This window comes from Musa acuminata, chromosome BXJ1-8 (assembly GCF_036884655.1).
Source record: "Musa acuminata AAA Group cultivar baxijiao chromosome BXJ1-8, Cavendish_Baxijiao_AAA, whole genome shotgun sequence".
NCBI classification, from domain to species: Eukaryota; Viridiplantae; Streptophyta; class Magnoliopsida; order Zingiberales; family Musaceae; genus Musa; species Musa acuminata.
The window spans coordinates 21731568-21875746 of NC_088334.1; positions in this window are offsets into that span (position 1 = coordinate 21731568).

Consider the following 144179-nt stretch of genomic DNA (forward strand, 5'->3'; position numbering starts at 1 on the left):
AATATTAGTTTTATACTTGCATGACCTAATCTCCTCTGCCAAAGCCAAGCATCATCATTTTAAACGGAAAAGCACATTTCATTACTAAGTTCATCAAGGTTGATGGTGTAGACATTATTTTGTTTTAAGACAATCATTGATATGTTATTGTTTGGTTTTTCAATAATGCACACATTAGATTCAAATCTAACGATGTAACCTTTATCGCATAATTGACTAATGCTTAAGAGATTATGTTTAAATCTATCAACTAGCAATACATCATCAATTAAAAAACTTGATTTGTTACCTATGGTTCCCTTGCTAATGATTTTAACTTTGTTGTTGCCTCCGAAGGTGACATACCATTCTTCTTTGCTAGTGAGCATAGAGAAATGAGATGGATCTCTGGTCATGTGTCTTGAGCATCCACTATTAAGATACCATCTCTTGCTCCTAGCTTGTGAGTTTGTCTCTCCTCCTAAAGCCATTAGCGCGAAGTTTGCCTCTTCTTTGTTGCTAGCTTCTTTATTCTCGGAATCACTTGAGTCGTCCCAAGTCACTTTTAAAGCTTTCTTCTTCTTTGGTTGCTTCTTCTTGGTTTGGGGGCATTCATTTTTGAAGTGCCCCAGCTTCTTGCATTCGTAGCATATTACCTAGTCCTTTTTATGTTCAAGTTTATTTTTGGTGTCATTTTTAAATTTGTTCTTTCTTATAAATTTTTAAAATTTTTGAGTTAAAAGTGCAATGTCATTGTCACTGTCCTTATCACTTAATGTTCATTTCAAGTGGCCTTCTTGTGTTCTAAATGCCATGTCCTTCATGTTCTTTGGAAGGGAATTCTCGAGCTCTTCATGAGCATGGTACATGATTTCGTAGGTCAATAGAGACCTAATAAGTTCCTCGAGAGGAAATGTTTTAAGGTCCTTGGCCTTTTGAATGACCGTAACTTTTGGATCCCAACTCTTTGGAAGGGATCTTAAAATTTTAGTTACTAGTTCAAAGTTTGAAAAACCTTTACCAAGAGCTTTGAGTCCATTAATGACATCCATGAAATGGGTGTATATGTCTCCGATGGACTTACTTGGTTTCATCCGGAAAAGTTCGTAAGAATGCACAAGAATGTTGATTTTGGACTCTTTCACTCAGCTAGTGCCTTCATGAGTGACCTCAAGAGTTCTCCAAATATCAAAAGCCGAATCACAAATCGAAATGCGATTAAATTTATTTTTGTCAAGTGCACAAAACAAGGCATTCATAGCCTTTGCGTTTAAAGCAAAAAACCTTCTTCTCCGATTCATCCCATTCGCTCATCGGAAGAGAAGATTTTTGAAATCCATTTTCAATAATATTCTAAAGCTCAAAATCCATGAAAATAAGGAAGATCCTCATATGAGTCTTCCAATAAATGTAATCCGACCCATTAAACATAGGTGGACATGTAATAGAGTGACCCTCTTGTATGCCGGAGTAAATCATCTCTCTTGGGTATTAAACCAAATATGAGAGTGAGCCTTGCTCTGATACCAATTGTTAGGATCGGAGCGGCACTAAGAGGGGGGGGGGTGCGAATTAGTACAGCGGATTAAAACTCGTAAGTTTGAAATCGATTTTGTAAATGTGTAGAGATTTCGATTCGACGAAGGATGACTTAGCTAAAATAGCTTGAGTAAAGGTAGTTAAGAGTAGGGAGATGAAAATTGAATGATTTGAAGCTAATTAGAGAAATGGTTCATAAAATTAAATACTCACACATTCAAGGAACACCACAATGTATAGTGGTTTGGTCAAATGACCTACATCCACTTTCGAAGCCTTCTTCGATGAGGCTCTCAACTTCCACTAGTAAATCACTTTGAAGGGGAAGGACCAAATACCCCTCTTACAATCTTCTTATAAGTGGTTCACACTCTTATAGATTTTTCCAAAGAGAAAGAGGGAGGTGAACACTTAAGCTATTGAAAATAAGACTTTACTAGAGCTTTTTCTCACTTTCCAATTTCTCAAAAAGGTGTATTCTCTGTTGAGAATTGAGGGGTATTTATAGGCCCCAAGCGGATTCAAATTTGGGCTCCAAATTTGAATTACTTTTGGGTTTCCTAGTGCTGACAGTGCCACCGCCTATCAGTGTCTGACACTGACAGTGTACTGGCGGTGCCACTGCCAGACCTCTTAGGTTCTGGGCAGTGCCACCGCCTGGACTATTCCAGTTAACTGGTTGGGCTCCAAATTTGGCCCAAACCAGTCTAAACTCGGGCCCAATTAGCCCCTAACCGGGTTATAGGATTAACCCTTAATCCTAACACAAATTATATGCAAACTATGAAATTAAGACATAGCCCTAAGTAAATTTTTAACTAGCAATATCGAGTTTCCTTCCGGCGAGCTTTCCGACGAACTTCCGGTGGACTTCCGATACACCCTCATATTTCTTTCGGCGGACTCCCAACAGACTCCCGATCTTGTGGCGAGTTCAACGAGTCTTTGGCAAGTATCCGAACCTTCTCGGTGATCTCCGCGAACCTTCGACGATCGTTCCAGCGGACTTTCGAAAACTTCGGCAAGTCCCCGATTCTTTCTTGGTTGGTTCCGGCAGCACTTCCGACGATTCTTCGGACTTTCGACGGACTCTCGAACACCCATCGAACTTGACTCCGGTAAACTTGCTTTATGTCTTCAAGCTATCATAGTTAATCCTGCACACTTAACTCAATAATATAGATTGGATCAAATAACCCATCAATTGACTTCATCATCAACATCCAGATTCAATAATGTTGGGCCAAGTTAAAGGTCCAAACAATGAGCTAATGGGTGGCACCGTCATGGCATAGTCTCCAAGACTATGTTAGGTGGTGGTACCGTCGGTCTGGGTGGTGTGTTAGGACTCTAGCTAGGAGAGTCCTAATTGAGAGGGACATTTATGTAAAACCTACCTAAGTCGACCCCTATTAAAGAGGTGAAGAGGCCGGCTAGGGTTAGGAGGTTGTTTCTTAGAGAAGAATTAGGAGTTGTAAAGGAATATGAGTCTTGAGTAGAAGTCCTATTAGGAGTTGGCTAGAAGTAGGAGTCTTGAGTAGGAGTCCTATTAGGAGTTAGGGTTTAGAAATCCTATAAATAGCCATGTATTCCTCCTCTTTTGATAAGCAATAGATGAATCTTTTCTGCAGCCTTTGAGCAGCAACTTGGAGGGAGGAACCCCTATAGAGTACCAAGGAGGCCGATCCCCTAAAGAGATCAACCCCAAGTTTAGAATCTACAAGGGTTCTAACACCTGATATCAGAGCAGCGTTCTTGGTGTCTCGCTGCCCTTCCACAGCCATCCATCAACCCTCCACAACCGCCCAAAGCAATTCCCACAATTGCTTAAGAGATCGTTGCCAAATTCCGCCGTCATCTCCACCACCATGGATCATCCTTTGATCTTCTCGTGAATTGCAACAGGTTCTGATTTTCTACCTTACTGCTGCTGCAATTTAGTTATCCTTATTTGAAAATCTCAAAAAAATTATTCCTATATTTCTGCATAAACTTTTCGTCATAAAGTTTTCATCTCTACGACGAAAGATACATTGCTGAATTCCAATCGTATAGCACTGTCTGTTTGATCTTGTTACTATATTTTTTCTATCCAAATCTCTACAAAATTTTTATGACATCTTTGACACTTCATAACAGCTGATTTTCCTTTGGTTTTGTCAAAAAATTCTTAATATAAACTATTGATATTTTACATCTAATCTGCTATACTTGAAAATCTGCACTGTAAAATTTTAGCCGCATAGCACTGTTTGTTTGATCTTGATACTATGTTGTTTCTATCCAAATCTCTACAAAATTTTTATAATAGATTTGACACTTCCTAATATTGGATTTCCCTTTGGTTTCATCAAAAAATTCTTAATATAAACTACTGATCTTTTACGTCCAATCTGCTATACTTAAAAATTTGTGTTGCAAAAAATTTCAGCCGCATATTGTTGCCTTAACCCAACTATTTGCAATCTTTTTGAATGAAATTTCTTATACACTTAATATATCATCTTGGCTTCCATCTAAGATTGAGCTATTGAGGAATTCATTTCTAAAAACGATTTTGTGTTGCTGTAAATTTTCATCGTAGACCGCTAAAATTTTTCGACGAGAATTCTGCTATCGCAACTTGCACCAATTTCCTTGCTGTTATACTACCAAAATTTTCTTTATTAAATTAGTCATCCTTGCTGTCATATAAACTGTGATTTTTCTATCAATTCCCTCCTCAATTCTCTCAAGTTTTTGGTGGAAATTATGTCAAGAAACCGCTATTTCTTCGACGACAATTCTGCTCTTACAAGACAGCACATACTTGCTGCAACTTCCACTGATTTCTATCAAACCTTTGCTGTCATCTACCACAGATCCAAAACTTTCATCCACAGTCCTAAAACTCCACCAAACCACACCCTCAAACTGCACCCAAAATAGCCACAAAACAAGCCTAAATCGTAGCCTACATCTACCAATCCACCAACCCTTTCGACCATCACCTCTCTCAACCAATACATGCCTTTAACCCGACAACAAAAAAGAGATCTTAATATCACAGATTTGACAACATATACTATGGAATCTGAGGAGGTAATCAATATTAAATTTGAAGCCTTCGAGGCGCGAATGGAGGATAAGATTCGGATGCTCTTTATCGAACTCAGATTGGGCCGACCACTAAGCCCAAATAAATCACATCAAGGAGAGAGCTTTTGCCCAATCGTACCAAGCCCGAAGATATGACTTCCAATAGAGGAGAAGCTCTATGACTGACCCTAACTATCCATGCATGAGAGTGGACTTCCCTAGATGGGAAGAAGGAGACCCGATTGGTTGGATCTCGCGCGTGGAGCAATATTTTCGGTACCACAAAACCGCAGATGCATCAATGGTCAAAATTACAACTATACATCTTGAAGGGGATGCTATACTGTGGTTTGATTGGTTTGAACATACTTATGGAGTCCTTTCATGGCGATAATTCAAAGAAGGACTGCTGATACGCTTCAAACCTACCGATTATGAGAATATTGACGGACAACTAGCAAAGATCTGACAAACCTCCACTATTCAGGAGTACCAAACCAGGTTTGAAAGGTTATCTAATCAAACTTGTGATTGGTCTCAAAAATAGCTATTGAGAACCTTCATTGAGGGCTTGAAGCCGGAGATCCGAGGAGAAGTTAAAGCACGACAACCGTACACGCTTATGGCAGCCATCTCTTTCGCACGACATCAAGAGGAGCAATTGAACCATGAAGCTTGGAGGACTAGGGTCACTCCTCAACCAGCAATATTGAAGCACTCAACCCCCCCTACTGTCGACCGAGTCCCTACACCAAAGAGGTTAATAAGAGAAGAGCTTCGGGAGTGATATACGATGGGGTTATGTTGGCATTACGACGAGCCGTAGAGCCGTGAGCATCGCTGTAGTAAAGGGAGACTTCTTATGATTGAACCAATAGAAGAAGAGGTCATTGAACATCCAGAAGAGAGCCTTGAATATGAAGAAGAAGATGTAGAAGAAGAGCCACAACCGACTGAAGTTACGGTACATGCACTAGCCGACTACTCAAACCCGCAAACGATGAAAGTTGGAGACCTTCTCAAACAACAACCGATCACTGTTCTCATCAACACGGGCAGTACTAATAACTATCAAGAATTGTAGCAGGTTTGACGTTAAGGTCGTCGATGGATGGATTTTGAATTGTGATCGTAGGCGCCCGCAGGAGAAACTATTGCTGCAGGACTAAGAGATAATTACATATTTCTTCCTTCTCCCTCTTAACAATCATGAGGCCATGCTGAGAATTAAATGGTTGATGACATTAGGTGATGTTTCCTGAAATTTTATGAAACTAATTATAAAATTTTACAGTAAGGAGAAACAGGTGACATTGTACGGGAAATGTGGGGGCACATAACAACGATTTGCACACAACAAATGGAGAAGGTTTTGCATAATGTATGCAGTGGCTTTTTATTACAAGTTGAGCAATAAACTAAGGGAGAGCCAACAGAATTTGAAGATCCAAATCTACTTCCTTTGCTTGCTGAATTTTCAAATATATTTGACTAACCATGCAACCTACCTCTTACCCGTCGGCATGATCATTGTATAACGATTCTTCTAGGCAAATCTTTAGCAAATGCTCAGCCATATCAGTATCCACATCTCCAGAAGGATGAAATAGAAAGGATTGTAAAAGAGATGCTCAAAACAGGAGTTATTCGGCCAAGTTGCAACCTCTACTCTTCACCGGTGCTACTTGTACGCAAGAAGGATGGAACAAGGCGAATATGTGTTGATTACCTAGCTCTCAATGGCATAACTATCAAGGATAAATATACCCCTCTCATCCTTGGTTAACATACATAAGCATAGAGAATTTAAAAGTGAGAAAACGCTGCTGCAATCTCTTAAGAAATTCCCTCATCCACTCTATGTTTAGAATTCTGTAAGAGAGGAGTGAATGCTTGTAAGGATTGTCTCCTAATCCCGATAAAAGGAGAAGAGGGGTGTAAGAAGGAGGTTGATCTTCGCTTATTAAAGGAAGATCGATAGTGGATGCTGGTAGCCTCGATGGAAGAGGAATCAGCGAAGTGGATGTAGGTCACGACGATCAAACCACTCTAAAATCTGGTTTGCATTTACTTCTTGCTATATATCTTTATTGCAAACTGAATTCCTCCTTCACTATGTTTCTGTTCAATTTCAAGTTAACATCTTTATGAAACCGATTTTAATCGTACGAAGGTTTTTGAAGACATGATTTTACCTCTTAGTGCCGACTCGTTCCTAACAGTTGGTATCAGAGCCTCATTTTCTCATTTGGTTTAACACCCAAAGAGAAATGACTCTTTTTGGCTTTCAAGAGGGTCACTCTCTCATTCATCCTCCCTTTATCAATATGACGGACTACACTTATTGGAAAAGTCGAATGAGAGTTTTCTTGCTTTCATTGAATCTCGATTTATGGCATATAGTCGAATTTGGTTTTCTAATGTTTTCTCTTCCAATGAACCATTGGAATGATTTGGAGAAGAAGACATTTTCTCTAAATGCAAAGGCTATGAATGCCTTGTTTTGCGCCTTAGATAAAACTGAGTTTAATTGTGTTTCTATGTGCGAAACAGCTTTTGACATATGGCGCACTCTCGAAATCACACATGAAGGCACTAGCAAAGTTAAAAACTCGAAAATTAACTTTTTAATGCATGATTTTGAACTTTTTCGAATGAAGCCGAGTGAAACTATTGTTGACATGTACACCCATTTTACGGATGTCGTCAATGGTCTAAAAGCTCTTGGTAAAAGTTTTTCGAATCTTGAACTTGTGAATAAAGTTTTATGCTCACTCTCTAAATCTTGGGATTCGAAAATAACTGCTATACAAGAATAAAAAAATTTAAATATTTTTTTAATCGAATAATTTATCGGGTCTCTAATGACCTATGAAATGACATGCGTTGCATGTGAAGAACTCAAGAACAACCTTCCTAAGAACATGAATGATTTGGCACTTAGAACACATGAAGACCACTCGAGCATAAGCTCAAGTGATGGTGAACTTGAACTACTCATGAAATTTATAAAGTTAATGAAACAAAAATTAAAGAACAAAAAGAATACAACTACTTGCTATGAACGCAAGAAGAGGAAAGAACTTTGGGATGAATCGAGCTCCTCCGAAGATGAGGAGAAAATCAACAAAGGCGAGGTGGCAAACTATGCCTTTACGGCTTTCTACAATGAGGTAAACAACTCAAAAGAAACTCCTTTAATTTATTTCGAAATTACATAATGCTTTTAATGAGTTATTTTTAATTTAGTTTAATTATTTTATTAAAGTTTGCATGTTTAATGATGTAATGAAAAATGCAAAAAATAAAATAGGATCATGCTTATCATGCTAATAATTTTAAAAATTATAATAAAAATTATATGTTTTATGTTAAAGGAATAAAATATTAGATTTAAATCTAATGATAAACCTATGTATGTTTTTCAAGAAGAAATAATGTATATCTTGATGATTTTCGTATTAATTTTTTATTTTGTTTGAAAATGCTTTATGCTCAATGAAACTATGATTGATGAATATGATTTATGTTTTCTTTGGCTTGTATGCCTTATCATGATGAATGTTTTGAAAATAAATATTTGCATTATGTTTGATGATTTTTATGCATGAGGACTTGAAATAATGATTTGAAATCATATGTTTTGTAATTATGTGTTACACTTTTTGATCTTGATGATTTTTGATCTTTTCATTTTAAACATTGATGTATGGTTTGTTACGATCGGGGTCGGCACTAAGAGGGGGGTGAATTAGTGCAGTGGTAAAAATTACATCTTCAAAAAACCTCGTTGTGATAAAACTGTTTTCGACGTTGAAAATCGATTTCAGAAACTTAATAACTTGGAAGCATAAGGAAGCGTAGTGACTATCTAAGTAGTTTGCAGTATGTAAATGGCAAGAATAAAAAGCAAACCTGAGAACACGACAGTTTATAGTGGTTCGGTCGTCATGACCTACATCCGCTCCTCCGATTCCTTTTCCGTCGAGGCCACCGGCATCCACTAACGATCTTTCTTTACTATGTGAAGATCAACCTCCTTCTTACACCCCTCTTCTCCTTTTACCAGGTTTAGGAGACAACCCTTACAAGCACTCACTCTTCTCTCTTAACAGAAATCTAAGTTTAAGCTAGAGGAGGGAATACACTTATGATCGCAGCAGCATTTTCTATCTTTTAATCTTTCTGTGCTTGTGTGCTTTAACCAGGGATGAGAGGGGTATTTATAGGCTTCAAGTTGATTCAAACTTGGAGCCTAAAACTCTCCTATCTCGGGTTCCCCGGGCACGGGCGGTACCACCGATTGCGCTAGGCGGTACCACCGCCTAGTGTCAGTCTGACTAACACTACCCTGGGCAGTACCACCACCCAGGTCTGGCAGTACCATCACCTGGGGGACAGTGCTAGGTGGTACCACTGCTCAGACTGGCGGTACCACTGCCTAGCACCCTGCTAGGGGTGGTATAACACCCAGACTGGTGGTACCACCGCCTGACATAGTCTCAAAGACTGTGCCACGATGATGAGACTCCTTGGGGTACTGTTTGGGCCTCTTATTGGGCCCAACATAGTCCTTAGATGGGCCTAACTAGCCCCTAATTGGGTTGGCCCAAATCCAAGCTCAATTACGTGCTAACTACGAAATCCTAAGACATTTGCTAAGCTAAACAAGTCCCTATGTCATTCTTCCGGCGAGCTTCCGGCTAACTTTCGACGATCTCTCGGCAATGTTCCGGCGGACTCTCAGCAAGCTCCTGGACTTCACGACGATCTTCTTAGTGAGTTCCGATGAGCTTCTCTGGCAAGCTTCATGACTTCTCGATTGGTTCCGTCAGAACTTCCGACGAACGTCCGGACTTCCAACGAACTCTCGAACTCCCAACGTGATCGCGTCCTTGACTTTGGGACTTCATTTTGCTTCATGCCTTGCTATCGTAGTTAATCCTGCACATGTAAAACATACTTCGATCTAGACAATTACTACTAAGCATTAATCAAGTTGTCCGGCATGTCATTGGTCCCTCGACGCTTCGTCCGATTATTTGGCGTATCGTCCTCTCTTGTGGCCTATTGCCCAATTGGCCAGTTGTCTCCACAACTCCGATATCCTTAGCGCAATATCCACTCTTCTTGGCCCTATGCCCGAATCCACGACCCAAAGCCTTTTGTCGATACGTCGACCGTTCCACCGACCTGACATCCAATCTTCTAACATATTTTCCCCCGGCACAACATGATTCTTCTTGCTTTAATGATCTAATCTTGATCGAAGCATCTTGTGTCACTCAAAATGCATATTAAAATATAAAGACATATCAATTGATTTCATCATCAAAATACGAGATTCAACATAGTTTTCATACGAAAAAACTTGAGTATGCTTATATAAAATCAATCACTTAAAATGAAACACATAAAAAGTCAAATATATTATCATTAGGATTAAAATGATAAATCAAATCTCTTGTTTAAAGAAGCCTTATGTTTAATATGTTATACTATTTTGGTCTTGATGGTTTTTATGACGAAATTTACTTTTCGTTCCTAAACGTTGATGCATTTTTTATTTGGCAAAAATGAAAAAGGCATGCATATATGAAATCAATCTTATGAATTGAATCACTAAAAAGAAGAAAGCTTTCTCATTAAAAAATTTCTCTACTTTATCGATTTTTCAAAAAGGAGGGACTAATGAACCTATCTTTATTCTTAGAATCTCTTGAAAATGATTTTGATTTGGTGATTTGAATTTGAATGAGCTTTATCTTGTTTTTTCGAGATTTATAACTTGAGATTTCTTATGTATGAATCAAGATATTGTATCATTTGATCTACTATGTTTCTCTTTGCTATTTATAAAAATAAGAGATTTGATGAAATAAATCATTTCTTGTTGCATTCATGATTTGCTATTATTATCTTCCATGACATGATGTGTAAGATCTAACATGTATTTATATTCTTCTACTCTACTTCTTTCTTGTCTAAAATAACAAAGGGGAGAAAGAAAATTGCTAGCTTAAATGAGAAACTTAGACATGTTAGATCTTCTAAATGCATAAATTCTTCTTATACATTTTTCGGATTATAATCTTGATCTATTGAATTTTAGAATTATCTTTCATTTTTTATTATTGAAATAATGATTGAAACATTAATGATATAAATGCATGAAATACTCATGATATTGTTTTGATGCTTTAAAATGATATAACTATGCTAGCTTATGAGTATCATGTATGGTATGATGATTGATTTATTTTTTGTATCATGCATAGAGTAAGGATGATATGTAAAGTTTTAAAATTGTGCATGTTGTAAATTGAAACTATAATGATGCACCAACATATTGAAATAATGATTGAAACATTAATGTAATTATGAATGATGATTTGATATTATGCATGCAACACTTCAACTTATGAAAATGATGTATGCAATGATAAAATATTCATGATGAAAAATTGTTTTGACATTCATAACTTGATTTTTTGATTATTCATCATTTGTCATGATTTGAAAATTGTTGAAAGGGAAAAAGAGATACAAAACTATATTCTTCCCTTCTTTTTGACAATGACAAAGGGGGAGAAAAATTGCTAGCTCAAGATACAAAATTTGGAAACTTATACATTGCAAAAGAAGCAAACTTGCTAGCTTGCTTATCTCAAAAGAGAAGCAAGAAGTGCTATCTTGCAAATCTCAAGACGCACAAATGCAGACTTGCAAAATTTATAATTTTGCACATCATTAAAATTTATGATGATTTGGTGATTATGCATGTTCTAAAATATTGTAAGATTCACTAGCTTCAATGATGTAGAACTTGTGTCTTGAACATCACCAAGAAGTGCTATCTTGCCTATCTTAAGAAGCAAAAAATGTTAACTTGCACATCTAGAAAAACTTATATTTCAAGAAGCAAGAGTTACTTTCTTGAACATCTCAAAATTACTAGCTTGCATGTTTTAAAATGTTGTAAAATTTTGCTGGCTTGTACTTTGCAAAGGAAGCAAAAATGGCACTTCTCAAAAGAGAAGAAAGAGCTTGCTATCTTGAACATCGCTATCTTGCACTTGCTTTCAAAATTTTTGCTAGCTTGTATGTTGTAAACTTGCTATCTTATTACCTTGCATATCTAAAACTTGATAGCTTGCTTGATGTAGCACTTACTAAATTTTCAAGCTTACAAATTGCATGATGATAAATACAATATTTGATAGTATGTCTAAAATACTTGATAAATGAACTTCTCCTTTTTGTTGATGACAAAGAGGGAGAAGTATGTTGATGTTATGTATGATTTTATCATGACATGTCGCTTGAATTTTTGAATCTAAGAGTTCAACTCAAATATGGCATATTGATAGGGGGCGTTTGTTTAAACTCGAGGAGTTAAGGTTAACTCTATCATCAATTGGTTGTCATCATCAAAAAGGGGGAGATTGTTACATCGGGCCGAAGGATCAATCGATGTATCAACAAAAGGCTTCGGGCTATAGATTCGGGCTGAAGGATCAATCGATGTATCGACAGAAGGCTTCGGGCCATAGATTCGGGCATCGGGCCAAGAAGAGCAGATACTATGTCAAAGATATCAGAGTTGCAGAGGTCAATTAGCCGATTGGACAATAGGCCGCAAGAGAGGATGATGCGTCGAAGAATCGGACAAAGCGTCGATGGACCAATAACATGCCGGACGACATGATTCATGCTTAGTAATAATTGTCTAGATCAAACTGTATTATTTTGTATGCATGATTAACTATGATAGCAAGGCATAAAGTGAAATGAAGTCCCGGAGTCAAGAACGCGATTTCGTTGGGAGTTCGAGTGTTCGTCGGAAGTCCGGATATTCGTCGGAAGTTCTGTCCGAATTGACTGAGAAGTCCTAGAACATGCTAAAGAAGCTCGTCGGATATCCCCAAGAAGATCATCGTGAAGTCCAAGAGCTTGCTAGTAGTCCACCGAAATATTGCCGAGAGATCGTCGGAAGTTTGCCGGAAGCTCGTCGGAAGAAACCGGACTTATCTTGCTTAGATTATGTCTTAGGAATCGTAGTTAGTACATAATTGGATTTGGGATTGGGAGGTAATCCCATCAACTCTATTAGGGGCCAATTGGGCCCTAAGTTGGATTGGTTTGGGCCAGATTCAAAACCCAACTAGGGTGCTGAAACCCTCGCCGGCTGTGGCACCACTAGGGCCGACGGTGGCACCGCTTGGGGAACAGCACCATAGGAAACTTGGGCAGTGGTACTGCCCAAGCTAGGCAGTGGTACCACTAGCAGCAATGTTGCCAGTGGTGGTACCACCCTTGTTCGGCGGTGGTACTTGTTAGAACCCTTGCAGATTCTAAACTTGGGGTTGATCTCTTTAGGGGATCGGCCTCCTTGGAACTCTATAGGGGTTCCTCCCTCCAAGTTGCTGCTCAAAGGCTACAGAAAAGATTCATCTATTGCTTATCAAAAGAGAAGGAATACATGGCTATTTATAGGGCTTCTAAACCCTAACTCCTAATAGGACTCCTACTTAAGACTCTTACTTCTAACCAACTCCTAATAGGACTCCTACTCAAGACTCCTATTCCCTTACAACTCCTAATTCCTCTCTAAGAAAAAACCTCCTACATGAATGCCCCTCACAATTAGGACTCTCCTAGCTAGAGTCCTAACAGAATGTCCCTCTCAATTAGGACTCTCCTAGCTAGAGTCCTAACATTTTTACATGAATGTCCCTCTTAATTAGGACTCTCCAAGCTAGAGTCCTAATAGACCCGCCCTCTTCAAATCAGCCTTGTCCTCGAGGCTGATGATTCATGAATTCTGGGAATTTGATCTTTAAGTCGTCATAGTTCTCCCAAGTGGCATCTTCTTTTGGTAGGTTCGCCCACTGTATTAGCACTTTATTAGTGGGTCGTCGTCGTCGAGTCACGATCCGTCGATCAATAATGGCACTTGGCTGGGTCTGGAGTTCTCTTTGGGTAGTCATATTTGGTGGGTAGCTTTGGGCTGTCTCCAAGCACTTGTTTAAAACTTCCGGTTGGCTGTTGGTTTGTGGGTGATATGTCGTACTCCTTTTCAATTTAGTACCCTACATATAGAATAACTTTGTCCAAAATCTGCTATTGAAGATGCAAGTAGAATTTGTCACAAGCACAATGCGTCCCTTATAGTGTAATTCTTTTGAGTCCCAATTGTAATGAGCCATGGGGCTTGGTGCATCCTCCAATTTTTTTATAATCTTACTAGTATCTGAATCTTCCTGCCATTCCATCTTAATATCCTCAAGGAAGTCGCTGGTCGGAAGTGAAACGGTCGAAACTTCAACTTGCTCGGGTAGCTGCGAAAGCGCATCTGTAAGAACATTCTCTTTCCCCTTTTTGTAAGTTATTTCAAAATCAAATCCAAGAAGTTTTGTTACCCATTTTTGCTACTCGGGGGAAGATATCTTCTGCTCCAAGAGATATTTTAGGCTTTTATGGTCGGTCTTGATTTGAAAGTATCGCCTGATCAAGTACAATCTCCACCTTGTTACTGCGCGTACAATGGCGAGCATCTCCTTATCATATGTTGACATATTTTGATCGGAGGGAGATAATGCCTTGCTAGTGTATGCGAGTGGTCGACCATCTTGCATGAGAATGGCTCCAATTCTGACTCTAGATGTGTCGGCCTCAATAATGAAGGGTTGGTTGAAATCTGGTAGTGTTAGCACCGGCGTCGTCATCATGGCTGCCTTAAGTTTGTCGAAGGCAGCGGAGGCTCTGTCCAACCATTGGAAGACATCTTTTTCTAGTAAGGAAGTAAGTGGTGCACTGATCTTTCCATAGTTTTTCACGAACTTGCGGTAGTAGCCTATTAAACCGAGAAAGCCATGTAGCAATTTTATGTTTCTCGAGGTCGGCCAGTTTTGCATTGCTCCAATTTTGAAGGGGTCCACTGCCACACCTTCCTCTGATATGATATGCCCAAGATATTTCACCTTTTGTTGAAGAAAGCAAAAATTCGTGGTTGTTGTGTGTTCAAAAGGTGGTTTTCCGTATGTCTTCTTCACATGCTCGTATTTGATGATACCCGGATCAAAGGTCCAGCTTTGTAAAGATTTGTGCTCCCTTTCATCTAGCAATTCATCTACTATTGGAATAAAGTATTTGTCCTTGATGATTATGCCATTGAGAGCTCGGTAATCAACACATATTCGCCTTGTTCCGTCCTTCTTGCGTACAAGTAGCACCGGCGAAGAGTAGAGGTTGCAATTTGGCCGAATAACTCCTGTTTCGAGCATCTCTTTTATAATCCTTTCTATTTCATCCTTCTGGAGATGTGGATACTGATATGGCTGAGCATTTGCTGAAGATTTGCCTGGAAGAATCATTATACAATGATCATGCCGACAGGTAAGAGGTAGGTTGCGCGGTTCGTCAAATATATTTGAAAATTCAGCAAGCAAAGGAAGTAGATTTGGATCTTCAAATTCTGTTGGCTCTCCCTTAGTTTGCTGCTCAAGTTGTACCAAAAAGCCGCTGCATGCTTTATGCAAAACATTCTCCATTTATTGTGTGCAAATCGTTGTTATGTCGCCCCCACGTTTCCCATGCAATGTCACCTGTTTCTCCTTATTGTAAAATTTCATAATTAGTTTCATAAAATTCCAAGAAATATCACCTAATGTCATCAACCATTTAATTCTGAGCATGGCCTCATGATTGTTAAGAGGGAGAAGGAAGAAATCTGCAATTATCTCTTGGTCCTGCAGCAATAGTTTCTCCTGCAAGCGCCTATGGTCACAATTCAAAATCCGTCCGTCGGTGACCTTAACATCAAACCTACAGCGATTCTCGATAGGTAATGATATCCGAACAGCAAGCTTACTATTTAGGAAGTTAGTAGTACTGCCCGTGTCGATGAGAAAAGTGATTGGTTGTTGTTTGAGAAGGCCTCCAATTTTCATCGTTTGCGGGTTTGAGTAGCTAGCTAGTGTATGTACCGTAACTTCGGTCAGTTGTGGCTCTTCTTCTTGTTAGGATCGGAGCGGCACTAAGAGGGGGGGGTGAATTAGTGCAGCGGATTAAAACTTCGATTTTAATAAAATCTTTCGTACGTTAAGAACGAAACTTGAGAAATTTAACTTGAAGGCGTGTTCTTAAAGTTGCGCAGCAAGAGTAATAAGGAACTAAAGCAGTAAGAAGATTTGCAGTAATGTAAATGACAATAATAAAAAGCAAACCAGAGATTACGCCGATTTTTAGAGTGGTTCGGTCAAATGACCTACTCCACTTGCGAGGCCCCTCTTCGATGAGGCTCCCACCTTCCACTAGCAAGTCTCTTGAAATGGAAGGGTAAACACCCCTCTTACAACCTTTTACAAGCAGCTCAACCTCTTACAAATTTTCAATAAGAAAGAAGGAGGAGAACTCTCTAGCAAATTGAAAACAAGACTTGCTAAGACTTTCTAAGACTTTTCTCTCAATCAAAATGCTTCTCAAAAGTTGTAACCTCAGTTGAGATTTGAGGGGTATTTATAGGCCTCAAGAGGATTCAAATTTTGGGCTCCAAAATTTGAATTCTCTTAGGGTTCCCGGTGCTGGCGGTTCCACCGCCCAGCCAGGCGGTGCCACCGCCCAGCCAAGGAGGTGTCACCGCCCAGCACTCGGGTGCTGGGCAGTTTCACCGCCCAGCCAGGCGGTGCCATCGCCTGGCTCTCCAATTCATTTGTTTGGCTTAATTTTAGCCCAAACCAAATCTGACTTTGGGCCCAGTTAGCCCCTAACCAGGATATAGGATTATTTCTTAATCCTAATCCTAATTACAGGTGAACTACATAACACAAAAAAAACATCCTAAGCAAGTTTTTTAACCGCGAACGTCGAGTCTTGTTCCGGCGAGCTTTCCGACGAACTTCTTCCGACGGACTCGCTGCAAGCTCCCAATCTTTGTGATGACTTTAACGAGTAGCCGAGTCTTCTTGGTGATCTCCGCGAGCCTCCGACGATTTCTTCGGCGAACTTCCGACACGTTCCCGATTTCTTCTCGGATGGTTCCGGCAGCATCTCCGATGATTCTTCGGTCTCTTAAACGTCCATCGAGCTCGACTTCGGTATTCTTGCTATATGTTTTCTGGTTATCGTAGTTAATCCTGCACACTTAACTCAATAATATGGATTAGATCAAATAACCCACCAATTGATTACATCATCAAAATCCGAGATTCAACAATGTCCCCCTTTTTGATGATGACAATCAATTGATGACGGAGTTAAGCATAACTCCCCCTATCTATATGCCATATTATGAGAAGATAAAAAACACTTGAATTCAAGCATAATTCCATCCCATTGGATTCAAGCATAACCCGATAAGTTCTAATCGTAGAACTTATCGTTATCCATATCAATCTTGTGATATTTTCAAGGATTTGCAAGTTATATAAGACATTCATATCACATAAGTTTTTGTAATTCATATTAGTCATGCTATCGTTCTGGTGTAAATCATCACTTCTCCCCCTTTGTCATCAACAAAAAGGGACAAGCCAGCTAATTGATGATCATAGAAAAAGGTTTAGCATTTATCAAATATCATCATTCAAATTTGCCAGAAATAGTTTATCCAAAAGATATCATCATCTATGCAGATTAAGACAGTAGTTATCTAAAGGAAAGATCAGTTATCGTACAATCGATGACAAACATGAACTTGTTTTTAAAAGCAAACAGAACAGAATAAACAGATACATCAATTTAATCCTTAGGAGGTAATCCACAGTGCTGATACATGATATCAATTTTTTCATTCATCTGTCGTAGTGTCTTCAAAATTTCAACTTGTTGATTCTGAATTTGTTCTTGCTGTGATTTGATCTGAGATAGCTCCGCCATAATGATATCTTCAGTGGAGGAAACAGGAGCTGAAGGTGCTGCTCCAAGGGGACTAGGAGGAGGAGATTCATTTCCCATAAGAATTGGTGTTTCGGGTTGTTCTATTTGTGTAGGAATTGGATCCGTCCTTCTAGGCTGCCTAACCCATATGCCATTGCTAAAAGTGCACCTAAGATTTTTCAGCAGGTTTTTATTTATTATGTTATATCGATCATTTTGAATAGATTCTTCATCGGGTGGAATGCAAATGTCATAGGCATGAAGAATTCTAGTGATTAACCTCCCATATGGTAATATAGTATCTTTAGTCATAATTTCCTACATGTGTTGGCGAATCAAGTACCCAAAACAATTATACTGACCGGTCATAATCCAATACATGGTTCCTATCTCTAGTTGACTTACTTCGTCAAGATGAAATTGTTTGGGGAATATGATGCTTGTGATAATGTGATGAAGAATTTTAGAGTTGAAAGGCATTAAGTGTTCACAGCTCTTGGGTAGGAAGTCAAGGTTTGGATTTGCAAAAATTGTTTTCACGGCTTCGGAATAGGTTGCTCTTATTTTTTTTACGTCCCATTTACCTTTAAAATAACATCCCCTATCTTTTTCAGTTATGCCAATTAGCTCACAAATGGTGCTGTCAAGTATTCTAATGGGTGTTCCTAGAATGTAAGTGCTTAGGCTATCATTGTCTTCATATAGGTTGGCATAGAACAATCTCACTAACCGTGGATAGATTGGTTCATCTATTTGTAGTAGAGGTAGAGCTTCTAGGTGTGCAAACCACCTAATGGGTTCTAAGTCCTCTAGTTCATCCAAATCAACGTATTTTCCCTTATGGACACATCGTGTTTCAAATTTTGGAAAGCGAAGGGCTACCTTTTTTGATCTAAAAAGGTCATGGTTATATGAATCTCCTTCAATCCTTATTCCTTTTGATCTCTTAGGAGCCATTTTCTAGACAACATGATGATGAAATTGTGAAAAATAAGCAAGAGAAAGAGAAAGGAAAAGAGGGAGTTCAAGTGTTACCTCGTGGAGATTATGTTGAGAGATGGAAAGCTTGGACCACCAAGAATCCTTCTCCAATGTTTCTAAGAGTTAGAATGAGGGTTAGAGGGAATGGGAGAGGATTTTGGAGAAGTTTTTCTTCGGGTTGGGGGCGGTGCCACCGCCGGCCCTAACCCCTCGGGTTAAAAGGGTGACTCGGTCGGTGTCACCGCCAAACTGGGCGGTGTCACCGCCTGGCGCCCGAGCGCCAGTCGGTGCAACCGCCGGATCTGGCGGTGCCACCGCTGGTATCACGCGGAGGAAAGAAAAAAAATTTCTTCCTTCCTTTTGTTTAGCTTCTTCCCTCAAGATCATAATTTATACTTTAATGGATCATTTTGAATTGAAGAAGAAGGAAGAATTCAAATTAATAAACGAAGGGAAAAGAACGAGTCCTTTTTGTGAAGTTCATTTTAGGGACAATTTAGCATGCCTAATTCCCTTCGAATGAATTCAAATTGGTCTTCATTCAAAGCTTTTGTAAATATATCTGCTAATTGATGCTTTGTGTCAATGAATTCTAGAACAACATCATTGTTAAGAACATGATTGCGTATGACATGATGCCTAACATCGATGTGCTTAGTTCTAGAGTGCTGAATTGGATTTTTAGTAAGACATATGGCACTAGTATTATCACATTTTATGGGAATATTTTTAAAGTGAATTCCATAGTCTTCTAATGTATTTTTCATCCAAATGACTTGTGCACAACATGCACTTGCAGCAATGTATTCGGCTTCCGCCGTAGATAGTGCGACTGAATTTTGTTTCTTGGAAGTCCAAGAAACAAGTGCATGTCCTAAAAATTGGCATGTTCCAGATGTACTTTTTCTATCTATCCTGCATCCGCCAAAATCGGCATCTGCATAAGCTATTAGATCGAATTTTTCAGATTTTGGATACCACAATCCTAAATTTGGAGTTCCTTTAAGATATCTAAATATTCTTTTAACACTCTTAAGATGACATAATTTAGGATTAGATTGAAACCTAGCGCAAAGTCCTACACTAAACATAATATCCGGTCTAGTCGCGGTAAGGTAGAGTAGACTACCTATCATTCCCCTATATGTTTTTTGATCGAAATTTTCACTATTTTCATCCATATCTAACTTAGTCGCAGTGCTCATAGGGGTGTTTATTGCTTTTGAATTATCCATGTTAAATCGTTTTAACAATTCTAATGTGTATTTAGATTGGTTAATAAATATACCATCCTTAAGTTGTTTGATTTGTAATCCTAAAAAGAAAGTTAATTCCCCCATTAAACACATTTCGAATTCATGACTCATAGATTTGGCAAATGATTCACATAGTGATTCATCCGAAGAGCCAAAAATAATATCGTCAACATAAATTTGCACAATAAGAAAATTATTTTCAAAATGTTTAATAAACAATGTAGTATCAACCTTGCCTTTGGTAAAATTATTTAAAATAAGAAAGGAACTAAGCCTTTCATACCAAGCTCTAGGAGCTTGTTTTAAGCCATAGAGAGCTTTAGTCAATTTGAATACATGATTAGGAAGAAGAGAATTTTCAAATCCGGGAGGTTGTTCGACAAATATTTCTTCGGAAATAAAACCATTCAAGAAAGCACTTTTAACATCCATTTGAAATAGTTTAAAATTATTACTACTAGCATAGGCAAGAAGCATCCTTATGGCTTCTAATCGAGCCACGGGAGCGAAGGTTTCTTCGTAATCGATACCTTCTTCTTGGTTGAAACCTTTGGCCACTAATCTAGCCTTGTTTCTAACCACGATACCATTTTCGTCTTGCTTGTTTCTAAAGACCCACTTAGTACCTATGACTAAGTGGTCACTTGGTCTAGGAACAAGCTTCCATACCTCATTCCTCTCAAATTGGTTCAATTCTTCTTGCATTGCAATGATCCAAAAATCATCTTTTAAGGCTTCGTCAATGCATTTAGGTTCAATTTGAGAAAGGAAAGCAGCGTTAGCACAGAAATTTTTGAAAGAAGAACGAGTTTGAAGCCCTTTTGATGTATCTCCTATAATTTGCTCTTTTGGATGAGCATCTACATACTTCCATTCTTTTGGTAAAGAAATTTCGGAAGAAGATGCATTCAAATGGCTATTTTGAGGAGAGGGTTCATTTAAATTCAAATTATCAAAACCAAGATCATCATCAAAATCATTTTTCTTTAAATCAGAAATTTCATTAAAAACTACATGAATAGACTCTTCAATTACTAAAGTTCTTTTATTAAAAACCCGAAAAGCTTTAGAAACGGAAGAGTAACCAAGAAAGATGCCTTCATCGGATTTAGCATCAAATTTTCCTAAAGCATCCCTTTCATTTAAAATAAAGCATTTACAACCAAAAACTTTAAAATAGGAGATGTTTGGTTTTTTGTTATTCCATAATTCATAGGGAGTTTTGGATAAGGATGGTCTTATTAGGACTCTATTCATGATGTAGCAAGCCGTATTTACGGCTTCGGCCCAAAAGTACTTAGGTAAACTATGTTCATTCAACATAGTTCTTGCCATTTCTTGTAGGTTTCTATTTTTTCTTTCAACTACTCCATTTTGTTGAGGGTTTCTTGGAGTTGAAAAGTTGTGATTGTACCTATTACTTTCGCAAAAATTTTGAAAGTCACGGTTTTGGAATTCACCACCGTGATCACTCCGAATTGATGAAATCATGAAGCCTTTTTCGTTTTGAGTGAGTTTACAAAATTTAGAGAAACACTTGAAGCAATCACTTTTGTGAGCTAAGAAATAGGTCCAAGTGTATCTAGAGTAGTCATCCACAATCACAAAAGCATATTTGCTTCCACCTAGACTTGTTGTATCAATTGGTCCAAATAAGTCCAAATGGATCAATTGTAATGGTCTAGTAGTGCTAATTTGATTTTTTGGTTTGAAGCTTGTTTTTATTTGTTTGCCTAGTTGACATACATCGCATACTTTGTCCTTAATAAACTTTATATTTGGAATTCCTCGTACTAATTCTTGAGATGAGATCTTAGATATTATTTTCATGCTTGCATGGCCTAATCTCCTATGCCAAAGCCAAGCATCATCATTTACGGCGGAGGAGCACATTTCATTACTTAGTTCATCAAGATTGATGGTATAGACATTATTTTGTTTTAAAGCAATCATAGTCATGTTATGATTTGGTTTTTCAATAATGCACATATTTGATTCAAATCTAACGATGTAACCTTTATCGCATAGTTGACTAATACTCAAGAGATTATGTTTTAATCCATCAACTAGTAAGACATCATCAATGAAAAAATTAAATTTGTTACCAATAGTTCCCTTGCCAATGATTTTGCCCTTGTTGTTGTCTCCGAAGGTAACGTACCCTTCTTCTTTGCTAGTGAGCATAGAGAAATGAGATGGATCTCCAGTCATATGTCTTGAGCATCCACTATCGAGATACCATCTCTTGCTCCTAGCTTGTGGGTTTGTCTACAAAAGAGCATGATTTTTAGGTACCCATTTGATTTTGGGTGCCTCAAAAATTGACCCACTAACTTTGTTATTTATTATTGAATTCTTTATAGTTCCTTTAGGAACCCATATTAATTTTTGTGAACTAATTTTCCTAAATGGGCATTTGTAGGCAATATGTCCGGATTTGCAACAAAAGTTGCATTTCATATAAGAGGAAACATGTAATGTAGGTCCTTTTATGAAAGTGGTAGGATTTTGATGTAATCCTTTTACAAATCCAATTCCATTTCTATTTGCGATGTGACCCTTGTGTGCAAGGATCATATCTAATCCTTTGCTACCAACCTTAAACTTGTTCAAGGTTTCCTTAAGAAGCAAGTTTTCATTTTTTATTACTTCTAAGTGCTCACACTTAGAGCATGGAGGAGTTTGAAGACTATCAAACTTATCTTGTAGCAAAGCATGCTCTTTCTTTAAGATACTTAATTTCTTGCTAACAGTTCTACATTCATCAAATAATTCATGAAAAGCGATAGATAGTTCTTCAAAAGATAAATCTTCATTAAATAAATCACATACCTCTTCTCCTAACGCCATTAGCGCGTAATGAGCAACTTGCTCGGTGTTGGACTCCTCTTCTTCGGATGCGCTTGAATCATCCCACGTTGCCTTGAACGCCTTCTTCTTTGATGTCCTCTTTTTGGCTTGAGGACAATCGTTCTTGTAGTGTCCCGGTTTTTTGCATTCATAGCAAATCACTTGGTCCTTCTTTTGTTCAGATTTATTTTTTACATTATTTTTAAGTTTGTTCTTTCTTAAATATTTTTTAAATTTTTGAGTCAAAAGTGCAATGTCATTGTCACTGTCCTCATCACTTGATGTTCCTTTCAAGTGGTCTTCTTATGATTTGAGTGCAATATCCTTCCTGTTCTTTGGAAGGGGGTTCTCGAGCTCGTCATGAGCTTGACATGTCATTTCGTAGATCATTAGAGACCCAATGAGTTCTTCAAGAGGGAATGCTTTAAGGTCTTTGGCCTCTTGAATGGCCGTAACTTTTGGATCCCAATTTTTAGGGAGGGATCTTAAGATTTTAGTTACTAGTTCAAAGTTAGTAAAATCTTTACCAAGAGCTTTGAGTCCATTGATGACATCCGTAAACCGGGTGTACATGTCTCCGATGGACTCACTTGGTTTCATTCGGAAAAGTTCGTAAGAGTGCACAAGGATGTTGATTTTGGACTCTTTCACTCGGCTAGTGCCTTCATGAGTGACCTCAAGAGTTCTCCAAATATCAAAAGCCGAATCACACATTGAAACACGATTAAATTCGTTTTTGTCTAATGCACAAAACAAGGCATTCATAGCCTTTGCATTTAAAGCAAAAACCTTCTTCTCCGATTCATTCCATTCGCTCATCGGAAGAGAAGATTTTTGAAATCCATTCTCGACAATAGACCAAAGCTCAAAGTCCATAGAAATGAGGAAGATTCTCATGCGAGTCTTCCAATATGTGTAATCCGACCCATTAAACAAAGGTGGTCGTGCAATAGAATGGCCCTCTTGCATGCCGGAGTAAGCCATCTCTCTTGGGTATTAAACCAAATATGAGAGATAACCTTGCTCTGATACCACTGGTTAGGATCGGAGCGGCACTAAGAGGGGGGGGTGAATTAGTGCAGCGGATTAAAACTTCGATTTTAATAAAATCTTTCGTATGTTAAGAACGAAACTTGAGAAATTTAACTTGAAGGCGTGTTCTTAAAGTTGCGCAGCAAGAGTAATAAGGAACTAAAGCAGTAAGAAGATTTGCAGTAATGTAAATGACAATAATAAAAAGCAAACCAGAGATTACGCTGATTTTTAGAGTGGTTCGGTCAAATGACCTACTCCACTTGCGAGGCCCCTCTTCGATGAGGCTCCCACCTTCCACTAGCAAGTCTCTTGAAATGGAAGGGTAAACACCCCTCTTACAACCTTTTACAAGCAGCTCAACCTCTTACAAATTTTCAATAAGAAAGAAGGAGGAGAACTCTCTAGCAAATTGAAAACAAGACTTGCTAAGACTTTCTAAGACTTTTCTCTCAATCAAAATGCTTCTCAAAAGTTGTAACCTCAGCTGAGATTTGAGGGGTATTTATAGGCCTCAAGAGGATTCAAATTTTGGGCTCCAAAATTTGAATTCTCTTAGGGTTCCCGGTGCTGGCGGTTCCACCGCCCAGCCAGGCGGTGCCACCGCCCAGCGCTCGGGTGCTGGGCGGTGCAACCGCCGAGCTAAGGAGGTGTCACCGCCCAGCACTCGGGTGCTGGGCGGTTTCACCGCCTGGCTCTCCAATTCATTTGTTTGGCTTAATTTTAGCCCAAACCAAATCTGACTTTGGGCCCAGTTAGCCCCTAACCAGGATATAGGATTATTTCTTAATCCTAATCCTAATTACAGGTGAACTACATAACACAAAAAAAACATCCTAAGCAAGTTTTTTAACCGCGAACGTCGAGTCTTGTTCCGGCGAGCTTTCCGACGAACTTCTTCCGACGGACTCCCTGCAAGCTCCCAATCTTTGTGATGACTTTAACGAGTAGCCGAGTCTTCTTGGTGATCTCCGCGAGCCTCCGACGATTTCTTCGGCGAACTTCCGACACGTTCCCGATTTCTTCTCGGATGGTTTCGGCAGCATCTCCGATGATTCTTCGGTCTCTTAAACGTCCATCGAGCTCGACTCCGGTATTCTTGCTATATGTTTTCTGGTTATCGTAGTTAATCCTGCACACTTAACTAAATAATATGGATTAGATCAAATAACCCACCAATTGATTACATCATCAAAATCCGAGATTCAACACTTCTGCATCTTCTTCTTCATGTTCAAGGCTCTCTTTTGGATGTTCAATGACCTCTTCTTCTATCGGTTCAATCATAAGAAGTCCCCCTTTACTACAGCGATGCTCACGGCTCCACGGCTCGTCATAATGCCAACATAACCCCTTCGCATATCGCTCCCGAAGCTCTTCTCCTGTTAACCTCTTTGGTGCAGGGACTTGGTCGATGGTAGGGGGGGCTGAGGGCTTCAATATTACTGGTTGAGGAGTGACCCTAGTCCTCCAAGCTTCATGGTTCAATTGCTCCTCTTGATGTCGTGCGAAAGAGATAGCTGCCATAAGCGTGTACGGTTGTCGCGCTTTAACTTCTCCTCGGATCTACGGCTTCAAGCCCTCAATGAATGTCCTCAATAGCTGTTTTTGAGACCAATCATGATTTTGATTAGATAACCTTTCAAATCTGGTTTGGTACTCCTGAATGGTGGAGGTTTGTCGGATCTTTGCCAGTTGTTCGTCAATATTCTCGTAATCGGTTGGTCTGAAGCGGATCAGTAGTCCTTCTTTGAATTGTCGCCATGAAAGGACTCCATAAGTATGTTCAAACCAGTCAAACCATTGTATAGCATCCCCTTCAAGATGTATAGCTGCAATTTTCACCATAGATGCATCTGCGATTTTGTGGTACCGAAAATATCGCTCCGCGCGTGAGATCCAACCAATCGGGTCTCCTTCCCATCTAGGGAAGTCCACTCTTATGCATGGATAGTTGGGGTCAGTCATAGAGCCTCCCCTCTCTTGGAAGTCATCTCTTCGGGCTTGGTGTGATTGGGCAAAGCTCTCTCCTTGATATGATTTCTTCGGGCTTAGTTGTCGGCCCAATCTGAGTTCGGTAAAGAGCATCCGAATCTTATCCTCCATTCGCGCCTCCAAGGCTTCGAATTTAGCATTGATTGCCGCCTTAGATGCCATAGTATATGGCCCAAAATCTATGATGTTAAGATCTCTCTTTTGTTGTTGGGTTAAGGGCATGTATAGGTTGAGAGAAGTGATGGTTGAAAGGGTTGGTGGATTGGTGGATGTAGGCTGCGGTTTAGGCTTGTTTTGTGGCTGTTTTGGGTGCAGTTTGAGGGTGTGGTTTGGCAGAGTTTTAGGGTTGTGGATAAAAGTTTTGGATCTGTGGTAGATGGTAGCAAAGGTTTGACAGAAATCCGTGGAAGTTGCAGCAAGTATGTGCTGTCTTGTAAGAGTAGAATTATCGTCGAAGAAACAACGGTTTCTTGACGTAATTTCAACCAAAAACTTGAGAGAATTGAGGAGGGAATTGATAGAAAAATCACAGTTTATATGACAGCAAGGATATCTAATTTAATCAAGAAAATTTCAGCAGTATAACAGCAAGGAAATTGGTGCAAGTTGCAATTGCAGAATTATTGTCGAAAAATTTCAGCAGGCTACGATGAAAATTTGCAGCAACATAAAATCGTTTTTAGAGATGAATTCCTTAATAGATCAATATTAGATGGAATCCAAGATGATCTATGAAGTGTATAAGAAATTTCATTCAAAAAAGATTGCAAATAGATGGGTTAAGGCAACGATATGCAGCTGAAATTTTCTACAGCATAGATTTTCAAGTGCAGCAGATTGGACATAAAAGATCAGTAGTTTATATTGAGAATTTTTCGATGAAACCAAAGGGAAATCTACTGTTAGGAAGTGTTAAAGATGTCATAAAAATTTCGTAGAAATTTGGATAGAAAAAGCACAGTAGCAAGATCAAACAGATGGTGCTATGCGGCTTGAATTCTGCAATTCAAGTGCAGCGGATTGGACATAAAAGATCAGTAGTTTATATTGAGAATTTTTTGATGAAACCAAAGGGAAATCTACTGTTAAGAAGTGTCAAAGATGTCATAAAAATTTCGTAGAAATTTGGATAGAAAAAGCACAGTAGCAAGATCAAACAGATGGTGCTATGCGGCTGGAATTCTGCAATGTATCTTTCGTCGTAGAGATAAAAAGTTTATGCAGCAATATAGGAACGATTTTTTTTTTTTTTTTGGATTTTCGAATAAGGATAACTAAATTGCAGTAGCAGTAAGGTAGGAAACCAGAACCTGTTGCAATTCACGGGGAGATCAAAGGATGATCCGCGGTGGTGGAGATGATGGCGGTATTCGGTGATGATCTTTTAAGCAATTGTGGGAATTGCTTTGGATGGCTATGGAGGGTTGATGGATGGCTGTGGAAGGGCAGCGAGATGCCAAGAATACTGCTCTGATACCAAGTGTTAGAACCCTTGCAGATTCTAAACTTGGGGTTGATCTCTTTAGGGGATCGGCCTCCTTGGAACTCTATAGGGGTTCCTCCCTCCAAGTTGCTGCTCAAAGGCTGCAGAAAAGATTCATCTATTGCTTATCAAAAGAGAAGGAATACATGGCTATTTATAGGGCTTCTAAACCCTAACTCCTAATAGGACTCCTAATTAAGACTCTTACTTCTAACCAACTCCTAATAGGACTCCTACTCAAGACTCCTATTCCCTTACAACTCCTAATTCCTCTCTAAGAAAAAACCTCCTACATGAATGCCCCTCACAATTAGGACTCTCCTAGCTAGAGTCCTAACAGAATGTCCCTCTCAATTAGGACTCTCCAAACTAGAGTCCTAACAGTACCGCCTAGTACAAGATCCTTTGATGGTAATACCATCCATGAACGACAGTGGTACCGCCAGTACACAAGAAACTTGGGAAGAGACCTTTTTAGGCTCCAAGTTTGAATCAACTTGAAGCCTATAAATACCCCTCTCATCCCTAGTTAACATACACAAGCACAGAGAATTTAAAAGTGAGAAAACATTGCTACAATATCTTGAGAAACTCCCTCCTCCACTCTAAGTTTAGAATTCTGTAAGAGAGGAGTGAGTGCTTGTAAGCATTGTCTCCTAAACCCGGTAAAAGGAGAAGAGGGGTATAAGAAGGAGGTTGATCTTCGCCTATTAAAGGAAGATCGATAGTTGATGTCGTTGGCCTCGACGGAAGAGGAATCAGCGAAGTGGATGTAGGTCACGATGACCGAACCACTCTAAAATTTGGTTTGCATTTACTTCTTGCTATTTATCTTTATTGCAAACTAAATTCCTCCTTCACTATGTTTCCGTACAATTTCAAGTTAACATCTTTACGAAACCGATTTTAATCATACGAAGGTTTTTGAAGACGTGATTTTACCACTGCACTATTTCACCCCCCCTCTTAGGGTCGACTCGTTCCTAATAGCCAAGAGATCATCGGATGTCCACTGGAAGATTGCCGAAAGATCGTTGGAAGCTCGCCAGAGGAAACCTAGACTTACCGAACTTGTTTTGTTTAGTGTATGCATTAAAAGTCGAAGTTAGCACATAATTAGGATTAGGTTTAGGAGGTAATCCCATTAACCCTGTTAAGGGCCAACTGGGCCCGTAATTGGACTGGTTTGAGTTGAATTCAAGGCCCAGATAGGTTGCTGAACCTTCTCAAGCGGTGGCACTACCTAGGGTTGGCAGCGGAACCGCTTGAGGCTCAGCCTCCTAGTGGTCTAGGTAGTGGTACCACTGGCAGTTATTATTGCCAAGCAGTGGTATCACTAGAGCTCAGTCTTTGAGGCTCTATCAGGTAGTAGTACTACTAGACTAGGTGGTAGTACCAACCAGTGTCAATACTGCAGGTGATGGTATTGCCCAGCATAGGCGGTGGTACCGCTAGTATCCTAGAAACTAGGGATGAGACACTTTTTAACTCCAATTTTGAAGTCATTAGAGCCTATAAATACCCCACCTTTTTATGCATGAAAGGGTAATAAAGTACAATCAAAGTGTGAAAAAATCTTGAAGTGTTGGTGTGTAAAAGTGTTGTAATAGTGTAAAGAGTCCTCCTCCTCCCTCTTTTTAGCTTTGTAATCATCCAAGAAGAGGTGTGAGGCCTGTAAGGTTTATCTACTAAACCTATGAAAAGGAAAAAGTACTATAAAGAGGTGGTTGGTCTTCGCCTATTGAAGGAAGACCATTAGTGAACGCCGATAACCACAACAGAGGGGGAATCAGAAGTGGATGTAGATTAGAACGATCGAACCACTATAAATTCTGGTGTGTTCTTTCCTTACTGCATATTTTCTTTACTTGTGCTGCATTCTATTTTACTTCATTACAATTTATCCAATCCCCTCTTCTCTACTCACTTAAAAACTTATTAGAGCTAAATGTCTTTTGAAAATGGTTCTCATTGAACTAAGGTTTTTTCATCGTAAGATGTTTTCGAAATCACTTACATTGATCGTTTTTATCCACTGCACTAATTCACCCACCCCCCCCCCCCCCTCTCTCTTAGCATCGTTCTTGATCCTAACAATTGGTATCAGAGTGAGGTCACTCTCATTTTAGTTTGAAATCCAAGAGAGATGACATTTGTTGGCAACCAAGAGGATCATTCAATTGTTGAATCTCGAATTTTGATGATAAAATCAATTGATGGGTTAATTGATCTAATCCATATTATTGAGTTAAGTATGCAGGATTAACTACGATAACCAGAAAACATAAAGCAAGAATACCGAAGTTAAGTTCGATGGATGTTTAAGAGTCCGAAGAATCGTCGGAGATGCTGTCAGAACCAACCGAGAAGAAATCAGGAACTTGTCGGAATTTTCGGAAGTTCGCCGAAGAAATCGTCGGAGGTTTGCAGAGATCACCGAGAAGGCTCGACTACTCGTTGAAGTCGTCACAAAATCAGGAGCCTGCTGGGAGTCCGTCGGAAGAAATCCGAGGGCATATCGGAAGTCCGCCGAAAGTTCGTCGAAAAGCTCGCCGGAACAAGACTCGACGTTCTCGGTTGAAAACTTGCTTGGGATGTTTTTAATTATGTAGTTCATATGTAATTAAGATTAGGATTAAAAGATAATCTGATATCCTGGTTAGAGGCCAAGTGGGCCCAAAATTAGACTTGGTTTGGGCTGAACTTAAAGCCCAACCAGTGAACCGAAGGGTCTGACGGTGGCACCGCCCAGCACCCGAAAGCCAGGTGGTGGCACCGCCCAGCACCCGAGAGCCAGGAGGTGGCACTGCTTGGCTGGGCGGTGGCACTGCCAGTACACTGTCAGTGTCAGACACTGACAGGCGGTGGCACCGCCATTGACAGGCGGTGGCACCACCAGCATCGGGAAGCAAAGAAAATTCAAATTTTGGAGCCCAAATTTGAATCCTCTTGAGGCCTATAAATACCCCTCAATTCTCAACTGAGATTACAACTTTTTGATCAGCAATAGATTGAGAAAAAGGTCTTAGAAAAGTCTTAGCAAGTCTTGTTTTCAATTTGCTAGAGTGTTCACCTCCTTATTTCTTGCTGAAAATTTGTAAGAGTATGAACCACTTGTAAAAGGTTGTAAGAGAGGTATTTGTCCTTCCCCTTTAAGAGATTTGCTAGTGGAAGGTGGGAGCCTCATCGAAGAGGGCCTCACAAGTGGATGTAGGTCATTTGACCGAACCACTTTAAAATTGGCGTGATCTCTGGTTTGCATTTTCTTATTGCTATTTACATTACTGCCTTCTTACGTGCTTTATTTCCTCATTACCTTTGCTGCACACCTTTACGAACACGCGTTCAAGTTAAGCTTTTCAATTTTGGTTTTTATCGTATGAAAGATTTATCGAAACTAACGTTTTAATCCACTGCACTAATTCACCCCCCCCCCCCCCCCTCTTAGTGCCCCTCTGATCCTAACAATTGGTATCAGAGCTAGGCTCACTCTCATATTTGGTTTGATACCCAAGAGAGATGGCTTACTCCGGCATACATGAGGGTCATTCTATCATACGTCCACCCATGTTTAATGGGTCGGATTATACTTATTGGAAGACTCGTATGAGGATCTTCCTCATATCCATGGATTTCGAGCTTTGGACTATTGTCGAAAACGGATTTCAAAAATCTTCTCTTCCAATGAGCGAATGGAATGAATCGGAGAAAAAGGATTTTGCTTTAAACGCAAAGGCTATGAATGCCTTGTTTTGTACACTAGACAAAAATGAATTTAATCGTATTTCAATTTGTGATTCGACTTTTGATATTTGGAGAACTCTTGAGGTCACTCATGAAGGTACTAGCCGAGTGAAAGAGTCCAAAATCAACATTCTTGTGCACTCTTACGAACTTTTTCGAATGAAACCAAGTGAGTCCATCGGAGACATGTACACCCGGTTCACGGATGTCATCAATGGACTCAAAGCTCTTGGTAAAGATGTTACTAACTTTGAACTAGTAACTAAAATCTTAAGATCCCTCCCTAAAAGTTGGGATCCAAAAGTTACGGCCATTCAAGAGGCCAAAGACCTTAAAACATTCCCTCTTGAAGTACTTATTGGGTCTCTAATGACCTACGAAATGATATGTCAAGCTTATGACGAGCTCGAGAACCCCCTTCCAAAGTACAGGAAGGATATGGCACTCACATCACAAGAAGATCACTTGAAAGGAACATCAAGTGATGAGGACAGTGACAATGACATTGCACTTTTGACTCAAAAATTTAAAAAAAATTTAAGAAAGAATAAATTTAAAAATAATACAAAAAATAAATTTGAACACAAGAAGGACCAAGTTATTTGCTATGAGTACAAAAAACCGGGACACTACAAGAACGATTGTCCCCAAGCCAAAAAGAGAACATCAAAGAAGAAGGCGCTCAAGGTAACGTGGGATGATTCAAGCGCGTCCGAAGAAGAGGAGTCCAACACCAAGCAAGTTGCTCATTATGCCCTAATGGCCATCGGAGAAGAGGTAACGGATTTAATTGATGCAGATTTACCATATCATGAATTATTAAAAGTCTTCCATGAGTTATTTGATGAATGTAAGATAATTAGTAGAAAATACAAATTGCTAAAAAAGGAGCATGATAGTCTTACTTGTAATGTCGATAAATTAAAGACTAGATATCATGATAGTTTAGCTCCATGTATAAAATGCCATGATCTAGAAACTCTCCAAAAGGAGAACTTGCTACTTAAGGACACCTTGAAGAAATTCGAGGTTGGTAGTAAGTCTTTGAACATGATCCTTACAAATAAGGGTCACGTTCCTAAAAGAAGTGGAATAGGATTTATGAGAAGTCCTCACCAAAATCCAACCACCTTCATTAAAGGCCTTGTCTTACATGTTCGGCACCAAAGCAATTGTAACATTTGTTACAAATATGGACATAAAACTTATAAATGTTCATTCAAGAAAATTAGTCCGAACAAACTAATTTGGGTTCCTAAAGGAACTATGATCAATTCTATGCAATATGATGAACAAGTCAGATCAGTTTTTAAGGCACCCAAAAGAAAATGGGTACCTAAAAATAATCCCTTCTTGTAGAAACATACACCATCACAAGCTAGGAGTAAGAGATGGTATCTTGATAGTGGATGCTCAAGACATATGACTGGAGATCCATCTCATTTCTCTATACTCACTAGCAAAGAAGAAGAGTACGTCACCTTCGGAGACAACAACCAAGGGAAAATCATTGGTAAGGGAACCATAGGTAACAAATTAAAATTTTCTATTGATGATGTCTTACTAGTTGATGGATTGAAACATAATCTCTTGAGTGTTAGTCAATTATGCGATAAAGGTTATATCATTAGATTTGAATCAAATGTGTGTATTATTGAAAAACCAAACCATAACATAACTATGATTGCATTAAAACAAAATAATGTCTACACCATCAACCTTAATGAACTAAGCAATGAAATGTGCTTCTCCGCTTTAAATGATGATGCTTGGCTTTGGCATAGGAGACTAGGCCATGCAAGCATGAAACTAATATCTAAGATCTCATCTAGAGAATTAATACGAGGAATTCCAAATATGAAGTTTATTAAGGACAAAGTATGCAATGCATGTCAACTAGGTAAACAAATAAAAACTAGTTTCAAACCAAAAATTAAAATTAGCACCACTAGACCATTACAATTGATTCATTTGGACTTATTTGGACCAATTGACACGACAAGTCTAGAGGAAGCAAATATGCATTTGTAATTGTGGATGACTATACTAGATACACTTGGACCTATTTCTTAGCTCACAAAAGTGATTGTTTCAAGTGTTTCTCTAAATTTTGTAAACTCACTCAAAACGAAAAAGGCTTCATGATTTCATCAATTCGGAGTGATCACGGTGGTGAATTTCAAAACCGTGACTTTCAAAATTTTTGTGAAGTTAATGGATACAATCACAACTTCCCCACTCCGAGAAATCCTCAACAAAATGGAATAGTCGAAAGAAAAAATAGAAACATAAAAGAAATGACAAGAACGATGTTAAATGAACATAGTGTACCCAAGTATTTTTGGGCCGAAGCCGTGAATACGGCTTGCTACATCATGAATAGGGTTCTAATAAGACCGTCCCTATCAAAAACTCCCTATGAATTATGGAATAATAAAAAACCAAATATTTCCTATTTTAAAGTTTTCGGTTGTAAATGCTTTATTTTGAATGAAAGGGATGCCTTAGGAAAATTTGATGCTAAATCCGATGAAGGCATCTTTCTTGGTTACTCTTTCGTTTCTAAGGCTTTTCGGGTTTTTAACAAAAGAACCTTAGTAATAGAAGAGTCTATTCATGTAGTTTTTAATGAAATTTCTGATTTAAACAAAAATGAATTTGATGATGATCTTGGTTTTGATAATTTGAATTTAAATGAACCCCCTCCTCAAAATAGCAACTTGGATGCACCTTCTTCCGAAATTTCCTTACCCAAGGAGTTAAGTATATAGATGCTCATCCAAAGGAGCTAATTATAGGAGATAGATCAAAAAGGGTTCAAACTCGTTCCTCTTTCAAGAATTTTTGTGCTAACACCGCCTTCCTTTCTCAAATCGAACCTAAATGCATTGACGAGGCCTTAAAAGATAATTTTTGGGTTATTGCAATGCAAGAGAAATTAAATCAATTTGAGAGGAATAAGGTATGGAAGCATTTTCCTAGACCTAGTGACCATTTAGTCATTGGTACAAAATGGGTCTTTAGAAACAAGCAAGACGAAAATGGTATCGTGGTTAGAAACAAGGCTAGATTAGTGGCCAAAGGTTTCAACCAAGAAGAAGATATCGACTACGAAGAAACCTTCGCTCCTATGGCAAGATTAGAAGCCATTAGGATGCTCCTTGCCTATGCTAGTAGTAATAATTTTAAACTATTTCAAATGGATGTCAAAAGTGCCTTCTTGAATGGTTTTATTTCCGAAGAAGTATATGTCGAACAACCTCCTGAATTTGAAAATTCTCTTCTTTCTAATCATGTATTCAAATTGACTAAGGCTCTCTATGGCTTGAAACAAGCTCCTAGAGCTTAGTATGAAAGGCTTAGTTCCTTTCTTATTTTAAATAATTTTAACAAAGGCAAGGTTGATACTACATTGTTTATCAAACATTTTGAAAATAATTTTCTTATTGTGCAAATTTATGTTAATGATATTATTTTTGGCTCTTCGGATAAATCACTATGTGAATCATTTGCCAAATGTATGTGTCATGAATTTGAAATGAGTTTAATGGGTGAATTAACTTTCTTTTTAGGATTATAAATCAAACAACTTAGTGATCGTATATTTCTTAACCAATCTAAATATACATTAGAATTGTTAAAACGATTTAACATGGATAATTCAAAAGCAATAAACACCCCTATGAGTACTTCGACTAAGTTAGATATGAATGAAAATAGTAAAAATTTCGATCAAAAAACATATAGGGGAATGATAGGTAGTCTACTCTACCTCACCGCGACTAGACCGGATATTATGTTTAGTGTAGGACTTTACATTAGGTTTCAATCTAATCTTAAATTATCTCATCTTAAGAGTGTTAAAAGAATATTTAGGTATCTTAAAGGAACTCCAAATTTAGGATTGTGGTATCCAAAATCTGAAAAATTTGATTTAATAGCTTATGCAGATGCCGATTTTGGCGGATGTAGGATAGATAGAAAAAGTATATCCAGAACATGCTAATTTTTAGGACATGCACTTGTTTCTTGGACATCCAAGAAACAAAATTCAGTTGTACTATCTACGACAGAAGCCGAATACATTGCTGCAAGTGCATGCTGTGCACAAGTTGTTTGGATGAAAAATACATTAGAAGACTATGGAATTCACTTCAAAAACGTTCCCATAAAATTTGATAATACTAGTGCCATATGTCTTACCAAAAATCCAATTCAGCACTCTAGAACTAAGCATATCGATATTAGGCATCATTTCATACGCGATCATGTCCTTAACAATAATGTTGTTTTAGAATTTATTGATACAAAGCATCAATTGGTAGATATTTTTACAAAAGCCTTAAATGAAGACCAATTTGAATTCATTAGAAGGGAACTAGACATGTTAAATTGTCCCTGAAAATAAGCTTGTTTGAATGTATTTTCTGAAAAATGTCTCATCCTTTTCCGTTCTTCTATGGATTTGACTTTATCATTCTCCTTCGATTCAAAATGACATATTAAAGTACAACTCATTATCTTAACCTATCTTGAGTCAAACACCTCTGAAAAACAAAAGGGGGAAGAAAGGATTTTTTTCTGAATGAATGCTGATTTTTTTATGATGAATTCTGGATAAATATTTTTAGCAAATTTGAATGATGAATTTTATATGATTAATCTTAATGCTGAATTCTTTCTCTAATGATTTTATGATCACAAATTGTGTGCTTCAAGTCTCATCTCCTTTTTGTTGATGACAAAGGGGGAGAAAAGTGATGACTTGTACCATTTTGATAGCATGACTTATATGAATTACAAAAGCTTGTGTGATACGAATGTCTTATAAGCCTTGCAAAATCCTTGAGAATATCGCAAGATTGGTTGATCATATTGAAATCATGTCTTACATCTATATCATGAAATTCATGTTGAAAATCTTTATCTCCTGTTGTAGTAAAAATCGTTCCTTATTGTTTGACTTAAAAATGATTTTCATCGAAGTTTCGTATTTACTTATGTTTAATGAGAATAACGATAAGTTCAACGGTTAGAACTTATCGGTTTATGCTTGAATTCAATGGGATGGAATTCAAGTGTTTTTATCTTCTCATAATATGACATATAGATATGGGGAGTTATGTTTAACTCCGTCATCAATTGATTGTCATCATCAAAAAGGGGGAGATTGTTGAATCTCGGATTTTGATGATAAAATCAATTGATGGGTTAATTGATCTAATCCATATTATTGAGTTAAGTGTGTAGGATTAACTACGATAACCAGAAAACATAAAGCAAGAATACCGGATCAAGTTCGATGGACGTTTAAGAGTCCGAAAAATTATCGGAGATGCTACCGGAACCAACCGAGAAGAAATCAGGAACTTGTCAGAATTTTTAGAAGTTCGCTGAAGAAATCATCGGAGGTTAACAGAGATAATCGAGAAGGCTTGGCTACTCGTTGAAGTCGTCACAAGATCGGGAGCCTGCTGGGAGTCCGTCGGAAGAAATCCGAGGGCATATCGGAAGTCCGCCGAAAGTTCGTCGGAAAGCTCGTCGGAACAAGACTCGATGTTCGCGGTTGAAAACTCGCTTGGGATGCTTTTAGTTATGTAGTTCACATGTAATTAGGATTAGGATTAAAAGATAATCCTATATCCTAGTTAGGGGCCAATTGGGCCCAAAATTAGACTTGGATTGGGCTGAACTTAAAGCCCAACCAGTGAACCGAAGGGTTGGCGGTGGCACCGCCTGGCTGGGCGGTGGCACCGCTAGTACACTGTCATTGTCAGACACTTACAGGAGGTGGCACCGCCACTGACAGGAGGTGGCACCACCACTGATAGGCGGTGGCACCGCCAGCATCGGGAACCAAAGAGAATTCAAATTTTGGAGCCCAAATTTGAATCCTCTTGAGGCCTATAAATACCCCTCAATTCTCAGTTGAGATTATAACTTTTTGAGCAACAATAAATTGAGAAAAAGGTCTTAGAAAAGTCTTAGCAAGTCTTGTTTTCAATTTACTAGAGTGTTCACCTCCTTCTTTTTTGCTGAAAATTTGTAAGAGTGTGAACCGCTTGTAAAAGGTTGTAAGAGGGGTATTTGTCCTTCCCCTTCAAGAGATTTGCTAGTGGAAGGTGGGAGCCTCATTGAAGAGGGCCTCGCAAGTGGATGTAGGTCATTTGACTGAACCACTTTAAAATTGGCGTGATCTATGGTTTGCATTTTCTTATTGCTATTTACATTACTACAAACCTTCTTACGTGCTTTATTTCCTCATTACCTTTGCTGCACACCTTTACGAACACACGTTCAAGTTAAGCTTTTCAAGTTCGATTTTTATCGTATGAAAGATTTGTTGAAACCAACGTTTTAATCTGCTGCGCTAATTCACCCCCCCCCCCCCTCTTAGTGCCGCTCCAATCCTAACATCAATCACACATCCACCCATGTTCAATGGGTCAGATAACACCTATTAGAAAACTAGAATGAGAATTTTTCTAATTTCTATGATTTTTGAGTTATGGAACATTGTAAAAAATGATTTTCAAAAGTCTTCTCTTCCAATGAACGATTGGAATGAGTTGGAGAAGAAGACTTTCTCTTTAAATGCCAAGGCTATGAATGCCTTGTTATGTGCTTTAGATAAAAATAAGTTCAATCGAGTGTCTATCTGTGAAACAACTTTTGATATTTGGTACACACTCGAAATCACTCATGAAGGTACTAGTAGAGTAAAGGAGTCCAAAATAAATCTTTTAATCCATTCTTATGAATTGTTTCGGATAAAACCAAGTGAGCCAATTGGAGATATGCACACCTAGTTTACAGATGTCATCAACAGTCAAAAAGTGTTTAGTAAAAGTTTTTCTAACTTTGAACTTGTTAATTAAATATTGAGATCCCTTTCAAAGAATTAGGACCCTAATATAACGCCCATTCAAGAGGCCAAGGATTTAAATAATTTTTCTCTCGAGCAACTTATCGGGTCGTTAATGACCTATGAGATGACTTACAATGCTCATGAAGAGCTTGAGAATAACCTTCCAAAGAACAGGAAGTATATGTCACTAAGAACTCATGAAGACTACTTGAAAGGAAGTTTAAGTGATGAGGAGTATGATGATGACTTGGCACTCTTGACAAGAAAGTTCAAAAAATTCATAAAAAGAAATAAATATAAAAATGACACTAAAAATAAAATTGAACCCAAGAAAGAACAAGTTATATGCTACGAATGCAAAAAGCTAGGATATTTCAAAAGTGAATTCCCCAAGTGAAGTAGAAACAACCAAAGAAGAAGAAGGCGCTCAAAGAAACGTGGGATGATTCAAGCAATTCTAAAGATTAAGAACAAAGCAATAAGAAAATCACCAACTACGCACTAATGGTTATTGGAGATGAGGTAAGTGGTTCATTAGATGCAAATTTATCTTTCAATGAGCGTTTAAGTGCCTTTCATGATTTGTTCGATGAATGTAGAATAATGAGCAAAAAGTTTAATTGTTTGGAAAAGGAGCAAGCCCTTTTAAATACTGGATTTGAAAAGTTTAAGCATGATAGTCTTTCATTGCCTCCATGCATTAAGTGTGAACACTTAGAGGCACTTGAGAATGAAAACTTGCTACTAAAAGAAACTTTAGAAAAGTATAAGGTTGGTAGCAAGTCCTTGAACATGATCCTTGCTAATAAGGATCACATTCATAGAAGAGACGAAATCAGATTTGTGAGTAGCTCTCACAAAAATCCAACCACCTTTGTTAAAGGCGCTACCTTGCATGTATCAACCCCCACCAAATGTAACTTTTGTTGTAAACTTGGATATGTTGCTTATAAATATCCATTTAAAATATATAGTCCATAGAAATTGATTTGGGTTCCTAAAGGAATCGTAAAAAACTCCATGCAAAATGATAAGTTGAGTAGATCAATTTTTGATGCACTCAAGGTCAAATGGTTACCTAAAAATCACCCTTTCTTGTAGAAATATTTACCCTCACATGCTAGGAGCAAGAAATGGTACCTTGATAGTGGATACTCAAGGTACATGACTAGAGATCCATCTAAATTCTCTAAGCTCACTAGTATAGATGAATGGTATGTCACCTACGGAGACAACAACAAGGGTAAAATCATTAGTAAAGGAACCATAGGTAACAAATTTAACTTTTTGATTAAAGTTGTGTTATTGGTTGATGGCTTAAAACATAATCTTTTGAGCATTAGTCAATTGTGATAAAGGATACATCATTATATTTGAATCCAATACTTGCATTATTGAACAACCACATAAAAACATATCTATGATTGCCCTAAAACAAAATAATGTATACACTATTGACATTGATGATCTTTGTAATAAAATATATTTTTCAATTTTGAATGATGATGCTTAGCTTTGGCATAGGAGGTTAGGTCATGCTAGCATGAAACTAATCTCTCAATCTCATCTAGAGAACTTGTAGGAGGTATTTCTTATTAGGAACGAGTCAGCACTAAGAGGGGGGTGTGAATTAGTGTAGTGGTAAAAATCACGGTTTCGAAAAATCTCTTTCGTACGATTAAAACCGATCTCGAAAGATACTTAAAATTAAAAGCATATGCGAGCGTAGGCATAGTAAAAGCATAGTAAGGAGGAGAGGCAGTTTGCTATAAAAATAAATTACTGAAAGTAAATGTAAACCGAGTTTATAATGGTTCGGTTATTGTGACCTACATCCACTCCCGATTCCTCCTCCGTTGAGGCTACTGGCATTCACTATCGGTCTTCCTTCAATAAGCGAAGACCAACCACCTTTTATACCTCTTTCTCCTTTTACCGAGTTTAGGAGACAACCCTTACACCCCCACTTACTCCTCTCTCAAACTATTCTAACACTTAGAAGAAGGAGAGGAGTTCACACAAGATTGCAACATCATTTCTTTCTTTTTTCACTCTCAATACTTGTGTTGTTTAACCAGGGATGAGAGGGTTATTTATAGGTTTCAAGTTGATTCAAACTTGGAGCCTAAAAAGATCTCATCCCGGGTTTCCCGGGTCCTGGCGGTACCACCGCCTGTGCTGGGCGGTATCACCACATATAACACTGACACTAGGCGATACCACTGCCTGGAAGACTGTATCTGGGCCGTACCACCGCCTGACACTACTACTAGGTGGTATTGTTAGGATCGGAGCGGCACTAAGAGGGGGGGGGGGGTGAATTAGTGCAGCGGTAAAGTACGATAAACTTTTGATGATTTAAACACTTTCGGAAACTTCGTACGATAAAAGCAATGTTTCGTTTGAAACCGTTTCGATTGCGTTTTAACTTGAAGGGATACGTAAGAAGGAGACAAAGAAGTAGAGCATTAAAGTGCAAATGGTTTGCAGTAATATAAATGACAATAAGTAAATGCAAACCAGAGATCACGCCGATTTTAAAGTGGTTCGGTCAAATGACCTACATCCACTTGCGAGACCCCTCTTCGACGAGGCTCCCACCTTCCACTAGCAAATCTCTTGAAGGGGAAGGGTAAATACCCCTCTTACAACTTTTTACAAGTGGTTCACTCTCTTATAGATTTTCAGCAAGAAAGAAGGAGGTGAACACTAGCAAATTGAAAACAAGACTTGCTAAGACTTTTTTGAGACCTTTCTCTCAGTCAATTGCTTCTTAAAAAGTTATTATCTTAGCTGAGATTTGAGGGGTATTTATAGGCCTCAAGAGGATTCAAATTTGGGCTCCAAAATTTGAATTCTCTTTGGTTCTCGATGCTGGCGGTGCCACCGCCTGTTAGTGTCTGACACTGACAATGGACTGGCGGTGCCACCGACCAGCCAAGCGGTGCCACCGCCCAGCTCTCGGGCGCTGGGCGGTGCCACTGCCCAGTCCAAGCGGTGCCACCACTTGGCTCTCGGGTGCTGGGCGGTGCCACCGCCCAGCCCAGGCGGTGCCACCGCTTGGGTCTCCGGTTCACTGGTTGGGCTTTAAATTTAGCCTAAACCAAGTCTAATTTTGGGCCTAGTTGGCCCCTAACCAGGATATAGGATTATCTTTTAATCCTAATCCTAATTAATGTGCTAACTACGAATTTAAAGACATTTCCTAAGCTATTACAAAGTCCGCAAGTCAAGACTTCTTCCGGCGAGCTTTCGGCGAGCTTTCGGCGAACTTTCGACGGTCTTCCGATAAACTCTCGAAAACCATTCTGCGGACTCCCGGCAAGCTCCTAAACTTCACGATTTGATCTTGGTGACTTCCAATGAGCTTCTTCAGCAAGCTCCGATCTTTCTCAGCGAGCTTCGCGAACTTCCAACGAACCTTCCGGCAAGCTTCCAAAAACCCTTCGGCAAGCTCCCTACTCATTCTCGGCTTGTTCCGGCTGCATTCCCGACGAACCTTCGGACTTCCGTCGAACTCTCGAACTCGCAACAAATCCTTCGCACTTGACTCCGACACTTTGTTTCGCTTTATTTCTTCATTGTTATCGTAGTTATTCCTGCACACACAAGCCAAAACTCAACTCCGATCTAGACAATTATTACAACGCGAATTGACATTCTGTTGCCCGGCATGTCATTGGTTGGCACTTCGTCCGATTCTTCAGTGCATCGTCCTCTCTTGCGGCTTGTTACCCAATTGGCGGTTGACCTCTGCAACCCCGATATCCTTGGTGCAATTTCGCTCTTGGCCCGATGCCCGACGTCCGTAGCCTTCTGCCATCCAATATTCTAACGTGATCTCCTCCGGCGCAACGTCAATTCCTCCTGCGTTAACTGTCTAATCCTAATCGAGTAGACCTGCATCACTCAAAATACAGTTAAACATCTAAACACAATCAATTAGTTTCATCATCAAAATCCGAGATTCAACAATCTCCCTCTTTTTGAAGATGACGACTAATTGATGACTAACGGAGTTAACCTTAACTTCCCAGAGTTTAATCAAACTCTCCCTATCAATATGCCATTGATAGAACACTTGGATTATCCCAAATCCAAGTAACATTCATCACATGTTATGAAAAACATTTAAACCATCATGCAAATATATATAAAATATTTAATTCAATGCTTAAAGTCATCAATATACTTCTCCCCCTATGTCATCAACAAAAAAGAGAAGTAGCTCTAGCTATTTTAAAAGGTATTCAAGTTTTTGTAACATGAAGCTAGATTTTCATCACAACATATAAGCACAAAAGCATAGTAAGATTCTTAAGTTCAATCATGGCAATTCAACACTTGCTTCTTGTACAAGATTACACTTTGCTTTTCTTTGCATGTTCTAACTAGCAAAAGCTTTCTCCCCTTTGTTTTTGTCGAAAAGAAGGGAAGAGTACAAGCTAGCCAGCATTTGCCTTGAGCTAGCAATCTTTCTCCCCCTATGTCATTGCCAAAAAGAAGGAGAGGAACCAATGATTTAGACTTTTATATAAATTATAAATTTGCATCAATCAATATTTCAATCATCACATGATATATACAAGACAAAAATGCAAAGAAATCATGTCATGAAAGACATCAATTGTTAAACATGATATGATAATAGTCTCAAAATTTTCAATTTGCGATACATGTGATACATTGCGATACTAAAAAATTTAATGTGATGCTTTTAAGGATATCAACCTATTTTTGATACAAAGCATGGCAAGAGCAATTTTGTTGCAAGTTTTCGAAGTTTTGCACTTTTTGCTTCTTTCGATAGGCAAGATCTTTCTTCTCTTTTTGAAAAGTGCAAGCTTGCAAGTTTTACTTCCTTAGCATGCTAGGAAGTTTACTTTCATTTTCAATGCACAAGCTAGCAAAACCTTCTCCCCCTTTATCAAAGTCAAAAAGAAAGGGAGGACTCAATGGCTAAAAATTTCAACTATTCAACAAGCTAAATATGCAAAGAATTCATGAAATATATCAATAAGGATCAATTCATGAATACCAAAGATATGATTCATGGTTCATTAAAATTCTTCTTAACAAGTTCACGATCAAGATTCATTTGAAAAGATATAGCACAAAGAGCAACTTGAAACATTCTTATCAAGATCACATTTTAAAATATTCCAAGTATCAAGAGGAATTAATTGGGTGATGAGATAAATATTTCATGAATACATGGAATTGTATAAAAAATCATATCACAAGTGTTTCATACCAATTGTTAGGATCGGAGCGGCACTAAGAGTGGGGGGGGGGGTGAATTAGTGTAGCGGTAAAGTACAATAAACTTTTGACGATTTAAAAACTTTTGGAAACTTCGTATGATAAAAGCAATGTTTCGTTTAAAACCGTTTCGATTGTGTTTTAACTTGAAGGGATACGTAAGAAGGAGACAAAGAAGTAGAGCATTAAAGTGCAAATGGTTTGCAGTAATATAAATGACAATAAGTAAATGCAAACCAGAGATCACACCGATTTTTAAGTGGTTCGGTCAAATGACCTACATCCTCTTGCGAGGCCCCTCTTCGATGAGGCTCCCACCTTCCACTAGCAAATCTCTTGAAGGGGAAAGGTAAATACCCCTCTTACAACTTTTTACAAGCGGTTCACTCTCTTACAGATTTTCAGCAAGAAAGAAGGAGGTGAACACTAGCAAATTAAAAACAAGACTTGCTAAGACTTTTCTAAGACCTTTCTCTCAATCAATTACTTCTCAAAAAGTTGTTATATCAGCTGAGATTTGAGAGGTATTTATAGGCCTCAAGAAGATTCAAATTTAGGCTCCAAAATTTGAATTCTCTTTGGTTCTCGATGCTGGCGGTGCCACCGCCTGTCAGTGTTTGACACTGACAGTGGACTGGCGGTGCCACCGCCCAGCCAAGCGGTGCCACCGCCTGGCTCTCGGGTGCTGGGCGGTGCCACCACCTAGCCCAGGCAGTGCCACCGCCTGGGTCTCGGGTTCACTGGTTGGGCTTTAAATTTAGCCCAAACCAAGTCTAATTTTGGGCCCAATTGGCCCCTAACCAGGATACAGGATTATCTTTTAATCCTAATCCTAATTAATGTGCTAACTATGAATTTAAAGACATTTCCTAAGCTATTACAAAGTCCGTAAGTCAAGACTTCTTCCGGCAATCTTCCGGTGAACTTTCGGCGGTCTTCCGATAAACTCTCGAAAACCATTCTGCGGACTCCTAGCAAGCTCCTAGACTTCACGATTTGATCTTGGCGAGTTCCAACGAGCTTCTTCAGCAAGCTCCGATCTTTCTCGGTGAGCTCCGCGAACTTCCAACGAACCTTCCGGCGAGCTTCCGAAAACCCTTCGGCAAGCTCCCTACTCATTCTCGGCTAGTTCCGACAGCATTCCCGACGAACCTTCGGACTTCCGTCGAACTCTCGAACTCGCAACAAATCCTTCGCGCTTGACTCCGACACTTTGTTTCGCTTTATGTCTTCATCGTTATCGTAGTTAATCCTGCACACACAAGCCAAAACTCAACTCCGATCTAGACAATTATTACAACGCGAATTGACATTCTGTTGCCCGGCATGTCATTGGTTGGCGCTTCATCCGATTCTTCAGTGCATCATCCTCTCTTGCGGCTTGTTACCCAATTGGCGGTTGACCTCCGCAACCCTGATATCCTTGGCGTAATTTCGCTCTTGGCCCGATGCCCGACGTCTGAAGCCTTCTGCCATCCAATATCCTAATGTGATGTCCTCCGGCGCAACGTCAATTCCTCCTGCGTTAACTGTCTAATCCTGATCGAGTAGACCTGCATCACTCAAAATGTAATTAAACATCTAAACACAATCAATTAGTTTCATCATCAAAATCCGAGAATCAACAGGTACCACTACCTGACATAGTCTCGGAGACTATGCCATGACGGTGCCACCTATTGGGTCAATGTTTAGATCTTTCATTGGGCCCAACATAGTCCATATATGGGCCCAACTGGCCCCTAATTAGGTTGGTCCAATTCCAATCTCAATTATGTGCTAACTACGAAATCTAAGATAATTACTAAGTTAAACAAGTCTATAAGTCTAGGTTTCTTTCGGCAATCATTCGGTGAACTTCCGATGATCTCTCGGCAATATTCCAGCGGACTCCCGGTAAGCTCCTGGACTTCATGGTGATATTCTTAGTGAGTTCCAATGAGCTTCTTTAGCAAGCTCATGGAATTCTCGGTTAATTCCGGCAGAACTTTCGATGAACGTCCGGACTTCCGACGAACTCTCGAACTCCCAACAAAATCACGTCCTTGACTTCGAGACTTCATTTTGCTTTATGCCTTGCTATCATAGTTAATCCTACACACATAAAATCTACTTCGATCTAGATAATTAATACTAAGCTAATCAATCAGATGTTGTCCGACATGTCATTCGTTCATCGATGCCTCGTCCGATAGTTCTATGCATCATCCTCTCTTGCAGCCTATTGCCAATCAACTAGTTGACCTCTGCAACTCCGATTTCCTTCGCATAATATTTGTTGAATCTCAGATTTTGATGATATAATCAATTGGTGGGTTAATTGATCTAATCCATATTATTGAGTTAAGTGTGCAGGATTAACTACGATAACCAGAAAACATAAAGCAAGGATACCGGGGTCGAGCTCGATGGACGTTTAAGAGACCGAAGAATCATCGGAGATGCTGCCGGAACCATCCGAGAAGAAATCGGGAACGTGTCGGAAGTTCGCCGAAGAAATCATCGGAGGCTCGCGGAGATCACCAAGAAGGCTCGGCTACTCGTTAAAGTCATCACAAAGATTGGGAGCTTGCAGGGAGTCCGTCGGAAGAAGTTCGTCGGAAAGCTCGCCGGAACAAGACTCGACGTTCGTGGTTAAAAAAACTTGCTTAGGATGTTTTTTTTTGTGTTATGTAGTTCACCTATAATTAGGATTAGGATTAAGAGATAATCCTATATCCTGGTTAGGGGCCAATTGGGCCCAAAGTCAGATTTGGTTTGGGCGAAAATTAAGCCAAACCAATGAATCGGAAAGCCAGGCGGTGGAACCGCCTGGCTGGGCGGTGACACCTCCTTGGCTGGGCGGTTGCACCGTCCAGCACCCGAGCGCTGGGCGGTGGCACCGCCTAGCTGGGCGGTGGCACCTCCAGCACCGGGAACCCTAAGAGAATTCAAATTTTGAAGCACAAAATTTGAATCCTCTTGAGGCCTATAAATACCCCTCAAATCTCAGCTGAGGTTACAACTTTTGAGAAGCATTTTGATTGAGAGAAAAGTCTTAGAAAGTCTTAGCAAGTCTTGTTTTCAATTTGCTAGAGAGTTCTCCTCCTTCTTTCTTATTGAAAATTTGTAAGAGGTTGAGCTGCTTGTAAAAGGTTGTAAGAGGGGTGTTTACCCTTCCATTTCAAGAGACTTGCTAGTGGAAGGTGGGAGCCTCATCGAAGAGGGGCCTCGCAAGTGGAGTAGGTCATTTGACCGAACCACTCTAAAAATCGACGTAATCTCTAGTTTGCTCTTCATTATTGTCATTTACATTACTGCAAATCTTCTTACTGCTTTAGTTCCTTATTACTCTTGCTGCGCAACTTCATGAATACGCCTTCAAGTTAAATTTCTCAAGTTTCGTTCTCAACGTACGAAAGATTTTGTTAAAATCGAAATTTTAATCCGCTGCACTAATTCACCCCCCCCTCTTAGTGCCGCTCCGATCCTAACAAGTGGTATCAGAGCAAGGTTATCTCTCATTTTTGGTTTAATACCCAAGAGAGATGGCTTACTCCGGCATGCAAGAGGGCCATTCTATTGCACGACCACCTTTGTTTAATGGGTCGGATTACACATATTGGAAGACTCGCATGAGAATCTTCCTCATTTCTATGGACTTTGAGCTTTGGTCTATTGTCGAGAATGGATTTCAAAAATCTTCTCTTCCGATGAGCGAATGGGATGAATCGGAGAAGAAGGTTTTTGCTTTAAATGCAAAGGCTATGAATGCCTTGTTTTGTGCACTAGACAAAAACGAATTTAATCATGTTTCAATGTGTGATTCGGCTTTTGATATTTGGAGAACTCTTGAGGTCACTCATGAAGGCACTAGCCGAGTGAAAGAGTCCAAAATTAACATCCTTGTGCACTCTTACGAACTTTTCCGAATGAAACCAAGTGAGTCCATCGGAGACATGTACACCCGGTTTACGGATGTCATCAATGGACTCAAAGCTCTTAGTAAAGATTTTACTAACTTTGAACTAGTAACTAAAATCTTAAGATCCCTTCCTAAAAGTTGGGATCCAAAAGTTACGGCCATTCAAGAAGCCAAAGACCTTAAAGCATTCCCTCTTGAAGAACTCATTGGGTCTCTAATGACCTACGAAATGACATGTCAAGCTCATGACGAGCTCGCGAACCCCCTTCCAAAGAACAGGAAGGATATGGCACTTAAATCACAAGAAGACCACTTGAAAGGAACATCAAGTGATGAGGACAGTGACAATGACATTGCACTTTTGACTCAAAAATTTAAAAAATATTTAAGAAAGAGCATATTTAAAAATAATACAAAAAATAAATTTGAACAAAAGAAGGACCAAGTGATTTGCTATGAATGCAAAAAACCGGGACACTATAAGAACGATTGTCCTCAAGCCAAAAAGAGAACATAAAAAAAGAAGGCATTCAAAGCAACGTGTGATGATTCAAGCGCATCCGAAGAAGAGGAGTCCAACACCGAGCAAGTTGCTCATTACGCGCTAATGGCGTTAGGAGAAGAGGTATGTGATTTATTTAATGAAGATTTATCTTTTGAAGAACTATCTATCGCTTTTCATGAATTATTTGATGAATGTAGAACTGTTAGCAAGAAGTTAAGTATCTTAAAGAAAGAGCATGCTTTGCTACAAGATAAGTTTGATAGTCTTCAAACTCCTCCATGCTCTAAGTGTGAGCACTTAGAAGCAATAAAAAATGAAAATATGCTTCTTAAGGAAACCTTAAACAAGTTTAAGGTTGGTAGCAAAGGATTAGATATGATCCTTGCACACAAGGGTCACATCGCAAATAGAAATGGAATTAGATTTGTAAAAGGATTACATCAAAATCCTACCACTTTCATAAAAGGACCTACATTACTTGTTTCCTCTTATATGAAATGCAACTTTTGTTGCAAATCCGGACATATTGCCTACAAATGCCCATTTAGGAAAATTAGTTCACAAAAATTAATATGGGTTCCTAAAGGAACTATAAAGAATTCAATCATAAATAACAAAGTTAGTGGGTCAATTTTTGAGGCACCCAAAATCAAATGGGTACCTAAAAATCATCCTCTTTTGTAGACAAACCCACAAGCTAGGAGCAAGAGATGGTATCTCGATAGTGGATGCTCAAGACATATGACTGGAGATCCATCTCATTCCTCTATGCTCACTAGCAAATAAGAAGGGTACGTTACCTTCGGAGACAACAACAAGGGCAAAATCATTGGCAAGGGAACTATTGGTAACAAATTTAATTTTTCCATTGATGATGTCTTACTAGTTGATGGATTGAAACATAATCTCTTGAGTATTAGTCAACTATGCGATAAAGGTTACATCGTTAGATTTGAATCAAATATGTGCATTATTGAAAAACCAAATCATAACATGACTATGATTGCTTTAAAACAAAATAATGTCTATACCATCAATTTTGATGAACTAAGTAATGAAATGTGCTTCTCCGCCGTAAATGATGATGCTTGGCTTTGGCATAGGAGATTAGGCCATACAAGCATGAAAACAATATCTAAGATCTCATCTCAAGAATTAGTACGAGGAATTCCAAATATAAAGTTTATTAAGGACAAAGTATGCGATGCATGTCAACTAGGCAAACAAATAAAAACAAGCTTCAAACCAAAAAATCAAATTAGCACTACTAGACCATTACAATTGATCCATTTGGACTTATTTGGACCAATTGATACAACAAGTCTAGGTGGAAGCAAATATGCTTTTGTGATTGTGGATGACTACTCTAGATACACTTGGACCTATTTCTTAGCTCACAAAAGTGATTGCTTCAAGTGTTTCTCTAAATTTTGTAAACTCACTCAAAACGAAAAAGGCTTCATGATTTCATCAATTCGGAGTGATCACGGTGGTGAATTCCAAAACCGTGACTTTCAGAATTTTTGCGAAAGTAATGGGTACAATAACAACTTCTCAACTCCAAGAAATCCTCAACAAAATGGAGTAGTTGAAAGGAAAAATAGAAACCTACAAGAAATGGCAAGAACTATGTTGAATGAACATAGTTTACCTAAGTACTTTTGGGCCGAAGCCGTAAATACGGCTTGCTACATCATGAATAGAGTCCTAATAAGACCATCCTTATCCAAAACTCCCTATGAATTATGGAATAACAAAAAACCAAACATCTCCTATTTTAAAGTTTTTGGTTGTAAATGCTTTATTTTAAATGAAAGGGATGCTTTAGGAAAATTTGATGCTAAATCCGATGAAGGCATCTTTCTTGGTTACTCTTCCGTTTCTAAAGCTTTTCGGGTTTTTAATAAAAGAACTTTAGTAATTGAAGAGTCTATTCATGTAGTTTTTAATGAAATTTCCGATTTAAAGAAAAATGATTTTGATGATGATCTTGGTTTTGATAATTTGAATTTAAATGAACCCTCTCCTCAAAATAGCCATTTGAATGCATCTTCTTTCGAAATTTCTTTACCAAAAGAATGGAAGTATGTAGATGCTCATCCAAAAGAGCAAATTATAGGAGATACATCAAAAGGGGTTCAAACTCGTTCTTCTTTCAAAAATTTCTGTGCTAACGCCGCTTTCCTTTCTCAAATTGAACCTAAATGCATTGACGAAGCCTTAAAAGATGATTTTTGGATCATTGCAATGCAAGAAGAATTGAACCAATTTGAGAGGAATGAGGTATGGAAGCTTGTTCCTAGACCAAGTGACCACTTAGTCATAGGTACTAAGTGGGTCTTTAGAAACAAGCAAGACGAAAATGGTATCGTGGTTAGAAACAAGGCTAGATTAGTGGCCAAAGGTTTCAACCAAGAAGAAGGTTTCGATTACGAAGAAACCTTCGCTCCCGTGGCTCGATTAGAAGCCATAAGGATGCTCCTTGCCTATGCTAGTAGTAATAATTTTAAACTATTTCAAATGGATGTTAAAAGTGCCTTCTTGAATGGTTTTATTTCCGAAGAAGTATTTGTCGAACAACCTCCCGGATTTGAAAATTCTCTTCTTCCTCATCATGTATTCAAATTGACTAAAGCTCTCTATGGCTTAAAACAAGCTCCTAGAGCTTGGTATGAAAGGCTTAGTTCCTTTCTTATTTTAAATAATTTTACCAAAGGCAAGGTTGATACTACATTGTTTATTAAACATTTTGAAAATAATTTTCTTATTGTGCAAATTTATGTTGACGATATTGTGTTTGGCTCTTCGGATGAATCACTATGTGAATCATTTGCCAAATGTATGAGTCTTGAATTTGAAATGAGTTTAATGGGTGAATTAACTTTCTTTTTGGGATTACAAATCAAACAACTTAGTGATGGTATATTTCTTAACCAATCCAAATATACATTAGAATTGTTAAAACGATTTAACATGGATAATTCAAAAGCAATAAACACCCCTATGAGTACTGCGACTAAGTTAGATATGGATGAAAATGGTGAAAGTTTTGATCAAAAAACATATAGGAGAATGATAGGTAGTCTACTCTACCTCACTACGACTAGACCGGATATTATGTTTAGTGTAGGACTTTGCGCTAGGTTTCAATCTAATCCTAAATTATCTCATCTTAAGAGTGTTAAAAGAATATTTAGGTATCTTAAAGGAACTCCAAATTTAGGATTGTGGTATCCAAAATCTGAAAAATTCGATCTAATAGCTTATGCAGATGCCGATTTTGGCGGATGCAGGATAGATAGAAAAAGTACATTCGGAACATGCCAATTTTTAGGACATGCACTTGTTTCTTGGACTTCCAAGAAACAAAATTCAGTTGCACTATCTACGGCGGAAGCCGAATACATTGCTGCAAGTGCATGTTGTGCACAAGTAATTTGGATGAAAAATACATTAGAAGACTATGGAATTCACCTTGAAAATATTCCCATAAAATGCGATAATACTAGTGCCATATGCCTTACTAAAAATCCAATTCAGCACTCTAGAACTAAGCACATCGACGTTAGGCATCATTTCATACGCAATCATGTTCTTAACAATGATGTTGTTCTAGAATTCATTGACACAAAGCATCAATTAGCAGATATATTTACAAAAGCTTTGAATGAAGACCAATTTGAATTCATCCGAAGGGAATTAGATATGCTAAATTGTCCCTAAAATGAACTTCACAAAAAGGACTCGTTCTTTTCCCTTCGTTTATGAATTTGAATTCTTCCTTCTTCTTCAAGTCAAAATGATCGATATAACATAATAAATAAAAACCTGCTAAAAAAACTTAGGTGCACTTTTAGCAATGGCATATGGGTTAGGCAGCCTAAAAGGACGGATCCAATTCCTACACCAATAGAACAACTCGAAACACCAATTCTTATGGGAAGTGAATCTCCTCCTCCTAGTCCCTTTGGAGCAGCACCTTCAGCTCCTGTTTCCTCCTCTGAAGATATCATTATGGCGGAGCTATCTCAGATCAAATCACAGCAAGAACAAATTCAGAATCAACAAGTTGAAATTTTGAAGACACTACGATAGATGAATGAAAAAATAGATATCATGTATCAGCACTGTGGATTACCTCCTAAGGATTAAATTGATGTATCTTTTTATTCTGTCCTGTTTGCTTTTAAAAACAAGTTCATGTTTGTCATCGATTGTACGATAACTGATCTTTCCTTTAGATAACTACTGTCTTAATCTTCATAGATGATGATGTCTTTTGGATAAACTATTTCTGGCAAATTTGAATGATGAACTTTGATAAATGCTAAACCTTTTTCTATGATCATCAATTAGCTGGCTTGTCTCTTTTTGTTGATGACAAAGGGGGAGAAGTGATGACTTACACCAGAACGATAGCATGGCTAATATGAATTACAAAAACTTGTGTGATATGAATGTCTTATATGACTTGCAAATCCTTGAAAATATCACAAGATTGATATCATGAAATTTATATTGAAAATGTTTATCTTCTGTGTGATATGAATGTCTTATATGACTTGCAAATCCTTGAAAATATCACAAGATTGATATCATGAAATTTATATTGAAAATCTTTATCTTCTATCGTAGCAAAATTCGTCCCGTATCATTTAACTTATGATTTTCATCGAAGTTTCGTACTTACTATTGTTTAATGAGAATAACGATAAAGTTCTACGATTAGAACTTATCGGGTTATGCTTGAATCCAATGGGATGGAATTCAAGTGTTTTTTATCTTCTCATAATATGGCATATAGATAGGGGGAGTTATGTTTAACTCCGTCATCAATTGATTGTCATCATCAAAAAGGGGGAGATTGTTGAATCTCAGATTTTGATGATATAATCAATTGGTGGGTTAATTGATCTAATCCATATTATTAAGTTAAGTGTGTAGGATTAACTACGATAACCAGAAAACATAAAGCAAGGATACCGGAGTCGAGCTCGATGGACGTTTAAGAGACCGAAGAATCATCGGAGATGCTGCCGGAACCATCCGAGAAGAAATCGGGAACGTGTCGGAAGTTCGCCGAAGAAATCGTCGGAGGCTCGCGGAGATCACCAAGAAGGCTCAGCTACTCGTTAAAGTCATCACAAAAATTGGGAGCTTGTAGGGAGTCCGTCGGAAGAAGTTCGTCGGAAAGCTCGCCGGAACAAGACTCGACGTTCGCGGTTAAAAAAAACTTGCTTAGGATGTTCTTTTTTATGTTATGTAGTTCACCTGTAATTAGGATTAGGATTAAGAGATAATCCTATATCCTGGTTAGGGGCCAACTGGGCCCAAAGTCAGATTTGGTTTGGGCGAAAATTAAGCCAAACCAATGAATCGGAAAGCCAGGCGGTGGAACCGCCTGGCTGGGCGGTGACACCTCCTTGGCTGGGCGGTTGCACCGTCCAGCACCCGAGCGCTGGGCGGTGGCACCGCCTGGCTGGGCGGTGGCACCTCCAGCACCGGGAACCCTAAGAGAATTCAAATTTTGAAGCCCAAAATTTGAATCCTCTTGAGGCCTATAAATACCCCTCAAATCTCAGCTGAGGTTACAACTTTTGAGAAGCATTTTGATTGAGAGAAAAGTCTTAGAAAGTCTTAGCAAGTCTTGTTTTCAATTTGCTAGAGAGTTCTCCTCCTTCTTTCTTATTGAAAATTTATAAGAGGTTGAGCTGCTTGTAAAAGGTTGTAAGAGGGGTGTTTACCCTTCCATTTCAAGAGACTTGCTAGTGGAAGGTGGGAGCCTCATCGAAGAGGGGCCTCGCAAGTGGAGTAGGTCATTTGACCGAACCACTCTAAAAATCGGCGTAATCTCTGGTTTGCTCTTCATTATTGTCATTTACATTACTGCAAATCTTCTTACTGTTTTAGTTCCTTATTACTCTTGCTCCGCAACTTCAAGAATACGCCTTCAAGTTAAATTTCTCAAGTTTCGTTCTCAACGTACGAAAGATTTTGTTAAAATTGAAGTTTTAATCCGCTGCACTAATTCACCCCCCCCTCTTAGTGCCGCTCCAATCCTAACAATATTCGCTCTTCTTGGCCCGATGACTGAACTCATGGCCTGAAGCCTTCTGTCGATACGTCGACCGATCCTTCGGCTCGACGTCCAATCTTCTAACATGTTTTTCTCCAGCCCAACATGATTCTTCCTGCTTTAAATGTCTCTCCCTGATCGAAGCATCCTGCATCATTGAAAACACTGATTAAGTTATAAACACTATCAATTGGTTTCATTATAAAAATCCAAGATTCAACAATCTCCCCCTTTTTTATGATGACAACAAATTGATGACAGAGTTAACCTTAACTCCCCTTATCAATAAGCTATATTGATAGAACTCTTGGATTCAAAAATCTAAGCAATATGTTATCATAAACTTATGTATAACATCATCATACTTCTCCCCCTTTGTCATCAACAAAAAGGAGAAGTTCAATAATCAAGTGTTTAGGACATATTATAGTTCAAATCATTATATTATAAATATAATCTTCAATTTTATCATCATGCAAGCTAGCAAAAATTTGAGTTTTGCAAGTTTGTAAATTTTGCTATATGTGCAAGTTTAGCATGTTTTGCTTCTTGAGATAGGCAAGATAACACTTTTGCTTCTCTTGAGATTGCAAGCTAGCAAGTCTTGGTGATGTTCAAGATAGTAAGTTCTATATCATGCAAGCTAGCTAATTTTTACATCGTTTTTAAAAAAATGTAAGCTAGCAATATTTTAGGTGTTCAAGAAGGCAACTTTTGCTTCTTAAAATATGCAAGTTAGCTATCTTTGCTTCTCCTTTGAGATGTGCAAGCTAGTAATTCTTGCTTCTCTTTTGAGTTAGGCAATTTAGTAATTTTTGGATATGCAAGCTAGTAAGATAGCAAGTTTTACATTAAGTAAGCTAACATATTTTGCACCATGCAAGCTAGCAAATTTTACATAATTTTTGAACAAGCATAGCCAGTTCTTTCTCCCCCTTTGTCATTGTCAAAAAGAAGGGAAGAAATACGATTTTGTAATTCTTTTCCCTTTACAATAATTTTCAAATCATGACATGCATCATTATCATAAGTTGAAGTATTGCATGCATAATATCAAATCATCATTCATAATTACATCAATATTTTAATCATTATTTCGATCATCAAAAATGAAAGATCAAGTCTAAAATTTGAGAAATCAAGAGAAACCATGATTTATTTTAACAAATCTTCTCTTAAATAATTAACGAAAAGAATTCTTAGGAGATCATAATATAGATAAAATTCATTTAATCTTGTAGAACCACAAGATCTCAATTTATGAATATAAAATCTCTCAATTCATTATGAATTATAAAAATTATAATTCCAAAAAATCATGATTCATATAGATAGTAGATAGCAAAAAGAAACAAGGAGAAATTGATCTTAATTCATAGAATGATTTCAAGTATCAAATATCGAGAAATCAAGATGATGATTCATATAAAAAAAATATCACAATTTATAATCAAGAGAAAATTCATCATTTATCTTCATTCAAATTGTTAAATCAATAAAGTCACTTTTAAGAGATTTATAAAAATGATTCAAATAGATTCATCAAAATCAATAAGATAGAGAAAAAAAATTAAAAAAAAATATTTTCCTCGTTTTAATTGTTTCAATTTAAGTGATTGATTTCATATAAGCATGCTCAAGTTTTTCGTATGAAAACCATACATCATGATTTAAAATCGAAAGAATAAATCTTATCATTGAAATCATCAAGATCAATAAACCATAAATTACCAAAAAAATCATCATTGCTTCAAATCATCATGCATAATTTAAATATAAAATCATCATGATACTTACATTATTTCATATAAGCATACCTTTTTCATTTATGCCAAATCAAAATATGCATCATTTTTAAAACTGAAAAAGCAACTTTCATTACGGTACAAACCGATAAGCCATAAATCATAAAAATCATCATGCATAATTTTGAAATATAAATTTATTAAGCATGATCATTATGCATAAAATAAAATCATCAATTATGTTATCAAAACATATAATATTTTCATTAAATCATTAAACATGTAATTTTTTTAATCATTATCAGAATTAGCTAGATAAAGAAAAGCATGATCACCAATTTTTTTTGTATTTTCATTATATTATTAAACATACAATTTTCATAATCATTTTTAAAATTAGCTAGAAAAAGAAAAGCATGATCCCCAATTTTTGTGCATTTTCATTACATTATTAAACATGTAATTTTTAAGAAAAATAATTTTTCTAAACTAAATTAAAAATAACTCATGAAAAGCATCATATAATTTTGTAATAAGCTAAGGGGATTTTGATTACATCATTGTCGAATGCTGTTAAGGCGTAGTTTGCCACCTCACATTTGTTGATTTTCTCCTCTTCTTCGGATGAGCTTGGTTCATCCTAAAGTACTTCCCTCTTCTTACGTTCATAGCAAGTAGTTGTGTTCTTTTTGTTCTTTAATTTTTGTTTCATGAACTTTTTAAATTTCATAGTGAGGAGTTTAAGTTCACAATCACTTGAGCTTATACTCGAGTGGTCTTCAATTGTTCTAAGTCTGAAATCCTTTCTATTCTTTGGAAGGTTATCCTCAAGTTCGTTTTGCGCCACATTGGTTATTTCGTCTGTCAATAAAGACCCGATAAGTTCTTCGAGTGAAAACTTGTTTAAGTCTTTTGCCTCTTCTATGGTAGTTACTTTTGAATCCCAATTTTAATGAAGAGAATGTAAAATTTTGTTTACAAGTTCAAAATCTGAAAAACTTTTACCAAGTGCTTTTAGACTATTAACGACATCCATAAAACGAGTGTATATGTCTCCAATAGTCTCGCTTGGTTCTATTCGAAATAACTCAAAATCATGCATTAAAATATTAATCTTAGAGTCTTTAACTCTACTAGTGCCTTCATGTGTGATTTCAAGAATGTGCCAAATCTCAAAAGCCATTTCACAAGTCGTAATATGATTAAACTTGTTTTTATCCAAAGCGCAAAATAAAGCATTCATAGCTTTAGCATTTAAAGAAAAAGTCTTCTTCTCCAAATCATTCCAATGATTCATTGTAAGAGAAGACCATCGAAAATCGCTTTCGACAATATTCCATAAATTCAAATCCAAAGAAAGCAAAAAAAACTCTCATTCGAGTTTTTCAATATGTGTAGTCCGTCCCATTGAACAAGGGAGGACGAATGAGAGAGTGACCCTCTTGAAAGCCAAAACGAGCTATTTCTCTTGGGTGTTAAACCAAATGAGAAAAACATGGCTCTGATACTAATTGTTAGGAACGAGTCGGCACTAGGGGGGGGGGAGGGGGTGGGGGGGTGAATTAGTGTAGCGGTAAAATTCACGGTTTCAAAAAATCTCTTTCGTACGATTAAAACTAATCTCGAAAGATACTTCAAATTGAAAGCGTATGCGAGCGTAGGTGTAGTAAAAGCATAGTAAAAGGAGAGGCAGTTCGCTATAAAAGTAAATTGCTCAAAGTAAATGCAAACTGAGTTTATAGTGGTTCGGTCGTTGTGAACTACATCCACTCTTGATTCCTCCTCCGTCGAGGCCACCGGCATCCATTTTCGGTCTTCCTTCAATAGGCGAAGACCAACCACCTTTTACAGCTCTTTCTCCTTTTATCGGGTTTAGGAGATAACCTTTACACCCCCACTTACTCCTCTCTTAAACTATTCTAACACTTAGAAGAAGGAGAGGAGTTCACACAAGATTGAAGTAGCGTTTCTTTCTGTTTTCACTCTCAATACTTGTGTTGTTTAACCAGGGATGAGAGGGGTATTTATAGGCTTCAAGTTGATTCAAACTTGGAGCCTAAAATGGTCTCATTTCAGATTTCTTGGGTCCTGGTGGTAACACTGCCTGTGTTGGGCGGTACCACCGCCTGTAGCACTGACACTGGGCGGTACCACCACCTAGTTTGGCGGTACCACCGCATAGAAGATTGTGTTTGGGTGGTACTAATGCCGAGACTAGTGGTACCACCACCTGACATTACCACTGGGCTATATCATCGCCCAGACTAGCGGAACCACTACCCAGATTGGCGGTACCACTGCCTGACACAGTCTTGGAGACTATGCCATGACGGTACCACTTATTGGGTCACTGTTTAGGCCTTTTATTGGGCCCAATACAATCCATGTTAAATCTCATATTTTGATGATGAAACCAATTGATAATTGTGTTTATATTTTAATCTGCATTTTGAGTGATGCAGGATGCTTCGATCAGGATGAGACAATTAAAGTAGGAAAAATCATGTTGTGCCGGAGGAACATGTCAGAAAATTGGACGTCGGGCCGGTGGATCGACGGATGTATCGACAGAAGGCTTCGGGTCGTGGACTCGGGCATCGGGCCAAGAAGAGCGGGTATTGGGCTAAGGATATTGGAGTTGCAGAGTCAACTAGCCGATTGGACAATAGGCCGCAAGAGAGGATGATGCGGCGAAGAATCGGACGAAGCGTCGAGGGACCAATGACATGCCGGACAACTTGGTTAATTGCTTTAGAATAATTGTCTCGATCAAAGTTTTGTTTTACATGTGCAGGATTAACTACGATAGATGTAAGACAAGCAGCAAGAGTTGCGCCGGAGTCAAAGACTATGATCACGTTGGAAGTTCGAGAGCTCGACGGAAGTCCGGACGGTCGTCAGAGGTTCTGCAGGAACAAATCCGAGAAGTCCAGGAGCTTGCCAAAAGAAGCTCGTCGGAACTCGCCAAGTGGATCGTCGCAAGTCCAGGAGTTTGCCTGAAGTCCATCGGAGCATCGCTAGAGGTTCGTCGGAAGTTCGCCGGAAGTTCGCCGGAAGTTCACCGGAAGAAGCGATTGACGCACCGGAAGCAAACTGTAGTAAATGTTTTAAGAAGTTCGTAGTTAGCATGATGATTAAGTTAGAAATGGGAGGTGATCCCATTAACTTAATCTTGAGGCAATTGGGCCCATGACAGACCCAAATTGGGCCGAATGGATCAGTCCACTCGGACCAAGATTTCTTGGCTAGAGGTGGCACCGCTTGGGTCGGCAGTGGCACCGCCTAGGGCTCAGTCTCCGAGCTCTGGCTGGGCGGTGCAACCGCCCTAGTCAGGCGGTGGCACCGCTTGAGCTCGGTCTCCGAGCTTTGGCAGGAGGTGCAATCGCCCCTAACAAGAGGTGGCACTGCCCAGAGGCTCAGTCTTCGAGCTCTGTCAAGCGGTGCAACCGCCCCAGTTAGGCGGTGCAATCGCCAGACCCCGGAATTCCGGGAATTGACAGTTTTGAGCTTGGAATTCAAACTGGGTTGGGGCCTATAGATACCGCACCCTTTCAACAATGATAGAGGAACCAAAAACCACAGAAATCCTGATCTTACTCTGTGATTTTTAGAGCTCAAAAGTATTGTATAAGTTAAAAGTTCTTCTCCCTCTTTTCTTCCAAGTTCTGATCTTTCAAGAGAGGAGAGAAAATTCTGTAAGGGTTGTCTCCTAAGCCCGTCAAAAGGAGTGAAATTGTAAAAGGGTGGTTGGCCTTCGCCTATTGAAGGAAGGCCTCTAGTGGACGTCGGTGGAGGAAGCTAGAAGTGGAAGTAGGTCAAGATTGACCGAACCACTCTAAAATCGTGGTGCTCTCTAGTTTACATTTACTTTGAGCATATTATCTTTACTGCAAACCTCCTCAATAGCTTACTGCCTTTTGCGAATTTACGATCGTGTTTAAAGTTCAGTATTTTCCGAATTGGTGTTTAGACGTAAATCAGTTTTATCGTACGAACATCATATTTCAGTTTGCGCTTACATTCTGATTTCCATCATAACTGCAAACTGGCCTTATAGATTTGCTTTAACTGCATCTTGCTTGATCACAAGTTAAAGTGATTTACGAATTGGCTTTTCTACCAAAATTGCTCTTATCGTACGAACGCAGTTTTAATCGTCAAAAGTTTTTCTCTGCACTAATTCACCCCCCCTCTTAGTGCTCTTGATCCTAACAATCCATACATGGGCCCAACTGGCCCCTAATTGGGTTGGCCCAATTCCAATCCCAATTATGTGCTAACTATGAAATCTAAGACAATTACTAAGTTAAACAAGTCCGTAAGTCTAGGTTTCTTCCGATGAGCTTACGGCGATCTTCCGATGATCTTCTAATGAACTTCCGACGATCTCTTGGAAATATTCCAGTGAACTCCCGGCAAGCTCCTAGACTTCACAATGATCTTCTTGGCGAGTTCCGATGAGCTTCCTATTGAATCTCGTATTTTGATGATGAAACCAATTGATAAGTGTTTATGGTTTGATCTACATTTTTAGTGATGCAGGATGCTTCGATCAGGATGAGACAATTAAAGCAGAAAGAATCATGTTGGGCTGGTGGAACATGTCAGAAGATTGGACGTTGAGTTGGAGGATCGGTTGGCGTATCGATAAAAGGCTTCGGGCTATGGATTCGAGCATCAAGCCAGAAAGAGTGGATATTGTGCCAAGGATATCGGCGTTGCGGAGTCAACTGGCCGATTGGGCAATAGGCCGCAAAAGAGGACTATGCGCCAAAGAATCGGATGAAGCGTCGATGGACCAATGACATACCAGACAACATGATTCATGCTTAGTAATAATTATCTAGATTGAAGTGTGTTTTTACATGTATAGGATTAACTACAATAGCAAGGCATAAACCAAAATGAAGTCTCAGAGTCAAGAACGTGATTTCATTTGGAGTTTGAGAGTTCATCGGAAGTCTAGACGTTTTGTCACGATCTTAGCTGGAATTGCCTAAGGCGTGAGGCACCCTTACAGCCAAGACGCGAACTTAGTTTACGTTGCCTAAGTCACGAGACACCCTTACGGCAAAGACGCAAACTTAGCTTGCATTGCCTAAGTCATGCTTCGCCCTTGTGATATTGCTCCGCAAAGATCAGCCCACTTGCAACCTCTCGTAGGTCCCGAAGGACTTGTAAAAGAGAAAGTTGATTAGTTCGAAAGAATGAGCGATGGACAAGTCCCGACATCTCACGAAAAGGGGAAGCTTTACAAGCAATTCAGCGAGCACCTTATGTGCACAAGAGAAAAGAGGGAGAAGGGGAAAACAATGACTTTAGAGGGTTGAACAAATAGTTGCAAGTCCACAAACAGTTGCTCACCGGGTACCGGGCACGACAATAAGTTCCCATCAAGGTAACGTACGAACTTGCGAAAGGTTGTTCAACGCCCGACACTATACCGAAGCCCCATCCAGCCCTGTGTTACCTAGGGGGTTCAAAGGGGCTGAGGTGGCTGACGTTTTGGTGAGCAGAGGCAGATTGCAGAAAATAGCCAGTGGCACACGAAAACTGAGCTATTTGGGCTGTTTTGGGGCTGTTTTGCTCGGTTCGGTGAGCGGTCACATGGTAACGCTGCAACTTGTTCGAACTTACATTTTTACAAGCAAAATGACTCAAAACCAAGGCAAAATATGCTGCCAAAAAGCTATACATGTGGATGTGAGCAACGAACGGTTCGTTGAATGGAGTTGTTGCAGGTGCGCGGCGATTGTCCGTAACATTCTCCCCCACTTAAACTGTCGACGCCCTCGTCGATGCTTATTGGTAGTTGTTGATGATTGCTTCTTCATATCATAGGGTGTCTTCAGTCTCCCAACTAGCTTCAGTTCGGGGAAGCTTTCGCCACTTCACCAAGTACTCTATCTGCTCAACTCCATTGGGTAGCTTTATCTTACGGTCTGCTAGAATAGTTTCAACTCGCTTCTCGTAGGAGGCTGTGGTGGGGGGTAGCTGAGTTGAAATACTTCGGGAAGCATCTTGCGGATCTGAGTGGTAGGATTTTAGGTTGTTGGCATGATGAACATTGTGAATTTTAAACCACGCCAGTAGCTGCAATTTGTAGGAGACGTTGCCTACCCTGTTGATAATTGGGAAGGGCCCTTCATACTTACGCACCGATCCTTTGTGGACTTTGTTCCTAAAGAATTGGAGTGATGCTGGTTGGAGCTTTTTCAACACCAAATCGTTGACCTTGAACTCTTGTGGTCGCCTTCCCAAGTCTGCCCACTTCTTCATCCTTTTTATCGCCTTCTCCAAGTAAGCCCGCGCAATATCTACATTTCGGTGCCACTACTTTGTGAAGTGGTAGGCTGACGGACTACTCCCAGTATACCTAATTGCCATGGTGTGAGGAGTTGACACTCTCTTAAGAGTTCACGCCTCAAATTGTCCACTCGAAGAACATAAACCCTATTCCCTTTTGTGTACATGAGTCCCTCTTGGACCCAAAATCGTCGTGTCTTACCTTCTTTGATGAGCTGCATCAGGGTAACTGCCTGTGGGTCACTATACAGTTCATCCCTAATCCTAGAAAGGAAGTTGGAGTGTAACTGACTTGCTTGGCCTCCGTCCTCCAATTGTACGGCATTCACGCGTTCCACTTTCCGACTCAATGCATCAGCCACGACATTTGCTTTTCCAAGCTTGTATTCCATTGCCATATCAAATTCAGCCAGCAAGTCCTGCCATCGTGCTTGCTTTGGGGAAAGTTTCTTCTGTGTTTGGAAATAGCTCAGAGCGATATTGTCTGTCCTCAGCACAAATCGCGATCCGAGAAGGTAGTGTTGCCAAACTCATAGACAGTGGATCACCACTGTCATCTCCTTCTCATGCACTAGATACCGCCGCTCGGTCTCGTTAAGCTTGCGGCTCTCGTAGGCCACCGAATGACCCTCCTGCATGAGTACTCCCCCAATAGCGAAGTCTGAAGCATTTGTATGGACTTCAAAAGGCTCTCTATAGTCCAGCAATTTGAGCACCGGTTCTTCCAGAACAACAGCCTTCAAGTCTTGGAATGCTAATTCACATTTGTCAGACCACTTCCAAGGCTGCTCCTTCTTCAGCAACTTTGTCAGTATAGTTGCACGCTTCAAATACCCCGCTATGAAGCGTCGATAGTAGTTGACGAAACCAAGGAAAGATCTTATGGCACCTTCTTTGGAGTTCGCCATTCCGCAACTGCTTGCACTTTTAATTTATCCATCCGGATGGAGCCATCACTGATTTGTTGCCCCAAGAATAAGATCTCCGTTTGGGCAAAGTAGCATTTCTCCCTTTTCACGAACAAAGTGTTCTCCCTGAAAACCTTGAAAATTGTTCGAAGGTGCTGGACATGCTCCTCGAGCGTTTGATTGTAGACGACGATATCATCTAAGTAGACAATCATGGACTTGTCTAAATACTCCTTGAATAGCTGGTTCATGAGAATGCAGAACATGGCCGGAGCATTGGTTAAGCCGAAAGGCATCACCAAGAACTCAAACGCTCTATACTTGGTCACACAGGTCGCCTTCGCTTTGTCGCCTTTAGCAATTCGTACCTGCCAATACCCCGACTTGTAACATCCCTCATTTTTGAATTTTCGTATAAGTTTCTAGTTGTAATGTAAGTATCTATTTTAAATTTGATAAAATAACAAAAATATGAATCTAAGAACTTATTCATAAGATTTGGGGTATTTGTTCAAAAAGAAAAAAAAAATTTGAGGACCTATATGTAAACCCTGAGGACCTAATCGTAAATATAATAATACAAGGACTAAACTGCAAAATACACAAAAATACTAATCCCACCGTTTAAGCCTCTCTACCTTCATTCTTAAGGAACCAGAGAAGGCAGCTACATGGATGAACAGAGAAAGAAAGAAAGAAGAAGAGGAGAAAAAAAAAGGGGAAGAAGAAGAAGAAGAAGAAAAAATTGGGGCTTTGAGGTTTCTTACTCAAATCTTCTCAATTGGGGTCATAATTCTCAAAGGTAAATGTTCTAACCCCATCCTACAGAAGTATTAGTCTATGCTCCTATATTGATTCTGAAAGATTTATGCTTAGAACCTGATATTTCTCTCTTTGGACATAAAACCAATGATCTAAAATTTTTTTAGTAAACTAACCCCTATACACTATTTCAGCTAAAATTTTTAGTACCAAATGTGGATTTAGGTAAGACCTAGCTCGTTTGAAAATAGACTCTTATATCTTTCTTTTGACACTGATTTTGTAGATTTTGGATACCGAATACTTACCCAAACGTCTGTTTCAAATGAGCCTATAGATGTTGTAGAACAAGGATCAAAATTTCTGACCTTTCGATACTAAAATACCTATAAGTCCCTGTTGAAAATTCTGATTTATACCAAACTGACTTCGTTCGAAACTACCCTATTATCTGTTGAATCCGACCCTATGAATTCTACAAAATAGTGATTTTATTTTTGACCTTGTGTTACCAAATCAAAGGTAACTCCTTGTTGGAAACCATGATTCGTACGAAACTTGTTTCAATAGAAAATAGATTGATATATCTTTCGACAATAGCCTTCTTGAGGGTATTGGAGCATAATTGACAATCTGAAGTATTTATCCAATGAGCCTCTTGAATTCTGTCAGAAATCGAGCTTTGATCGATTTCGTATCTTCTGTTTTCGTTCGTTTGGAAATAGATTTTGTTCAGTTCCCTTCACTCAATTGTGGCTTATATTAATGTTTGAATTCTCGTTTGCTCTTGTCTATAAATTATTACCATTCCTGAACATATTGTGTAACGTTTATGCTATATCACATTGACTTATATAGGCACATGTATAACCCATTATTCCGCATTTGCTTTCGATGTGTGCCTATTCTAGTTTCATTCCTTTGGATATCGAATTCATCTAACCTTCTTATTTGAATTGAGTTGTATGTGATTGCTTGGATTCCATATGTGCCCTTACTTTCAATTCCTTTCAAATCTGAATATAATTATGAAAGATTATTGCTTACTTCGGATTGACTCGTAAAGGCACATGTACGTTTTGTTGTTCCGCGTGTGCTTCCGATATGTGATATCCATTGTTCATACTATCCTTTTGTACTCTGGTGTTTGTGGGATATTGTGAACCTTCACCAAAAATGGTGAAGGGAGTTATGCATAGAGCTTGAGATGCTCTGTCGGCTCCTATGACTTCACTCAGACGTGGGTGGATGGAGCTCCCAAACGTGGGAGACCTCCCAGACGTGGGAGACTTATGTTTGGTGGTCATTCAGAAATGGATGTACCATATTATGTTATAGTCCCACTTCACCTTCTGTATATTTGATATAATATCCAAAGCTTTGGTTATGTGTTTCTGTACATGCTTTGGATAAGATTGATATGAATGCAACGTCAAAGACGACGTTTGAGTTTCTGTTTGGTATTTGTTATTGATATGCTCCGAAATGTTCCATACGCCGTTGATATGCTTCGGAACATTTCATACGCTATTGATAAGCTCCGAAACATTTCATTTGTTATTTATATACTCCGAAATGTTTCATTTATTGTTGATATGCTTCGAAATATTCCATACGCCGTTGATATGCTCTGGAACATTTTATACGTCATTGATAAGCTCGGAAATGTTTCATTTGTTATTGATATGCTTCGAAACGTTTCATTCGTGGTTGATATGCTCCAGTTACTCTATGCCCCATCTGTTATAAACCAAATATGTATGATTGAAATGACAATTGTGATTCTACACCTAATGAGATTATGTGCATGGATTCTTATATTTTGCCTTGCATTATGAAAGCTTATTTGTTTGAAAATTTTCCTCTTTTACCATGGATATTTTAGTCACTTGCTGAGCTTTATATGCTCACCCCGTTGCTGTATAAATTTTTCAGGATAGCTTGTCGCTCGCTTAAATGTTAAGGTTGGGCTGAGGCTGTGGAAAGCTAAAAGATTTTGGGCAGATATTTATTAGTATATATGTTTTTGTTGTCTAAGCACACTCTGCATCTAATGAAATGTTGACGATGAATCTAAACTTGTGGATTTTGTATAAGTTTAAAGGACCTCTCATGTATAGGATTCTGGAATGTTAAGTTTAATTCGTGTAATGATATGAACTTATGGTAAATGTTGGTTTTGTGACAGTATAGACTCCCATACTTGTGAATTTATGTTGTAGTTATTATTTTGGTGAGTTGGGTTTAGATTTTATGAATCATCAAGCGATGTGTTGTATGTTTATGAACTGCATAGGATTTATAAATTTGTAGATTATAGAGGTGAAATTTTGATCTGAATATTTTCTTAGTGACCTCAAATGTGTGATTGGATCCTGGATGGTTTTGTGTTGAAAATGTTTTAATATCATGGATATTTTGTGGGGCATGACAAAGGTGGTATCAGAGCATGATTTGAGAATCACTACGAATATTTTTTTTATATACTTGATGAAAAAGAAAAATTGAGGTTTATTGACTTTCATTTAGAGATTGATCAAAGAAAATTTTCTTTTGATGTTTTAGGAAGCAAGGATGGAACATTAAGGCTTTGTATTGATTATAGACAGTTGAATCAGGTGACCATCAAAAACAAGTATCCCATACCCAGAATTGATGATTTGTTTGATCAACTACAGGTTGCACAAGTATTCCCTAAGATTGATCTGAGGTCAGGTTACTATCAGTTGAAGATCAAGGAGGGGGATATTCCAAAAATAGCTTTTAGAACTCGATATGGTCACTATGAATTCTTGGTGATGCCTTTTGGTTTGACTAATGCCCCTACAGCTTTTATGGAACTAATGAATTGGATATTTCAACCGCTCTTGGATGACTGTGTAATTAAATTCATTGATGACATATTGGTGTATTCAAGGAGTAATCAGGAGCATGAGGAACACTTGAGAAATGTATTGTCCATACTAAAAGAAAAGAAGTTGTATGCAAAGTTCAGCAAATGTGAATTTTGGTTGAATGAAGTTGCTTTCTTAGGCCACGTGATTTCAGGGAAGGGTATATCTATTGATCCAAAGAAAGTGGAAGCTGTAGTTGAATGGGATGTACCAACAAATGTAATAGAAGTTAGGAGCTTCTTGGGCATGGCATGTTATTACAGGAGATTTGTGGAGGGATTTTCTCGAATCGCTCAACCTCTCACCAACCTCACTAAAAAGAATGTGAAATTTGTATGGGGTGATGATTGTGAGCAAAGTTTTTAAGAGTTAAAAAGAAGATTGACTAGTGCCCCTATTCTCACTATTCCAAGTGGTAGTGAGGGATTTGTAGTTTATACTGATGCTTCAAGAATGGGCCTTGGATATGTTTTGATGCAGGAAGGGAGAGTAATTGCTTATGCTTCTAGGCAACTAAAAGGTTATGAATTGAATTATCTAACTCATGATTTGGAATTGGCAGCAATTATTTTTGCTCTAAAGATTTGGAAACATTATTTGTATGGTCGACAATTTGAAATCTTTACTGATCACAAGAGTTTAAAATATATTTTCACTCAGAAAGAGTTAAACATGAGGTAACGAAGATGGATAGAACTTCTGAAGGATTATGATTGTGCCATCCGTTATCACCCGGGCAAAGCCAATGTTGTAGCTGATGCACTTAGTAGAAAATCTACAAGTTTTATGGCTAGTCTGGTCGTGAAGCAATGGAAGTTATTAGAAGAAAATTTTGATTTGAAAGCTTTGAGGAAAGAGCAAGACTCGATGATATTGATGGCCTCCATTCAAGTGCAATCTGATCTTATTCAACAAATTAAGGAAGGACAATTACGAGATCCACATTTAATCTACTCGAGGAATGAAGTAGAAAAGGAATTGAAGCCAAAATTTCAAGTTTCAAAGGATGGCCTATTGAGATTTGGGGAGAGAGTATGTGTACCAAATGAACCAGATATCAAGAATCAAATCCTAAAGGAAAGTCATGCTTCAAAGTACACCATGCATCCTGGGAGCACTAAGATGTATAGAGATCTTCAAAGTCATTATTGGTGGGAAGGCATGAAGAAGGAAATTGCAATGTATGTTTCAAAATGTTTGACTTGTCAGCAAATCAAAGTAGAACACCAAAGACCTGGAGGGTTGTTGCAACTTTTAAATATTCCTGAATGGAAATGGGAATGTATTACTATGGATTTTGTTTCAGGACTACCCAGAACCTCTAAAAAGCATGATGCTATTTGGGTTATCATTAATAGGTTAACAAAATCTGCACATTTCCTACCGATTAATATGACTTATTCACTTGATAGACTTGCAGATTTATATGTCAATGAAATAGTAAGACTTCATGGTATTCCAAAGGAGATTATCTCTGATAGAGACTCCAGATTTCTCTCTAGATTCTGGAGAAGATTACATGAATCTATGGGCACTAAAGTCAAGTTTAGTACTGCATATCATCCTCAGACTGATGGTCAGTCAGAAAGAACAATTCAAACACTTGAGGATTTGCTTAGAGCCTATGTTATGGATTGGAAAGGTGAATGGGATAAAGATATTTCACTTATTGAGTTCACTTATAATAATAGTTATCATTCAAGTATTCAGATGGCTCCTTATGAAGCTTTATATGGGCGAAAGTGCATAACACCTATATGTTGGGAGGAAGTTGATGACAGAAAGTTGTTAGCACCGGACAAAGTACAAGAAACTACCGAGAAAATTCAAGTTATAAGGAAAAGGTTAAAAACTACTCAGAGTCGTCAAAAGAGTTATGCTGACAATAGAAGATGAGATATTGAGTTTGAAATCGGAGATTTTGTATTCTTAAAGGTCTCCCCTTCTAAAGGCATTATAAGGTTTGGGAATAAAGGAAAGTTAAGCCCAAGATTTATTGGACCTTTTGAGGTTCTTGAGAGGGTTGGTTCTGTCGCTTACAGGATTGCCTTGCCACCAGCATTGTGCCATATCCATGATATATTTCATGTTTCAATGATTAGGAAGTATATACTTGATCCTTCTCATATTATTGAGTATGAGCAGATGGAGATTGATAAAGATTTATCTTATGTGGAAGAGCCCACTCAAATTATTGATAAGAAGGAAAAGATCCTAAGGAATCGGGTCATCACTCTAGTGCAAGTAATTTAGAGACATCATTCTGGAGAGGAAACAACCTGGGAGCTAGAGGAGGAAATGAAAAAGGTTTATCCCCATCTTTTCATCGATAGAGGTATGATAAATTTAGAGGACTAAATTTTTCTTTTAAGGGGGGGGAGAGTGTAACATCCCTCATTTTTGAATTTTCGTATAAGTTTCTAGTTGTAATGTAAGTATCTATTTTAAATTTGATAAAATAACAAAATTATGAATCTGAGAACTTATTCATAAGATTTGGGGGATTTGTTCAAAAAGAAAAAAAAAATCTGAGGACCTATATGTAAACCATGAGGACCTAATCGTAAATATAATAATACAAGGACTAAACTACAAAATGCATAAAAATTCAAATCCCACCGTTTAAGCCTCTCTGCCTTCATTCTTAAGGAACCAGAGAAGGCAGCTACGTGGATGAACAAAGAAAGAAAGAAAGAAGAAGAGGAGAAAAAAAAAGGGGAAGAATAAGAAGAAGAAGAAAAAATTGGGGCTTTGAGGTTTCTTACTCAAATCTTCTCAATTGGGGTCATAATTCTAAAAGACAAGTGTTCTAACCCCATCCTACAGAAGTATTAGTCTATGTTCCTATATTGATTCTGAAAGATTTATGCTTAGAACCTGATATTTCTCTCTTTGGACATAAAACCAATGATCTGAAATTTTTTTGGTAAACTGACCCCTATACACTGTTTCAGCTATAAATTTTAGCACCAAATGTGGATTCAGGTAGGACCTAGCTCGTTTGAAAATAGACTCTTATATCTTTCTTTTGACACTGATTTTGTAGATTTTGGATACCGAATACTTACCCAAACGTCTGTTTCAAATGAGCCTATAGATGCTGCAGAACAGGGATCAAAATTTCTGATCTTTTGATACTAAAATACCTATAAGTCCCTGTTGGAAATTCTGATTTATACCAAACTGACTTCGTTCGAAATTAGACTTGTAGATCTTTCTTTTGACATATAGTTTGAAAATTTTGGAATTCAAATGCCTACCCTATTATCTGTTGAATCCGACCCTATGAATTCTATAAAACAGTGATTTTGTTTTTGACCTTGTGTTACCAAATCAAAGGTAACTCCTTGTTGGAAACCATGATTCGTACGAAACTTGTTTCAACAGAAAATAGATTGATATATCTTTCGACAATAGCCTTCTTGAGGATATTGGAGCATAATTGACAATCTGAAGTATTTATCCAATGAGCCTCTTGAATTCTGTCAGAAATCGAGCTTTGATCGATTTCGTATCTTCTGTTTTCGTTCGTTTGGAAATAGATTTTGTTCAGTTCCCTTCACTCAATTGTGGCTTATATTAATGTTTGAATTCTCGTTTGCTCTTGTCTATAAATTATTACCATTCCTGAACATATTGTGTAACGTTTATGCTATATCACATTGACTTATATAGGCACATGTATAACCCATTGTTCCACATTTGCTTTCGATGAGTGCCTATTCTAGTTTCATTCCTTTGGATATCGAATTCATCTAACCTTCTTATTTGAATTGAGTTGTATGTGATTGCTTGGATTCTATATGTGCCCTTGCTTTCAATTCCTTTCAAATCTGAATATAATTATGAAAGATTATTGCTTACTTCAGATTGACTCGTAAAGGCACATGTACGTTTTGTTGTTCCGCGTGTGCTTACGATATGTGCTATCCATTGTTCATACTATCCTTTTGTACTCTGGTGTTTGTGGGATATTGTGAACCTTCGCCAGAAATGGTGAAGGGAGTTATGCATAGAGCCTGAGATGCTCTGCCGGCCCCTATGACTTCACTCAGACGTGGGTGGATGGAGCTCCCAGACGTGGGAGACTTATGTTTGGTGGTCATTCAGAAATGGATGTACCATATTATGTTATGGTCCCACTTCACCTTCTGTATGTTTGATATGATATCCAGAGCTTTGGTTATGTGTTTCTGTACATGCTTTGGATAAGAATGATATGAATGCAACATCAAAGACGATGTTTGAGTTTCTGTTTGGTATTTGTTATTGATATGCTTCGAAATATTCCATACACCGTTGATATGCTCCGGAACATTTCATACGCCACTGGTAAGCTCCGAAACATTTCATTTGTTATTTATATACTCCGAAATGTTTCATTTATTGTTGATATGCTTCGAAATGTTCCATACGCAGTTGATATGCTCCGGAACATTTCATACGTCATTGATAAGCTCCGAAATGTTTCATTTGTTATTGATATGCTCCGAAACGTTTCATTCGTGGTTGATATGCTCCAGTTACTCTATGCCCCATCTGTTATAAACCAAATATGTATGATTGAAATGACAATTGTGATTCTACACCTAATGAGATTATGTCTATGGATTCTTATATTCTGCCTTGCATTATGAAAGCTTATTTGTTTGAAAATTTTCCTCTTTTACCATGGATATATTAGTCACTTGCTGAGCTTTATATGCTCACCCCGTTGCTGTATAAATTTTTCAGGATAGCTTGTCGCTCGCTTAAATGTTAAGGTTGGGTTGAGGCAGTGGAAAGCTAAAAGATTTTGGGCAGATCTTTATTAGTATATATGTTTTTGTTGTCTAAGCACACTCTGCATCTAATGAAATATTGACGATGTATCTAAACTTGTGGATTTTGTATAAGTTTAAAGGACCTCTCATGTCTAGGATTCTGGAATGTTAAGTTTAATTCGTGTAATGATATGAACTTATGGTAAATGTTGGTTTTGTGACAATATAGACTCCCATACTTGTGAATTTATGTTGTAGTTATTATTTTGGTGAGTTGGGTTTAAATTTTATGAATCATCAAGCGATGTGTTGTATGTTTATGAACTGCATAGGGTTTATAAATTTGTAGATTATAGAGGTGAAATTTTGATCTGAATATTTTCTTAGTGACCTCAAATGTGTGATTGGATCCTGGATGGTTTTGTGTTGAAAAATTTTTAATATCATGGATATTTTATGGGGCGTGACACGACCGAAGGTCGAGTTTTGAGAAATACTTAGCTTTGCCTAACTGGTCGAACAAGTCTGTGATGAGTGGGATGGGATACTTGTTCTTCACTATCACTTTATTGAGGGCTCGGTAATCGACGCATAGTCGGAGGCTCCCATCTTGTTTCTTCTGGAAGAGAACTAGAGCTCCGAATGGTGCTTTAGAGCTGCAGATAAGACCACCGTTTAGCAGTTCACCTAACTACTTTATGAGTTCAGCCAACTTTGGTTGGGGCATGCGGTAGGGTGGTCTCGCTAGAGGCTTCACTCCTGGCTCCAGCTCGATGTTGTGATCCACGCCTCTGCGTAACCGGGAATAAGAGTCACAAGGAGAGACTCACAATGGCGGTAACCCACTTGGATATTCTTGAAGTGAGCGTAGAGGAACTCTACCATGGCCAACAAAGGCTTGTTGGGGTAGAGAGCTCGCAAGAGAAAACGGAGTCCAAGATCGATAAGGTGGAGGCCCTAGTCGATCGATTGTCAGATGACACCAAAGACTCCATACAACACTTGCAAGAAGTTGTGGCGGAACTCACTTCGAGAGTGACCATGCTCACAAGGGCACTGATTACGGGAGGAAGCAACACCCGCGTTGTGCAGCCATAAAACTTGAGGGCACCCGAGCCTCATGGTTATGGAGGGGCCAGAGATGCCAAAGAGCTCGAGAATTTTCTATTCGACATGGAACAATACTTTTGAGCTATAAGGCCTAATTCTGAAGAAACCAAAGTTTCCATAGCAACCATGTATCTGAATGGAGATGCAAAACTTTGGTGGAGAACCCGTTGGGAGGAGATCCAACAAGGTCGATGTCGAATTGACACATGGGAGGACTTGAAGCGGGAGTTGAGAACTCAGTTCCTACCGGAGAACACTGAGTTCGTCGCAAGAAGGAAGCTAAGACAACTCCGCCAAAATACTTCCATCCGAGACTACGTGAAGTAATTTTCTGCATTAATGCTGGACATCCAAGGCATGTCCGAGAAGGATAAGCTGTTCAGCTTCCTTGATGGTTTGAAGCCATGGGCGCAACAAGAACTACATCGAAGGAATGTCACCGATTTGGTCGGGGTAATTGCTGCCGCAGAAAGGCTCACCGACTTCGTTTCCTATGACGACCTGGGAAGAAGGAAACAATCTTCAAGCAATCACCCTCCAAAATATTCTCGAGGGAAAGAGCTCGGGGACGAACAAAAGAAGAAGAGTTCCTACAAAAGGCCGAGCTCGAAAGGCAAGGCCCTGAAACCTGGCGGATGCTTCTTGTGCACATGGTGAGGGAGTGCCCATAAAAACAAGCACTCAATGCTTTAATAGCTTCCATTCACCCCCCCCAAATCGGACAAGGGCAAGGCTATCGCTCTTAGTTCGAGTAGTTCCGAAGCCAGTAGCGACGATAAGGAGTCATAGGGACCCCGGATGGGAGCAATGCGTTTGTTGAATGCCATGCGGGGCCAAGTGGGGGAGAACATGAAGACAAAGCTATAAAAAGCAAGAAGTGGCAAGCAATGGTGGTTGATCTTGGAGAAGAGCCCAAGTCGAATGAAGGCGGTGAACTTGGAGGCCAAGCGAATCTCTGGGTTAGTAAAGGGAGTTCCCATCAAGATCGGGACATGGAGCGGGAACACCAACATGATGGCGGTGCCACTGGACGACTTCCAAGTGATTCTTGGAATGGAGTTCATGCACACGGCGAAGTTGGTGCCTATGCCGTTCCTAAAATCCTTGTGTATGATGGGAGGTTACGACCCCTGTATGGTTCTCGTCTCTTGGAGAAGAACCAAGGAACCCCAACAAAAATTGGCATTGCAACTGAAGAAAGGGGTGAAAAAATTGAATTAACCTTCGTGGCTGCTATGAAGCTAGAGCCACTCGATGAGAAGGCCATTCAAGAACCTGTTGGGGTGGCGAACATCCTAAAAGAGTTCACTGATGTTATGCCACCCGAGTTACCGAAGACTCTTCCATTGGGTCATTAATTTTTCCCTCGAAGAACTAATTGGGTCATTAATGACATATAAGATGACTTGTAAAGCTCATGAAGAGCTTGAGGACACCCTTCTAAAGAACAGGAAGGATATGATACTAAGAACCCAAGAATACCACTTGAAAGAAAACTCAAGTGATGAGGACCCTGATGAAGATTTGACACTCTGAACAAGAAAATTCAAAAAATTCATAAAAAAGAATAAATTTAAAAATGATACTAAAAATAAATTTAAACCCAAGAAAGATCAAGTAATATGTTACGAATGCAAGAAGTTGGGATATTACAAAAGCAAATGTCCTCTAGCCAAGAAGAAGCAACCAAAGAAGAAGGCTCTCAAAGTAACATAGGACGACTCAAGTGCATCCGAAGAAGATGAGTCAACTGACACCGAGCAAGTTGCTCAATATGTGCTAATGGCTATCGGAGATGAGGTAAGTAATTCAATTGACGCAAATTTATCTTTTGATGAATTATTAAGTACTTTTCATGATTTATTTAATGAATATAAATTAATTATTAAAAAATATAAATTATTAAAGAAGGAGCATGCTTCTCTTATTAGTGATTTGGATAGATTAAAGGTTAAGCATAATAGTAGTTTAACTCCTTGTACGAAATGTGATGAACTAGAAATACTTAAAAAGGAAAACTTACTACTCAAATAAACCTTAGAAAATTCTGAGATTAGTAGCAAGTCTTTGAACATAATCCTTGCCAATAAGGGTCACGTTCATAGGAGAAGTGGAATCGAATTTCTGAGTAGCTTTTACCAAAATCTAACCACCTTTGTTTATGGCCCAACCTTGTATGTTTCACCTCACACCAAATATAACTTTTGTTACAAACTTAGACATATTGCCTATAAATGTCCACTTAAAAGATGTAGTCTACTTAAATGACTCAATGCAATATGATAAGATATGTAGATCAATTTTTGAGGCACCCAAGGTCAAATGGGTACCTAAAAATCATCCTTTTTTTATAGAAAAATATACCATCACAAGCTAGGAGCAAGAGATGGTACCTTGATAGTGGATGCTCAAGGCATATGACCGGAGATCCATCTCAATTCTCTAAGTTCACTAGCCTGGACAAATGATATGTCACCTTCGGAGACAACAACAAGGATAAAATCATTGGCAAAGTAACCATAGGTAACAAATCCAATCTTTTTATTAAAGATGTATTGTTGGTTAATGGATTAAAGCATAACATCTTCAGCATTAGTCAATTGTGTGATAAAAGATATATTGTTAAATTTGAATCTAATGCTTCCATTATTGAAAAATCATACAAAAACACATCTATGATTGTACTAAAATAAAATAACATATACACTTTTGACATTAATGATCTTTGCAATGAAATGTGTTTTTTAGTTTTGAATGACGATGCTTGTGTGAGGATCAAGAGTTGGCACTAAGAGGGGGGGTGAATTAGTGCAGCGATAAAAATTACATCTTCAAAAAACCTTGTTGCGATAAAACCATTTCCGACGTTGAAAACTGATTTTGGAAACTTAATAACTTAGTGACTATCTAAGTAGTTTATAGTATGTAAATGGCAAGAATAAAATGTAAACTAGAGAACACGATAGTTTATAGTGGTTCGGTCGTTGTGACCTACATCTACTCCTCTGATTCCTCTTCCGTCAAGGCCACCAGCATCCACTAACGATCTTCCTTTACTAGGCGAAGATCAAGCTCCTTCTTACTGTAACATCCCTCATTTCTGAATTTTTGTATAAGTTTCTAGTTGTAATGTAAGTATCTATTTTAAATTTGATAAAAGAGCCAAAGTATGAATATGAGAACTTATGGTAAATGTTGGTTTTGTGACTGTATAGACTCCCACACTTGTGAATTTATGTTGTGATTATTATTTTGGTGAGTTGGGTTCAGATTTTATGAATCATCGAGCGATGTGTTGTATGTTTATGAACTGCATAGGGTTTATAAATTTGTAGATTATAGAGGTGAAATTTTGATCTGAATATTTTCTTAGTGACCTTAAATGTGTGATTGGATCCTGGATGGATTTGTGTTGAAAATTTTTTAATATTATCGTTATTTTGAGGGGCGTGACACTTACACCTCTCTTCTCCTTTTACCGGGTTTAGGAGACAACCCTTACAAGCACTCACTATCCTCTTACAGAATCCTAACACTTAGACTAAAGGAGGATTCTCATAAGGGATTTCTACAGTATTTTCCAACTTTTGAACTCTTTATGCTTATGTTCTTTAATCAGGATGAGAGGGATATTTATAAGCTTCAAGTTGATTCAAACTTGGAGCCTAAAACTTTTCCATCTTGGGTTCCCAGGGCATGGGCGGTACCACCGCCTGCGTTGGGCGGTACCACCACCCAATGTCGGTTTGACTAACACAGTCCTGGGCGGTACCACTGCCCAAGTCTGGTGGTACCACCACCTGGGGGGCAGTGCTAGACGATACCAACATTCAGACTAGCGGTGCCACCACCTGGCACCCTACTAGGGGTGGTACAACCACCCAGATTGGCGGTACCACCGCTTGACATAGTCTTGAAGATTGTGCCACAACGGTGAGACTTCTTGGGGCACTGTTTGGGCCTCTTATTGGGCCCAACACAATTCTTCCATGGGCCTGGCTGGCCCCTAATTGGATTGGCCCAAATCCAAGCCCAATTACGTGCTAACTACGAAATCCTAAGACATTTGCTAAGCTAAACAAGTCCCTATGTCTATTCTTCCAGCGAGCTTCCAGCGAACTTCCGGTGAGCTTCCAGTGAACTTCCGACGAACTTCCGATAATCTCTCGGCAATGTTCCGGTGGACTCCTAGCAAGCTCCTGGACTTCACACAATCTTCTCGGCAAGTTTCGATGAGCTTCTCTAGCAATCTCTGAGACTTCTCGGCTGGTTCCGACAGAACTTCCAACGAACATCCGGACTTCCGACGAACTCTCGAACTCCCAACGTGATATCGATCTTGACTCTAGGACTTCATTTTGCTGCATGCCTTGCTATCATAGTTAATCCTACATATGTAAAAGCATACTTCGATCTAGACAATTAATACTAAGCATTAATCAAGTTGTCTGGTATGTCATTGGTCCCTCGACGCTTTGTCCGATTCTTGGGCACAACGTCCTCTCTTGCGGCCTATTGCCCAATCGGCTAGTTGACTCCGCAACTCCGATATCCTTGGTGCAATATTTGCTCTTCTTGGCTCGATGCTCGAATCTACGGCCCGAAGCCTTTTGTCGATACGTTGACCGTTCCTCTGGCTCAACATCCAATTTTCTGACATGTTTTCCCCTAGCACAACATAATTTTTCCTACTTTAATTGTCTCATCCTGATCAAAGCATCCTGCGTCACTCAAAACATAGATTAAAACATAAACATATATCAATTGGTTTCATCATCAAAATACGAGATTCAACAATCTCCCCCTTTTTGATGATGACAACCAATCGACGACGGAGTTAACCTTAACTCCCGGAGTTTAAACAAACTCCCCCTATCAATATGCTGTATTGATAGAAACTCTTGGATTCAAAAATCCAAGTAACATGTCATGATCAAATCATGCATGACATCAACGTACTTCTCCCCCTTTGTCATCAACAAAAAGGAGAAGTCCAACTATTCATGTGTTTAAACATACAAGTTCAAATCGTTGCATAAAAAATATAATATTTATTTTTATCATCATGCAAGCTAGCAAAAATTTATAACATTTTAGAACATGCGAGCTAGCTGTTTTGAGATGTTCAAGAAAGCAACACTTTTCTTAAAATATGCAAGTTGCAAGCTAGCAATTTTTTTGCTTCTTTTGCAATGTTTGAGCTAGCAATTTTGCTTCCATTGCAAAGTGCAGGTTAGCATGTTTTGCATCTTGAGATAGGTAAGATAGCACTTTTGGTATACAAATTTATAGTATGCAAGCTATCAAATTTTACACATAAAAAAATTAGCAAAATTTTACATCTTTTGAGATGTGCAAGATGGATTATTTTGCCTCTTTTTGAAATGTGTAACTTGGCAAACATTGCTCATCTTAAAAAAAAAACATTAATAGGATCATCATTAGATTTAAATCTAACATTTTATTCCATTAAAATAAAACATGAAATTTTCATTATCATTTTCAAAATTACTAGCATGATCATTTTTAAACATGTAATTTTTAAGAAAAATTAATTCTAAATTAAATTAAAAAAATGCATCATGAAAAGCATCATGTAATTTCGAAGGAAATTAATGGGGTTTCGATTACCTCATCGTCGAAAGTTGTTAAGGCGTAGTTTGCTACCTCGCCTTTCTTGATTTTCTCCTCATCTTCGGAGGAGCTCGATTCATCCCAATTTTTGTTCTTCTTCTTGCGTTCAAAGCAATTAGTTGCATTCTTTTTGTTCTTTAATTTTTGTTTTATGAACTTTTTAAATTTCTTAGTGAGTTCAAGTTCACCATCACTTGAGCTTATGCTCGAGTGGTCTTCAAATGTTCTAAGTTCGAAATCCATCCTATTCTTTGGAAGGTGGTTCTCGAGTTCTTCACGTGCATTGCACGTCATTTCATAGGTCATCAAAGACCCTATTAGTTCTTCGATCAAAAAAATATTTAAATTTTTTGATTCTTGAATAACGATTACTTTTGAATCCCAAGTTTTAGAAAGTGAGCGTAAAACTTTACTAATGAGTTCAAAATTCGAAAAGCTTTTACCAAGAGCTTTTAAACCATTGACGACATCCGTAAAATGGGTGCCAACAATGGTTTCACTTGGTTTCATGTGAAAATGCTCGAAATCATGCATTAAAAAACTAATTTTAAATCTTTAACTTTGCTAGTTCCTTCATGTGTGATTTCAAGAGTGCGCCAAATATCGAAATCCATTTCGCAAGTAGAAACACAATTAAACCCATTTCTATCTAAGGCGCAAAACAATGTATTCATAGCCTTTGCATTTAAAGAAAACGTCTTCTTCTCTAAATTATTTTAATGGTTCATCGGAAGAGAAGACATTTGAAAACTGGATTCGACTATATGCCATAAATTGAGATTCAATGAATGCAAGAAAACTCTCATTCGAGTTTTCGAATAGGTGTAGTCCGTCCCATTAAAAAAGGGAGGATGAATAAGAGGGTGACCCTCTTGAAAGCTGAAAAGAGCCATTTCTCTTAGGTGTTAAACCAATTGAGAATTCACGAGGCTCTAATACCAATTGTGAGGATCAAGAGTCGACACTAAGAGGGGGGATGAATTAGTGCAGTAGTAAAAATTATGTCTTCAAAAGACCTCATTGTGATAAAACTATTTCCGACGTTGAAAACCGATTTCAGAAACTTAATAACTTGGAAGCGTAAGGAAGCGTAGTGACTATCTAAGTAGTTTGCAGTATGTAAATGGTAAGAATAAAATACAACCAGAGCACACGACAATTTATAGTGGTTCGGTCGTCATGACCTACATCCACTCCTTCGATTCCTCTTCCGTCGAGGCCACCGGCATCCACTAACGATCTTCCTTTACTAGGCAAAGATCAACCTCCTTCTTACACCCCTCTTCTCCTTTTACTAGGTTTAGGAGACAACCCTTACAACAACTCACTCTCCTCTTACAGTATTCTAACACTTAGACTAGAGGAGGATTCTCACGAGGGATTTCCACAGCATTTTTCTACTTTTGAACTCTTGGAGCTTGTGTGCTTTAACCAATGATGAGAGGGGTATTTATAGGCTTCAAGTTGATTCAAACATGCAGCCTAAAACTTTCCCATACCAGGTTCCCTGGGCACCGACGGTACCACCGCCCAGTGTCAGTTTGACTTACACTGCCCTGGGCGGTACCACCGCTTGGGGAGCAGTGCTGGGCGGTATCATAACCCAGACAAGCGATGCCACTGCCTGGCAACCTACCAGGGGCAGTACAATTGCCTAGACTAGTGGTACTACCGCCTGACACAGTCGCGAAAACTATGCCACGACGGTAAGACTTCTTGGGGCACTATTTGGGCCTCTTATTGGGCCCAACACAGTTCTTACATGGGCCTAGCTAGCCCCTAATTATGTTGGCCCAAATCCAAGCTCAATTACGTGCTAACTTTGAAATCTGAAGACATTTGCTAAGCTAAACAAGTCCCTATGTCTATTCTTCCAGCGAGCTTCCGGTGAACTTTTGGCAAACTTCCGACGATCTCTCGGCAATGTTCCAACGAACTCCTGGTAAGCTCCTAGACTTCATGATGATCTTCTTGGCGAGTTTCGACAAGCTTCTCTGGCAAGCTTCGAGAGTTCTTGGTTGGTTCCGATAGAACTTCCGACGAATGTCCGGACTTCCGATGAACTCTTGAACTCCCAACATGATCTCGATTTTGATTCCGGGACTTCATTTTGCTATAGGCCTTGCTATTGTAGTTAATCCTACACATATAAAAATATACTTCAATCTAGAAAATTAATACTAAGCATTAATCAAGTTGTTCGGTATGTCATTGGTCCCTCGACGCTTCGTCCGATTCTTTGGCGCATCGTCCTCTCTTGCGACTTATTGCCCAATCGGCTAGTTGACTCCGCAGCTCTGATATCCTTGGTATAATATCCGCTCTTCTTGGCCCGATGCCCGAATCTACGGCTCGAAGCCTTCTATCAATACGTCGACTATCCCTCCGGCTTGACATCCAATCTTCTGACATGTTTTCCCCCGTCACAACATGATTTTTCCTACTTTAATTGTCTCATCCTGATTGAAGCATCCTGCGTCACTCAAAATGTAGATTAAAACATAAACACATATCAATTGGTTTCATCATCAAAATACGAGATTCAATAGCTTGACTTTGGCATAGGAGATTAGGTCATGCTACCATGAAACTAATTTCTCAAATTTCACCTTAAGAACTTGTAAGAGGAATTCCTCATATTAAGTTCATCAAAGATAATGTGTGTGATGCATGTCAACTAGGAAAACAAATAAAAGGTAGCTTCAAACCTAATAATCAAATAAGCACCTCTAAATCTTTGCAATTGATCCATATGGACTTGTTCAGACCAAATGCCTCGGAGGTAGCAAATATACATTTGTCATAGTGGATGATTATAATAGATACACATGGACTCATTTTTTAGCACACAAAAGTGAATGCTTTAAGTATTTCTCTAAGTTTTGTAAACTTGTTCAAAATAAAAAGGATTTTATGATTTCATTAATTCGAAGTGATCACGGTGGTGAATTTCAAGACCATGATTTTCAAGAATTTTATGAATCTAATGGATACAACCACAACTTCTCTACTCCAAGAAATCCTCAACAAAATGGAGTATTAGAAAGAAAGAATAGAAACTTATAAGAAATGACAAGAACCATGTTAAACGAACATAGCCTACCAAAATATTTTTGGGTCGAAGCAGTTAATACGACATGCTATGTTATGAATAGGGTTCTAGTAAAACCATTACTTTCCAAAACTCCTTATGAGTTGTTGAACAACAAAAAACCCAACATTTGATACTTTAAAGTTTTCGGATGTAAATGTTTTATTTTCAATGAAAAAGATGCCTTAGGTAAATTTGATGCAAAATCTGATGAAAGAATTTTTCTTGGCTATTCTTTTGTTTCTAAAGCATTTCATATCTATAACAAAAGAACTTTGGTTATAGAAGAATCTATTCATGTTGTTTTTAATGAAGTTTCTGAAGTTAAGAAAAATGATTTTAATGATGATGTTAATTTTAATGCTTTGAATTTAAATGAAACCCTTTCTCCATCTAGTAACTTGGATGCATCTTGCTCTGAAACATCTTTACCCAAGGATTGGAAGTATGTAGATGCTCATCCTAAGGATCTAATCATAGGAGACACATCTAAAGGGATTCAAACTCGTTCCTCTCTTAAGAATTATTGTGCAATCGTCGCTTTTCTCTCCTAAATTGAACCTAAATGTATTGACGAGGCTTTGAAAGATAATTAATGGGTCATCGCAATGCAAGATGAGTTAAATCAATTTGAGAGAAATGAGGTGTGGAAGCTTGTTCCAAGGCCAAATGACCATTTATTTATTAGTACCAAATGGGTCTTTAGAAATAAGCAAGATATACTTGGTATCGTGGTTAGAAACAAGGCTAGATTAGTGGCCAAAGGTTTCAACCAAGAAGAAGGAATCGATTATGAAGAAACCTTCACTCCTGTGGCACAATTAGAAGCCATAAGAATGCTCCTTGCCTATGCTAGTAGTAATAATTTTAAGTTATTTCAAATGGATGTTAAAAGTATTTTTCTTAATGGCTTTATTTCCAAAGAAGTTTATGTTAAACAACCTCCCGGATTTGAGAATGATAATCTCTCTAATCATGTATTTAAATTGATTAAAGCTCTCTATGGTTTAAAACAAGCCTCAAGGGCTTGGTATGAGAGACTTAGCTCTTTTCTTATTCTAAATAATTTCTCTAAAGGCAAGGTTGATACTACATTGTTTATCAAAAATTTTAAAAATAATTTTATTGTTGTTCAAATTTATATTGATGATATCATTTTCAGTTCCACGAATGAATCTCTATGTGAATCATTTGCTAAAAGTATAAGTCTTGAATTTGAAATGAGCCAAATGGGGGAACTAACCTTCCTTTTAGGCATACAAATCAAACAATTAAGTAATGATATTTTTCTTGATCAAACAAAATATGCTTTAGATTTGCTAAAAATTTTTAATATGGATAGCTCAAAGGCTATCAACACTCCTATGATCACCTCTACTAAGTTAAAAATTGATGAAATTGGAGAAAGCTTTGATAAAAAAGCTTATAGGGGTATGATAGAAAGTTTACTATACCTCATTGCAACTAGACCAGATATCATGTTTAGTGTATGACTTTATGCTAGGTTTCAATCTAATCCTAAGATATCTCACCTTAAAGCGGTTAAGAGAATTCTTAGATATCTTAAAGGTACCACTAATCTAGGATTATGGTATCCAAAATCCGAGAACTTTGAACTAATTGCTTATGATGAGGCGGATTTTGTTGGATGTAGATTATATTAGAAAAAGCACATCCGGAACATATCAATTTTTAGGACACACACTTGTTTCTTGGTCTTCCAAGAAACAAAACTCGATTGTATTATCTACAACCGAAGCTGAGTACATTGCAGCTAGTGCATATTGTGCACAAGTTGTGTAGATTAAAAACACTTTAGAAGATTATAAGATTCATCTTAAAAACATTCCCATAAAAGTGACAATACAAGTGCAATATGTTTAACAAAAAATCTCATTCAACACTCTAGAACTAAACATATTGATATTAGGTATCACTTTATATGTGATTATGTCAATAATCATGATGTAATCTTAGAGTTTATCAATACAAAACATCAATTAGCCGATATTTTTACAAAGCCTTTAAGTGAAGAACAAGTTGATTTTATTAGAAGAGAATTATGAATGTTAATTTGTCTGAATGCATGAATTTGTTAAACTTCATTTTTGGACTTTCTTGATTCTTTGGATCACTCACTTAAATCTTCTCCTCTTATGATGCGAATTTTACATGATGATGTAAATAAGGTTGTGTGCTTCACGACAATAAAATGTTTACTTTGATGTTAGATTTATGTGCTTTGATGCTGAAAGTTTCTATGATGTTGTGATCTCTTTAAATGATGAGCATGTTATCATACAATGATGCAATATCATGTTTACTTTGATGCTGAAAATTTCTATGGTGATTATGATCTCTATTGAATATTAAGAAGTTTTAATCATACATCAGATTCTTAACTTTTGAGTGCTACAAGCACTAAAGATATTACCTTATGCAAGTAATGATGAAAGGCTATGACGAATAATTTTATAAATGCATGAAGTTTTTATACATATCTTGATGTTTGATACATGGAAGTCATTGACAAATACATTTCTCATGAAAATTGAAGAAATTCCAATGGATATCTTAATCCTTGAAAGATGAATTTTCGTGTGTGATAATAAAAGCATGTTTTAACGAATCCTCTCTCATGTGTGATAATGAAAGCATGTTTTAACAAATCCTTTCTTGTGTGTGATCATGAAAGCATGTGTGTGATAATTTTCGTGGGGATTTGATTTCATATGGATATCTCGATCCTTTTCATGAATCCCTCCTCTTTATCAAAATGAAAGCATATTTTAATGAAAACTTATTTATCATTCTTAATGGATTCCCTCCTTCCTTCTTTCCTCTTCATCATGCAAAATATGATGACAAAGGGGGAGAAGTTGTTGGAACCCATCGCTTTAATGTTGATAACATTTAATGATAAGAACTTTTGAGTGTGAAACTTGTTTGATTTTTTTTACCACACTTGCATTGTTGAATTGTTCTCCTTTTGTTGATAACAAAGGGGGAGAAATAATACCAAAATATGGTAAATTGATGACAAATGTATGTAATGTATTTCATCATATATACTTGAAATGTTTATTTGATAAATTTCTTTCATTATGATAAGATATCTAGAGCTTAACTTGCTATTTTACAATTGATATCTTGCCATAAAATGATGAATTGCTATCTTTGTCATCTTTCATATTTGAAATATCATAATTGAAAATGGATGTCATGCCTTGATATCATTTTGATAAATACATAGCATTGTATTTTGAGAATGTTAGATCATGATAGGAATCATGATGTGCATGTTGATAAGTTTAATAAACTTAACTTATTGGTTTGATTCTTGAATTCAAAGGCCTTGAATTCAAGAATACATTTTCTCAATTATGGCATATTGATAGGGGGAGTTAAGATTAACTCCATTACCAATTGGTTGTCATCATAAAAAAGGGGGAGATTGTTGAATCTCGGATTTTGATGATGAAATCAATTGGTAAATTATTTGATCTAATCCTTGTGTTGAGATAAGTGTGCAGGATTAACTATGATAGCAGTAAGGCATAAAGCAAATGATGGGCCGGAGTCGAAGACTCAAATGATATACTAGGAGCTCACTGAGAGTTCATCGTGAGATCACCGGAAGCACATTGGAAGACTCTTCGAAAGTTCATCGGGAGATCGCCGGAAGCACGCCGGAAGACTAGCCGAGAGTTGGTCAGGATTTCGCCGGAAGCTCGCCGGAAGACTCATCGAAAAGTTTGCTGGAGGATCACCGAGTGAAAAATCAATGTACTGGACCATGCTTGCCTTAATCATTGTTAGAACGATAATTAGAGTTGATTTGGGAGATAATCCCATCAACTTTGTTATGGGTCAATTGGGCTCAGAGTTAGGCTGGTTTGGGCTAGATTCAAGACCCAACCAAGATGTTGAATTCCTGGCCGGTGGTGGCATCGTGATAAGACCCTAGAGTCTTATCGTAGGCTCTGATACCAAATGATAAGACCCTAAAGTCTTATCGTAGGCTCTGATACCAAATGATAAGACCCTAAAGTCTTATCGTAGGCTCTGATACCAAATGGTAAGACCCTAAAGTCTTATCGTCGAAGAAAGGGAGAAATGAGGATGATAAAGGGAGAAATGGGGATGATAATGATCACTTCGAGGGGATCGGCCTCCTTGATCGCTTCGAGAGGATCGGCCTCCTTGATCGCTTGCATGACCATTTATTAATTGGTACTAAATGAATCTTTAGAAACAAGCAATACGAACTTGGTATCGAGGTTAGAAATAAGGCTAGATTAGTGGCCAAAGGTTTCAACCAGGAAGAAGGTATCGATTATGAAGAAACTTTTGCTCCTATGGCTAGACTTATAGCCATAAGGATTCTTCTTGTCTATGCTAGTTGTAATAATTTTAAGTTATTTCAAATAGATATTAAAAGTGCTTTTCTTAGTGGTATTTGTTAGGATCGAAGCGGCACTAAGAGGGGGGGGGGGTGAATTAGTGCAGCGGATTAAAACGTTGATTTCGACAAATTTTTCGTACGATTAGAACGGAACTTGAAAAGTTTAACTTGAAAGCGTATTCTTAAAGTTGCGCAGCAAAGGTAATAAGGAACTAAAGCAGTAAGAAGATTTGCAGTAATGTAAATGACAATAATGAAATGCAAACTAGAGATTACGCCAATTTAGAGTGGTTCGGTCAAATGACCTACATCCACTTGCGAGGCCCCTCTTCGATGAGGCTCCCACCTTTCACTAGCAAATCTCTTAAAAGGGAAGGGTAAATACCTCTCTTACAACTCTTTACAAGCGGTTCACTCTCTTACAAATTTTTAGCAAGAATGAAGGAGGTGAACACTAGCAAAATGAAAACAAGATTAGCTAGGACTTTTCTAATGCCTTTCTCTCAAACACTTGCTGCTCAAAAAGTTGTTCTCTCAGCTGAGATTTGAGGGGTATTTATAGGCCTCAAGAGGATTCAAATTTGGGCTTCAAAATTTGAATTCTCTTTGGGTTCCCGCTGTTGGAGGTGCCACCGCCCAGCCAAGCGGTGCCACCGCCCAACGCTCGGGTGCTGGGCGGTGCCACCGCCCAGCCAGGAGGTGTCACCGCCCAGCTCTTGGGTGCTGGGCGGTGCCACCGCCTAGCCCAGGCAGTGCCACCGCCTAGGCTAAATCAGCTCACTGGTTGGGCTCCAAACTTGGCCCAAACCAGTCCGAACTCGGGTCCAATTGGCCCCTACTTGGGTTATAGGATTAACACCTAATCCTAACCCTAATTAACATGATAACTACGAATTTAAAGACATTTTCTAAGCTATTACAAAGTCCGTAAGTCAAGACTTCTTCTGGCGAGCTTCTGGCGAACTTCCGGCGGTCTTCCGATAAACTCTCGGAAACCATTCTGCGGACTCCCGGCAAGCTCCTAGACTTCACGATTTGATCTTGGCGAGTTCCGATGAGCTTCTTCGGCAAGCTCTGATCTTTCTCGGCGAGCTTCGCGAACTTCCAATGAACCTTCCGGCGAGCTTCCGAAAAACCCTTCGGTAAGCTCCCTACTCATTCTCGGTTAGTTCCGGAAGCATTCCCGACGAACCTTCGAACTTCCGTCGAACTCTCGAACTCCCAACGAATCCTTCACGCTTGACTCCGGCACTTTGTTTTGCTTTATGTCTTTGTCGTTATCGTAGTTAATCCTGCACACACAAGCAAACACTCTACTCCGATCTAGACAATTATTATAACGCAAATTGACATTCTGTTGCCCGGCACGTCATTGGTGCTAGTCATAAGTGCCCAGCAAGCCAATCACGTGAGTGATGGCACGTGTGACTTGATACAGAATCTTTTTGCTTATTATATTTTGGCGTATATCACTTTATAACTATTGCATAAATGCATATATATTGTGATGTCCTTGGATTTGTGCAATGGGAATCGGATCGTGATGAGATCACGATAATGAGATCGATTCACCTTTAAACACATATCCTAAATAATCCCGGTCATAGGTTACTCGAGAGGGACATCGTGATAACCGGATAGACTGGTGTGCTGTATACCCGTCCATATGATGGATGCAGCTGGTCTCATAGCTGCTCGTGTAGGGACACTAGGGATACAGTACAGGTGCTCATTGGAGAATGAGTTCACTGATTGATCCGCTTACGGAATGCTGGATGGTTGATGATGCCTTATTGTCAGACAACGATTCCGTAGTCCTAGTGGTGTATCTGGTTCTTAGACTTGAGACACCAAGGATGTCCTGTATGAGTGCTCCACTCTTTGATACCAGACTTATAGGTTTGGCTGTTCCCAGATCTAGTACAGCTGGTCATTGGGAGTGGTAGTCGACCTTACGAGGGCTATTGAGTGTCGATAGAGGATCATCCACTCTCGGTATCATGAGAGGAATATCCCATGTGTTCTTGCTCAGACAAATCCCTGGCCAGGGTCATTCGGGTTGAGAGAGAAAGAGTTCTCCGGGAGAATCCGATTAGAGCGAGACTCGAGAAGAAACCGTATGGGTCTGCAGCACCATGCTCGATATACGGTCTCTGGGATATTAGATGGATGAGGGACTATAGGTACATGGTAACTAAGGACAGACAGGTCCAATGGATTGGATTCCCCTGTATCGTCTGGGGACTACGGCGTAGTGGCCTAGTACTTCCGTAGTCGATGAGTCGAGTGAATTATTACAGAGATAATAATTCACTGAGTTAGAAGGAGTTCTGACAGGTATGACTCACGGCCAGCTCGATATTGGGCCTAGAGGGTCACACACATATGGTAGGCATTGCGATGAGTAGAGGTTCGGATATGAGATATCCGACGGAGCCCTTGTCTTATTGGATGCAGATCCAATACCCACTAGGGAAAGGACCCATTAGGGTTTTGACACGGGATCTCTATAAATAGGAGGGATTCACAGCCTCATAGGCTAGAGTCTTTGCTTGCCCTTCCTATTCTCCTCTCCCTCTCCACCTCAGAGAAGGCCTGGAGTTTTGAGGAGCATCGTCGCAACCCTGCTGTGTGGATCACCGCTAGAGAGGAGGACGCTTGACCTCCTTCACCCTCTCCTAAGGATCTGCAAGGAAACAGGGATATACGATCTCCCTAGGTAACACAATCTCTATACGCAGTTTTGTGTTTTGCGGATTTTTGCGCACCAATCTTCGCACGACGACGAACATCTTTTTGGGAATCGGGGATTTTTGTTTTCTTGTTCTTCCGCTGCGCATATGATGTCGCCCCCCCTTATGATTTCCCAACAGTGGTATCAGAGCCAGGTTGTTCGTGCGAATGATTGGTTTTGAACTGCGTGTATTGTGTTTAGGAAGAATTTTGACGTCAAAATCGTTGACGCAAAAGCAAGGAAGGGCAACAACAGTTGCTGCCCTCGATCTGCATGCCTGCAGCCACCTGCAGCGGCAGCCGCAGCCGCAGCCAGGCAGCACAGCGCCGGCGCATGCGCAAGCGCTGTGCCTGCAGCAGCCGGCCGGCGGCCTGCTTGCAGCAGGCTTGCTGCCGGCGGGGCTGGCAACCCACGGGCAGAGGCGCCGCAGGGCAGCGGCGCCTACCGCCGAAAGGAAGCGGCGCCTGCCGCCGCAGGGTAGCGACGCGCGACGCCTGCCGCCGCAGGGCAGCGACGCGCGACGCCTGCCGCCGCTGCTCCCGCGGGCGAAACCCCCCCCCACAGGGGCGGCCACCCGGCGGGGCAGCACCGCTTGCGGAGGCAGCGACGCCCGAAGGGAGAGCCCACCTGCAGCGGCAGCGCCGCCAGCGAGCGTGCCGCCTGCAGGCGAGGGCAGCGCCCTCGCCCCGCCGCACAGGCCGCCGCCAGCAGGGTGGCGACGGCGGCAGCGGCAGCAGAAAGAGGGAATTAGGGTTTTCTGGGAAAAAGACAATTTTGCCCCTCGGAATTTGAGAAATTCCAGTTTCTGTCTTTTGTCCAAATTACGAAAATACCCTTAGGAATTGAGAAATTCCCTATATATCCTTGATTTCAGAAAATATTAATTAATTAAAAGGTTTAGTTGATTATTATTTTTATTATTATCTAGTAGTCCTACATGATGATGATTATTTATACATGTGATGTATGATGAGTGGACGGATGATCATGGACCGTGTGATGTGTGTACTTGTGATTATTATTATTGAGGTCTGCGAACCTCCATTATATTTCTCGTTTATTGTCGGGCCTGCGTGCCTATGATTAAGTTGTAATCACATGAGGAGGCGCAGCGGGAGCGTGGAAGCCATAGCGGGACCCACGAGACGGACGATCGTGATGCATGGAGATGCATCAAGATGTCGACGGAACCGACGAGGACGAGATGGACGATCACAAGGCATGGAGATGCACCGTTGCACACATAGATCTTGATGTGAGTGATTAGGCCTACTGGCTCGGGCCTAATCATATTAGGTTGTGGTCCATGATCATCTGGTGTGATTGCTTATACACATACTAGATATGTATATATATTTGCATGCGATGTAGATATATATTAAATATGTATATGTGTGACATGTCATATTAGGAGACCAAATCATAGAAACATCTCTCGATAATATTAAGTCGGTAAACGTGAGGCAATTAGATTGACCCACGTGGCCTTCCATCGTTATGAGTAGGAACCGAATCCCGGTGTAGGTTGAGTTGGTCGAGTCCCTCGAGACTCACCTATATCGCGATTCGCTATCTTGCTTACGACATAGAGATGTCACCGGTGACCTGAGGGCATGATATGCTTGGTCGAGTCCCTCGAGGGTATATCATCAAATCAGACTCATCTTGTAACGAAGGTGTTGACTTAACCGAGCATCATGGTTGGTCGAGTCCCTCGAGGCCATGGTGATTCGGAGGCCGAACAGGACGGGAATCACAAGGAGTTGTGATCGGCAAGAGTTGTCTACCTTTTAGGCTTAGTGTGATTGGTCGAGTCCCTCGAGGTTACACTAAGACGCTGATTGGATCCTGATCCCCACTAGAAGTCTGCCGGAGACTTCCGTTTCACGTGCTGAGGGTGTTGCGTGACTCGTTAGTAAAATAGTGGGAGCATATTAAGATAGAAGTCCATATCTTGATAGTTTATTTCTTGCAAAATCTGCATGTTATTCATTTTTGCTACATCTTTATTTTCAGAAAATGTCGCTTTCAAATCCCTTACGTGGCATACTTGATGTTAACCGCCTCACTGGTCCAAATTATACGGATTGGCTCCGTAACTTGAGAATTGTTCTCACAGCGGAGAAAATCGTGTACGTCCTTGATACAGTGATGCCTACGCCCGAAGAAGGGGCAAGCGAGGATGAGATCGCTCGCTACGTGAAGTACATTGATGACTCCACTCTTGCTCAGTGCTATATGTTGGGCTCTATGACTCCAGAGTTACAGAGACAACATGAAAAGATGGATGCCAGATCCATTCTCCTACATGTCCGTAAATTGTTTGAGGAACAGGGAAGGACTCAACGATATGAGATATCCAAGAACCATTTTCCGCGCTAGGATGACTGAGGGGACACCGGTTCAGAACCATGTCCTAAAGATGATTGAGTGGATAAAGAAACTCACAGGTCTAGGAATGGTCCTAGAGGATAACTTGTGTGTGGACATTGTGCTTCAGTCCCTACCAGATTCCTTTTCACAGTTCATAATGAATTTTAATATGAACAAGCTTGAGGTGACTCTCCCAAAGCTCCTCAATATGTTGAGGGAGGCAGAGAGTACTATTAAGAAAGAGAAGCCAGTTCTCTACACTGGTGAGACCAGAAAGAAAAGGAAAGCAGAAAGGTCCCTTAAGAAGGGAAAGGGCAAGGGCAAACAAGGTAAAGCAAAGGTTGCTAAGAAAGACCCAACAAAGGACAAAGGCCAGTGCTTCCACTATGGTAAAGATGGGCACTGGAAGAGAAACTGCAAAGAGTACCTTGCAGAAAGGGCGAAACAAAAGCTTGATGAAGCTTCAGGTACATTCATGATCAGTCTCCATTTGTCAGACTCTTATGATAACACATGGGTATTAGATACCGGTAGTGCTTATCATATATGCAATTCGTTGCAGGTTCTGGCAAGGCCTAGGAGACTAGAGAGAGGCGAGATGGACCTCAAGATGGGTAATGGAGCAAAAGTTGCTGTATTAGCTGTTGGCGAGGTCGCCCTACATCTGCCTAGTGGAGCTTTTATTGCATTAGATGCATGTTATTTTGTTCCTTCTATTATCAAAAACATTATCTCCATTTCATGTTTAACAGTTAGTGGATATAAATTTGTTTTTGAGAACAATGGTTGTTCGATATTATTAGATGATAAGATCATCACGAAAGGAACATTGCATAATGGTTTATTTATGTTAGACACCACTCCACATATCATGAATATAAATGTGTCCAAAAGGAAACGATATGAGTTGAACAGTGCATACCTGTGGCATTGTAGGCTAGGTCACATCCATGAAAGAAGGATTCAAAAGTTGCTAAATGATGGATATCTAGATCCATTCGACTATGTGTCATATGCAACTTGTGAGCCTTGCATTCGTGGAAAACTGACCAACTCTCCATTTAGTGGAACTGGAGAGAGAGCCACTGAGTTGTTGGAACTCATACATAGTGATGTATGTGGACCCATGTCAACTCATGCCATTGGAGGTTACTCCTACTTCATTACATTTACTGATGATTTCTCAAGGTATGGATATGTGTACTTAATGAAGTACAAGTCCGAGGCCTTTGAGAAATTCAGAGAGTATAAGAATGAGGTGGAGAACCAGACTGGAAAGAGTATCAAAACTCTTCGATCAGATCGAGGAGGTGAGTACTTAAGTACAGAGTTTACTCACTTCCTCAAGGACCATGGGACATTATCCCAATGGACACCTCCTTATACACCTCAGCTCAATGGTGTCTCTGAAAGGAGAAATCGTACATTATTAGATATGGTACGGTCCATGATGAGTTTCGCTGACCTACCCATCTCATTCTGGGGATATGCCCTAGAAACCGCAGCTTACCTTCTGAACAGAGTTCCAACTAAGTCGGTGGTGTCTACACCATATGAGATATGGAAAGGGAAGAAGCCTGATCTTAAAGTAGTTAAGATTTGGGGCTGCTCTGCCCATGTTAAAAGACACAACCCCGATAAGTTAGAATCAAGGACAGGGCGATGTAAATTTGTGGGATACCCCAAGGAAACTTGTGGGTATTACTTCTATCATCTCGAGGACCAAAAGGTCTTTGTAGCTAAGAGAGCAGTGTTCCTTGAGAAGGAACACATTCTTGACGGAGACAGTGGGAGAATGATAGAATTGAGCGAGGTTGGAGAACCAAGCTCAAGCACCACTCTATAGCCCGAGTCTGTTCAGGTACCTAATACACAAGTTTCAACTTTACGTAGGTCTGATAGAGTATCTCATCCTCCTGAGAGATATGTGGGACATATTAGAGGAGAGGATGCTGAGGATATTGATCCTCAGACCTACGAGGAGGCTATTATGAGTATAGACTCCGGGAAGTGGAAAGAAGCCATGAATTCTGAGATGGATTCTATGTACTCCAATAAGGTTTGGAACCTAGTTGATGCACCCGAAGGTATTGTACCCATCGGTTGCAAGTGGATCTTTAAGAAAAAGATCGGAGTAGATGGAAAGATAGAGACCTATAAAGCAAGGCTAGTGGCTAAGGGGTATCGTCAAAGGCAAGGTGTTGACTACGACGAAACTTTCTCACCCGTAGCAATGCTAAAATCCATCAGAATTCTATTGGCTATTGCAGCACACTATGATTATGAGATCTGGCAGATGGATGTGAAAACCGCATTCCTCAATGGGAACCTGGAGGAGGAGGTGTATATGATGCAACCTGAGGGATTCGTGTCCAAGAACTGCCCAGATAAGGTGTGTAGGTTGCTTAGATCCATTTATGGACTAAAGCAAGCTTCCCGAAGTTGGAACATAAGATTTGATGAGGCAATCAGATCTTATGACTTCGTTAAGAACGAAGATGAGCCTTGTGTATACAGAAAGGTAAGTGGGAGCGCTATTAGCTTTTTGGTGTTATATGTGGATGACATCCTCATCATTGGGAATGACATAGGAATGCTATCCACAATAAAGGCTTGGTTATCTAGACACTTCTCCATGAAGGACTTAGGAGAAGCATCTTATATCTTGGGGATTAGAATCTATAGAGATAGATCCAAAAGGATGCTTGGCTTGTCCCAGTCCAGGTACATAGAAACTATTGTCAAAAGGTTTGGCATGGAAAATTCCAAAAGAGGTCTCATACCGATGAGACATGGGATATCGCTTTCTACGAGTATGTCCCCAAAGACTCCAGAAGAAAGGGCGAACATGGATATGATACCTTATGCCTCAGCAATAGGGTCTATCATGTATGCCATGCTATGTACTAGGCCTGATATAGCGCATGCTCTGAGTGTCACGAGCAGGTATCAGGCGGATCCAGGCTTGGAGCACTGGAAAGCAGTAAAGTGTATCCTTAAGTACTTGAGAAGGACTAAGGATCTTTTACTAGTATATGGAGGTAATAGCCTTAAGGTTGAAGGCTACACTGACTCAAGTTTTCAGCCTGATGTCGATGATAGCAAGTCGAATTCAGGGTATGTGTACACCTTGAATGGAGGAGCAGTGTGCTGGAAGAGTTCCAAGCAAGATACCACTGCTGACTCGACCACAGAGGCGGAGTACATTGCTGCATCAGATGCAGCAAAGGAGGGAGTCTGGTTGAAGAAGTTCATCACAGATTTGGGAGTCGTGCCGGATAGTGAGGAGCCGATTTCCCTATATTGCGACAACAACGGGGCAATTGCTCAAGCGAAGGAACCTAGGTCTCATCAGAAATCTAAGCATGTTCTGAGGAGGTTCCACCTTATCAGAGAGATCGTGACCCGAGGAGATGTAGCAATGGAAAGAGTTCCATCCGAAGATAACATTGCAGATCCACTAACAAAGCCATTGTCTCAGATTGTCTTTGAGCGTCACAGGGGTCTGATGGGGATCAGACACATAGGTGATTGGCTTTAGGTCAAGTGGGAGATTGCTAGTCATAAGTGCCCAGCAAGCCAATCACGTGAGTGATGGCACGTGTGACTTGATACAGAATCTTTTTGCTTATTATATTTTGGCGTATATCACTTTATAACTATTGCATAAATGCATATATATTGTGATGTCCTTGGATTTGTGCAATGGGAATCGGATCGTGATGAGATCACGATAATGAGATCGATTCACCTTTAAACACATATCCTAAATAATCCCGGTCATAGGTTACTCGAGAGGGACATCGTGATAACCGGATAGACTGGTGTGCTGTATACCCGTCCATATGATGGATGCAGCTGGTCTCATAGCTGCTCGTGTAGGGACACTAGGGATACAGTACAGGTGCTCATTGGAGAATGAGTTCACTAATTGATCCGCTTACGGAATGCTGGATGGTTGATGATGCCTTATTGTCAGACAACGATTCCGTAGTCCTAGTGGTGTATCTGGTTCTTAGACTTGAGACACCAAGGATGTCCTGTATGAGTGCTCCACTCTTTGATACCAGACTTATAGGTTTGGCTGTTCCCAGATCTAGTACAGCTGGTCATTGGGAGTGGTAGTCGACCTTACGAGGGCTATTGAGTGTCGATAGAGGATCATCCACTCTCGGTATCATGAGAGGAATATCCCATGTGTTCTTGCTCAGACAAATCCCTGGCCAGGGTCATTCGGGTTGAGAGAGAAAGAGTTCTCCGGGAGAATCCGATTAGAGCGAGACTCGAGAAGAAACCGTATGGGTCTGACAGCACCATGCTCGATATACGGTCTCTGGGATATTAGATGGATGAGGGACTATAGGTACATGGTAACTAAGGACAGACAGGTCCAATGGATTGGATTTCCCTGTATCGTTTGGGGACTACGGCGTAGTGGCCTAGTACTTCCGTAGTCGATGAGTCGAGTGAATTATTACAGAGATAATAATTCACTGAGTTAGAAGGAGTTCTGACAGGTATGACTCACGGCCAGCTCGATATTGGGCCTAGAGGGTCACACACATATGGTAGGCATTGCGATGAGTAGAGGTTCGGATATGAGATATCCGACGGAGCCCTTGTCTTATTGGATGCAGATCCAATACCCACTAGGGAAAGGACCCATTAGGGTTTTGACACGGGATCTCTATAAATAGGAGGGATTCACAGCCTCATAGGCTAGAGTCTTTGCTTGCCCTTCCTATTCTCCTCTCCCTCTCCACCTCAGAGAAGGCCTAGAGTTTTGAGGAGCATCGTCGCAACCCTGCTGTGTGGATCACCGCTAGAGAGGAGGACGCTTGACCTCCTTCACCCTCTCCTAAGGATCTGCAAGGAAACAGGGATATACGATCTCCCTAGGTAACACAATCTCTATACGCAGTTTTGTGTTTTGCGGATTTTTGCGCACCAATCTTCGCACGACGACGAACATCTTTTTGGGAATCGGGGATTTTGTTTTCTTGTTCTTCCGCTGCGTATATGATGTCGCCCCCTATGATTTCCCAACAATTGGTTGGCGCTTCGTCCGATTCTTCAGTGCATCGTCCTCTCTTGCGGCTTGTTGCCCAATCGGCGGTTGACCTCCGCAACTCCGATATCCTTGGCGCAATTTCGCTCTCCTTGGCCCGATGCCCGACGCCCGAAGCCTTCTGCCATCCAATATCCTGACGTGATCTCCTCCGACGCAACGTTAATTCCTCCTACGTTAATTGTCTAATCCTGATCGAGTAGACCTGTATCACTCAAAATGTAGTCAAACATTTAAACACAATCAATTAGTTTCATCATCAAAATCCGAGATTCAACAGTATTATTTCCGAAGAAGTTTATGTTTAACAACCACCAGGAATTGAGAATGCTATTTTTCTAACTCATGTTTTTAAGTTATCTAAGGCTTTCTATGGTTTGAAACAATCCCCAAAGGCTTGGTATGAGAGACTTAGTTCCTTTCTAATTAAGAATGATTTTTTGAAAGGCAAGGTTGATACCGCATTGTTTATTAAATATTTTAAAAATAATTTTCTTATAATTCAAATTTATCTTAATGATATCATTTTTGGTTCTTCAAATGAGTTTTTATGTGAGTCTTTTGCCAAGAGTTTGAAATGAGTTTAATGGGTGAATTAACTTTCTTCTTAGGACTGCAAATTAAGCAATTAAGTGATGAAATTTTGTTAATCAAACAAAATATATTTTAGATCTATTAAAACAGTTCAATATGGATAGTTCTAAGGCTATTAATACCCCAATGAGCACTTCCACAAAGTTAAATATAGACAATGATGGAGAAAATTTTGATCAAAAGACTTATAGGGTATGATAGGTAGTTTACTATATCTCACTGCAACTAGAACGGACATTATGTCTAGTGTTGGATTATATGCAAGATTTCAATCTAATCCCTAGCAATCTCACCTACAAACTATTAAAAGAATTTTCAGATATTTAAAAGGAACTCCTAATATGAATTTGCTGGATGTAGAATATATAGAAAAAGCACATTTGGAACATGTCAACTCATAGGTCATGCATTTATTTCTTGATCTTCCAAGAAATAAAATTATGTTGCAATATCTATAACTGAAGCTGAATATATAGTAGTAGGTGAATGTTGTGCACAAGTTATTTGGATAAAAATACCTAGAAGACTATGTAATCTATTTGAAAAATATCCCTATAAAATACGATAACACTAGTGTAATATGTTTAACAAAGAATTTTATTCAACACTCTAGAACTAAACATATTTACATTAGACATTATTTTATTAGAGATCATGTTAATAATCATGATATATATCTAGAATTTATTGATACAAAACTTCAATTAGCTAATTTTTTACAAAACTATTGAATGAAGAACAATTTGATTTTATTAGAATAGAATTAGGCATGTTAAATCTTCCTAATGCATGAATTCCTCTTATACATTTTTTGGATTTCTCAGTTTTTCATAACTTTGAGTTTTCTTTTTAAATCAAGATTGTTTCCTTCATTCCTTCTTCTTGCAATTCACTAATGAAAAGATTTAATTCATGGATTTTTGGTATATTTGATCTTTTATATGATGATCATATCCTTAAATCCTTTCTCCTTCTTATGAAAGTCAAAAATTTATTCATGGATTTTTGGTATACTTGATCTTTTATGAGATGATTATTTCCATATGAATCATTTCTCTTTCTATTTACTAAAGTAGAAGTTTGATTCATGGATTTTTGGTTCTTATAACTTGATTTTTCTTGTGATGAATGAATTCTCCCTTCCTCTTCTTCTTCTTCTTCTTATTTTTATGACAAAAGGGAGAAAGAAACTTGCTATCATCTCAAGAAAAGCGAAAAAGCTAGCTTGCACATCTCAAGAAGAACCAAAAAGATCTTGCACATCTAACAAGAAGTGCTAGCTTGCCCATTTCAAGAAGCAAAAGTGGTTATCTTGCATAGTTTTTTATTAACTTCACATTTAACAGATTTGTTAGCTTGCATAAAATGGTGTAAAACTTACTTGCATAGTTCAAATATTTGTTAAATGATTTTTCGTTTTGTTGATGACAAAGGGGGAGAAATGATGAATGCTTGAAATATACCAAAATAATATTGAATTTGGTATCATGCATGAAGTGATAAATGATTAAAAAATACTTTAGTATCATGTATGTTATACCCAAAATGATTGAAAATATGAATGCTTTAGTATCATGAATGTTATGTCCAAAATGATGTTAATTTCGGTATCATGCATGAAGTGATGAGTGCTTTAGTATCATGTAGATTATGCTCAAAGTGAAGCTGATTTGTTATCTTGCATGAAGTAATGAAATTATGCATGTTATATTTTGAGGACTTGAAACTATGATGATGCACAATGTATGAAATATGATATATTGCATTTGATCACTATAATCAAAGTTGTTTCACTTGAATTCAAATGTTGTTATTCCTTTTAAATTCAAGTTTGCTTTATCTCAATATGACATATAGATAGGTGGAGATATAGTTAACTCCATCATCGATTGGTTATCATCATAAAAAAATGAGAGATTATTAAATCTTGGATTTTGATGATGAAATCAATTGATGAATTAATGATCTAATCGATGTATTGATATAAGTGATGCAGGACTAACTATGATCACGAAAAAGATAAAATAATTAAAGAAGAATCAAATGCTGGGTCGGAGACAATGATCAAGCATCGGGCTGGATGAATCGGGGGATATACCGAAGGATTAGATGACGTAGTGAAAGCTCATCGGAAGTTCACCGAGAATTCCCTAAAAGCTCACAGGAAGATCGTTGGGAGTTCACTGAAAGTTCATCAAGAGTTCGGTTGAACAATTGACGTGTCAGACAACTTATATTACTACTTGTATCATAATTGTTTTAACCTTAACTATCGTAGTTAGGATTTTAATTTGAGTTAGTTTTGGGAGAAATCCTACTAACTCAATTAGGGATGAACTATACCTAAAACAAGGCTGATTTGGGTCGATTGAATAGGGTATTCAGCCACTTGGGGCCATGTCAGGTGGTGGCATCACCCAGACTAGGTGGTGGAACCGCTTGAGGCTCGACCTCCCAAGTGGTTTGGGTAGTAGTGTTGAATCTTAGATTTTGATGATGAAACCAATTGATAGTATTATTTGATCTGCGTTTTGAGTGATGCAGGAAGCTTCAATCAGGGAGAGACAATTAAGGTAGGAAGAATCATGTTAGGCCGGAATAGAATATGTCAGAAGATTGGACGTTGAGCCGGAGAATCGGTCGACATATCGGCAGAAGGCTTTGGGCCATAGGTTTGGGCATCGGGCCAAGAAGAGCAAAAATTACGCTAAAGAAATTGGAGTGGCGGAGGTCAACTGGCCGATTGGGCAATAGGCCGCAAGAGAGGATGATGCGTCGAAGAATCAGATGAAGCGTCGATGAACAAATGACATGTCGGACAACATTTGATTTAAGCCTTGTAATAATTGATTTTAAGTGTACATAATTAACTAGAATAGCGATCAAGGCATAAAGCAAAATGAAATCCTAGAGACAAGAATGATATTTCGTTAGGAGTTCGAGAATTCGTCAGAAGTCCGGACGTTCGTCGAAAGTTCTATCGGAATTGACCAAGAAGTCCAAGTGATTGCTAGAGAAGCTTATCGAAATTCACCCGAGAAGCACATCATAACTCGCCAATAAGACCATCGTGAAGTCTAAGAGCTTGTTGGGAGTCTGCTAGACCATTGCCGAGAGATCATCGGAAGTTCGCCGGAGGAAACCTAGACTTACCAGATTTATTTAGCTTAGTGTATACCTTAAATTTCGTAGTTAGCACACAATTGGGTTGGAATTGGGCCAACTCAATTAGGAACTAATTGGGCCTAAGTTTGGGTTGTGTTGGGCTAAGTGAAAGGCCCAAACAATGACCCAACAGGTGGAACCATCGTGGCACAGTCTCCGAGACTATGTCAGGCGGTGGTACCACTGGTCTGGATGGTGATACCAACCAGACTCAATCTTCGAGACTATTAGGCAGTGATACCGCTAGTCTGGGTGGTGGTACCGTCAGTTTGGGCAATTGTACTATCCAGACATAGTCACCCAAGCGATGGTACCGCCAGATTAGGTGGTGGTACCACCCAGCACAGGCTTTGGTACCGCCAGGACCCGGGAAACCCAGGATGAGACCTTTTTAGGCTCTAAGTTAGAATCAACTTGAGGCCTATAAATACCCCTCGCATCCCTAGTTAACAAACACACAACTGAGAGCAAAATGAAAAGAAAATGCTATTGTAATCTTGTGTGAACTCCTCAAACTCTATAGTGTTAGTCTTGCTTAAAGAGGAGTGAAGGGGGTTGTAAAAGTTCTCTCCTATACTTGTCAAAAGGAGAATAGAGGTGTAAAGGTAGTTGATCTTTATCCAATGAAGGAAGATTGTTAGTGGATGCTGGTGGCCTCGACATAAGAGGAATCGATGGAGTGGATGTAGGTCACGACGACCAAACCACTATAAATTGGTTTGCATTTTGTTTTGAGCAATTTACCTTTACTACAAACTACTTTACCTTCTTATTTCTTTCATTACACTCCCATACTGTTTCAAGTCAATATTTTTACAAAATAGTTTTTGTCGGAATCAGATTTTTATCATACGAAGATTATAAAATCGACGTACTTTTTCCACTACACTAATTCACCCTACCCCCTCTTAGTGCCGACTCTTTCCTAACAGTTGGTATTAGAACCATGTTTTTCTCATTTGGTTTAACATCCAAGAGAAATGGCTCTTTTTGGCTTTTAGGAGGGCTTTTCTATCGTTCGCCTTCCCATGTTCAATGGGACAGACTACACTTATTGGAAAACTTGAATGAGAGTTTTTTTGCTTTTAATGTAATTAAATTTATGAAATATTGTCGAAAGTCATTTTCAAAAGTCTTCTACTCTAATGAACAAATGGAATGATTTGGAGAAAAAACTTTTTCTTTGATTGCTAGAGCTATGAACGCTCTATTTTGTGCTTTGAGCAAAAATAAGTTTAATCATGTTTTTATTTGTGAAACGGCTTTTGATATTTTGCATACACTTAAAATCACACACGAAGGCACTAGTAAAGTTAAAGATTCGAAAATCAATCTTTTAATATATGATTTTGAACTATTTCGAATGAAGTCATGTGAAACCATTTTTGACATATACACTCGTTTTACGGATGTCGTTAATGGCTTAAAAGCTCTTGGCAAATATTTTTTAAATCTGAAACTTGTTAATAAAGTTTTATGATATCTTTCTAAAACTTAGGATCATAAGGTAACGGTAATTCAAGAGGCCAAGGATTTGAATACTTTTCCGCTCGAAAAACTAATCGGGTCTTTAATGACCTATAAAATGAGTTGTATGGCATAAAACGAATATAAGAATAACCCTCTAAAGAACAGGAAGGATTTGACACTCAAAACTCAAGAAGACCACTCGAGCGAAAGCTCAAGTGGAGATGACAAACTGATCGGGTCTTTAATGACTTTACACTTCTCACTATAAAATTTAAAAGTTCATGAAACAATAATTAAAGAAGAAAATTGAACTTAAAAAGAAGTTGCCAAAGAAGAAAAGAGCACTTAAGGTGCTTGGAACAAATCGAGTTCATCCCAAGATGAAGAACAAACCAACAAAGGCGAGATGACAAACTACGCCTTAACTACTTTCGACGACAAGGTACCCAAAACCCCTTTGCTTTATTTCAAAATTACATAATACATTTCATGAGTTGTTTTTAAATTAGTTAGTAAAAAATAAAAATTATAAATAAATATATCATGCTTCTTTTTCTAGTTATTTTGAAAAATTGATCATGAAAATTATATGTTTTATGATAAAGGAATAAAAATGTTAAAAATGTAATGCTTGTACACCTAATAAGATTAATTTTATATATATTTTAAGAAGCAATAATGTGTATCTTGATGATTTTTGTATTGCTCCTTGATAATGATTTTGATTGAAAATGCCTTATGTTCAATGAAATCATGCTTGATATTTTAATGATGTAATAAAAATGTTAAAAGGTTTAGTACAATGCTTGATGATTTTATTCTCTGCATGAGATTTTGAAGCTATATATGATGACTTTTATGATTTATTAACCTTGATGATTTCTATGATAAATCTTGCACTTTCATTTTAAACATTGATGCATGTTTTTATTTGACATAAAAAAACTTGGGCATGCTTATATGAAATCAATCACATGAATTTGAAACAACTAAAATGAGAATGCATCATTGAAATTTTCTTTTTCTCGATCTTATCGATTTTTCACTAAGAGATTGATGAAGTTATTTATGCTATTTTATGAATCTCTCGAAAAGTGATTTTGGTTATTTGAATTTGGATGAAAATTTGTCAACCAAATCATGAACTTTATTTTGATTTCTCTACTTGAGCTATCTTTTATGAGAATCGAGATATTTTCTATCTTTGATGATTTCTTCTTACCATTTACTACAGAAGAAGACTTATGCAAATAAACTATGATCTTGATAATGGCTTGTAATGGTTTGAAATTATGTATGAAGACTTGAAACCATGTTTTGGTATCATGCATACCCAAGTAATATTGATTTTAAAATTTATTGATTTAGTATCATGCCCAACGTAATAATGATGGTGACTTGGCATTTCATACAAGAAAACTTTATGGGTTAAGATTTATTTTTTCATCCAAATCATGATCTTGATTTCTTGATATTTGATACATGAGATTTTTCTATGAATCAAGATCTTATTTTTATTCTCCTACGATTCTTTTTGCTATTCACTAAAAAGGAGACTTATCCTAAAAAAACCATAATATGCTACTTGACATCTTGATAATTTATGACTTGAGTTTTGTTATGCATTCTTCCCTTCTTCTTTCTTGCTTACAATGACAAAAGTGTTAGGATCAAGAGCACTAAGAGGGGGGGGCGGGTGAATTAGTGCAGCGGAAAAGTTTCGACAATTAAAACTGCATTCGTACGTTGAAATCCAATTCCAACGTAAAAGTCATTTCGTACAGATAATAACTTTGAAAGCTTACGGAAACATATTTGAAGTAAAGTAAGGAAGGCAGTTTGCAGTTAAGATAGAAATCAGAATGTAAGCACAAATTGAAATATGATGTTCGTACGATAAAACCGATTTCCGTCTTAACGCCGATTCAGAAAATACTTAACTAAGAAACACATTTGTAAATGAGCAGAAGGCAGCAAGCTACTGAGGAGGTTTGCAGTAAAGATAAGATGCTCAAAGTAAATGCAAACCAGAGAAGACGAGAGTTTATAGTGGTTCGGTTAATCATGACCTACATCCACTCCTCTGATTCCTCTTCCGTCAAGGCCACCGGCATCCACTAACGATCTTCCTTTACGGGGTTTAGGAGACAACCCTTACAAGCACTCACTCTCCTCTCTTAAATAGAATTCTAACACTTAAGCTAGAGGAGGGAAATTCTAGAGATTGCAGCAGCGTTTTCTCTCTTTTAATCTCTCTGTGCTTGTATGTTTTACCCAGGGATGGGAGGGGTATTTATAGGCTCCAAACCAGTTTGAATTCAAAGCTCAAAACTATCATCTCCCGAAATTTTGGGGTCTGGCGGTTGCACCACCTGACTGGGGCGGTTGCACCGCTTGGCAGAGCTCAGAGACTGAGCCTCTGGGCGGTGCCACCGCTTCTCAGGGGCGGTTGCACCGCTTGGCAAAGCTCGGAGACTGAGCCTTTGGGCGGTGCCACCGCCTGATAGGGGCGGTTGCATTGCCCTGTTTTGCTCGGATATTGAGCCCTAGTAGTGCCACCGCCTGTCAAGGGCGGTTGCACCGCCTAGTCACGCTCGGAGACTGAGCCCAAGTATTGCCACCGCCTGCTTGGGACGGTTGCACTGCCCAGCTTTCCTGGGAGACCCTCTCCTGGGCGGTGCCACCATCGACCATGGCAGTGCCACCGCCTAGTAGGAATTTTGGTCCGAATGGGTTGATCCATTCGGCCTAACTTGGGTCTATCAAGGGCCCAATTGCCCCCAAATTAAGTTAATGGGATCACCTCCAATTCCTAACTTAACCTACATGCTAACTATGACAATTCTTAAGACATTTATGTTAGGATCAAGAGCACTAAGAGGGGGGGGGGGGGGGGGGTGAATTAGTGTAGCGGAAAACCTTCTACGATAAAAACTGCGTTCGTTCATTAAAAATGATTTTGGTAAGAAAGTCGATTCGTAAATCACTTTAACTTTTGTTTAAGCGAGATGCAGCAAAGATGTAAATGCAGTTTGCAGTTATGATTCAAATACGATAGTAGGCGCAAACTGAAATATGATATTCGCACGAAGAAACTGATTTACGTCTAAATGCTGATTTGTAAATCACTTGATTAGGCGAGATGCAGTTTAAGCAAGGATATAAAGGCAGTTTGTAGTTATGATAGAAATCAAAATGTAAACGCAAACTGAAATATGATGATCGAACGAAAAAAATAGATTTACGTCTAAACGCTAATTCGGAGAGTGCAAAGCTTGAAACCCGATTGTATATGCGCAGAAAGCAGTAAGCTTTAGACGAGGTTTGCAGTAAAGATAATATACTCAAAGTAAATGCAAACCGAGATTTAGAGTGGTTTGGTCAATCTTGACCTACTCCACTTTTGGCTTCCTCCACCGACGAGGTCACCGACATCAACTAGAGGCCTTCCTTCAATAGGCGAAGGCCAACCACCCTTTTACAGTTTCACTCCTTTTGACAGGCTTAGGAGACAACCCTTATAGAATTTTCTCTCCTCTCTTTACGGCTCAGAACTTGGAAGAAAAGAGGGAGAAGAACTTTTGGCCTTTCCAACAATTTTGAGCTCTAAAAATCACAAAGCAAGATCATGATTTCGGTGTTAGTTCCTTGCCCTTTCAGTGCTGAATGGGTGGGGTATTTATAGGCCCCAACCCAGTTCAAATTTAGAGCTCAAAACTGTCAATTCCCAGAATTCCGGGATCCGGCGGTTGCACCTCCTGACTGGAGCGGTTGCACCGCCTGGCAAAGCTCGAAGACTGAGCCTTTGGGTAGTGCCACCTCCTGTTAGGGGCGGCTGCACCTCCTGCCAGAGCTCGAAGACTGAGCTCAACCGGTGCAACCTCCTGACTGAGGCAGTTGCATCGCTCAGCCAGTGCTCGGAGACCGAACCCAAGCGGTGCCACCTCCTGTCAAGGGAGGTTGCACCGCCAAGTCTCGCTCGGAGACTGAGCCTAGGCGGTGCCACCGCCTTGCTGGAGCGGTTGCACCTCCTAGTCTCGCTCGGAGACTAAGCCCAGGCGGTATAACCTCCTACCTTGGGCGGTTCAACCGCTTGGCAGAAATCAGGGTCCAAATGGGTTGATCCATTCGACCCAATTTGGGTTTTTTCAGGGGACCAATTGCCCCAAGATTAAGTTAATGGGATCACCTCCTATTTCCAACTTAATCATTGTGCTAACTACGATATTCCCTAAGACATTTACTGCAACTTGCTCCGGTGCGTCAATCACTTCTTCCGGTGAGCTTCCGGCGAACTTCCATCGATCATCCGATGAACCCTCGGTGATGCTCCTGCGGACTTCCGGCAAGCTCCTGGACTTGCGACGATCCACTTGGCGAGTTCTGACAAGCTTCTTTGGCAAGCTCATGGACTTCTCGAATTTGTTCCTGCAGAACCTCCGACGACTGTCCGAACTTCCATCGAACTCTCGAACTCCCAACATGATCATTGTCTTGACTCCGGCGCAACTCTTGCTGAATGTCTTACTTTCATCATAGTTAATCCTGTACACTTATCTCAACATATAGATTAGATAACAAATGACAATTGACTTCATCATCAAAATCCGAGATTCAACAATTTACTACAGCATGCTCCGGTGCGTCAATCGCTTCTTCCGGCAAGCTTCCGGCGAACTTTCGACGAACATCCGACGAACCTCCGGCAATGCTTCGATGGACTTCCGGCAAACTCTTAGACTTGCGATGATCTGCTTGGCGAGTTCCGTTGAGCTTCTTTTGGCAAGCTCCTGGACTTCTCGGATTTGTTCCCGTAGAACCTCCGACGACCGTACGGACTTCCGTCGAGCTCTCGAACTCCCAACGTGATCATAGTCTTTGACTCCAGCACAACTCCTACTGCATGTCTTTCTTTCATCGTAGTTAATCCTGCACACTTAAAACAAAACTTTGATCGAGACAATTAATCCTAAGCAATTAACTAAGTTTTCCGGCATGTCATTGGTCCCTCGACGCTTCGTCCGATTCTTCGGCGCATCGTCCTCTACTACGGCCTATTGCCCAATCGACCAGTTGACTCTGCAACTCCAATATCCTTAGCGCAATACCCGCTCTTCTTGGCCCGATGCCCAAGTCCATGGCCAGAAGCCTTTTGTCGATACGTCGACCGATCCATCGGCCCGATGTCCAATCTTCTGACATTTCCTTTGGCACAACATGATTTTTCCTGCTTTAATTGTCTCATCCTGATCGAAGCATCCTGTGTCACTCAAAACGCAGATTAAAACATAAACACATATCAAGTGGTTTCATCATCAAAATACGAGATTCAACAATCTCCCCCTTTTTGATGATGACAACCACTTGATGACGGAGTTAACCTTAACTCCCAGAGTTTAAAAAACTCTCCCTATCAATATGCCATATTCATAGAATCTTGAATTCAAACTGAATTCAAGTCATTGCAATATTCATCATGAATACTTGCAACACGTCATCATGAACTTATGCATAGACTTATGCATTAACATATCATGTCATCAACATACTTCTCCCCATTTGTCATCAACAAAAAGGAGAAGTACAACTATTCTTTGTGTTTGTAATATAAGTTCAACTAATTGCATGAAAAACATAATATTAAATTTTTATTATCATGCAATCAAGTAATTTTACAACATTTTAGAACTTGCAAGCTAGCAATTTAGAGATGTTCAAGAAAGCAACTCTTGCTTCTTGAAATATGCAAGTTTTACAAGCTAGCAAATTCAAAGATAAACAAGTTGGCATATTTGCTTTTCTTGAGATAGGCACGATAGCATATTTTTGCATTTTCTTGATGTTTCAAGCTAGCAATTCTCGATGATGTTCAAGATAGCAATTTCTTCTCTTTTGAGAAGTGTAATTTTTGCTTTCTTCTTGAATTGTGCATGCTAGTTATCTCCCCCTTGGTCATTGTCAAAAAGAAGGGAAGACCCTTTCTAAAGAAGGGAAGACCCTTTATGTCAATTTCTAAACCATGACAAAGGTGAGTAATCATTCTTATTTCAAAATTCCATAATTGAGATAAACCTTGAATTCAAATTAAAACAATTTTAATCATGATTCATATCATATGCAATACATCACATAAATAGCATAAGTATTGCAAGAATCATTTTAGCAACAAATCGTAGCATTTCATCACATGGCAAGATATCATCAAGTAAAATTACGATGCAAGTTCTTGATATCTTAACATGATGCAAACATGGCATATGGCAATCATAGCATTAATTCATATATTTCTCATTCAAATATGACACTCATAGTATCAATTCATATATTTCTCCCCCTTTGTTATCAACAAAAGGAGATGTAGCTCTAGCTATTTTAAAAGATATGCAAGTTTTTGTAACATGAAGCTAGATTTTCAGCACAACATATAAGCACAAAAGCATAGCAAGATTCTTAAGTTCAATCATGGCAATTCAACACTTGCTTCTTGTGCAAGATTGCACTTTGCTTTTCTTTGCATGTTCTAACTAGCAAAAGCTTTCTCCCCTTTGTTTTTGTCGAAAAGAAGGGAAGAGTACAAGCTAGCCAGCATTTTCCTTGAGCTAGCAATCTTTCTCCCCCATTCTCATTACCGAAAAGAAGAGAGAAATCAATGGCCAAAAAATTTTAATCATTATACAGGCCATATTACAAAATCATGTCATGATATCAAGAAAATTCAAGAAGGACATGATTCATTCGACAAATCCTTTTAATAGAGCAAAAGAATTATACAACCAAGGATCATGAATAAAATATATCAATATCATAGATAAAGTCATGATTCATGATTCATCATAAAGCAAATTAATTTTCAGTCATCACATAAGGCATTTAAAGAATTTTTGAAACATAGGAGAATGATTAATTTAAGCATTCATTGTTTCAATCAAATTCAAGTCATGAATACCAAAAGATATTAGGCGAGATGCAGTTTAAGCAAGGATATAAAGGCAGTTTGCAGTTATGATAGAAATCAAAACGTAAATGCAAACTAAAATATGATGATCGTACGAAAAAAACAGATTTACATCTAAACGCTGATTCGGAAAGTGCAAAGCTTGAAACCCGATCGTATATACACAGAAAGTAGTAAGCTTTAGAGGAGGTTTGCAGTAAAGATAATATGCTCAAAGTAAATGCAAACCGAGATTGAGAGTGGTTCGGTCAATCTTGACCTACTCCACTTTTCGCTTCCTCCACCGACGAGGTCACCGACGTCAACTAGAGGCCTTCCTTCAATAGGCGAAGACTAACCACCCTTTTATAGTTTCACTCCTTTTGACAGGCTTAGGAGACAACCCTTACAGAATTTTCTCTCCTATCTTTACAGCTCAGAACTTGGAAGAAAAGAGGGAGAAGAACTTTTAGCCTTTACAACAATTTTGAGCTCTAAAAATCACAGAACAAGATCAGGATTTCGGTGTAAGTTCCTTGCCCTTTCAGTGCTGAATGGGTGGGGTATTTATAGGCCCCAACCCAGTTCAAATTTGGAGCTCAAAACTATCAATTCTCGAAATTCCGGGATTAGACAGTTGCACCTCCTGACTAGAGCGGTTGCACCGCCTGGCAGAGCTCGAAGACTGAGCCTCTGGGTGGTGCCACCTCCTGTCAAGGGTGGTTGCACCTCCTGCCAGAGCTCGAAGACCGAGCTTAGGCGGTGCAACCTCCTGACTGAGGCGGTTGCACCGCTCAGCCAGTGCTCGGAGACCGAACCCAGGCAGTGCCACCTCTTGTCAGGGGAGGTTGCACCGCCCAGTCTCGCTCGGAGACTGAGCCCAAGCGGTGCCACCGCCTGGCTGGAGCGGTTGCACCTCCCAGTCTCGCTCGGAGACTGTGCCCAGGCGGTGCAACCTCCTGCCTTGGGCTATTCAACCGCCTAGCAGAAATCAGGGTCCGAATGGGTTGATCCATTCGGCCCAATTTGGGTTTTTCAGGGGCCCAATTGCCCCAAGATTAAGTTTATGGGATCACCTCCCATTTCCAACTTAATCATTGTGCTAACTACGATATTCCCTAAGATATTTACTGCAACTTGCTCCGGTGCGTCAATCGCTTCTTCTGGCGAGCTTCCGGCGAACTTCCGTCGATCATCCGATGAACCCTCGTTGATGCTCCTGCGGACTTCCGGCAAGCTCCTGGACTTGCGACGATCCACTTGGTGAGTTCCGACGAGCTTCTTTGGCAAGCTCATGGACTTCTTGGATTTGTTCCTGCAGAACCTCCGACGATTGTCCGAACTTCCGTCGAACTCTCGAACTCCCAACGTGATCATTGTCTTGACTCCGGTGCAACTCCTGCTGCATGTCTTACTTTCATCATAGTTAATCCTGCACACTTATGTCAACATATAGATTAGATAACAAATGACAATTGACTTCATCATCAAAATCCGAGATTCAACAATCTCCCCCTTTTTGATGATGACAATCAATTGATAATAGAGTTAACCTTAACGCTCCCTGTCTATATGCCATACTTGAGATAAGTCTTTCTTGAATTCAAAACCTTTGAATTCAAGAGACATATTGATAAGTTAAAATCATTTAAACTTATCAATACTCCCATCATGATTCCCATCATGATGTATCTTACTGTAGATGATGTCAAGGCTTGACATTCATTTTCAAATTTTACATTACAAGTTTGAATGATGATAATAGTAGCAATTTATCATATTGTAAGATATCAACATGTAAATCTGCGAAGTAAGATTTTGATATCATTACATGATGCACACATTTCAAATGTTTTAGCAATTATTGCATTTTATCACATGGTAAGATATCAATACGTAAAATTACGATACAAGTTTTTTGTTTGATATCTTGACCTGATACAAACAAGGCATAATGCAAATTATAGCAATCATAGCATCTCTTGGTGATGCAACCATGGCATTAATACTCATATATTTCTCCCCCTTTGTCATCAACAAAAAGCATGGTAATTGTGATACCAGGAGAACAATATAAGCGAATTTTGAGCATAAGTGTGATAGTCGTTCATGCCTTTACTAGGTTCAAGTTATTTTCCAATAGTAAGTGATAGGAAATCAATTGTACAATTTGAATACTCCTTCCTTTTTATTTGTTATAATCTTTTTGCATGAAGGAGGAAGGCTATTTGTGATACCAGCTATTTGTGAGTTTACTTTAAGTGAAGTTAAAACCGATGAGAGATTAAATCATGCTTCAGTTATCAAGATATGTATGTGAAGCAAATCTTTGCAAGTAAAAACACTATCATCCATATTTCAAGATGGAATTCATAAGCAGGAATCATTTCATCAAATCCATTTCAGAAAAATATTTTTCACATATAAGTGTATGAGAAAATCCAATTTTTAGGATACCAATTGTTAAGCGAATCCAAACATGAAATGAACACTTTCATGCATTCGGACAAGACTATACTACAGATTTTCAAATACAATTATGAAGACAAAACATGCTTATTGTTATGAAAATTATTGTATTCAGCACATAATTTCCAACATGTTATTTTGGCATGTAATGGCAATCAAGTGATTTGATCATTCAATTAAGTCCGAAAAATAATTTTAACTAGTTTATGTATTCGGACACATCAACATTCCTAATTCTCTTCTTATGAAATCAAATTGTTCTTCACTTAGAGGTTTTGTAAAAATATCAGCTAATTAATGTTTAGTATTAATGAACTCTATGATTACATCATGATTAGTAACATGATCTCATATAAAGTGATGTCTAATATCAATATGTTTTGTTCTTGAGTGTTGTATAGGATTCTTTGTTAGGCATATTGCACTTGTGTTATCACATTTAATGGGAATATTTTTAAGATGAACTTTATAATCTTCTAACGTGTTTTTTATCCATACAACTTGTGCACAGCATGCACTTGCTGTAATATATTCAGCTTCGGTTGTTGATAGTGCAACCGAGTTTTGTTTCTTAGATGACCAGGAAACAAGGGCATGTCATAAAAATTGACATGTTCCTGATGTGCTTTTTCTATCTAGTCTACAGCCATCAAAGTCCGCATCAGCATAAGAAATTAACTCAAGATTCTCTGATTTTGGGTACCATAATCCTAGATTTGTGGTACCATTAAGATATCTAAGTATTCTTTTAACTGCTTTGAGATGAGATAGCTTAGGGTTTGATTGAAATCTAGCATAAAGTCCTACACTGAACATGATATCTGGTCTAGTTGCAGTGAGGTAAAGTAAACTTCCTATCATACCCCTATAAGTTTTTTGATCGAAGCTTTCTCCACTTTCATCAATTTCTAACTTAGTGGAGGTGCTCATAGGAGTGTTAATAGCTTTTGAGTTATTCATATTAAACTTTTTCAGCAAATTCATAGCATATTTAGTTTGACTAATAAAGATGCCATTGCTTAGTTGTTTGATTTGTAAGCCTAAGAAGAATGTTAATTCTCCCATTAAACTCATTTCGAATTCAATACTCATAGTTTTAGCAAAAGATTCACAAAGAGATTCATTCGTAGAACCAAAGATAATATCATCAACATAAATCTGAACAATGAGAAAATTATTTTCAAAATTCTTGATGAACAATGTTGTATCAACCTTGCCATTTGTGAAATTATTTTCAATAAGAAAAGAACTAAGCCCTCGGAGCTTGTTTTAAACCATAGAGAGCTTTAGTTAATCTAAACACATGATTAGGGAGGCTGTTATTTTCAAATCCTGGAGGTTATTCAACATAGACTTCTTCGGAAATAAAGCCATTAAGAAAAGCACTTTTAACATCCATTTGAAACAACTTAAAATTATTACTACTAGCGTAGGCAAGGAGCATCCTTATGGCTTCCAATCGAGCCACAGGAGCGAAGGTTTCTTCGTAATCGATACCTTCCTCTTGGTTGAAACCTTTGGCCACTAATCTAGCCTTATTTCTAACCATGATACCATATTCATCTTGCTTGTTTCAAAAAACTCATTTAGTACCAATAACTAAATGGTCATTTGGCCGAGGAACAAGATTCCACACCTCATTTCTCTTAAATTGATTTAATTCATCTTGCATTGTAATAATCCATGAATCATCTTTCATGGCTTCGTCAACACATTTGGGTTCAATTTGGGAGAGAAAAGCGGCGTTGGAACAAAAATTTTTAAGAGAAGAACGTGTTTGAACCCCCTTTGATGTGTCTCCTAAGATTAGCTCCTTAGGATGAGCATCTACATACTTCCAATCCTTGGGTAAGGATGTTTCGGAAGTGGATGCATTCAAGTTACTAGTTGGAGATGGGGTTTCATTTAAATTCAAGGAATCAAAATTAACATCATCATCAAAATCGTTTTCCCTGATTTCGGAAATCTCATTGAAGACAACATGAATGGATTCTTCAATAATTAAAGTTCTTTTATTGAAGATACGAAAAGCTTTAGAAACCGAAGGATAACCAAGAAAGATTCCTTCATCGGATTTAGCATCAAATTTTCCTAAGTTATCTATTTCATTCGAGATAAAGCACTTACACCCAAAGACTTTAAAATATGAAACATTGGGTTTTATGCTGTTCCATAACTCATAGGGAGTTTTGGTGAGTAAGGGTCTTACTAGAACTCTATTCAAAATATAGCATGCAATATTTACGGCTTCGGCCCAAAAATATTTGGGTAGGCTATGTTCATTCAACATGGTTCTTGCCATTTATTGTAAATTTTGATTTTTTCTTTCTACTACTCCATTTTGTTGAGGATTTCTAGGAGTAGAGAAATTATGGTTGTATCCATTGAGTTCACAAAATTCTTGGAAATCATGGTTTTGAAATTCACCACCGTGATAACTTCTAATTGACGAAATCATAGAACCCTTCTCATTCTGAACAAGTTTACAAAACTTGGTAAAATATCTAAAGCATTCATTTTTCTGTTTTAAGAAGTAAGTCCATGTGTATCTGCTATAGTCATCCACAATGATGAAGGCGTATTTGCTACCTCCTAGGCTTGATGTAGAGATTGGTCCGAACAAGTCCATATGGATCAATTGTAAGGGCCTAGAGGTGCTTATTTGATTCTTAGATTTGAAACTGCCCTTAATTTGTTTACCTAATTGGCAAGCATCACATACATTATCTTTGATGAACTTGATATGAGGAATACCTCTTACAAGTTCTTTAGATGATATTTGAGTGATTAGTTTCATGCTAGCATGACCTAATCTTCTATGCCATAGCCAAGCATCCTCATCCAAAACCGAAAAACACATTTCATTACACAAATCATTGATGTCAATAGTGTATACGTTATTTTGTTTTAATGTAATCGTAGATATGTTTTTGTGTGGTTTTTCAATGATGCAAGCATTAGACTCGAATCTGACAATATATCCTTTATCACATAATTGACTAATGCTCAAGAGGTTATATTTTAAACCATCAACTAACAAAACATCTTCGATAAAGAAGTTGGATTTGTTACCTATGATTCCTTTGCCAATGATTTTACCCTTGTTGTTGTCTCTGAAGGTGACATAGCCTTCGTTTATGCTAGTGAGCTTAGAGAATTGAGATGGATCTCCGGTCATATGCCTTGAGCATCCACTATCAAGGTACCATCTCTTGCTCCTAGCTTGCGATGGTATAGGTTTCTACAAGAAAGGATGATTTTTAGGTACCCATTTGCTTTTGTGTGCCTCAAAAATAGATCTACATTGTTTATCATGTTGCATAGAATTTATCATGGTTCCTTTAGGAACCCAAATTAATTTATTCGGACTAATTTTCTTGAATGGACAATAATGCATTTTGTGTCCAAGTTTGCAACAAAAGTTCCATTTGCTTTTGGTGTTGAACATGTAAGATGGGGCCTTTTATGAAGGTGGTTGGATTTTGGTGAGGACTTCTTACAAATCCGATTCCACTTCTTTTGGGAACGTGACCCTTGTTTGTAAGGATCATGTTCAATGACTTGCTACCAACCTCGAATTTCTTCAAGGTGTCCTTAAGTAGCAAGTTTTCCTTTTGGAGAGTTTCTAGATTATGACATTTTATGCATGAACTTAAACTATCATGATATTCAGTTTTTAACTTATCAAAATTACAAGTAAGACTATCATGCTCCTTTTTTAGCAATTTATATTTTCTACTAATAATCTTACATTCATCAAATAAGTCATGGAAGGCATTTAATAATTCATCAAATGATAAATCTGCATCTATTAAATTCATTACCTCCTCTCCGATAGCCATTAAGGCGTAATGAGCAACTTGCTCGGTGTTGGACTCCTCTTCTTCGGACGCACTCGAGTTATCCCACGTTGCTTTGAGCGCCTTCTTCTTTGATGTTCTCTTCTTGACTTGGGGACAATCACTCTTATAGTGTCCCGGCTTTTTGCACTCATAGCAAATAACTTGGTCCTTCTTGGGTTCAAGTTTATTTTTTGTGTCATTTTTAAACTTGTTTCTTTTAATAAATTTTTTAAATTTTCTTGTTAGAAGTGCCAAGTCATCGTTACAGTCCTCATCACTTGAGCCTTCTCTCAAGTGGTCTTCTGAAGTTCTAAGTGTCATATCCTTCCTATTCTTTAGAAGGATGTCTTCTTGCTCTTCATGAGCTTTGCAAGTCATCTCGTAGGTCATTAATGACCCGATTAGTTCTTCAAGAGGGAAGTTGTTTAGATCTTTCGCCTCTTGAATAGCAGTGACTTTAGGATCTCAACTCTTAGGAAGGGATCTTAGAATCTTATTTACAAGCTCAAAATCCGAAAAACTTTTTCCAAGTCCTTTTGGACCGTTGACGACATCCGTGAAACGGGTAAACATGTCGCCAATAGTCTCACTCGGTTTCATCCGGAAAAGTTCGAAAGAGTGTAACAAAAGGTTGATTTTTGACTCTTTCACTCTACTTGTGCCTTTGTGAGTCACTTCGAGTGTGTGCCAAATATCAAATGCGGTTTCACAAACCGAAATACGGTTGAACTCGATTTTATCAAGTGCACAAAATAAGGCATTCATAGCCTTTGCATTAAGAGCGAAAGCCTTCTTCTCCAATTCATTCCAATCGATCATTGGAAGAGAAGACTTCGAAAATCCATTTTCGACAAGATTCCAAAATTCAAAATCCATAGAAATAAGAAAGATCCTCATTCGGGTCTTCCAATAGGTGTAGTCCGTCCCATTAAACATGGGTGGTCGTGTAATAGAGTGGCCCTCTTGGTTTCCGGCGTATGCCATCTCTCTTGGGTTTTAATCTGTTTGAGAGTTAAGCCCGCTCTGATATCAATTGTTAGGATCAAGAGCACTAAGAGGGGGGGGGGGGGGGTGAATTAGTGCAGCGGAAAACCTTCTACGATAAAAACTGGGTTCGTTCGTTAAAAGTGATTTCGGTAAGAAAGTCGATTCGTAAATCACTTTAACTTTTGTTTAAGCGAGATGTAGCAAAGATATAAATGCAGTTTGCAGTTATGATTCAAATCCGATAGTAGGCGCAAACTGAAATATGATATTCGCACGAAGAAACTGATTTACGTCTAAATGCTGATTTGTAAATCACTTGATTAGGCGAGATACAGTTTAAGCAAGGATATAAAGGCAGTTTGTAGTTATGATAGAAATCAAAACGTAAACGCAAACTAAAATATGATGATCGTACGAAAAAAATAGATTTACATCTAAACGCTGATTCGGAAAGTGCAAAGCTTGAAACCCGATCATATATGCGCAGAAAGCAGAAAGCTTTAGAGGAGATTTGCAGTAAAGATAATATGCTCAAAGTAAATGCAAACCGAGATTTAGAGTGGTTCGGTCAATCTTGACCTACTCCACTTTTGGCTTCCTCCACCGACGAGGTCACCGACGTCAACTAGAGGCCTACATCAATAAGCGAAAGGCCAACCACCCTTTTACAGTTTCACTCCTTTTGACGGGCTTAGGAGACAACCCTTACAGAATTTTCTCTCCTCTCTTTACAGCTCAAAACTTGGAAGAAAAGAGGGAGAAGAACTTTTGGCCTTTACAACAATTCTGAGCTCTAAAAATCACAGAACACGATCAGGATTTCGGTGTTAGTTCCTTGCCCTTTCAGTGCTGAATGGGTGGGGTATTTACAGGCCCCAACCCAGTTCAAATTTGGAGCTCAAAACTGTCAATTCCCGGAATTCCGGGATCAGGCGGTTGCACCTCCTGACTAGAGCGGTTGCACCGCCTAGTAGAGCTCGAAGACTGAGCCTCTGGGCGGTGCCACCTCCTGTCAGGGGCGGTTGCACCTCCTGCCAGAGCTCGAAGACCGAGCTCAACCGGTGCAACCTCCTGACTGAGGCGGTTGCACCGCTCAGCCAGTGCTCGGAGACCGAGCCCAGGCGGTGCCACCTCTTGTCAGGGGAGGTTGCACCGCCCAATCTCGCTCGGAGATTGAGCCTAGGCGGTGCCACCGCCTGGTTGGAGCGGTTGCACCTCCCAGTCTCGCTCGGAGACTGAGCCCAGGCGGTGCAACCTCCTGCCTTGGGCGGTTCAACTGCCTGGCAGAAATCAGGGTCCGAATGGGTTAATCCTTTCGGCCCAATTTGGGTTTTTTAGGGGCCCAATTGCCCCAAGATTAAGTTAATGGGATCACCTCCCATTTCCAACTTAATCATTGTGCTAACTACGATATTCCCTAAGACATTTACTGCAACTTGCTCCGGTGCGTCAATCGCTTCTTCCGGCGAGCTTCCGACGAACTTCCGTCGATCATCCGATGAACCCTTGGTGATGCTCCTGCGGACTTCCGGCAAGCTCCTGGACTTGCGACGATCCACTTGGTGAGTTCCGACGAGCTTCTTTGGCAAGCTCATGGACTTCTCAGATTTGTTCTTGTAGAACCTCCGACGACTGTCCGAACTTCCGTGGAACTCTCGAGCTCCCAATGTGATCATTGTCTTGACTCCAGCACAACTCCTGCAGCATGTCTTACTTTCATCATAGTTAATCCTGCACACTTATCTCAACATATAGATTAGATAACAAATGACAATTGACTTCATCATCAAAATCTGAGATTCAACAATTTACTACAGCTTGCTCCGGTGCGTCAATCGCTTCTTCCGGCGAGCTTCTAGTGAACTTTCGGCGAACATCCGACGAACCTCCGGCAATGCTCCGATAGACATCTGGCAAACTCTTAGACTTGCGGCGATCCGCTTGGCGAGTTCCGACGAGCTTCTTTTGGCAAGCTCCTGGACTTCTCGGATTTGTTCCCATAGAACCTCCGACGACCGTCCGGACTTCCGTCGAGCTCTTGAACTCCCAACGTGATCATAGTCTTTGACTCCGGCGTAACTCCTGCTACATGTCTTTCTTTCATCGTAGTTAATCCTGCACACTTAAAACAAAACTTTGATCGAGACAATTAATCCTAAGCAATTAACTAAGTTTTCCGGCATGTCATTGGTCCCTCGACGCTTCGTCCGATTCTTCGGCGCATCGTCCTCTCCTACGGCCTATTGTCCAATCGACCAGTTGACTCTATAACTCTGATATCCTTGGCGCAATACCCGCTCTTCTTGGCCCGATGCCCAAGTCCACGGCCCGAAGCCTTCTGTCGATACATCGACCGATCCATCGGCCCGACGTCCAATCTTCTGACATTTCCTTTGGCACAACATGATTTTTTCTGCTTTAATTGTCTCATCCTGATCGAAGCATCCTGTGTCACTCAAAACGCAGATTAAAACATAAACACATATCAAGTGGTTTCATCATCAAAATACGAGATTCAACAATCTCCCCCTTTTTGATGATGACAACCACTTGATGACGGAGTTAACCTTAACTCTCGGAGTTTAAAAAACTCCCCCTATCAATATGCCATATTCATAGAATCTTGAATTCAAACTGAATTCAAGTCATTGCAATATTCATCACGAATACTTGCAACACGTCATCATGAACTTATGCATAGACTTATGTATTAACATATCATGTCATCAACATACTTCTACCCCTTTGTCATCAACAAAAAGGAGAAGTACAACTATTCTTTGTGTTTGTAATATAAGTTCATCTCATTACATGAAAAACATAATATTAAATTTTTATCATCATGCAATCTAGCAATTTTACAACATTTTAGAACTTGCAAGCTAGCAATTTTGAGATGTTCAAGAACGCAACTCTTGCTTCTTGAAATATGCAAGTGTTACAAGCTAGCAAATTCAAAGATATACAAGTTGGCATATTTGCTTTTCTTGAGATAGGCACGATAGCATATTTTTGCATTTTTATGATGTTTCAAGCTAGCAATTTTCGATGATGTTCAAGATAGCAATTTCTTCTCTTTTGAGAAGTGCAATTTTTGTTTTCTTCTTGAATTATGCACGCTAGTTATCTCCCCCTTGGTCATTGTCAAAAAGAAGGGAAGACCCTTTCTAAAGAAGGGAAGACCCTTTATGTCAATTTCTAAATCATGACAAAGGTGAGTAATCATTCTTATTTCAAAATTCCATAATTGAGATAAACCTTGAATTCAAATTAAAGCAATTTTAATCATGATTCATATCATATGCAATACATCACATAAATAGCATAAGTATTGCAAGAATCATTTTAGCAACAAATCATAGCATTTCATCATATGGCAAGATATCATCAAGTAAAATTACGATGCAAGTTCTTGATATCTTAACATGATGCAAACATGGCATATGGCAATCATAGCATTAATTCATATATTTCTCATTCAAATATGACACTCATAGTATCAATTCATATATTTCTCCCCCTTTGTTATCAACAAAAGGGGAAGTAGCTCTAGCTATTTTAAAAGATATGCAAGTTTTTGTAACATGAAGCTAGATTTTCAGCACAACATATAAGCACAAAAGCATAGCAAGATTCTTAAGTTCAATCATGGCAATTCAACACTTGCTTCTTGTGCAAGATTGCACTTTGCTTTTTTTTGCATGTTCTAACTAGCAAAAGCTTTCTCCCCTTTGTTTTTGTCGAAAAGAATGGAAGAGTACAAGCTAGCCAGCATTTGCCTTGAGCTAGCAATCTTTCTCCCCCTTTGTCATTACCGAAAAGAAAAGAGAAATCAATGGCCAAAAAATTTTAATCATTATATAGGCCATATCACAAAATCATATCATGATATCAAGAAAATTCAAGAACGACATGATTCATTCGACAAATCCTTTTAATAGAGCAAAAGAATTATACAACCAAGGATCATGATTAAAATATATCAATATCATAGATCAAGTCATGATTCGTGATTCATCATAAAGCAAATTAATTTTCAGTCATCACATAAGGCATTTAAAGAATTTTTGAAACATAGGAGAATGATTAATTTAAGCATGCAATGTTTCAATCAAATTCAAGTCATGAATACCAAAAGATATTATTTGTGATTCCAATTTTGTAAGATCAAGATTGTGATTTAGATAAAACTCATTCAAATCAAATCGTTAACTTGAAACTCATAATCAAGTCATCAAAATCAATTTCGAGATTCACAAAATATCATGAAATTATTAATCTCGATCAGATGGGAAAAGTATTTTTTAAGTGATTCTTTTTCATCTAAGCATGCCTTAGTCTTTATATGCCAAATCAAGATAAGCATGAAAGTTCAAGACGTAAAGACATTGTCTTATAAAACAACTCGTCAAGCAAGATTTTAAACATCCATTTTCAAGCCATATAAAGAGTAAGTCAAGGATTCAATTATCTCATGTCATGAATTCCAATAGGCATCTCAAAATATCAACATCCCATTAAAAAGATATTTGAAAAAGATATATCAATAAGTGATTCATTTGTATCATTTCATTCATTCGGAAGATTCTCCTCTTTGGTAAATAAATGTAAGAGAACAAAATGAATTAAGTAGATGTAACATGATTGAAGCATTGAACATGATTCATATTTAAAATGTGTCTCATGTCATAAGTATGAATCAAGCATTTGTAAAATCCGAAATCATCCTCAAAGTCACATTCAATAAATTCATACATGACAAGCATAGATTTATTGAAAAGACGATAAGATTTATTGAAAAGACGATAAGATAGAGGACCACATTTTGTTTTTATAAATTTCTATTCATGTGATTTGCTTCTTATAAGCATGCCTTTACCTTTAATAAAACAAGTGTCAACATTTAAGACGGAAAGGTAAAAAACAAATCATCAAGCATGATTCCTCTAGAAATTCTCCTCTTTAAATATTCAAAGAGAGAATCATGATGAATATTCTTGGTTTACATAAAGTTTCAAAACATAATTATCAAGATCATGAGTACTAAAAGACTATGAAATATTTCGGCAAATCTCACTTTTAAATAGAGAACAATCTTGATTCATAAAGGATTTCATGTTATAAATTTCAAGAGATCAAGATCGTGATTTTGATAAAAATTTATTCAAATTTAAATCATCAAAATCATTATCAAAATCCAAGAGATTCACAAAGATGATACAAATGGATTCATCAAAATCAATAAGATTGAGCAAAATAATTTTCAAGAATGTTTTCCTCTTTTCGATTGTTTCAAAACATATGATTTTGTTTCATTTATGCCAAATAAAAACATGTATCATGTTTAAAACCGAAAGAGTAAGATTTATTACAACAAAGATCAATAAGGTACTTTCATTATGGTAAAAATCAATAATCCATAAATCGTAAGATTCATCATGCATAATTTCAAAATTTATTAAGCATGATCTATATGCATGACACTAAAACATGGTTTCAAAATGTTTAATATTTTTATTACACAATTTCATCATTATGCATCATTATATATAACTTTACAATGTCATGCATAAAATCATCAAATCATAGTATTAAAATTTTAATATTTTCATTACAACTTTATGTATCATTAAGTATACAATTGTCAAGCATGACACTTCACTATTTCATATAAGCATGCCTATTTCATTTATGTCAAATCAAAACATACATCATTTTTTAAAGCCACTTTTATGTCAAATCAAAAAATGCATCATTAAGCATGATTATTATGCATTACTTCAAATCAAACATGATTTCATTTATTTTTAAAATATTTATCATGATCGAGCATATAAGCCAAAGAAACTATTAAACATAAAGCATATTCATCAATGATGGCTTCATTGAGTATAAAGTATTTTCAACCAAAATTATTTGTTATTTGTTATAGTCATACATTTTTCTTTTTAGGTGAATCTATCTTTTCATGTTTAGTTTGCATACAAAAGTCGTTCATCATTTTCGAAAGCAACTTTCATTATGGTATAAATCGATAATCCATAAATCGTAAAAGATCATTATGGAAATCATCAATAATCAATAAACTATAAATTACCCAAAACTCATCATCATCATGCATAGCTTCCAAAATTAAATTTATTAGGCATGATATCATATTTCATAAGGCATTTTTAATCAAAATCATTTTGTTTATCATAAACATACAATTTTCATGATTATCTTCAAAATTACTAGAATGATAAGCATGATTTCTATTTTTTTTATTTTCATGTAATTTTTAAGAAAATTAATCCTAAACTAAATTCGTCGTTTCACCTTTAGAAGTTTTTGATTCATCCTTGGTTGCCTTCCTCTTCTTTGGCCTCTTCCTCCGTTCAAGTTCATTGTTTATTTTAGATTTTTGTTTAATAAACTTATTAAGATTTAGTGTTCGAAGTTCAAGTTCATCATTGTCCTCATCACTTGAGTTATCGCTCAAGTGGTATTTATTTGTCCGGAGTTCCAAATCCTTCCTGTTCTTTGGAAGGTGATTTTGTTCATCATGTTCATCATGTGCATTGTGCACCATTTCATATGTCATCAACGAACCAATTAGTTCTTCAAGTGGTAAGTTGTTTAGGATTTTAGCTTCTTGTATTGCAGTTACTTTTGAATCCCACTTCTTAGAAAGAGAACGTAAAATCTTGTTTACGAGTTCAAAATCCGAAAAACATTTGCCAATAGCTCTTAAACCATTGACGACATCCGTAAAACGGGTGTACATGTCACCAATGGTTTCGCTTGGCTTCATTTGAAAAAGCTCGAAATCATGTAATAAAATGTTAACTTTCGAGTCTTTGACTCTACTAGTTCCCTCGTGCATGATTTCAAGTGTTTGCCAAATATCAAAAGCCGTTTCGCATATAGAAATCCGATTGAACTCATTTTTGTCCAAAGCGCAAAATAAGGCATTCATAGCATTTGCGTTTAAAGAAAAATACTTCTTCTCCAAATCTGACCATTCGTTCATCGATTTAGAGGGAAGTTGAAAACTATTTTCAACAATATTCCATAAATCCAAATTCATAGAAATCAAGAAAACTCTCATTCGAGTTTTCCAATAAGTGTAGCCCAATCCGTTAAACAATGGTGGACGAACAGCTGATAAACCCTCTTGAAAGCCACGAAGAGCCATTTCTCTCGGGTGTAAATCTGAAATGAGAAATACTGGGCTCTGATACCAATTATTAGGATCAAGAGCACTAAGGGGGGGGGGGGTGAATTAGTGCAGCGGAAAACTTTCGACGATTAAAACTATGTTCATACGTTGAAATCTGATTCCGACGTAAAAGTCGTTTCGTCCAGATAATAACTTTGAAAGCTTACAGAAACATATTTGAAGTAAAGTAAGGAAGGCAGTTTGTAGTTAAGATAGAAATCAGAATGTAAGCGCAAACTGAAATATGATGTTCATACGATAAAATCGATTTTCGTCTTAATACCGATTCTGAAAATACTTAACTAAGAAACACGTTTGTAAATGAGAAGAAGACAGTAAGCTACTGAGGAGGTTTACAGTAAAGATAAGATGCTCAAACTAAATGCAAACCAAAGAAGACGAGAGTTTATAGTGGTTCGGCCAATCGTGACCTACATCCACTCCTCTGATTCCTCTTCCGTCGAGGCTACCGGCATCCACTAACGATCTTCCTTTACTAGGCAAAGATCAATCTCCTTCTTACACCCCTCTTCTCCTTTTACTGGGTTTAGGAGACAACCCTTACAAGCACTCACTCTCCTCTCTTAAATAGAATTCTAACACTTAAGCTAGAGGAGGGAAATTCTAGAGATTGCAATAGCGTTTTCTCTCTTTTAATCTCTCTGTGCTTGTATATTTTACCCAGGGATGGGAGGGGTATTTATAGGCTCCAAACCAGTTTGAATTCTGAGCTCAAAACTGTCACCTCCCGGAATTTCGGGGTCTGGCGGTTGCACCGCCTGACTGGGGCGGTTGCACCGCTTCGCAGAGCTCGGAGACTGAGCCTCTGGGCGGTGCCACCGCTTGTCAGGGGTGGTTGCACCGCTTGGCAGAGCTCGGAGACTGAGCCCTAGCGGTGCCACCGCTTGTTAGGGGCGGTCGCACCGCCCAATCTCACTCGGAGACTGAGCCTAGGCGGTGCCACCACCTGCCTGGGGTGGTTGCACCGCCGATCTTTCATGGGAGACCCTCTCTTGGGTGGTGCCACCGCCGACCTTGGCAGTGCCACCGCCTAGTAGGAATTCTGGTCCGAATGGGTTGATCCATTCGGCCCAATTTGGGTCTATGAAGGGCCCAATTGCCCCCAAATTAAGTTAATGGGATCACCCCCCATTCCTAACTTAATCTACATGCTAACTACGACAATTCTTAAGACATTTACTACAAATTGCTCCGGTGTGTCAATCGCTTCTTCCGGTGAACTTCCGGCGAACATCCGACGAACCTCCGGTGATGCTCCGACGGACTTTAGGCAAACTCCTGGACTTGTGATGATCCACTTAGCGAGTTCCGACGAGCTTCTTTTGGCAAGCTCCTGGACTTCTCGGATTTGTTCCCGTAGAACCTCCGACGACCGTCCGGACTTCCGTCGAGCTCTCGAACTCCCAACGTGATCATAGTCTTTGACTCTGGCGCAACTCCTACTGCATGTCTTTCTTTCATCGTAGTTAATCCTGCACACTTCAAACAAAACTTCGATCGAGACAATTAATCCTAAGCAGTTAACTAAGTTGTCCGGCATGTCATTGGTCCCTCGACGCTTCATCCGATTCTTCGGTGCATCGTCCTCTCCTACGGCCTATTGCCCAATCGACCAGTTGACTCCGCAACTCCGATATCCTTGGCGTAATACCCGCTCTTCTTGGCCCGATGCCCAAATCTTTTGACATGTCGATATGTCGACTGATCCATCGGCCCGACGTCCAATCTTTTGACATGTTCCTCCGGCACAACATGATTTTTCCTACTTTAATTGTCCCATCCTGATCGAAGCATCCTGTGTCACTCAAAACGTAGATTAAAACATAAACACATATCAAGTGGTTTCATCATCAAAATAAGAAATTCAACAAAAAGGAGGAAAGAATATAGCTACCATCTCAAGAGAACCAAATTTGCTAGCTTGAATGGTAAACTTAGACATGTTAAATCTCCCAAATGCATAAATTCTTCTTAAACATTTTTTGGATCATGATCTTGATTTCTCGATTTTTAGACTTGAATTTTCTTTTTGATTCAAGATCATTTTCTATCATTCCTTCTATACACAAAAGAAGAGATATATCAAAAATCATGACTTGATCTTTCATTTTGATGATTGGAATAATGGTTGGAATATTGATGTAAATTTGTTATTTATCTTTGTCATGTTTTGAAAATTGTTGTAAAGGGAAAAAGAATTACACAATTGCATTCTTCCCTTATTTTGGACAATGACAAAGGGGGAAAAGAATTGCTAGCTTATAAATTGAAAAGAGAAGAACTTGCTAACTTGAACATCATCAAGAATTGCTAGCTTGCTGTCTTACACATTTCAAACGATGCAAAAATTTGCTAACCTTCATATATGAAAAACTTGCTAGCTTGCATGTTCTAAACTTGTTATTTACTATCTTGCATTCTTTTTCAAAAACTTGCTAGTTTTCGTACATCAAAGAGAAGTAACACTAGCCAAATTGCTAGCTTGCATGTTCTAAATAATATAACATTTGCTAAATTTGCTAGCTTGCATATTGGAAAATGATGTAAAACTTGCTAAAGTTGCCAGCTTGCATGAAGTAAAATTTTGCTTGTTTGCATATCTAACGAGAAGCAAAAATGCTGCTTGCCTATTTAAAGAATCAAAACTTACAACTTGCACATTGCAAAAGGAAGCAAGAATTGCTAGCTTGCACACTTCAACAAGAGGTAAAAATGCTATCTTGCATTCTTTTTTTGAAAACTTACTAGCTTAAACAGTGCAAAGAAAAGCAAACATGCTAAACTATGCACATCTCTAAAACTTGCTAGCTTGCATGATGATAAATGCAATGATTTGAAGTTATATATTAAAAGCTTGTATAGTTGCACTTCCCCTATTTGTTGATGACAAAGGGGGAGAAGTTATGTTGATGATATGCATATAATGTGTTACAAATATTCATGATTAAATTTACTTTGACTTAAATTCAATATGAATTCAAGGTTATATCAATATGGCATACTGATAGGGGGAGTTAAGGTTAACTCCATCATCAATTAGTTGTCATCATCAAAACAGGGGAGATTATTGAATCTTGGATTTTGATGGTGAAACCAATTGACAGTGTTTATTTGATATGCATTTTGAGTGACGCTGGATGATTCGATCAGGGAGAGACAATCAAGGCATGAAGAATCATGTTGGGCTGGAATGGAATATGTTAGAAGATTGGACGTCGAGTCGGAGGATCGGTCGACATATTGGCAGAAGGCTTTGGGACATGGTTTCGGGCATCGGGCTAAGAAGAGCGGAAATTGCACCAAGAAAAATGGAGTTGCGGAGGTTAACTGGCCGATTGGGTAATAGGTCGCAAGAGAGGACGATGCGCTGAAGAATCGGACGAAGCATCAAGAAACCAATGACATGCTGGACAACATTTGATTTAAGCCTTGTAATAATTGTCTAGATCAAAGTAGGTTTTAAGTGTGAAGGATTAGCTATGATAGCGTTTAAGACATAAAGCAAAATGAAGTCCCAAAGTCAAGAACGAGATTTCTTTGGGAGTTCAAGAGTTCGTCGGAAGTCCGAACGTTCGTCAGAATTTCTGTCCGAATTGATCGAGAAGTCTCGGAGCTTGCTAGAGAAGCTCATCAGAACTCACCAAGAAGATCGTCGTGAAGTTCAAGAGCTTGCTAGGAGTCCATTGGAACATTGCCGAGAGATCATTGGAAGTTCACCGGAAGATCGCCGGAAGCTCGACAGAAGAAATGTAGATTTACTAGACTTATTTAACTTAGTGTATACCTTAAATTTCGTAGCTAGCAAATAATTGGGTTGGAATTGGGCCAACTCAATTAGAGGCCAATTGGGTCCTAATTTAGGCTATATTAGGCCAACTGAAAGGCCCAAACAGTGACCCAATAGGTGGAACCATCGTAGCACAGTCTCCAAGACTGTATAAGGTGGTGGTATCACCCAGACACAATCTCCAAGATTGTCAGACGGTGGTACCACTAGTTTGGGTGGTGGTACAATCCAATGTTAGTGTTGTAGGCGATAGTACCGTCAGGACCCGGGAAACCCGGGATGAGACATTTTTAGGCTCCAAGTTTGAATCAACTTTAGGCCTATAAATACCCCTCTCATTCCTGGTTAACAAACACATAATTGAGAGCAAAAAGAAAAGAAAACACTATTGTAATCTTGTGTGAACTCCTCAATCTCTAAAGTGTTAGTCACGTTTAAAGAGGAGTGAAGGGGATTGTAAAGGTTCTCTCCTAAACCTGTCAAAAGGAGAATAGAGTTGTAAGGGTAGTCGATCTTCGCCCATTGAAGGAAAATGGTTAGTGGATGCTAGTGGCCTCTATTGAATCTCGAATTTTGATGATGAAGTCAATTGTAAATTGTTTGATCTAATATATATGTTGAGAAAAGTGTGTAGGATTAACTACTCTAGTAGTAAGATATAAAGCAAGTGTTGTGCCAGAGTCAAGATTGAGATCTCATTTGGGAGTTCAAGAGTTCATCTGAAGTCTAGACATTCATCAAAAGTTCTGCCGAAACCAACCGAGCAGTCCAGGAGCTTGCCAAAGAAACTCATCGAAACTCACCAAGAAGATCATCATAAAGTCCAAGAGCTTGCCGGGAGTCCGCCGAAACATTGCCGAGAGTTCCTCGGATGTTCATCGGAAGTTCGCCGGAGCTCGCCAAAAGAGCAATTGATGCACCGGAACAAGAAGTGCTATGATTATGTCTTAATTATTGTAGTTAGATTGTAAATTAAGTTAAGATTGGGAGGTAATCCCACTAACTTAATTAGGGGCCAATTGGGCCCTTAAAAGGGCTGAATTGGGCCGAATTGAGAGACTCGTTCTCCTAGTGGTCTAGGTTGTGGTACCGCTAGACTGAGCAATGGTACCACCCAGTGTCAGACTACAAGTGGTAGTATCACCCAGTAATGGCGATGGTACCGCCAATACCCCGAAAATCCAGGATGAAACACTTTTTGGCTCCATTTTTGAAGCCATTGAGGCCTATATGTTGAATCTCGGATTTTGATGATGAAACAAATTGATAAGTATTTATGATTTGATCTGTGTTTTGAGTGACTTAGGATGCTTCGATCAGGGAGAGATAATTAAAGCTGGAAGAATCATGTTGGGCCGGAGGAAAACATGTCTGAAGATTGGACATCGGGCCAGAGGATCGGTCGATGTATCGACAGAAGTCTACAGGCCATGGATTTAGGCATCGGGCCAAAAAGAGTATATATTGCGCCAAGGATATCGGAGTTGCGGATATCAACTGGCCGATTGGGCAATAGGCCGCAAGAGAGGACAATACGCCAAAGAATCGGACGAAGCGTCGATGGACCAATGACATGCCAGACAATATGATTCATACTCAGTAATAATTATGTATATCAAAGTGTATTTTTACATGTACAAGATTAAATACGATTGCAAGGCATAAAGCAAAATAAAATCCCGAAGTCAAGAATGCGATTTTATTACGAGTTCGAGAGTTCGTCGGAAGTTCGGACGTTCGTCGGAAGTTCTATCAGAATTGACTGAGAAGTCCGGGAGCTTGCCATGGAAGTTTATCAGAACTCACCAAGAAGATCATCATGAAGTCCAAGAGCATGCTGGGAGTCCGCAGGAACATTGCCGAGAGATCGTCGGAAGCTCGCCAGAAGAAACCTAGACTTACGGACTTTGTTTAACTTAGTAAATGTCTTAAAATTCATAGTTGGCACATAATAGGGATTAGAATTGGGCCAACCCAATTAAGGGATAGTTGGGCCAATTTTGGGCTGTGTTGGGCTAAGAGAAAGGCCCAAACAGTGACTAAACAAGTGTAACCATCATGGCATAGACTCCGAGACTGTGTCAAGTGATGGTACCACTAGTTTGGGCAGCGGTACCACCTAGACTCAGTCCCTAAGACTGTTTAGGTGGTGGTACCACCAATCTAGGTGGTGGTACCACCCAATGTCAAGCTGTAGGCGGTGGTACCGCCCGTACCCTGAAATTTCGGGGGTTTGAATTTTGGGCTCCAAATTTGAATCTATTTGGGGCCTATAAATACCCCAGCTATTCCTGCATAGATAAGCAAGAAACATTGAGTAAAACCCTATGATTCTAAAGTTGTAAACCTTAGAAAGTTGAGTTCTCTCCTCCCAAAGCTTAGAGAGAGTTCTAAGGGAGATGTGAGAGGGATACCCTATAAAAGAGGGTTGTAAAAGGTTTTCTCCTAAACCTGTGAAAAGGAGAAGAGGGGTGTAAAAGGGTAGTTAGTCTTTGCTCATTGAAAAAGGACCGATAGTGGATGCCGATGGCCTCGACGGAAGAGGAATCGGCGAAGTGGATGTAGGTCATGATGACTAAACCACTATAAAAATCTGGTTTGTAATTCTCTTATGTAATTTACTTTACTGCAAATCACTTTACTTGCTTTACATCCACTATGCTCTTCCATATGCTTTTAAAGTTAATACATTTATGAATTGATTTTTCATCGGAAACATAATTTAATCGCAATGAAGTCACCCCCCCTCTTAGTGCCGACTCTTTTCCTAATAATTGATATCAGAGCCTCGTTATTTTTTATTTGGTTTAACACTCAAGAGAAATAAGAGTTTTCTCTCATCCATCCTCCTTTTTTCAATGGGACGGACTACACATATTGGAAAACTCGAATGATAGTTTTCTTACTTTCTTTGGATTTAAATTTATGGAGTATTGTGGAAAACAATTTTTTAAAGTCTTCTCTTCCAATGAACCATTGGAATGATTTGGAAAAGATGACTTTTTCTTTAAATGCTAGAGCTATGAATGCTCTATTTTGCGCCTTAGATAAAACCGAATTTAATCCGGTTTCTACTTGCGAAATAGCTTTTGACATTTGGCATACTCTTGAAATCACACATGAAGGCACTAGCAAAGTTAAAGATTCAAATATCAACTTTTTGATACATGATTTTGAAATTTTTTATATGAAACCAAGCTAAACCATTGGAGACATATATATCCATTTTACGGATGTCATCAATAGTTTAAAAGTACTTGGTAAAAGTTTTTCGGACTTTGAACTTGTAAATAAAATTTTATGTTCTCTTAAAGAGAAATGGGATCTAAAAGTAATTGCAATACAAAAGGCAAAAGATCTTAATAATTTTTCACTTGAAGAACTTTTTGGTTCATTAATGACATACGAAATGATGCACAATGCACAAAATGAACTTGAGAACATCCTTCCAAAGAACAGGAAAGATTTCGGACTTAGAACAATCGAAGACCACTCAAGCATAAGCTCAAGTGATGGTGAACTTGATCTCCTCACTATGAAATTTAAAAAGTTAATGAAACAAAAATTAAAGAACAAAAATAAACTTAAAAAGAACGCAACTACTTGCTACAAACGCAAGAAGAAGGAAGCAATCTTGGACGAAACGAGCTCATCCGAAGATGAAGGACAATCCAACAAAGGCGAGGTGACAAACTATGCCTTAACGATTTTCAACAATTAGGTAAAATATTCAAACGAAACCCCCATAGTTTATCTCAAAATAACATGATGCGTTGCATAAGTTATTTTTAATTTAGCTTAGAAAAATTATTTTTCTTAAAAATTACATGTTTAATAATGTAATGAATAATGCTAAAAATAAAAATTTAAGGAATCATGCTTATCCTTCCAGTAATGATTATAAAAATTACATATTTTATGAATAAAATATTAGATTTAAATCTAATGATAATCCTATGTATGTTTTTTCAAGAATAAATAATGTGTATCTTGATGATTTCCGATTTTGATTGAAATCATGCTTGATGTCTTAATGAAAATATTAAGAGATTTGATATCATGCTTAATGTGAATCTATGCATGATGATTTTTGGATAATTTATGGTTTATTGATCTTGATGGTTTTTATGACAAAATTTATTTTTCGATTCTAAACGATTGATGTATGTTCTTATTTAGCATAAAAAGACAAAGGCATGCTTGTATGAAATCAAATCACTTAGATTAAAACAAAAAGGGGGAATGCATATTTTTCTTGAAAATACCTCTAAAGCTTTTTGATTTTTCAACAAGTGATTCTTAGTCATGAATCCATCTTATGTAATCTCTTTAAAATGATCTTGATTTGATGACTTAAATTTAAATGAGCTTTATCTTGATTTTTTGAAATTTATAACTTGAGATTTCTTATGTACAAATTAAGATCTCCTATGTTTCTTTTATCCACTTATAAAAGAAGAGATTTGTTGAAATAAATCATTTCTTATGACATTCATGAAAAATTGAGGCATTATGCATGAATCGAGTTCTCATGAGAATCTATTTACGTTGTCTTCATTAAATTTTCTTGAAAATATTTTGATGATTTTGATTATTTGAATTTGAATGAGTTTTTACCTTTATCGCGATTTTGATTCCTTGGAATTACTTCAGATATTTTTTTAATCAAGATCTCTTCTTTTTACTCCTACTATTTTTCTTGGTATTTTACAAAAGAAGAGATTTTCTATGTGAATCATAATATTTTATGTGCATGAATTGAGGTGTTATTCTCCTACAAGATTAAATGAATTTTATATATATCATGATCTCCTAAGAGTTCTTTTCGTTAATTATTTAAGAGGAGATTTGTTAAAATGGATCATGGTTTCTCTTGATTTCTCGAATTTTAGACTTGATCTTTTATTTTTTATGATTGAAATAATGATTGAAACATTGATGATATGAATGCATAAAATACTCATGATATTGTTTTGATGCTCTAAAATGATATAAATTTGCTAGCTTATGAGTATCATTTATGATATGATGATTGATTTATTTTTAGTATCATGCATAGAGTAAGGATGATATGTAAAGTTTTAAAATTGTGCATGTAAATTGAAACTATAATGATGCATAAACATATTGAAATAATGATTGGAATATTGATGTAATTCTGAATGATGATTTGGAATCATACATTTTATATTTTGGAAATATACATGATGATTTGGTATTATGCATGCTATACTTCAACTTATGATAATGATGCATGCAATGATGAAATATTCATGATAAAAAATTATTTTGACATTCATAACTTAATTTTTCATCTTTGTTATTTATCCTTTGTCATAATTTGAAAATTATTGTAAAGGGAAAAAGAGAGACAAAATTGTATTCTTCCCTTCTTTTTGACAATGACAAAGGGGGAGATAGCTAGCTTGCACAAGTCAAAAAGATGCACAAATCTTGCTAACTTTCATATGTGTAAAATTTGCTAGCTCACAAATTGTAAGGAGAAAAACTTGCTTGCTTGCTAGCACATCTAAAGAGAAGATGCAAACATACTTCATGTAGCTTGCTTTATGTAAAACATTGTATCTTGCTAGCTTGTTATCTTGCATTATTTTTCAAAAACTTGCTAGCCTTCGTACTTTAAAGAGAAGTAACACTTGCCAAGTTGCTAGCTTGATTGTTGTAAAATAATATAAAATTTTGCTACCTTACACTTTGCAAATGAAGCAAAAATGGCACTTCTCAAAAGAGAAGAAAGAGCTTGCTATCTTGAACATCACTATCTTGTCAATCTCAAGAAGCAAAACTTGTAACTTGCACATTGCAATAGGAAGCAAGAATCGCTAGCTTACACACTTCAACAAGAAAGCTATCTTGCATTTGCTTTCAAAATTTTTGCTAGCTTGTATAAACTTGCTACCTTACTACCTTGCATATCTAAAACTTGATAGCTTGCATGATGTAGCACTTGCTAAATTTTCAAAGCTTACAAATTGCATGATGATAAATGTAATGTTTAACATTATATCTCAAACACTTTGATAGTTGGAACTTCTCATTTTTGTTGATGACAAAGGGGGAGAAGTATGATAATGTTATGCATAAGTTTATGATAACATGTTTCTTAGATTTTTGAATCCAAGAGTTCTATCAATATGGCATATTTATTGGAGGAGTTTGTTTAAACTCCGAGAGTTAAGGTTAACTCCAACATCAATTGGTTATCATCAAAAAGGGGGAGATTATTGAATCTCAGATTTTGATGATGAAACCAATTGATAAGTATTTATGATTTGATCTATGTGTTGAGTGATGTGGGATGCTTCAATCAGGGAGAGACAATTAAAGCAGGAAGAATCATGTAGGGCCGGAGGAAAACATGTCAGAAGATTGGACGTCGGGCCAAAGGATTAGTCGACGTATCGACATAAGGCTTCGGGCCTTGGATTTGGGCATCGGGCCAAGAAGAGCAGATATTGCATTAAGGATATCATAGTTCTGGAGATCAACTGGCCAATTGGGCAATAGGCCGCAAGAGAGGACGATGCGCCGAAGAATCGGAAGAAGCGTCGATGGACCAATGACATGCCGGACAATATGATTCATGCTTAGTAAAAATTGTCTAGATTAAAGTATATTTTTACATGTGCAGGATTAAATATGATAGCAAGGCATAAAGCAAAATAAAGTCCCGGAGTCAAGAACGGAATTTCGTTGGGAGTTCAAGAGTTCGTCGGAAGTCCGGACATTCGTTGGAAGTTCTATCAGAATTGACCGAGAAGTCCCGGAGCTTACCAAACAAGCTCGTCGAAACTTACCAAGAAGATCATCATGAAGTCCAGGAGCTTGCCGGGAGTCCATTGGAACTTTGCCGAGAGATCGTCGGAAGAAACCAAGACTTATAGATTTTGTTTAGCTTAGTAAATGTCTTAAAATTTATAGTTAGCACATAATAGGGATTAGAATTGGGCCAACCCAATTAAGGAATAGTTGGGCCAAGTTTGGGCTATGTTGGGCCAAGAGAAAGGCCTAAACAATGACCAAACAAGTGAAACCGTCATAGCACAGTATCCGAGACTATGTCAGGTGGTGGTACAGCCAATCTGGGCGGTGGTACCACCCAATGTTAGGCTATAGGTAGTGGTACCGCCCAGTGCAAGTGGTGGTACCGCCCGTACCTTGAAATTTCGAGGGTTTGAATTTTTAGCTCCAAATTTAAATTTATTTGGGGCCTATAAATACTCTAGATATTCCTGCATAGATAAGCAAGAAATATTGAGAAAAACCTTATGATTCTAAAGTTGTAAACCTTATAAAGTTGACTTCCCTCCGCCCAAAGCTTAGAAAGAGTTCTAAGGGAGGTGTGAGAGGTATACCTTGTAAAATTGGGTTGTAAAAGGTTGTCTCCTAAACTTGTGAAAAGGAGAAGAGGGGTGTAAAAGGGTAGTCGGTCTTCGCCCATTGAAAGAAGACTAATAGTGGATGCCAATGGCCTTGACGGAAGAGGAATCGACGAAGTGGATGTAGGTCACGATGACCGAACCATTATAAAAAGCTGGTTTGCGTTTCTTTTGTGCAATTTACTTTACTACAAACCACTTTACATGCTTTACATCCACTATGCTCTTCCATATGCTTTCAAAGTTAATACCTTTACGAAATGGTTTTTCATTGGAAATGGATTTAATTGCAATGAAGTTTTTAACCTACGTAATTTTTACCGCTGTACTAATTCACCCCCCCCTCTTAGTGCCGACTCTTTCCCTAACAATCACTTGGTTTAACTTGAAACAACTCATAAGTATGAACTACAAGATTAATTTTTGACTCCTACACTCTACTAGTGCCTACATGAGTCACTTTGAGTGTGTGCCAAATATCAAAAGTTGTTTCATAAATGGACACACGATTAAGCTCGTTTTTATCTAAGGCACAAAACAAGGCATTCATAGCCTTGGCATTTAAAACGAAAGTCTTCTTCTCCAACTCATTCCATTCGTTCATTGGAAGAGAAGACTTTTGAAACCCATTTTCTACAATATTCCATAATTCGTAATCCATTGAAATTAGGAATATCCTCACTCTAGTCTTCCAATATGTGTAATCCATCCCATTGAACATAGGTAGACGTGTAATTGAATGACCCTCTTGGTTACCGAAAAATGCCATCTTTCTTGGGTTTTAAACCAAATGAGAGTGAACCTTGCTATGATACCAATTGATAGGATCAAGAGTGGCACTAAGAGGGGGGGTGAATTAGTGCAGCAGAAAATTCTTCGATTTCAGAAAAATATTCATTTCGATTCAATTCGTTTCGGAAATAAATTGAACTTGAAAGCTTCTGTAAAAGTGCTAAGAGAAGGTCAAGGAAGTTTGCAGAAATATAAATTGCACAAATAGAAAGGCAAACCAGAATTTAGAGTGGTTCAGTCGAAATGACCTACATCCACTTTCAAATTCTACCTCCGTCGATGTCATTGGCATCCACTAAAGCCTTTCCTTCAATAGGCAAAGGCCAAGCACCTTTTATAGCTCTTTCTCCTTTTGCTGGGTCTAGGAGACAACCCTTACAAGTCTCACTTCTATTTCTTGGATGGTTACTAAGCTAATGATTTCCGGGGTACTGGCGGTACCACCATCATTACTGGGCGGTACCACCGCTTGAAAGGGGCGGTACTACCACTGGCAACATTAACTGCCAGCAGTACCACCACCCAGTCTGGGTGGTACCATTACCTAGATAACCTAGGGCACTGCTTTTCGAGCAGTGCCACCGCCAGCCAAGAATTCAGGGGCTAAGTGGGCTACTCAATTCGGCCCAATTTAGCCCTCTTAAGGGCCCAGTTAGCCCCTAGTTAAGTAAGTGGGATTACCTCCCAATCCTAACTTAATTTATAATCTAACTATGATAATTAAGGCATAATCATAGGACTTGGTTATGGTTTCTCGGAATTTGAACTTATTAATAAAATTTTCAGATCCCTTCCATAGAGTTGGGACCCTAAAGTTACGGCCATTCAAGAGGCTAAAGACCTAAAAAAATTTCCTTTTGAAGAACTAATTGGGTCACTAATAACTTATTAGATGACTTGTAAAGCTCATGAAGAGCTTGAGGTCACCCTTCCAAAGAACAGGAAGGATATGGTACTAAAAACCCAAGAAGAGCACTTGAAAAAAAAACTCAAGTGATGAGGACCTTGGTGAAGGCTTGGCACTCTTAATAAGGAATTCAAAAAATTCATAAAAAAGAATAAATTTAAAAATGATACTAAAAATAAATTTTAACCCAAGAAATATAAAGTAATATGCTACGAATACAAGAAGCCGGAACATTACAAGAGCGAATGTCCCCTAGCCAAGAAGAGGCAACCGAAAAAAGCTCTTAAAACAACATGGGACGACTCAAGTGCATCCGAAGAAGAGGAGCCGACCATCACCGAGTAAGTTGCTCACTATGCACTAATGGCCATTGGAGATGAGGTGAGTAATTCATTTGAAGCAAATTTATACTTCGATGAACTAATGCTTTTCATGATTTATTTGATGAATGTAAATTAATTAGTAAAAAATATAAATTGTTAAAAAAGAAGCATGCCTCTCTTGTTAGTGGTTTCGATAGATTAACAGTTGAGCACCATGATAGTTTAGTTGCATGTATGAAATGTGATGAACTAGAAACACTTAGAAAGGAAAACTTGCTACTCGAAGAAACCTTAGAAAAATTTGAGGTTGGTAGCAAGTCCTTGAACATGATCCTTGCCAACAATGTTACCTTAATAGAAAAGGCGTAATCGGATTTGTGAATAGCACTCACCAAAATCCAACCACCTTTGTTAAAGGTCCTACTTTGCATGTTTCACCGCGAAACAAATGTAACTTTTGTTGCAAATTTACGCATGTAGCTTTGTTGAATCTTGGATTTTAATGATAATGTCAATTATAAATTGTTTATTCTAATCTATATATTGAGAAAAGTGTGCAGGATTAAGTACGATAGCAGTAAGACATAAAGCAGGTGTTGTTCCGGAGTTAAGATCGAGATCTCGTTGGGAGTTCAAGAGTTCATCGGAAGTCCGGACGTTCGTCAGAAGTCCTACCGGAACCAACCGAGAAGTCTAGGAGCTTGCCAAAGAAGCTTGTGAAAACTCGCCAAGAAGATCATCGTAAAGTCCAGGAGCTTGCCGGGAGTCCGTCGGAGCATTGCCGAGAGTTCACCGGATGTTCGCCGGAAGTTCACCGGAAGCTCGCCAAAAGAGTAATTGACACGTTGTAATAAGAAGTACTATAATTATGTCTTAATTGTCATAGATCGTAAATTAAGTTAGGATTGGGAGGTAATCCCACTAACTTAACTAGGGGCCAACTAGGCCCTTACCAGGGCTGAATTGAGCAGCCCATTCAGCCCCTATATTCTTGGCCGGCGGTGGCACCGGTAGGGCCGGCGATGGCACCGCTAGGAAAGCAGTGCTCTAGGTTATCTGAGCGATGGTACCACCCAGACTGGCGATGGTACCATTGGCAATTAATGGTGCCAGCGATAGTATCGCCCTTGTTAGGTGGTGGTACCACCCAATAATGGCGATGGTATTGCCAATACCTAGGAAATCCAAGATAAGACTATTTTTGGCTCTAATTTGGAAGCCATTGGGGCCTATAAAAACCCCACCTTTTTCTACATGAACGATCATGAAAGCATTGGCATAATATTGAGTTATTGAGTCTTAAAGTATTGTAAAAGTGAGAAAAGTTCTCCTCCTTTATCTCTTAGCCTTGTAACCATTCAAGAAAGAGGAGTCAGACTTGTAAGAGTTGTCTCCTAAACCTGGCAAAAGGAGAAAGAGCTGTAAAAGATAGTTGGCCATCAAATATTGAAGAAAAGGCTTTAGTGGACGCTGGTGACCTCGACGGAGGAGGAATCCGAAATTGGATGTACGTCATTGCGACCAAACCACTCTAAATTCTGGTTTGCCTTTCTATTTGTGCAATTTACATTACTTCAAACTTCCTTAACCCTCTCTTAGCAATTTTATGGAAGCTTTCAAGTTCAATTTATTTCCAAAACGGATTGAATCGAAACGAACATTTTTTTGAAATCGAAGAATTTTTCGCTGCACTAATTCACCCCTCCTCTTAGTCCCGCTCTTGATCATATCAATTGGTATCATAGCAAGGTTCACTCTTGTTTGGTTTAAAACCCAAGAGAGATGGCATTTGCCAGCAACCAAGTGGGTCATTCAATTACATGTCCGCCTATGTTCAATTGGATGGATTACACATATTGGTTGGCTAGAATGAGGATATTCCTAATTTTAATGGATTTTGAATTATGGAATATTATAGAAAATGGGTTTCAAAATTCTTCTCTTCCAATGAACAATTGGAATGAGTTGGAGAAGAAGACTTTCACTTTAAACACAAAGGCTATGAATGCCTTGTTTTATGCCTTAGATAAAAATGAGTTTAATCGTGTGTCCATTTGTGAAACTGCTTTTGATATTTGGCACATACTCGAAGTGACCCATGAAGGCACTAGTAGATTAAAAGAGTCAAAAATTAATCTTTTAGTGCATACTTATGAGTTGTTTCGAATGAAACCAAGTGAGACCATTGGAGACATGTACACCCGATTTACGGATGTCGTCAATGGTCTAAAAGGACTTGGTAAAGGTTTCTCGGATTTTGAACTTGTTAATAAAATTTTCAGATCCCTTCTAAAGAGTTGGGATACTAAAGTCATGGTCATTCAAGAGGCCAAAGACCTAAATAATTCTCCTCTCAAAGAACTAATTGTGTCACTAATGAACTATGAGATGACTTGTAAAGTTCATGAAGGCTTGAGGATACCCTTCCAAAGAACAGGAAGGATATGGTACTAAAAACCCAAGAAGACCACTTGAAAAAAAACTCAAGTAATGAGGACCTTGATGAAGACTTGGCACTCTAAACAAGGAATTCAAAAAATTTATAAAAAATAATAAATTTAAAAATAACATAAAAAATAAATTTGAACCCAAGAAACATAAAGTAATATGCTACGAATACAAGAAGCCGGGACATTACAAGAGCGAATGTCCCATATCCATGAAGAGGCAATAAAAGAAAAAGGCTCTTTAACATGGGACGACTCAAGTGCATCCAAAAAAGAGGAGCCTACCATCACTGAGCAAGTTGCTCACTATGCATTAATGGCCATTGGAGATGAGTTGAGTAATTCATTTGATGCAAATTTATCCTTTGATGAACTATAAAATGCTTTTCATGATTTATTTGATGAATACAAATTAATTAATAAAAAATATAAATTCTTAAAAAAGGAGCATGCTTCTCTTATTAGTTATTTCGATAGATTTACAGTTGAGCACAATGATAGTTTAGCTCCATATAGAAAATGTGATGAACTAGAAACACTTAGAAAGGAAAACTTGTTACTCAAAGAAACCTTAGAAAAATTTGAGGTTGGTAGCAAGTCATGATCCTTGCCAACAAAGGTTACCTTCATAGAAAATAACGGAATCGGATTTGTAAATAGCACTCACCAAAATCCAACTACCTTTGTTAAAGGCCCTACTTTACATATTTCACCCCGAAACAAATGCAACTTTTGTTGAAAATTTGTGCATGTAGTTTTGTTGAATCTCGTATTTTGATGATAAAGTCAATTATAAATTATTTATTCTAATCTATATGTTGAGAAAAGTGTGCAGGATTAACTACGATAGCAGTAAGACATAAAGCAGGTGTTGTTCCAGAGTCAAGATCGAGATCTCGTTGGGAGTTCAAGAGTTCGTCCGAAGTCCGGACATTCGTCAAAAGTCTTATTGGAACCAACCGGGAAGTCCGGGAGCTTGCCAAAGAAGCTCGTCGGAACTCACCAAGAAGATCATCGTAAAGTCCATGAGCTTGCCGGGAGTCCGCCGGAGCAATGCCAAGAGTTTACCGGATGTTCACCGAAAGTTCACTAGAAGCTCGTCGAAAGAGCAATTGACACACTGTAACAAGAAGTACTATGATTATGTCTTAATTGTCATAGTTAGATCATAAATTAAGTTAGGATTGGGAGGTAATCCCACTAACATAACTAGGGGCCAACTAGGCCCTTACCAGGGCTGAATTGGGCCAAATTGAGCAACCCATTTAGCCCCTAAATTCTTGGCCAGCGGTGGCACTGCTAGGGCCGGCGATGGCACCACCCGGAAAGTAGTGCCCTAGGTTATCTGGGCGATGGTACCACCCAGACTGGGTGGTGGTACTGCTGGCAGTTCATGCTGCCAACGATAGAACCACCCTTGTCAGGTGGTGGTACCGCCCAGTAATGGCGGTGGTACTACCAGTACCCCAGAAATCCGATATAAGACTGTTTTTTGCTCCAATTTGGAAGCCATTGGGGCCTATAAAAACCTCACTTATTTTTGCATGAAAGGGCACGAAAGAATGGGCATAATCTTGAGTTCTTGAGTCTTAAAGTGTTGTAAAAGTGAGAAGAGTTCTCCTCCTTCATTCTTAGCCTTGTAACCATCCAAAAAAGAGGAGTCAGACTTGTAAGGGTTGTCTTCTAAACCCGACAAAAGGAGAAAGAGTTGTAAAAGGTGGTTGCTTGCACCTATTGAAGGAAGGGCTTTAGTGGACGCCGGTGACCTCGACGGAGGAGGAATCCAAAATTGGATGTAGGTCATTTCAACCGAACCTCTCTAAATTTTGGTTTGCCTTTCTATTTGTACAATTTACATTACTGCAAAATTCCTTGACCTTCTCTTGGCACTTTTATGGAAGCTTTCAAGTTCAATTTATTTCTGAAACTGATTGAATTGAAATGAACATTTTTTTGAAATCGAAGAATTTTTTGCTGCACTAATTCACCCCTCCTCTTAGTCCCTCTCTTGATCTTATCAATTGGTATTAGAGCAAGATTCACTCTCATTTGGTTTAAAACCCAAGAGAGATGACATTTGCCATCAACCAAGTGAGTCATTCAATTACACATCCGCTTATATTCAATGGGACAGATTATACATATTAGAAGACTGGAATGAGGATATTCATAAATTTAATGAATTTTAAATTATGAAATATTATAGAAAATAGGTTTCAAAAGTCTTCTCTTCCAATGAACGATTGGAATGAGTTGGAGAAGAAGAATTTTGCTTTAAACGCAAAGGCTATGAATGCCTTGTTTTGTGCCTTAGATAAATTTGAGTTTAATCGTGTGTCCATTTGTGAAACTGTTTTTGATATTTGGCACACACTCGAAGTGACTCATGAAGGCACTAGCAAACTAAAGGAGTCAAAAATTAATCTTTTAGTGCATACTTATGAGTTGTTTCGAATGAAACCGAGTGAGATCATTGGAGATATGTACACCTAATTTACGAATGTTGTCAATGGTCTAAAAGGACTTGGTATAGGTTTCTCATATTTTGAACTTGTTAATAAAATTTTCAGATCCCTTCCAAAGAGTTAGGACCCTAAAGTCACGGCCATTCAAGCAGCCAAAGACTTAAATAATTTTCCTCTCAAAGAACTAATTGGGTCACTAATGATATATGAGATAACTTGTAAAGCTCAGAGGACACCCTTCCAAAGAATAGGAAGGATATGGCACTAAAAACCCAAGAAGACCATTTGAAAAAAAAACTCAAGTGATGAGAACCTTGATGAAGGCTTGGCACTCTGAACAAGGAATTCAAAAAATTCATAAAAAATAATAAATTTAAAAATAACACAAAAAATAAATTTGAACCCAAGAAACATAAAGTAATATGCTACGAATACAAGAAGCCAGGACATTACAAGAGCGAATGTTCCCTAGCTACGAAGAGTCAACCAAAGACAAAGGCTCTTAAAGCAACATGGGACGACTCAAGTGTATCCGAAGAAGAGGAGCCTATCGTCACCGAGCAAGTTACTCACTATGCACTAATGGCCATTAAAGATGAGGTGAGTAGTTCATTTGATGCAAATTTATCCTTTGATGAACTATTAAATGCTTTTCATGGTTTATTTGATGAATGTAAATTAATTAGTAAAAAATATAATTGTTAAAAAATAAGCATTCTTCTCTTGTTAGTGATTTCAATAGATTAAAAGTTGAGCACAATGATAGTTTAGCTCCATGTAAGAAATGTGATGAACTAGAAACACTTAGAAAGGAAAACTTGCTACTCAAAGATATCTTAGAAAAATTTAAGGCTGATAGCAAGTCCTTGAACATGATCCTTGCCAACAAGTGTTACGTTAATAGAAAATGTGGAATCGGATTTGTGAGTAGCTCTCACCAAAATCCAACCACGTTTGTTAAAGGCCCTACTTTGCATGTTTCATCCTGAAACAAATATAACTTTTGTTGTAAATCTGGGCATGTAGCTTAACAATGTCCATTCAAGAAATGTAGTGCACATAAATTGATTTGGGTTCCTAAAAGAACCTCAAATGACTCAATGCAACATGATATGCTATGTAGATCAATTTTTGAAGCACCTAAGGTCAAATAAGTACCTAAAAATCATCGTTTTTTGCAGAAAAATACACCATCACAAGCTAGGAGCAAGACATGGTACCTTGATAGTAGATGTTCAAGGCATATGACCGAAGATCCATCTCAATTCTGTAAGCTCATTAGCATAGACGAAGGATATGTCACCTTTAAAGACAACAACAAGGGTAAAATCATTAGCAAAGGAACCATAGGTAACAAATCCAATTTTTTTATTGAAGATGTGTTATTGGTTGATGGCATAAAGCATAATCTCTTAAGCATTAGTCAATTGTGTGATTAACGATACATCATTAAATTTAAATTCAATGCTTGTATTATTATAAAACCACACAAAAACACATCTATGATTGCCTTAAAACAAAATAATGTATACACTATCGACATTAATGATATATGTAATGAAATGTGCTTTTCGATTTTGAATGATGATACTTGGCTTTGGCATAGGAGATTAGGTCATGCTAGCATGAAACTAATCTTTTAAATTTTGTCTAAAAAACTTGTAAGTGGAATTTCTCATATCTAGTTTGTCAAAGATAATGAGTGTGATGAATGTCAATAAGGAAAACAAATAAAAGGTAGCTTCAAACCTAATAACCAAATAAGCACATCTAGACCTTTGCAATTGATTCATATGGACTAGTTCGGACCAATTGCTGCATCAAGCTAAGAGGTAGCAAATACGCATTTGTCATTGTAGATGATTTTAGTAGATATACATAGACTTACTTTTTGGCATACAAAAGTGATTACTTTAAGTATTTCTCTATGTTTTGTAAACTAGCTCAAAATGAAAAGGGTTTTATGATTTTGTCAATACGAAGTGATCACGGTGGTGAATTTGAAAATTATGATTTCCAAGAATTTTGTGAATCTAATGGATACAACCACAACTTCTTTACTCCAAGAAATCCTCAACAAAATAGAGTAGTAGAAAGAAAGAATAGAAACTTACAAGAAATGGCTAGAACCATGTTAAAAGAATATAGCCTACCCTAATATTTTTGCGCCGAAGCTGTAAATATAGCATGCTATGTCATGAATAGGGTTCTAGTAATACTATTACATTCTAATGTTGAATCTCAGATTTTGATGATGAAGTCAATTGTCATTTGTTATCTAATCCATTTGTTGAGATAAGTGTGCAGGATTAACTACGATGGAAGTAAGACATGCAGCAAGAGTTGCACCGGAGTCAAGACCATAATCACGTTGGGGGTTCGAGAGTTTGACGGATGTTCGGACGGTCGTCGGAAGTTCTACGGGAACATATCCGAGAAGTCCAGGAGCCTGCCAAAGAAGCTCATCGGAATGCGCCAAGCAGATCGTCGTAAGTCCAGGAGTTTGCTGGAAGTCCGCCGGAGCATCGCCGAGGGTTCGTTGGATGTTCGCCGGAAGAAGCGATTGACGCACCGGAATAAGTTACAGTAAATGTCTTAAGAAATATTGTAGTTAGCATGTAGATTAAGTTAGGAATGGGAGGTGATCCCATTAACTTAATCTAGGGGCAATTGAGCCATTGACAGACCCAAAATGGGCCGAATGGAACAGCCCATTCGGACCCAGATTTTCTGGTCGGCAGTGGCACCGCCTAGGTCGATTGTGGCACTGCTTAGGAGCTCAATCTCCCAGGAAAGCTGGGTGGTGCAATTGCCCCAATCAAGCAGTGGCACCGCCTGGGCTCAGTCTCCAAGCTAGACTAGGGTGGTTCAGATTTCCTGGCCGGTAGTGGCACCACCTAGGTCGGCTGTGGCACCGCTTAGGAGCTCAATCTCCCAGGAAAGCTGGGTGGTGGAACCGCCCCAATCAGGCAGTGGCACTGCCTGGGCTCAATCTCCGAGCGAGACTGGGTGGTGAACCGCCCCAGTCAGATGGTGGCACCGCTAGAGCTCGGTCTCCGAGCTCTGTCAAGCAGTCGTACCGCCTAGTCTGACGGTACTACCGCTAGGACCTCAAAAATCTAGGAGATGACATTTTTGAGCTCCAAATTCAAACCAGTTTGGGGCCTATATATACCCCACCCTTTCCTGCATAAAAGAGCACCGAAAATCCAATCTTACTCTATGATTTTTAGAGCTCAAAAGTATTATAAAGGCTAGAAGTTCTCCTCCCTCTTTTCTTCCAAGTTTTGATCTTTCAAGAGAGGAGAGAAAATTCTGTAAGGGTTGTCTCCTAAGCCCCTCAAAAGGAGTAAAACTGTAAAATGGTGGTTGGCCTTCGCCTAGTGAAGGAAGGCCTCTAGTGGACGTCTGTGACCTCATCGGAGGAGAAAGCCAAAAGGGGATGTAGGTCGAGATTGACTGAACCACTCTAAATCTCTGTTTGCATTTACTTTCTGTGCTCTATTTAACTGAAAACTACCTGCATAGCTTTACTTTAATTGCACTACGCCTAATCTAAGTTAAAGCAAGTTTCGAATCAGTTTTCATACCGAAATTATTTTTATCGTACGAATATTGTATTTCAATTTGTAATTACATTTTGTTCTCTATCTTAACTGCAAACTGCCTCTATATCTTTACTTTAACTATATCTCGCTTGATCACAAGTTAAAGTGATTTTTGAATCGGTTTTCTTACCAAAATCGTTTTTATCATACAAATGTAAGACATGTTAAAGTGTGCAGGATTAACTATGATGGAAGTAAGACATGTAGCAAGAGTTGCGCCGGAGTCAAGACCATAATCACATTGGGGGTTCGAGAGTTTGACGGATGTCCGGACGGTCGTCGGAAGTTCTACGGGAACAAATCCGAGAAGTCCAGGAGCTTGCCAAAGAAGCTCATCGGAACACGCCAAGCGGATCGTGCAAGTCCAGGAGTTTGCCGGAAGTCCGCCGGAGCATCGCCTTCATTGGATGTTCGCCAGAAGCTCGCCGGAAGAAGCGATTGATGCACCGGAGTAAGTTGCAGTAAATGTCTTAAGAAGTATCGTAGTTAGCATGTACATTAAGTTAGGAATGGGAGGTGATCCCATTAACTTAATCTAGGGGT